Below are 144,179 nucleotides of genomic sequence, written 5' to 3'. Positions count from 1 at the left end.
GCACCAGGACACCCTAGGCCGGAGGTCAATGATCGACTTTGTTGTCGTGTCATCAGACCTCCGGCCGCGTGTCTTGGACACTCGGGTGAAGAGAGGGGCAGAGTTGTCAACCAATCACCACCTGGTGGTGAGTTGGATCCGCTGCCGGAGGAGGAAGCCGGACAGACTTGGCAGACCCAAGCGCATTGTGAGGGTCTGTTGGGAACGTCTAGTGGAGCCCTCTGTCAGTAGGGTATTCAACTCGCACCTCCGGGAGAGCTTCTCCCATGTCCCGGGGGAGGTTGGGGACATTGAGTCCGAGTGGACCATGTTCTCCGCCTCCATTGTTGATGCGGCTGCTCGGAGTTGTGGTCGCAAGGTCTCCGGTGCCTGTCGTGGCGGCAACCCCCGAACCCGGTGGTGGACACCGGAAGTAAGGGATGCCGTCAGACTGAAGAAGGAGGCCTATCAGGCCACTCTGGCTTGTAGGTCTCCGGAGGTCATCGACGGGTATCAGCAGGCCAAGCGAGCCGCGGCTCGTGCTGTCGCAGAGGCAAAAACCCGGGCCTGGGAGGAGTTCGGGGAGGCCATGGAGGAGGACTATCGGTCGGCACCAAAGAAATTCTGGCAAACCGTCCGGCGCCTCAGGAGGGGGAAGCAGTGTCTCACCAACACCGTTTACGGTGCGGGTGGAGGCCTGCTGACCTCAACTGGGGATGTCGTCGGACGGTGGAAGGAATACTTTGAGGATCTCCTTAATCCCTCAGTCACGTCTTCCGAAGAGGAAGTAGAGACCGGGGACTCGGAGGCTGGCTCATCCATCACCCAAGCTGAAGTCACTGAGGTTGTTCGCAAACTCCTCGGTGGCAGGGCTCCGGGGGTGGATGAGATCCGCCCTGAGTACCTAAAGTATCTGGATGTTGTAGGACTGTCTTGGTTGACACGTCTCTGCAACATCGCGTGGCGTTCGGGGACCGTGCCTCTGGACTGGCAGACCGGGGTGGTGGTCCCTCTGTTCAAGAAGGGGGACCGGAGGGTGTGTTCCAACTATAAAGGGATCACACTCCTCAGCCTCCCGGGTAAGGTCTATTCCAAGGTACTGGAGAGGAGAATCCGACCGATAGTCGAACCTCGGATTCAGGAGGAGCAGAGTGGTTTTCGTCCCGGTCGTGGAACACTGGACCAGCTCTATACCCTCCATCGGGTGCTCGAGGGCTCATGGGAGTTTGCCCAACCAGTCCACATGTGCTTTGTGGATCTGGAGAAGGCTTTCGACGGTGTCCCTCGGGGTGTCCTTTGGGGGGTGCTCCGGGAGTACGGGGTCCGGGGCCCTTTGCTCAGGGCTGTCCGGTCCCTGTATGACCGGAGCAGGAGCTGTGTTCGCATTGCCGGCAGTAAGTCAGACCTGTTCCCAGTGCATGTTGGACTCCGCCAGGGCTGCCCTTTGTCACCGGTTCTGTTCATAATTTTTATGGACAGAATTTCTAGGCGCAGTCAGGGGTCGGAGGGTGTCCGGTTTGGGGACCACAGGATCTCATCTCTGCTGTTTGCAGACGATGTTGTCCTGATGGCTCCATCAAACCCGGACCTGCAACATGCACTGGGACGGTTTGCAGCCGAGTGTGAAGCGGCTGGGATGAGAATCAGCACCTCCAAATCCGAGGCCATGGTTCTCGACCGGAAAAAGGTGGCTTGCCCTCTCCAGGTGGGTGGGGTGTCCTTGCCCCAAGTGGAGGAGTTCAAGTATCTCGGGGTCTTGTTCACGAGTGAGGGAAGGATGGAGCGTGAGATCGACAGGCGGATCGGTGCAGCGGCTGCAGTGATGCAGTCGCTGCATCGGACCGTTGTGGTAAGGAGGGAGCTGAGCCGAAAGGCAAAGCTCTCTATTTACCGGTCGGTCTACGTTCCTACCCTCACCTATGGTCATGAGCTTTGGGTAGTGACCGAAAGAACAAGATCGCGGATACAAGCGGTCGAAATGAGTTTCCTCCGCCGTGTGGCTGGGCGCTCCCTTAGAGATAAGGTGAGGAGCTCGGCCACACGGGGGGAGCTCGGAGTAGAGCCGCTGCTCCTCCACGTCGAGAGGAGCCAGCTGAGGTGGCTCGGGCATCTGTTTCGGATGCCTCCTGGGCGCCTCCCTCGGGAGGTGTTTCAGGCATGTCCCACCGGGAAGAGGCCCCGGGGAAGACCCAGGACACGCTGGAGAGACTATGTCTCTCGGCTGGCCTGGGAACGCCTCGGGATCCCCCCGGAGGAGTTAGAGGAAGTGTCTGGGGAGAGGGAAGTCTGGGAGTCCCTGCTCAGACTGCTGCCCCCGCGACCCGGCCCCGGATAAAGCGGCAGAAGATGGATGGATGGATAATTGGTCTAGAATGTTGGTAACTTCTATTATTGTGGTTTGGGTGAGTGGTTTGTAGTATGTGGTGTCCTGTAGTTGTCTTTTGGCTTCTAGAATATAATCTGCCTTGTCCATGATGACCCATGAATTTCCTTTGTCAGCTGGTTTCAAAATTATGTTTTTGTTTTGGCTAAGCCTTTTTAGTTCAAAAAATTCTTCTGGATCTATATTTGGTGCCTCTCAGATTTTTAAACATTTTTTTTTTATATTTTCTTTAAAGAATTTCTGGTCCATCATCCTTAATATTTTGATTTCCAGTGTTATTTTTTCCTTGGGGGGTTCCCAATTGGATGGTTCTTTGAACTTTTGTATGAATGGAATTTGTCTTTTATTTGTTGTGGATTGGCTTGTTCCTCTCCCAAAGAAACAAGCCAATTCCACTCTTCTATGATACATTTGGAGATCATATTTTAATTGTTTGTCTTCTTTTTCTTTCCAAAATTGGAACGTCGGGACGAAATTCAATCCCCTATTCAACAGTTTCAACTGGACCGTCGAGGGTTTGAAGTTTCTGGACAATACTATTACTCCATTCCCTCCTGCCAGTCCAATGGACATCATCCCCTTTGGTTATGTGGAAGTCCTCCTTCGAAATGCTCCCCAGCACTCTGTGGTTCTTTCCGCAGGTAAGTATTGACCTCCTAAATGTTCTTTTTATTTATCGGAGGGAGCCCCGTTGAGTACTGAATAAAGAGTGCTAAGAGTAGCTGGGATTGAGGGCTCTATTGTGCTGGGACAGTTTGTTAGCCTGGCTGAAAATAAATCTAGTGTTATTTTTGTTGATTCCAATTAGATTTGAATAATATCTGGTTTGGGCCTTATGCAGAGCCTGTTTATAGGACAGTAGGCAGTTTTTTATGCTTTGTTTATGTGAATGCAGTTCTTCGTTGTACCACGGGGAGGCACGTTTTGGCCTAATGACCTTCTGTTTTAACGGAGCTGCCACATCAAGAGCAGACTTCAGAGAATTCATGGTCAAGTCGACAAATTGGTCACTTACCCTGGAACTAAAGCTGTTCACAGCAGGATCACATGACATGTCACTGAATATTGGCTCTATTATTTCTTTGAACTTTGAGATAGATTTTTCGGATAGCATCCTTTTCAATATAACTTTATTCTATGGGACTGGATTGTCTTGAAAAAAAACTGAAAAGTTATTAGGACATGATCTGACAATATAGGGTTTTTACGGAAGACAATGAGGTCATTAATCTCTATTCCATACGTTAGGACAAGATCCAGAGTGTGCTTGTGACTGTGAGTCGGTTTATGTACATTTCGAGGAAAACCAATGGTGCTGAAAGAATTACTGAGATAATTATCACTCATGTTCACGTAGATATTGAAATGTCCAGCTATTATTACTTTATCCCAGGCTAACACCAAGTTTGAATATAAAGTCTAAGAACTCTGAATAGGGACCAGGAGGTCGGTAGATAACTATGAACAAAACTTCACCATCTCGGTGGGCAGCTTGGCTTTCCTTCGCTGCCGCAGGAAGTACACCCTCTGCTGGGCCTTTTTGATGAGGGAGCTGATGGTGGGCTCCAACTTTAGGTCCTGGGTGATGGTGGGGTCGAGGAAGTGGAAGGATTCCACAGTGGTGATAGGGGAGCTTGTCAGTGTCCTGTAGACACACTTATCCCCGTCCAAGATGAGCCAGATTAGGGTGGTGTCATCCGCAAACTTGATCAGTTTTGGCTGGAGGTGCAGCAGTTTGGGTCACAGTCCTTTGGAGCTCCTGTGCTGGTAGTCCAAGTGTCTGAGACGTTCTTCCCCAGCCGCACGCACTGCCTCTGATCCATCAGGAAGTCAGTGATCCACCTGCAGGTTGAGCTGGGAGAGCTTGTACTGAAGCAGAGCAGAGCTGAGCTGAAGTCCACAGAGCAGGGCAGAGGTGTCCACAGTGGGGGAGGGGATCTACCTGGAGTAGAAAATGTTAAGCTTTTCGGGCCAGTTTTCGGTCATCTGCAGCATGGGGGACTTTAGGCTTGTAGTTGGTGAGAAGCCCAGCCGGAGCCCACTCTATACAGAGATGGGGTTATCAGAGAAATGCTGCTTCAGACGCGTATTAAACTGTGATCTAGCTCTCAACACCTCCCTGCTAAGTCCATACTTTGCATCTTTCTGCCCTATGCGCTGCCTCCTTCTGCCGCCTTCAGCTCTCATAGATATTTGTTGAAAGAGAGTTCATCAATCCAGATGCTCAAGTATTTGTAATAGGGTACTAGTTCAATCACATTACCATTAAGGGTAAGAATATATACTTTACATGTTTGTAGAAAAAGCTTCAGTTGTAGTCATCTGGACTCAGTTAGAAAAATTAGACATTTCGACTCTCATCCAAGAGTCATTGTCAATAAGAGAATTTAGGTCTTATTGACAATGACTTTTGGATGAGAGTCGAAACGTCTATTTTTTCTAACTGAGTCCAGATGACTACAACTGAAGCTTTATCTACAATGGAACACGCCTGGACGAATGAGGGATTACACCGACATACTTTACATGTTTGTATCACTAGAGCATTTTGGATAACAGCATAAATTTAGTTTTATTTGAATTCATTAACAATTTTAAATTAACACAGGAATCACTTGCATATATAATCACATCATCTGCATTCAAGTAAATGCCACTATATATTAGATTATGACCAATTGAGTTTATATAAATTGTAAAAAGGGGTACAAGGACAGACCCTTGAGGAACCCCTTTGGTAGGGTAAGAAAATCCAGATTCGGCAGAGAGCTGCAAAAATTGTATACATGCAATGATTCTCTCTCATTTGACATATTCAGCGTTTGGTCCCTCACTAACACTACAGCCCTTAAAACCCATCCACTCAAACAAATGCAATATACAGGTCTAAACCAGGTCTAGACCTGGTCCAGGTCCAGGTCTAAACCAGGTCTAGACCTGGTCCAGGTCCAGGTCTAGACTTGGTCCAGGTCCAGGTCTAAACCAGGTCTAGACCTGGTTTAGGTCTAGACCTGGTTTAGACCTGGACCTGGACCAGGTCTAGACCTGGTTTAGGCCTGGTTTAGACCTGGTTTAGACCTGGTTTAGACCCCGAAGGGTTAAAACGCGGAGGAATGACGGCCACGGCGCTAGCAGCAAGCTAGCTTGGGAGAACAAACATGCCTCACAGATAACCGTAAAAACTACGAAACTAACGCAAAGCACCATAAAACACACACAAAGCACGACCCACACAACCCACGGGTCAACCCACGCCGAAAAAGTACACACAAAGCATGCATGCAGAGATTATACCATGCAAAAACAGCTAGTTTCAAGAGACTATGTGATGTTAATTATTCAGCAAGTAGTAACATTAAGCCCATATTTATTATGCAGAATGCACTGAAGCAGCGTGTTAGCTTAGCATTGCTCCTTCCCTGCTCAGGTGCCGAGGCAAAAGTGACATCACAAAACCACCTTAAAACACAGCGTTAAAGCAATACTTTAGAGTAAAAGTACCTCAGTTCCGTTGCAATGCAGTCCAGGGAATCATAAGCTCTGGAGAAAGTCTGGAGTTACAGAATCATGTCTCTGAGGAGACCGCAGCTGCTGCTGCTGAAACAGTAAGCCATGTGGGACGCAGCTGATTGGTGGAAAAATATAAACAATACGCTGGCTGGAAAAAGGTGACGCCCCCAGGAGCGCTGGAAAAAGACCCGAAAACTACCCGTTTTTAACAGCTTAATGTATACGTTTAAGACAACCAATAGTGTTATCTGAAGCACACAGGGGCTCATTCATAACTTCAACTAGCACATTCTGCAAAAAAACAAATCTTATTTTTGTTTTATCTCTGTTTGGTCCGGGCCGACTTGTGGCGGTTTTTCCCGTGGTCGTACACATATGCACTGTCCATAAAATAAATAAATTGAAAGCCATAAACCGGAACAGCTTGAGCTCTATTTGTGAAGTAATCTGCAAACCACTTTTTAGAGTTGGTATCAAACCCAAAAGCATCCAGATGATCCAAGAGAATCCAGTGATCCACTGAAACAAAGGCCTTTGACAAATCATCAACAGCAGCACATTCTTCATGATTGTCCAATGCAACAGCAACATCATTTATAACTTATGCAGCAGCTGTGATAGTTCTATGCCCTGGTCTAAATCCAGACTGGTAGCTGTTTAATTGAATATTTGGTTTAGAGAGCACCTGGTTACTTATTATCTTCACCAAGAGTTTTGCTAAGCAGGATAGTTTTGAGAGTGGACAGGATTTATTTCCATCGTTTTTCTGGCCTGCTTTCTGCAAAGGGAGAACAAAAGCAGTTTCCATAGTGATGGGATACTTTCAGTTTAAATTGTGGGATTAAAAAAACATAAATTAAACTATTTTCTATTTGTAGGGCTGCTAACAAAAGCAACATAGTTTCTAGGGTGTCAGCTCCAGTGGACTTTTTTGGATTCATAGAGAGCAACATATTTAATACTTCATATTGTGTAAATAAAATACTTGATCATCAGCCCTATTCTGTATTGGGTGACAGCAATAGCTGTAAAAATATTTCAGTCAGCAAAGTGTTGATTAAACGCATCACAGTATCTTTTTTCCTTGTCAGACTAATTGAATCTTAAATAATTTCATTTGGTAAAGAAGAAGCAGAATTTTGCGATAAGCATTTAACCGTTGGCCAAAACAGAGCAGAATTGTCCTGTGATTCATCGAGAGTATTGAGGTAGTAAGATGTTTTGGCTTTACAAACAGTGGAAACATTTATTGCGCTTATGACAAAACTGCTGCTGATTTGGGCTTCTGCCCAGGCTTTGTCACGCTCTTGAGATAATGCTGCGGTTCTGCTAATGACAACTTAATACTTCCATGGCCAGTACAAAATAAAATCATCTGCTTTTTCACACAGCAGAAAGGGTATCAGTTTGAAAAGGATAGTCAATGGCAATGCACACATTCTGTGCAAACATCAGTAAAGTCCAATGTTATAGGATATTTTTGAGAATAACCTTGGCGAGTGGTTTAGCTCCCGGATTTGGGAATGGTTGGTAAAACATGTGGATGATGCTCTGATCAATTTGCACTCAAAAGGTCTATTATGATTACTTAAAACATGGACTCAAATGCAGCAGAAAATAAGAATTAAAGTGTTGTTAGAAATGTTTCTGGTGTGGACCTCCTCACACACTTGACCAAAGGGGACTGGAGAAGTAAGGTCAGGCCAGTGCTGAGTAGATACTGGATTATATTTACTAGATACTTTTTTTTTAAGTCCAAAAATTATGAGAAGAAGGGGTGGAGTCTGTCTGGAAAGCCCTGTGTCATGTTTCACTCCACAGCCAAAATAATTACATATAACTCATGCTATTCATAAAAAGCTTAATCAATAATACAATGCCGTCATTGTCGACATTGATGCTGATTTAAGCTTTATTTCAAGTCTGAACAGACGAGAAAACATCAGCAGAGGCATTGGGTCCCCAAAAATATACAGTGTTCACAGGAGTATTTTTCCCCATATCCATCCACTTCACATCGCCTTTAATGTATATTTGCATGTTCCGGACACTTGATACCAAAGTCAAGCAAGCAGCTCATATTTACACACACATGACACTCAGCAGTACTAAAACAAGTTTGCCAATTGGTCAACACATATATATTCATGTTAAAATGCTAGTACAAATTGATTAAACATGCCGACATCATTATTATACAAGAAAACCTCTATAGCTCTCAAATGTTCTCTTCTGCAACATTTTCTTCAACAGAACAATAGTGTTCTGTAAAAGGTTTTTAATTTGTGTCTAAGTCTTTCCATGGCTTAACACTTTTTTTGCATTTGGTGCATGGAAATAGCACACAAAAAAGTAATTTTCTTCTATAATATATTATAACACATAATTAAGGGTTGGTACTAACCTTTTAACATCCTTCCACATTGTGGGAAGTATTTTTAAATCTGACTACATGCATTACCCCAAACTGGTTCTGCTTTTCCCACAGCGTCTCAGTCTGTGACCGTGTTCAGGGGCCCGTTCATGCTCCGCTCTCTAACATGTGCTCTGAGGACCACACAGCCTCAAACCCATGGATCTGAGCTCAAACCAGGCTGAATAAACCTGTGTGGGAATCAAGGATATTTGCAGGTTTTGCCCTAACTGAGCATGTGCAGAGGAGAAGTGATGCAACAGTAGCGCCAAGTTTTACCGAACAGACTTAAAAACTATCTTTTAGAGACAAGTCTGTGTTTGTAGCTAAGCATCTGCTCATGTTTATAATGATTAAATGTTAGTTAGAAATACAGGCAGTCATTTAACAATATAGAACACTCATTTTTGTAATGAATAAGTAACTTAAGTCAGCTTATTTATCCATTTAGCACTCTTATAAGGTATGTGAGTGTAGCTGAGATGGATAAGTGTTTGCCCTTCATGCAGGAGACCTGGGTTCGAAGTTCACCCTGGCATAATAGTATTTTTAGGCCCGAGCCGAAGAACGATAATCGTCCCGGCGAGGTACTTATTAATCCAGGGGCTGGAAAAACGCAAAAAATCGAATAGTAAACAAAGACAAAAACAAATGTTAGTGAGTGGTATCAAAAATTAGAACTCTGAGTTCTAATTTTGCTCTGTGACTTCTAATTTTGAGTGAAGGTTCCGTGAAAAAATATTAAAAGACGGCTCAGTAGCGCCACCTCAAAAATGGATTAACATGGGGCCAATGGGAGCCTGACGCCCAAAAAAGTGGCAGTAAAAATATGACGCTCATTCCAAAAAATACTTCATGTGAGGACATAAAAAATAATATTATGACCCCACCCTAAGTCATACAGGAAGTCGGCCATATTGGATCAAACATGACAAAAGTGCACCTTTCGTACTTTTGGCATTTTCTCTTACAGTTTTCTTAGAAAACACTTCAAAGTTGGCCACAAGACACAAAACCCATGAGCAATGTAGTGTTTTAAATCTGAAGCTGATACAGTTTCAGGTGTGGTCATCGTGAGTTTTAAACAAAATAGCAATTTTTGGAAAATTAAAAAAAAATCTGTGTTTCCTAAACTGTTTCTTTTTTTTAATGGTTAATAGAACATTTGTGAAGATTTTCAAGCTGAACGCATTGATATGTAAATGTAGTGGCTAGCTGATAAAACGGCTCTCTAGCGCCCTCTCCAGACTTGATATTTAATAATTTATATTCGTAAAATACAATCTATTTGTCGTAGACAACTGAAAACATTTATAACTGATTCACTTGTGACCGGGCACAATAAGACAAAACTTGACTTTTTATAGTGGAAAAAATGGCTGAAAAAAAGATTCTGTTAATGTTATTATTATTGTAGAAAAAGCTTCAGTTGTAGTCATCTGGACTCAGTTTGAAAAAATAGACGTTTCGACTCTCATCCAAGAGTCATTGTCAATAACAGAATTTAGGTCGAGAACTCCGATATTAATACTGTTCTGTGGTAAGACCCGCCCATTGGGCGGAGCCTTCCTGAAGTAGAAAGAGTTGTTTGTTTCAACAGAAACTCCCCCTTGTATCTACCGAGCCTATTCAGAATTTTAATGGGCTATTAGAAACCTCTTTGTCTTTGTGAGACCCTGGCTCAACCACCCTGAGTACCTGATTAGCATCTGAATGTCCTTTACCTTTCCAGGGGTTCAGAATCCCATTATAAATAACAGGAAGATGAAACCTAAGCCCTCCATTTCTGTTTAAAGAAGGTCTTTCTTTTTTAACAAAAATAGCTTCCTTAACTCCTCTTTCAAACCATCTTTTCTCCTGCTTAAAACCTTCACCTCACCGTCTTCAAACGAGTGATTAGAGGCTTCAAGATGGAGATGCACGGCACTCTGAGGTCCTGAACTTGTATTTCTTCTGTGCTGATAAAGCCTCTTGTGTAGAGGCTGTTTCGTCTCACCTATGTAACATTCTTTACAACTTTCTTCACTGCATTGGATCGAATAAACTACATTGCTCTGTTTTTGAGTCGGCAACTTGTCCTTAGGGTGAACCAGTTTTTGTCTTAAAGTGTTTCCTGGTTTAAAATAAACAGGGACTTCGTGTTGTCTAAAAATTCTCTGCAGTCTTTCCGACAGGCCAGACACATAAGGGATAGAAACACCCTTCCTTCTCTGTTCAGTTTCCCTTTTGTCCTGCTTCTTGGTTCTCTTCACTCTGTTGAGAGACCAAGCGGGGTAACCACAGGCTGAGAGGGCATTTCGGACATGTTTTTCCTCTTTCTTCTTGCCCTCTGAGCTGGTGGGCACACCTTGAGCTCTGTGTTGTAAGGTTCTGATCACCCCCAGCTTGTGCTGTAGTGGGTGGTTGGAACCAAAGAGCAGATACTGGTCCGTGTGTGTAGGTTTCCTATATACTTCTATTTGGAGCTTCCCGTCCTCTCCTCTGATCGTGGCACAATCAAGAAAGGCCAAGCGATTCTCCTTAGCGTCTTCTCTTGTAAACCTAATATGTGGGTCCACAGCATTGATGTGATCAGAGAAGGTTTCCAGCTCTTGTTTCTTGATTGTTACAAAAGTATCATCGACATAGCGGAGCCACAGTTTTGGAGCTATGCCTGAGAATGAGGACAGTGCCTTCTTCTCAAAGTGCTCCATTATTCTTTTACCACAGACCACCACAATTTTGACCCGTTGAACATCAACAAAAATTCACGATCAGTGCAACATTTATTTTTTTTGTTTCTGAAAAAATGTATGACTCGTTAGCACCATACGTCATAAGGCGCTGGTACAGCTGGCAGCCCGGTCTAAACGCTCTCTCTTCTTTCTCACACTTATTGTGCTTTATCTCCTATATTTTGTAAATTTAGTTTCTGTAATTTTTTTCTATTTTACTGTACGATAGGGACACGCGCTGGAATAGTTTTTTTAATTCAACTGTTTTTGACTTTTTTCGGCTGGATTTGAGCGTTTTTCGTTGCGTTCGTTGTGTTGTTGTGACGTGAGCTAGCTCCGAGTGAGCCCACCAGCCTCCCCGCGCCCTCCGGCCGCGCTAAAGTACGGCGTGTCGTCGGTACACGTTTATATACACGTTTATATGAAAGAGGAACTTCACGAACGATCGGGACACGCACTGGAATCGCTTTAAATTAACTTGTTTTGTCTTTATTTGGCTGGATTGAGTGTTTTCGTCGTGTCGTGGCGATGTGTCTTGGCTCTGAGTCCCCCGACTCCGGCCCCGCCCCCCGGCCCCGCCCCCCGGCTCCGGCCCCGCCCCCCGGCCGGCGCCGTACCGCGTTTCCACAAAGGAGGAACTCATGAAACTGCGGAGAACAGTCGTCTTACCCGGAGATCGTCACGTTATCCCGTCGCAATACTGACCTAACCTAATACTGATGTGCAATTCTGTCGTATGTGCAATTACTGTGAAATTCATGTGCAATTACTGTGAAATTCATGTGCAATGGTATTTATTTATTTATTTGTCTATGGGAGTTTTTATTTATTTATAGGAGATCTTCTACTGAAAGTGTTTTTCAGACTTCCTATAAGTGATCTGTTCTTCTGTATCTACCTCTGTATCTACCTGCGTTGCACCAATGAAATTTCCCCATGTGGGACAATAAAGGAATATCTTATCTTACCACCTAAAAATTCAAAATACATTAGACTTATGAAAATGTGTACAAATGTACCTCATGTCAGGACAAGTAAAAATGTATATTATGACCCCACATTAAACAAAACCAGTAGTCAAAAATGTGTTTTCCTCTTAATTGTAAAAAAGTTAATCCAGGCTACATTTCTTTCAATTCTAGATGATGGTGGTATTATATATATGCATTCTACAGCAACAGTGTTAAAACCTCTGAACTCAGTTTATCACTCAGCTCTGAGGTTCAGCTCTAAGGTTCAGCTCTGGAGGTTCAGCTCTGAGGTTCAGCTCTGAGGTTCAGCTCTGAGGTTCAGCTCTGAGGTTCAGCTCTGAGGTTCATTACAGGAGAAGGATCCAGAAACCACCACAGTGAATTATACTCTAAAGTAGAATGGCAATCATTGGATGTGAAAGGGGTGTGGTCATGCTCCAAAACTTAAGAAAACTGATCTTGCTTTCTTGCCATTCCAAACAAAAGAACATAAAAGCCAGTGGGGACATGACCAATGATCCCTCTATTTTTTTCCATGTGTCTGGGCAAACACACCAGCTCCCTGGGCATACCGAGGACCACTGTGAGCAACATCAGATGTGCACGCTGTGGCCTCGCGGCACGCCTTTTCAAAACCATCATAGCAAGTTACATTAAAATAATCAAATTACAGCAGCAATTTTCATTAGTTTACTTTTATTACAAGAAATTAGGCACACTTAAAATGAAAAATACAAAAATCCTGTTGTTCATGCGATGTATATGTGTTTATATGTGAGAGTCCTGCTTTGGCCTGGCTGTGGTCCAGTGGCACAAGCCATTCCATCTTAAAAGAACCGCATTTCTTTTTTACTTTGGCTTGTTGTGGGTGAGTGGATGTGTCCAGGCGCTGCCCGTTCGATTTGCCATGATAAGGGGTTGTCTTTTAACTCCGCCGCATTATTGTTAGCTAGCGAACCTGCAAGGTGCGTATGGGCAGGGCACATATGCACTATCAATGCTCTGATTGGCTGTGTAGCGTATGTAAACTGTATTGTATCATTGGCTGGACACCAATGATACATACATTACCCTCCTGATAATGATACATGATACTCCTGAATAAAAGTCGCGCACACGATATTTACAAAGAAAATAGAACTTGTCCATATACGGGCCGCAACTGTCAATGAACCGCAGGTGCCCCACGTTGTAACATGAGATACGCAACATGATATTTACCCATAAATAAATGCGGTAGTGATGCGTCTTTTGAACCGATCCGCGCGGCGCACCCGCATTCTGCGCGGTCCGCTGCGGGACTAATTAGACTAATATCTCAGTGAATATGGGTCTGATTGTAATAAAACACACAGCGTTTTGAAACTAAAAATATAGAGAACACGAGTTATATGACGTGTCCCCTGAACAGTGCTTCTACTGTCCACTAGAGTCTTCTACAGTGTGTCAAACGCTTGCGCTTCATTCTAGATTGCTCCCAGTGGTTGTTTGGTAATTAGATTAGGTCTAATATTATATATTAATTAATAGGTTTATGGTGAATAACCTTTTCGAGGGGTGCGCAGGCACGCAGCTTAGAGGTAACAGTGGACATGACTCTATCTCTGACCGTGCAGTCGTGAAAATGTTGAATGAAGTAGTATAAAGTTTGTGTTGTTTGTGGGGGAGGGGTGATGTAGGCGGGGGATTTGAGGTGTGCTCTTTGCGGTGGCTCGTTCCCCGCTGTCGCAAGGGGCTTTAATGATTTTTTTATTTTTTTACTTTTCTATTATCCACTAATATTGATGAACACCCTCAGTCTGCTTACCCATCCATAAACGTCACCACACACTACTGGTGCTAAATCTGGGAGAATGGAGGGTAGAGGTCTAGGGAGGTAGTGTATCCAGTTCTTTGAGAGGATTGGTACCAGGATCAGGCTGGGAGACGTTAGGGGGGTTACCCCCCAGGAGTCCGAAGGTTCGCTGGTCCGAAGGTTCGCTGGTCCGAAGGTTCGCTGGTCCGAAGGTTCACTGGTCCGAAGGTTCAGTAGTCCGAAGGTTCGCTAGTCCGAAAGTTCACAAGTCCGAAGGTTTTAAAGGTTCACCGTAGGATTGGTAGTCAAACAGGAAATTCAGTTCACCAAGACGGGAGTGTCTACAGAGCCGCGGCGCACGGCCGAAACTGCTGGGCTATTTGACCGCGCCGCGGCTACTGGAAAACAGTTTAATCCCGGAGTTAATTCATTCATTAATAATACGATAAGGAACTAAGGAAACAAGTCGGTTATGGAAAGTACGTGAGTTTAATCATAAAAAGTGCATCAACACTAGAAAAGTCTTAAAAGCCAGTGTGTAGGGCAAAGGGAGTAAAGCCCGCTGCGCCGACTCACACCTTCGGACCAGTGAACCTTCAGATTTGTGAACCTCAAAATGTCTGAATTTTCGGACTAGTGAACCTTCGGACTCGTGGGCAGCCACCGTTAGGGGGCGCTTCATTTTTCTTATCTTTTATACGATCAGGGATTCAGTGAATGTTTTTGGCGTGAGCCTTTTTGTTTTCTGATTAATCTATTCTTCTTTTCTTCGTTTCATGTTTCTGTAGTTCTTTTGTTTATGTGTTTGACCAGAGTTTTGTAGCATTAGTAAATTAATATGAGTAAACTCAATACAGTGGCATTGGAAAAGTTACAAGTTACAAGTCATCTTTTAATATTAAAGTCATATTAAACCCAATCAATTGATCCAAAATATTAGAAAAAGAGAAAATAGACATATGTTTATAAGAAACACGTTTAAGTGATATAGAGCATCAAAAACTAACCATTTTTTGTTGTAAGAAATTGTACTATTCATCATATAGAGGCAAACACAAGAGACTTGCACTAATGATTGTAAAGCGAATAGCTTTAGAACAAAGGTTTGAATGTAAAGACAAGAATGGCAGATATGTACTGGTTAAAGGAAATATTAATGGAAAGATTTTTGCATTAGTAAATGTGTACGCTCCACCAGGAGTCTCCAATAGGCGGCCCGTGGGCCAAGTCCGGACCGCGAAGCAATTTCGTCTGGCCAGTGGTCAAGTTTCCCATAATCAAAAATTGTACTACAACAATAGTGCTCTGCGCTGCTGTGCTGCAGCTCCTCCGCTGGTCACAGCAGGCCAGAGCCCCCTGTTCATCTGAAACATGCTCCGTCTGCAGCACACACGTGTGACGCTGCAGATGTCTGTAACATGTGTAAGGACCATGTGCTCCGTGTGTTTGGAAGTCTGCTCCACAACATGGAACTTTACGTGCCGTGGCACCGGAGGACAGCGCGTTTTCCGGACTTCCTCGTTGGATTGAAAGGCCTGCGAGAGTGCACAGTATGGCATTGTCCCATGGGTCAGATTATGAAAGGTGGACCGCATCCTCGCCCCGGGATATGTGCACTTTTTCTTTCGGCGTTTGTATATTAATGAGCAAATTTCTCCGTGAATATGTGTCAGATTGTAATAAAACACACATCATTTTACAGCTTAACATACAGAGAACGTGACTGTAGAGGCGAAGGAAAGATAAAAATACATTATTTCTCAGGTGCAGATCCGTTGTCTCCAGTTTAGTGCTTTCAGCAACTTTTCATTACTTTGCATATATTTCAATGCTCAGTCTGGGCTATTTTCAATAGACTTGAAGCAGGTTGAACAAATAGATGCCGTGGTCTGCGGCGGTCAGGGAACATGCATGACACTGTGCATGTCTCCTAGTGACAGCTGCATTTGGGCTAATGCAATAAAGGATCTTCTCAAAATAGGTTGAAGCTTAAAAGACGTAACATTTTTCGTCTCTCTCTGGACCCCCTCCCCCCCTCAAAAGACTAAAAAAAAAATGTCTGGCTTCACACACAATTTTACGCGTTGATAAAACGATAGTAGCTTGATAGACCTGCTCACCTCTAGTGAACATCCCTGAACATCATTTGGTAAGTTTATATTTAGAAGTTATGAACTCTCCAAATAATGTCACCTGTCGCATGTTTGTTTATTCAATCCACATGGTCCACGGGCCCTAGGGGCCCTAGGGGCCCTACGACACATCCCATTCAACCCAAACTGTGAGCTGACCACATTGAGATAGTCTCAAGAGGATGAGAGAGTGAGAAACTAATGTTTCTTGTCAAAACCTGTAATTGTCAATTGCCTGTGTTTAGACTTTAGACATGTCAGAATGACAGAAGCAGAACACGTGCTTTTGTCTCAGTGAGAATCTCACGTCTTCTGTGATTGGCCGAAACCTTATGCGGGTTTGTGTTGGTCCTTCTTCCGCCATGTTACTAGAGCCAAATCTCATGATCATTTACTGCGCCGCGTCTTGCCGCAAAAAAGCTTTTCCAACTTTTGGCGACGCCCGCCCCGCTCCCTGTGCTGGCTACGGCGCGCCGTGATCGCCCGCACGGGCCACGGTGCGCTGTGATCCCCCGCACGGGGCTCCCCGTACGCACTCGCCGTGGTCCGCGCCCGCACTCGCCGCCTAATGTTGGCCCAATGCTCGCTGCTGAGAGAGCAACGAGCCCTAGACGAAAAATATTAAGTCTTTTCAGCTTCAACCCATTTTGAGATGATCCCTAAATAACAAAGAGCATTTTTTATTGGCAGCTACTGTAGACTATGTTTTTATTATCATTTGAACCAAATGTTTTATAGACATTTTTAAAATAGTCCTGCTTTAGTCCTGCTTTGGTCCTGTTTTAGACCTGCTTTAGTCCTGCTTTGGTCCTGTTTTAGACCAGCTTTAGTTCTGCATTAGTCCTGTTTTAGACCTGCTTTAGTCCTGCTTTGGTCCTGTTTTAGACCAGCTTTAGTTCTGCATTAGTCCTGTTTTAGACCTGCTTTAGTCCTGCTTTGGTCCTGTTTTAGACCAGCTTTAGTTCTGCATTAGTCCTGTTTTAGTCCTGCTTTAGTCCTTCTTTAGACCTGCTTTAATACTTCTTTAGACCTGCTTTAGTCCTGCTTTAATCCTGCTTTAGACCTTCTTTAGACCTGCTTTAGTCCTGCTTTATCCATGTTTTTTTTTCTGGTAGATATGGTTTGTTTAGTCTGGTCTGCTTTGCACTAGTCGAGTCAGGTTTCTGGTTCACTGGGTTTTAGTGCTTTTGTCCTATTTTTAGTCATATAATATTGTTCTGATATTTTGACTTCTCTTTGACAGTAAAATGCTGATTTCTGATGTTGAATTGAGATGTTGAATTGATTGAGATAAAACATAAAATTGTGGCGTGATTCTGTAAGTCCGGCCCCCGGACCTTAGCCCTCCAAAAAATCTGGCCCCCTGGGAAATATAATTGGAGACCCCTGTTCTGACCCCTGTGTATTATTATAGACCTGATAGCAAACCACTAAACTGTGGCGGCGATTGGAATCTTAGTGTTCAACCTACATTAGGCACTGGAGGAGCAATAAATAGCAAATTCCACATTTCCCAAAAAAAATCAGTACAATACGCAATTCTTTCTAGAATAGACTACTTTTATATTAAAAAAAAAAAAACAGATAAAAAAATCATTGAGGTGGATATATGCCAGCCTGCTTAATGACCCATTGTTTAAAGGTTAAATTATAGCCATCACCTTGGCAAAAAAGAAACAAAAGCAGGATAAGCTAAATAATATGAAAACTGCTGGAGGTAAATCGGGCCAAGAAGGGGACTCCTCAAGTGTTACAGAAAAGGTTAAGGAGACAATAATGATGAGTGGATCAAAATGTTCTAATTAATTAGTCTGGAAAATTAGAAAACAACAAGCTGAAAGAGCAATTTTTAAAATACGAGACAGGGTAATGTAATTAAGACCAAATTCAACTGTCATTTCAATCTTTCTACAAAACGTTTCTAAAATTTCAGGAGATAAAGAAGATAAATTATTTCCTGAATACTCAATTTGCCTGTCATGACCGAAGAGCATATTCAGGGTGCAATCAAGGGGGCCACATCACCTCAGGCCACGCCCCGCTCCTTCGTCTCAGACCGGCCTAAGCCAGAGCTGTTCCGCTGGTTTGGATCTAGTCCCACAGAAGCACATTCATCATATACAAAAACAGCAAAACAAAGCTGTAATAATTAGTTTGGCCTCTGTTAGCTGGCCTTATTTAAATTCCCGTATATTCTGCACCACTCTTCTATCATACTTATGTGTAGGTATGAAACTACATTTTTTTAAAGAAAGAAAGAGGGAAATTGTCAATGTTGGAATCAAACTCATGACGTTAGGTCTCACTCTGGATAAAATCACATGTGGTGAAACAGCCTTGTTGTTTCTGCAAACCTGCTCATGACAGGGTACAGCATGTTGCATATGTGCAATACAGGGAAACGTGTTATTTATGCAGTCATTCTTACATAAGAGGCAACATTTGGGAATATTATATTGTTCACTATTTCTAAGCCATATTTTTAGATTGGTGAACAGTTTTCTTGCCTCATGGTGAATTTATTGCTTTGCCTGAATGTTCCACAATATGGTATTATTGTGGAACAGTTAATATACCTATAGAGACAAGAAGGTGACTCCACCTCAGAACTGCTTGTTGACCTTGCTAACAGTAAGGATGTGTGTTTTACTGGCATTAGACGCACATGTATTCAATAAATGCAAGACAGAAAAATGTATGTGCAAAGAAGTAGGGAATAAGAAATACATCGTAAAATTGTATCAAACTAAAACCGAACAAAGAATAGAACATTACATTCCAAAAGGCTTTTAGTTGTACATTTACTTGTGTCTCTGCGTTATGACGCAGACACTATATGTTCTACTGTTTTTTATTATTATGATCTTTTCCATATTTCCATTTCCCGCATTTCAACTCCTTAACGCTTTAACCGATTTCAACAAGTTATACCTCATTACGATCGCTTTCACAGTAGTACGTATGCTATTACTTTTGACATTTGAACAACTTGTACTTTTTGCAGTACTTTCAAAAGTATTAGTACTTTTTACAAAATAAGTACAAAAGTATTAGACCAGCGTCATAAGGCGCTGGTACAGCTGGCAGCCCGGTGTAAACGCTCTCTCTTCTTTCTCACACTTATTGTGCTTTATCTCCTATATTTTGTAAATTTAGTTTCTGTAATTTTTTTCTATTTTACTGTACGATAGGGACACGCGCTGGAATAGTTTTTTTAATTCAACTGTTTTTGACTTTTTTCGGCTGGATTTGAGCGTTTTTCGTTGTGTTGTTGTGACGTGAGCTAGCTCCGAGCGAGCCCACCAGCCCCCCCGCGCCCTCCGACCGCGCTAAAGTACGGCGTGTCGTCGGTACACGTTTATATACACGTTTATATGAAAGAGGAACTTCACGAACGATCGGGACACGCACTGGAATCGCTTTAATGAACTTGTTTTGACTTTATTCGGCTGGATTGAGTGTTATCGTCGTGTCGTTGCGATGTGTTTTGGCTCTGAGTCCCCCGGCTCCGGCCCCGCCCCCCGGCCGGCGCCGTACCGCGTTTACACAAAGGAGGAACTCATGAAACTGCGGAGAACCGTCGTCTTACCCGGAGATTGTCACGTTATCCCGGCGGACATCCTAAGGAAAACGCAACGAGGCAGACGGGCTGGACGTAAACTCCGAGAGAAGAGAGGAGAAAACAGGAAGTCGGTTCCCGCCGTAGTCATGGGTAACGTGAGGTCCCTTCAAAATAAAAATGACGGAAATAGCGAGCCTCATGCGGTCCCAGAGGATTTATAGGGACAGCAGTGTCTTAATTTTCACAGAGACCTGGTTAACAGCAGAAATGCCAGACTCTATTGTAGGTTTGGACAATTTTCATCTGCTGAGGGCGGACAGAACGAGAGATTGCGGGAAGAAAAGAGGTGGAGGTCTGGCGGTGTATGTGAACACGAGCTGGTCCAAACCCGAACACTGCACAGTGAGGGAGCAGCTATGTAACAAGGATATTGAACTATTGGCTATTGGCATGAGGCCATATTATCTGCCCCGGGAGTTCTCACATGTGATTTTGATCGCAGTCTATGTGGCCCCGTCTGCCAATGCTGAAAATGCTTGTGAAGCACTGCTCTCCTGCACTTGTAGGCTGCAAACACAGCATCCACAGGCTCTCTTCCTCATCTCTGGTGACTTTAACCACGCTTCTCCCTCTTCTGTTCTACCAACATACACCCAGTATGTTACCTGCCCCACCAGAGAGAATAGAACATTGGACTTGTTTTTTGCCAACACCAAGGAGGCTTATTCCTCTTCCCCCCTCCCTCCCCTGGGCAGCTCGGACCACAACCTTGTACATCTGAGGCCTGTGTATGAACCCATTGTGCGCAGGCAGTCTGTGGTGTCCCGTGAGGTGAGGATGTGGTCTGCTGAGAGCGAGGAGGCTCTGAGGGACTGCTTCAGCACCACTGTCTGGACTGAGCTTTATGACCCACATGGGGAGGACATCAACACCATCACAGAGTGCATCACGGACTACATCAACTTCTGTTTTGAGAACATTGTTCCCTCCCGGACAGTGCGGTGTTTTCCAAACAACAAGCCATGGATTAACCGTGAACTGAAGGCTCTGCTGAAGGAGAAGAAGAGAGCCTTCAGGTCAGGGAACAAGGAGGAGCTGAGGACTGTGCAGAAGGAGCTGAGGAGGAAGATCAGGCAGGCTGAGGCCGGCTACAAGAGGAGGATGGAGGAGCAGCTGCAGCAAAAGAACATTCAGGGAGTGTGGAGGAGCCTGAAAACCATCTCGGGCTTCAAAATCCCCCCTGCCCAGACAGAGGGGGATCTACAGTGGGTGAATGATTTAAATGCTCACTTCTTGAGGTTTGATCGGTCACCCGCCCCTCCCCCTGCACAGCTGCATGCTCCCTCTTCCACAGCTGGACAATGCCCTGCATCTGTTCCTCTTCGCTTATCTGCCCCGGACCATCAGCTCCCCACTTCGCCTGGACTCACCCATCCCCCCAGCACACGGTCCCCCTGCCAACCACTGACTGTCACAGCAGCACAGGTGAGGAGTGAGCTGAAGAGGATTAAAGTGAGGAAGGCAGCAGGACCTGATGGCATCAGCCCCAGGCTCCTTAAGTCCTGCGCAGATGAACTGTGTGGAGTTATGGAGCATGTCTTCAACATGAGCCTGAAGCTGAGGGTGGTACCAGTGTCTGGTACCTGTGCCTAAGACACCACGCCCCAAAGACCTCAACAGCTTCAGGCCAGTGGCTCTCACGTTCCACCTGATGAAGACACTGGAGCGGCTAGTCCTGGACCACCTCCGCTCCACCGTGAGCTCAGCCATGGACCCGCTGCAGTTTGCATATCGGTCTGGCGTCGGAGTGGAGGACGCCGTCATCTCCCTGCTGCACCGCTCTCTCTCTCACCTGGAAAAGCCTGGCAGCTCTGTAAGGATTCTGTTCTTCGATCTTTCCAGCGCCTTCAACACCATCCAGCCGCTGCTCCTGAGGGACAAGCTGGAGACGGCTGGTGTGGAGTATGACCTGGCAGAGTGGATCCTGGACTACCTCACAGACCGACCCCAGTTTGTGAGAGCCCGGAACTGTGTGTCTGACACTCGGACCTGCAGTGTGGGGGCGCCCCAGGGCACTGTCCTCACGCCCTTTCTCTTCACCCTTTACACTGCAGACTTCAGACATGACACGGACAGCTGTGTCCTGCAGAAGTTCTCTGATGACTCTGCCATCATCGGACTCATCACGGACGACGATGACGAGGAGTACAGGGGACTGGCGCAGGACTTTGTGGACTGGTGTCAGCGGAACCACCTCCTCATCAACGCGGGGAAGACCAAGGAGATGGTGGTGGATTTCCGCAGACGCCACCCCACTGCCCCCTCACCAGTGAACATCCAGGGACGGGACATTGAGAGAGTGGACTCATACAAGTACCTGGTGTTCATCTGAACCACAAACTGGACTGGACTCATAACACAGACGCACTGTACAGGAAGAGCCAGAGTCGGCTCTACCTCCTGAGGAGACTCAGGTCTTTTGGAGTGACAGGGCCACTCCTGAAGACCTTCTCTGACTCTGTGGTGGCATCAGCTCCTGTAGGTGTGGCCTGCTGGAGCAGCAGCATCACAGAGAGGGAGAGGAAGAGGCTGGACAAAGTCATCAAGAAGTCCAGCTCCGTCCTGGGCTGTCCTCTGGACTCGGTGCAGGAGGTGGGGGACAGGAGGGTCCTGGCTAGATTCACATCTATGCTGGACCATGAGTGTCACCCCGTGCAGGACACTCTGTCCCCTGCAGGACACTCTGTCCCCTGCAGGACACTCTGTCCCCTGCAGGACACTCTGTCCGCTCTGGAGAGCAGCTTCAGTGAGAGACTGATCCACCCTCGCTGTGTGAAGGAAAGGTTCCGTAGGTCTCTCCTTCCTGCTGCTGTCAGACTTTATAACAAAAACTGTTAGTACTGAACACTCGCAATACTGACCTAACCTAATACTGATGTGCAATTCTGTCGTATGTGCAATTGCTGTTGGAATTCATGTGCAATTCATGTGCAATTACTGTGAAATTCATGTGCAATCCATGTGCTGTCGTGACACATATTCATGTGCAATTACTGTCGTGATCACATGCAATGGTATTTATGTATTTATTTGTCTATGGGAGTTTTTATTTTTTATTTATTTATAGGAGATCTTCTACTGAAAGTGTTTTTCAGACTTCCTATAAGTGATCTGTTCTTCTGTATCTACCTCAGGTCTGCGTTCAGCACGGTCATGCAATGTTGTACTTTTACGCAGACACTCGCAATGGCTTCAGCCATTGCATATTATCTAGTTTTGTTCATTGTAGGTTTTACTGGTTTCATTTTCACCTTTTAAGTTCATAAATTGTGTTTTTCTGCGTATTCCGTGTGACTTATTAACACCTTTGTTTATTTAATGACACGTTTAACTAAACGCAATTTTAGAGCATTTAAAAAGTTCATATTTTTAGTTCATTCCTGGGTCATTTAAGATATATTTTCAGTTTATTCATGTAAAATTATGTCAAATGTTAATAAATAATAAAACCCACTTCCGTAAGAACATAGCAGCTGTAAGCCTCTATGGAACTAATATGTGTAAACCGCGTCACAATATCAGTATCAAAGGATTTAGTATTATTTTGAGAATCTGTACCTGGCCACGCAAAGATGGATGTTTGTGGTTTTGTTTTTTAAGAAGGTGGGATGTATAGAAGGTGGGATGTATAGAAGGCAGGATGTATAGAAGGTGGGATGTATAGAAGGCAGGATGTATAGAAGGTGGGATGTATAGAAGGCAGGATGTATAGAAGGTGGGACGTATAGAAGGCGGGATGTATAGAAGGCGGGATGTATAGAAGGTGGGATGTATAGAAGGCAGGATGTATAGAAGGTGGGATGTATAGAAGGCGGGATGTATAGAAGGTGGGATGTATAGAAGGCAGGACGTATAGAAGGCGGGATGTATAGAAGGCGGGATGTATAGAAGGTGGGATGTATAGAAGGCAGGATGTATAGAAGGTGGGATGTATAGAAGGCAGGATGTATAGAAGGTGGGATGTATAGAAGGCGGGATGTATAGAAGGTGGGATGTATAGAAGGCAGGACGTATAGAAGGCGGGATGTATAGAAGGTGGGATGTATAGAAGGCAGGATGTATAGAAGGTGGGATGTATAGAAGGCGGGATGTATAGAAGGCGGGATGTATAGAAGGCAGGATGTATAGAAGGCAGGATGTATAGAAGGCGGGATGTACAAGGGAAGAGCAAGAGGTCTGGTGAACATTTACAGTACGGGGCAGTGCCACCTGCTGGTCACAGACTCATTTAGTTCACACTGTCTATGTATTTACAGATGATAAATATATATATATTTGTCAACCAGTCGCACAAAGTCAAAGACACTGTGCCAAACAACGAAACAAAGAAGCCTGTGTAATGCGAATCATACTTGCACACATCAGCAGTCTCCCAAAGGCCCTTCAGAGCGGCCCTGTCTGCCTCAGCTCAGTAAACCCACGACAAGTTAAACCGACAACAGGCTCCGGAGCAGAGACAGGGTGCTCGGTCAGACCAGGGTTTGTGAGCAGAACGCCATCTCACACAATCGCACGCAGCACTTTGATTTCCTCATTAGGAGTGTTTAGAAACAGTAAACATGTAACTGTAGCGTAATGAGCCCCCAGTGCGGAGATCAGGCAGCGCTGCGCTTGGCATCTGAATAAACAGAACCTGCTGGAGTGTGAACTGAGCGGGTTTGCTCGTTGTTCTCTGATTGATTTCGTCATTGTTTCGAGCCTAATGTTGCAAGCCCTGTCAAGATGCGGGATGTGGTATTCACTCTCAGAACAAACTTATAATTTATCTCTGTTGTTTTACACATGAATTACATGACAGTCTCAAACAAGCAGCAGAACTTTCTGATTTAAAAACCCCCTTGTACAATAGCCAAGTGGTCTCCAGCCTTTTTCTCTCAGCGATCTGTATTTTACCCTGGAGATGCAATCCTTCTCCTCTCTGAGAAGATATTAGGGAATAGGTTGTGTTCACATTCTCCACTCTATTCCTGGTTCTTTTTTTCACAAACGCATAAAGCCAAATTAGTTGCTGTCTTTTGGATATGTCCCGCGACAGATCGAAGACGCAGTACAAACATGCACTTTTACTTTTATGTTTTAACTCATTCTAATCTCACAGCGGAAATGCGGGTATTGAACCGGAGAGCAGATGGTGTTGGTGTAAATCAGCCTTTAGTGAACTGCTTTGTGCAGCTTAGTCTCTTTCTAATAACGTTGAAGTCCCAAACTTGCATTAGCCTTCTGTGTTTGAGTTAGTTTAGTCTCACTTTTCCCATGTGATGTCACTGAAAAGTATCAGTAGTAATCAAGCACTTCATTCACAACTCATTTGTGTGTCAATTACTTCATATCTTTTAGATGTTGGATGCTGCAACCTGGGGCCTTTGGGCAGTGACTAACTAATGACACAGGCTTCTCACAAAAATAAGCAGAACGACACACGGAAAATGGAACAGAGAAAATATCACATTTGGACTCAACGTGAAACTGGACAAATTTGACAGAAACTGGACTAAAAGGGACTTTTGTTTTAAAGTGTGTGCCTTAACTTTCTTTTTCTTTGGATGCCTCATTTTCTTAAACTCTTATTTCCCCTCTCTCTAACCCTAACCCTTGGAATGAGAATGAGCAAAACATTTGTTCATTTCACTTTCATATTTGAGTATTACTGGACTATCAAAACTCCAAAATGATATTCTACTTTGTTCACCTTCTTGCTTAATGAACAAGTTATTTTGGAACACAATGTGAATTGCATATCATTGATTGGATGATTTCCTTTTGTTCTGCCTGTTTCCAGTACATGTGACTAAGCCGGGCCTGCTGAGGTGTGAACAGCCTGTTGTTCGGATGGATTTCTGTGGCGTTTCGAGCCTAATGTTGCATTCACAGAACTGTCAGGATGTGGGAATCTCCAAGCTCAGAACATGCTCCAGTTTGAATCTGTTGTCTTTACACATGAACACCCTCTATAGCGCCACCTTAGCGCCTGCTAGGCCTGGAGCAGAGTTTGGAGTTGTCCTGATGACGATGTGATGCTAAGTGTGGCTTATGCAACAACAACTGAAGCTAACTTCTCAGAGCAGCTGGGGGAAAATGATGAAGCTGATTTTCCTAATCAAATAATTGTGACAAAACTTAATTGATTCGAGTCAATTTATTTTCTATTATTAAAAGTTCAAATGGTAAGCGGTAACCATAATGCACTTTTGTCATCAAACAGATTTCAGGTGCACAATTAACTTTTTCTGGAGGTCTGCCTCTTGCTTGTCTCCATGGAAATTTGAGTGCTCCACAGAATGGGGACCAGCACCTCGATCTCAGAGGCAGTGAGGGCCAATCCCGCCAAAGCACCAAAAGCGCGAGCCCCGAAAATACTCAGCTGTATTAAATGGTCTAGTTAAATTGCAGCTTTTCTCTTAGGCTTTTAATGAAAGTCTAGATTGTGTTTCTATAGTCTAATTATGGTTAAATCAAAAATAAAAACCTGTTTAATACTGACAATAAACATGATACAAAAAAATGATACAATAATTTAGATCTATAGGTAGATCTTCAGGCTTTGTTGAATATAAAAGCAGCTTGTGAGCCGAAAACGTGTGAAGACCCCCGATTTAGCAGCTCACGGATAGTGGCGCTCTTTATAACTATTACCAGAATCACACAGACATAAATGCACACAACTCAACACACACACACACTCACACACTCACACACACACACACACTCACACACTCACACACACACACACACTCACACACTCACACACACACACACACTCACACACTCACACACACACACACACTCACACACTCACACACACACTCACACACTCACACACACACACTCACACACACACACACACTCACACACTCACACAGACACACACACACACACTCACACACACACACACACACACACACACTCACACACACACTCACACACACACACACACACACTCTCACACACACACACACACACTCACACACACACTCACACACTCACACACACACACACACACACTCACACACACACACACACACTCACACACACACTCACACACTCACACACACACTCACACACTCACACTCACACACACACACACACTCACACACACACTCACACACTCACACACACACACACACACACTCACACACACACACACACACACTCACACACACACTCACACTCTCACACACACACACACACACACACACACTCACACACACACACACACACACTCACACACACACTCACACTCTCACACACACACACACACACACACACACTCACACAGCACACTCACACACACACACACACACACACACACACACTCACACAGACACACACACACTCACACACTCACACACACACACACACAGGCATTGGAGAGCATTAAGCTGCGGTTAAGTGCAGGTAAATATAGGCTAAAAACCAGGCGTTTGAGCACTACTTTAGTTCTAATGCTTGACAGGGAAATGTAGTCACAAAATCCAGTTTTCACTAAAGATCACGCGTCTGTGTCTCTGCAGCGACTCTGCCCCGCCCTCTTGGTCTCCATGTGTCAATCACTCACTCATTCTGGGCTCATGTTTAGGTCAATCTCCTTCATAACTCACGTTGCATTGTCCTTCCATGGAGAAGTGGAGAAGGCTTGAGCACTATCCTCTTCTTCTGACTACTTATTCTATCAAAAAAAAATATATATTTCTTAATTCCACTTGCAAACTGTTCACTACCTTCTTTTTCTCACTCCTGAGGACCTGTGGACCCAGATGCCCCTCTCCTGGTGAAGTGGTCCCTGCCCCGTGTGGACGGTCCCTCATCTGCCTGAAGAGTGGGTCCAGCTCGACTCAGACGGTCCCTCATCTGCCTGAAGAGTGGCTCCAGCTCCAGTCTCCCTCACGTCTGTGAGAGTCAGATCTCTCCTTCATCTGGAACTCCTCCAGGTTTCTACTTTTCCCAAGGAGGTTTTATGTAGTTTTTCCTGGCCGAGATGGAGAGTCTAAGGACAGAGGACTCTGGGACATCGTCCATCGCCACCACAGACATTGTCTGACTTCATCGCCACCACAGACATTGTTGATTCATTTCTCACTGTGGCCCTCAGAGGCAACTGTTGTTGTGAATTTGGGCCTTACAAAAATAAATTGATTTGATTTGATAAGAGGAAGGATCATCCTGACAGATTTCTGCTCCGGATGTGATCCATGAGGATGAAATGACCTGCTGGAATGTGTACAAAGGATTTTTATAAATCTCAATATTTTTTTTCTCGTGTGAAATTTGGCTGTTGTCCACGTACATGTTTTATAAATGACACCTCAGGTCAGTGGAGCTGATGGTGCCATGCTTCCCTCAATCTACCCCAGGGCAGCTGCGGCAGATCAAACCAGCACCTATTAAAAAGTGGGAACCTAAATGTGTTTGTTTCTATAACATATCTATAAAATATCTTTGTGCACATAACCAGCTGAACTCGAGATTCGATCTACACATTCACAACTCTACTGTATTTATTTGAAACAAAGACTCCAAAAGTTTTCTTGTGGAACTTAATTGTGTGGTTTGTTCCTCTGAGATTCTCAACTTTTCTTTTATGTAACGAATCCATGAATGTGGGTTGACTTCTGAAGACTCAAAAATAGATACTGTTGCTGTATCTATACCACAATCTGAACAAAACAGCAGCACTTCAAATGAAAATCTATATCTGTAACATCACTTTGATTAAATGAAGAGTTGCACCTGATCAAAGTCACTGCACTTAGATTAGATATGATTTAACATATAACAGAGAAATAAAACTCATTAAGACTTGTGTCACCTCATATAGCAGAAGCATAAAACATGTGTATATTTATTGTAATAATGTTGCTGTGGAAACTAGTTATATTTGAGTTAAACTTATTTCAGCTATTTGAGTTATTTAACGCAGCACAATTCAACATTAGGGATGTAAAAGTGATTTGGTTAATCGATAATTATAATTATTCAGGTAGCAATGATGACGTGAAACGGTTTAAGTGTCTTGAAGGTGGAAAAGTGCAATTGGGGTTGCGCTGGTGACTAAAGCCTATGCCAGTGACTTTGGGCCTTAGGCAGGGGAACAACTCAATGCAGGCTTAACGCAGAGACCAGTGGCCGGTGGGAGGAAAGCTGGGGAACCCGGAGAGAAGGAAGGACATGCAGAACTACCCAGAGAAAATGTTTTATTAGCTCCAATAAAACTATTGTTATTCTTTCAGGGGTCCATATAGCAATCATGTGATGTCTCGTGTCTGGCACATGCTCTCCTTATTTGGAGGCAAGAGCTCTAACCTTTCTGCCACAGTGCACCCATACATACATACATATCAGTGGTGGGCCGTCAGGACCAGCAAGGCCTTCTCTGCTAGCCTAAACATAATCAGAATATGATTTTAAAATATATATATTTTGCCACAAACATTTATTAAATTCTTCCCCAGAGTTAGCGTTTTACTTTTCATTTCATGGCTTTCCTCTTGTTGCACTGCTTCCAGCCCCAGGTTGAGATTTGGAGGCTGGTCTTTATGTTAGATCTTTTATCCAATCATATTCAGCCTCATGTGTTGCCAGGGGTCTAAAATCTGCCCTCAGACCTTCAGACTCAACAGAGCTGGTGCTTGTAGCTTAAAGTGAATGAAAATGAAAATGATGTGACAACCAATCAGCTTTAGAGTTGGCTCTTGTACGTCTGCTACGTCCGCTTGCTCAGGAGCAGCAGGTGCAGCAGGTGCAGCAGGTGCATCACGTGCACGTCTTTTGATTGGATCACCAATATTGAGAAGCAGGTCCTATGGGCGGGGCAATCCAGAACCTCAGAACCTCAGAAACTCTGAACGAAGAAACTGGATGTGACAGACACATGAATCCTGTACTACTAAGCTGTTTTTTCAACCCACAATGTGGAACGAGGACAATATATCGATTTGGTCGAGGATATAATTATAACGCCTTTCTCAAGACGAACTTTTCAAGAAAAGTTAGACATTGTAAGAAGAGGTCGTCCTACGCCGACACTGCAAAGCCTGTTACAGGCGGCGCGTTGAAAAACGCGTTGACAACACGCGGGCGCAGCACGGATGGCACAGACAACAGCGCGGACCGGACCACACGCGGCACGGACCGGACCACGCGCAGAGAACGAGCGGACAACGGCAGGTCACGGAGAACTGCACACAGAACGCACAACGAACGAGCGTGGACAAGGTAAAGCAACGCCTGTTTACACGACTAGAGCCATGGCATCATAATGATGGTAATATGATGGTAATAAGAGGTGGATTTATTCGGGTGGGACTGTGTATGACCTCATTGAAGGCCCAAGCCCCAGACCCACGGCCCGCCACTGATACATATGTGACTGACCGTGGATAAACCAGTTACATGTCTACCCGGAGACATTTTGAGTTATTCACAGATTCTCAAAGCTTTCCAATGATGTCTCACTCATGTAGATCTGATAATATTTGAATAAGTTGTGGTCATTTGAATGTATACAACTCTCAAAACCTTTCACTGAGAAAACGGGGCTCAAAGTTTCTCACCAGAGTGAGCCCAGAGTCACAGGGGGGCGGGGCTCATTTGCATCTCATTGAGATAAGCCCTCCCCCCTGTCACACTGACACCACCTCCCCCCTACAGCTGTCACTCAAGACTCAAGAGGAGTGTTGTTATTGATGGTAACTGGACTTGAATCAGAATTAGAAGTTACTATATTAAAATGGAAATACTTGGATTACAAAAGGCCCTGAATAGAATTAAGTGCACCAACAATGGTGCACTGAATGATTCAACACAAACAACAAAAGATAAGATAAGATAAGAAAAGATAAAAATAGCCTTTAATGTTACAACGCAGTAGATACAGGGGGAAAGGACAGTAACTTATAGGAAGTTTAAAAAACACTCTTAATAGAAGAACTCTTATAAACAGATGCCAGGGCCAGGTATACGAACTGCAACGGGTCCATGGCTTTGAATATATGAGATATGAGATATGAGATAATAGATATGATATGTACACCACCAGAGTCCAATTACATCAGAGATCACATCCTCATCCTCTTCTTCGTCTGTGCACTCTTCTGTGCTGTGACTCTCGGCTCTTGGCATCAAAGCTGTAAACAAATAACAGGATATTTAAGAAATGGCTAACTATTTCACATAAAACACTCATTAACTATTTTTTTTTTTTAACACAATGTGAGAGTTTCAATATAAATACCTGAAGTGCTGATAGCTATTGATCTTTGGAAGCCGTCTGAAGAAGGGACTCAGATGCTTCTGCCAGTCCAAGTTCTTGACAAACACTTTGCCATCCGCCGTTCCAACAAGCTGTGGGATACTGAGGTGAGACTCAGGAGAGCTGTTTTCCACTACCTGATGACAAGGGCGACAATGTAAAAAAAATGAGAACAGAAGAAACATATCTTAAGCAGAGAGCAGCACTGAAGTTTTGCCAGGCTAATGTTTACACATTACAGTAGTCAAATAATATAAACTAACCTCAGCGATGTCTTCCAAAGTGTCAACCCTGGTCTTGGTGATACCCTGGTTATACGCCGGCCAGACAGAAAGCTCCGGACCCAGTTAAACAGTTTACCCTTCACACCACACTTCCGCAGCTTAATGAGGAGCCCATCCTTCCAAACCATATCGTACGCCTTCTCCACATCAAAGAGCACCGCAATAACCTTTTCTTTCTGAGCCCTGGCCAGCTGGATATCAGATTCCAAACACAACACGGAATCCATGGTGTTCCTGCCCCTACGGAAACCACTCTGGTGCGCGGGAAGCAAACCCTGACTCTCCAAGAAGTAATCCAACCGCTCGGTAACCATGCGCTCCATCGTTTTCCCGAGCTGCGACGTCAAGGCAATCGGCCTATAACTTGAAGGGTCAGACGCTGGCCTACCCGGCTTCAGAACCGGCACCACCGTAGACTGTTTCCACGCAGATGGAACACAACCTGAATCCCAAACACGGTTGAAAGACCCAGGACTAGCCCAAGCGTGTCATCAGTCAAATGAGAGAGCATGTCATAGCACACCTCATCTTTACCCGGGGCTGTCTGTTTCGCCTTAGAAAGTGCTCTCCTTAGCTCAAACAAACTAAACGGAAGGTCAAGGTCATCTTGAGTCGAAGGCTGGTGCCCAATCAGCTCAGAATTCTGGGCCAGAGTACTCTCCCTGTAGTGCCTTTCCGCAGGTGAGAGATTGTCAGAGCTGTGCACCGACACAAAGGTGCTGGCCAACAGTTCAGCTTTGTCAACGTCGCTGACTGCTTCAACACCATTCAGTATTAGGACCGGGGTCCCATGACGGCGCTCAACCCCATGCATCCGCTTAATCATCCCCCAAACATCCCCGAGGCGCGTTTCTCTCCCAATTTTGGAACAATACCGCCTCCAATAGGCACTCTTGGCCGTTCTTACAGTTTTCCGCACAACAGCGCGGGCCCTCTTGCAGTCAATGAGGGCACCCTCAGTGTGGGTAACCCTTAGCCGGCGAAACGCCGCATTTCTCGCCCTAACAGCATGACCACATGCTTCATTCCACCACGGCACCCGCTTCCTATGTCCACTACCACCACTCTTAGGAATCGTGCCTACCGCTGACTGCGTGATGAGCGAGACAATTGCACTATTGAGATCATCCACCTGAGTCAATCCTCCTTCCTGCAGAACCCTAGAACCATCATCAGCTTTCCTCAGGAAAGCCCCCCAGTTCGCCCTTGCCAACTGCCACCTCTGGATCCTCGTCCCCCTGACCACACAGCTCCCAAAGCCAATCTCGGTGCGGACTAGATAGTGATCGCTACCAAAAGAAAGATTACCAAGAACCTCCCAACTACAAACACCAGCTAACTCCTTGGACACAAGCGTAAGATCTATTGCACTTTCCGTACCGGTCCCGATATCATAGCGGGTCCCACTCCCATCATTCAGACAAACCAACTCCCTTTGATTGATAAAACCCTCTACCACCTGCCCATACCTATCGGTACCACTACCGCCCCACAAAGCGCTATGCGCATTAAAATCCCCACACCACACGGCCTTTCCCCGAACATCCTTACCGATACTATGTAAGGACTCTAACGTTAACTCACCACACGGATTATAAAGGTTAACCACAGTAACAGCTTCACCACCCAGCCAGACCCTCACCGCCAGAGCCTCCGGCGCTTTACTCACACTGACAACAACGTAATTTAGGTCATCTCGGACAAACACAGCCACACCTCCGGCTCTACCCTGCTCCCTATCATTCCTAACACACACATACCCTTGTATCCCAAAACCCCACCTAGGTCGTAACCAAGTCTCCTGCACGCACATAACGTGAGGCTTGTTCAACAAGGTAGAGACAAAATGCTTAAATTCCTGGCCATTAGCACGAAGACTACGCGCATTCCATTGCAAGACAACCACCGCCATTATGAGCCCCCGGAACCTGACGGCGCATCGGGAGCCCCCCCACTCCCACTGCCAGAATGGGGCAGGGTGCCTTCCCGCAGCGCATCCTCTATCTCCGTCCACTCGGGACCCCCAGCTCCAAAGTACTTCCCTGCAGCCTTAGCGATGATCTTAGTCTTTTCGGATCTCTTCTTGGTTTGACCAGTACAGTTAATCACTTCCACCATAAAGAGGAAGAAATCTTTCCTCTTCACAACCAGTACATCCTCCGCACCCACAGGGCCTCTGTCCGTGGAAGCCACACTCACAGGCATCCCAGTGGGGACCTCCCCCTGGCCGCGGGCAACGCTGCCCCCTCCCCTGTCGCCTAGGACACCAGCAGCACTGGCAGCCCTCACTGCATCCACCTTCACCTGACTACCAGACACCTTCTTGACCGCATCCGCGTAGGATATGCCTTGAGAGGCTCTAACTTTTTGCACCTCAGCAGCCCTCTTGCTGAACACACATCCCCCGTAGGCAGAGCTATGCTCTCCCCCACAGTTACAGCACTTGAGTTTTGCTCCGTCGTCACACTTCCCATACTCGTGGTCTCCTGCACATTTACATCACTTCTGCTTCCCTCTACAGACCGCTGCAATATGCCCAAAGCGCTGGCACTTGAAGCAACGCAGGGGCGGCAGAACATATGGGCGTACGCCAACGCACACCACACGAGGCAGGATCCCACCTTCAAATCTAATCATTATCGACAGGCTGTCACACCTTACCCCATCCCGGGTCATCTTCAACCGCCTAGCATCCACCACCTTAGCTCCAGTCAAATTCTCCTTTATGTCATCCACAGATGTCGTCGTAGGGACGCCTACGATAACTCCCCTGACCGTGCCTCTTACAGCATCAGACACAAGAATGTCCTTCCCCCCCAGACACTTAGCTTCAATCGCCTTCCTTTGCTGAGCCACGTCCTTGCACACGACCAGCAGCGAGCCATCCCTAAGGACACTCGCATGCTTTGTTGTTGTTGTTGTTTTATGGTGGTTGACATCCGAGTGTTGCATTACCGCCAGACTTTATTCCTTAGACTTTGTCGTAGTCCTAAAAGTTCTTCTTCCAGTGCCTTGACTTCCAGTGCTTTTGTTCTTGTTGTTGTTGTTGTTGTTGTTGTTTTATGGCGGTTGGCATCCGAGTGTTGCATTACCGCCAGACTTTATTCCTCAGACTTTTCGCAGTGCTTTGTCCTCAGACTCTGTCGTAGTCCGTAAAAGTACTCCTTCCATTGCTTTGGTGCTACAAAGCCCATGAGGTCATGATATGTCTTTGTGACTAGAATAGTTGTTGTTGTTTCAGAGACCAACCGGCTTTATTCCAGGGAGACTCTTCTTCATCTTCCTCTCCTTCTTTGACGTTCGGTGCTTCCACCGTACAGCTTTATTCTTTAGGCTTCATTCTATAGGCTTTAATATTTCCACTGATGTCGCTGCTTGGTAGCCGTGCGTCTACGAGACTGGGCGAGGACAGGAGACCACCCCCACCCCCATCTCGTCACTCTGATCACTCTGACTCCCCAAAAGCAGACCCCCATCACTCCGACTCCCATTTAGCGCCTTTAGCCTGTTTTCTATATCTGCCCAATCAAGCTCCTTTGTTCCAAGGAATCTCCCTGCAGCTTTAGCAATGATCCTGATCCTTTCAGTTCTACTTTGAGTCTGAGCAGCACAGTTTACAACATCCACCATAAAGAGTACAAAATCCTCTCTATCCACAACCAGGGTATTCTCATTAATTCTGGAACCTGCACACTTGGGACCTCCACTCTTGAAACCTTCACACTTCTTGGGAGCCACGCTGGCCTTTCTCATTTCGCTCTGGCTGGGAGCAGCGCTGGCTCCTCTCTCTGTATTTACTCTAAACTCATTACTTGAAACTTTCTTGACTGAATCTGCATAGGATATACCTTGAGAGACCTTTATTTTATGCACCTCAGCAGCTCTTTTGCTAAACCTGCATCCCCCGTAGGCAGAGCTATGTTCTTCCCCACAGTTACAGCACTTCAGTTTTGCTCCCACGTCACACTTCCCATACTCGTGATCTCCTGCACATTTACCACATCTTTGCCTCCCTCTACAGACCGCTGCAATATGCCCAAAGCGCTGGCACTTAAAGCAACGCAGGGGCGGTGGAACATATGGCCTAACGCTATAGCACATGTACCCAATGAACACCTTACTAGGCAGGCACCTCCCTTCAAGTGTTACCATTACCGACAAGCTGTCACATCTTACCCCAGACCGGGTCACCTTCAACCGCCTAGCGTCCAGCACCTTAGCTCCAGTCAAATTCTCCTTAAATTCATCCACAGACGTCGCCGTAGGGACGCCTACGATAACTCCTCTGACCATGTTTCTTTCAGCATCAGACACAAGAATGTACTTTCCACCCAGACGTTTAGTTCCAATCGTCTTCCGTTGCTGAGCCGCGTCCTTGCACACGACCAGCAGCGAGCCATCTCTAAGGACACTCGCACTCTTGTTGTTGTTTTTTTTTTTTTTGGCGGTTGGCATCCAAGTGTTGCATTACCGCCAGACTTTATTCCTCAGACTTTGTCGTAGGTGTTGTTGTTGTTGTTGTTGTTTTATGGAGGTTGGCATCCAAGTGTTGCATTACCGCCAGACTTTATTCCTCAGACTTTGTCGTAGTCCTCAGACTCTGTCGTAGTCCGTAAAAGTACTCCTTCCATTGCTTTGGTGTTACAAAGCCCATGAGGTCATGATATGTCTTTGTGACTAGAATAGTTGTTGTTGTTTCAGACAACAACCGGCTTTATTCCAGGGAGACTCTTCTTCATCTTCCTCTCCTTCTTTGACGTTCGGTGCTTCCACCGTACAGCTTTATTCTTTAGGCTTCATTCTACAGGCTTTAATATTTCCACTGATGTCGCTGCTTGGTAGCCGTGCGTCTACGAGACTGGACGAGGACAGGAGACCACCCCCACCCCCATCTCGTCACTCTGATCACTCTGACTCCCCAAAAGCAGACCCCCATCACTCCGACTCCCATTTAGCGCCTTTAGCCTGTTTTCTATATCTGCCCAATCAAGCTCCTTTGTTCCAAGGAATCTCCCTGCAGCTTTAGCAATGATCCTGATCCTTTCAGTTCTGCTTTGAGTCTGAGCAGCACAGTTTACAACATCCACCATAAAGAGTACAAAATCCTCTCTATCCACAACCAGGGTATTCTCATTAATTCTGGAACCTGCACACTTGGGACCTCCACTCTTGAAACCTTCACACTTCTTGGGAGCCACGCTGGCCTTTCTCATTTCGCCCTGGCTGGGAGCAGCGCTGGCTCCTCTCTCTGTATTTACTCTAAACTCGTTACTTGAAACTTTCTTGACTGCATCTGCATAGGATATATCTTGAGAGACCTTTATTTTCTGCACCTCAGCAGCTCTTTTGCTAAACCTGCATCCCCCGTAGGCAGAGCTATGTTCTTCCCCACAGTTACAGCACTTCAGTTTTGCACCCACGTCACACTTCCCATACTCATGATCTCCTGCACATTTACCACATCTTTGCTTCCCTCTACAGACCGCTGCAATATGCCCAAAGCGCTGGCACTTAAAGCAACGCAGGGGCGGCGGAACATATGGCCTGACGCTATAGCACATGTACCCAATGAACACCTTACTAGGCAGGCACCTCCCTTCAAGTGTTACCATTACCGACAAGCTGTCACATCTTACCCCAAACCGGGTCACCTTCAAACGCCTAGCGTCCACCACCGTAACTCCAGTCAAATTCTCCTTAACTTCATCCACAGACGTCGCCGTAGGGACACCTACGATAACTCCTCTGACCGTGTTTCTTTCAGCATCAGACACAAGAATGTCCTTTCCACCCAGACGTTTAGTTCCAATCGCCTTCCGTTGCTGAGCCGCGTCCTTGCACACGACCAGCAGCGAGCCATCTCTAAGGACACTCGCACTCTTGATCACTCCCACAGCTACAGTTAGGCTCTTTGACAATGCCACTGAATTCCACTCCTTAAAGGATGCACTATCCTGTGCAAGCTTTATGATCACCTTACAGTCTCTGCTCTCACCCCGGATATCAATAGCGTCAGCCTCATCCTGCTGCTCATTCCCAGAACCCTCGGACGAGCTAAGGGACTTTTTACGTTTCCGGGCACGTGCAGGCAGAAAAGGCTGCTCCTCCACGCCGTCCAGAATGTCTTCCATCCCCGATCCACTCTCCTCCGCCATCTCCCGTCTCTCCAGACCGGGTGTTGAGCAAGGTCTCCTCACGTAGTCCTCAGACTCTGTCGTAGTCCGTAAAAGTACTCCTTCCATTGCTTTGGTGTTACAAAGCCCATGAGGTCATGATATGTCTTTGTGACTAGAATAGTTGTTGTTGTTTCAGAGACCAACCGGCTTTATTCCAGGGAGACTCTTCTTCATCTTCCTCTCCTTCTTTGACGTTCGGTGCTTCCACCGTACAGCTTTATTCTTTAGGCTTCATTCTATAGGCTTTAATATGTCCACTGATGTCGCTGCTTGGTAGCCGTGCGTCTACGAGACTGGGCGAGGACAGGAGACCACCCCCACCCCCATCTCGTCACTCTGACCACTCTGACTCCCCACAAGCAGACCCCCATCACTCCGACTCCCATTTAGCGCCTTTAGCCTGTTTTCTATATCTGCCCAATCAAGCTCCTTTGTTCCAAGGAATCTCCCTGCAGCTTTAGCAATGATCCTGATCCTTTCAGTTCTGCTTTGAGTCTGAGTAGCACAGTTTACAACATCCACCATAAAGAGTACAAAATCCTCTCTATCCACAACCAGGGTATTCTCATTAATTCTGGAACCTGCACACTTGGGACCTCCACTCTTGAAACCTTCACACTTCTTGGGAGCCACGCTGGCCTTTCTCATTTCGCCCTGGCTGGGAGCAGCGCTGGCTCCCCTCTCTGTATTTACTCTAAACTCGTTACTTGAAACTTTCTTGACTGCATCTGCATAGGATATACCTTGAGAGACCTTTATTTTCTGCACCTCAGCAGCTCTTTTGCTAAACCTGCATCCCCCGAAGGCAGAGCTATGTTCTTCCCCACAGTTACAGCACTTCAGTTTTGCACCCACGTCACACTTCCCATACTCGTGGTCTCCTGCACATTTACCACATCTTTGCTTCCCTCTACAGACCGCTGCAATATGCCCAAAGCGCTGGCACTTAAAGCAACGCAGGGGCGGCGGAACATATGGCCTGACGCCATAGCACATGTACCCAATGAACACCTTACTAGGCAGGCACCTCCCTTCAAGTGTTACCATTACCGACAAGCTGTCACATCTTACCCCAAACCGGGTCACCTTCAAACGCCTAGCGTCCACCACCGTAACTCCAGTCAAATTCTCCTTAACTTCATCCACAGACGTCGCCGTAGGGACACCTACGATAACTCCTCTGACCGTGTTTCTTTCAGCATCAGACACAAGAATGTCCTTTCCACCCAGACGTTTAGTTCCAATCGCCTTCCGTTGCTGAGCCGCGTCCTTGCACACGACCAGCCGCGAGCCATCTCTAAGGACACTCGCACTCTTGATCACTCCCACAGCTACAGTTAGGCTCTTTGACAATGCCACTGAATTCCACTCCTTAAAGGATGCACTATCCTGTGCAAGCTTTATGATCACCTTACAGTCTCTGCTCTTAGATACACTCAGAGAATCAGGTGCAACGACATATCAAAGCCTAAAGAATGAAGCCTAAAGAATGAAGCTGTACATCAAAGAAGGAGAGGAAGACGAAGAAGAGTCAGCCCTGGAATAAAGCCAGTAAACAGACTGTAAGGTGATCATAAAGCTTGCACAGGATAGTGCATCCTTTAAGGAGTGGAATTCAGTGGCATTGTCAAAGAGCCTAACTGTAGCTGTGGGAGTGATCATCGTAGGTGTCCCTACGGCGACGTCTGTGGATGAAGTTAAGGAGAATTTGACTGGAGTTACGGTGGTGGACGCTAGGCGTTTGAAGGTGACCCGGTTTGGGGTAAGATGTGACAGCTTGTCGGTAATGGTAACACTTGAAGGGAGGTGCCTGCCTAGTAAGGTGTTCATTGGGTACATGTGCTATAGCGTCAGGCCATATGTTCCGCCGCCCCTGCGTTGCTTTAAGTGCCAGCGCTTTGGGCATATTGCAGCGGTCTGTAGAGGGAAGCAAAGATGTGGTAAATGTGCAGGAGACCACGAGTATGGGAAGTGTGACGTGGGTGCAAAACTGAAGTGCTGTAACTGTGGGGAAGAACATAGCTCTGCCTTCGGGGGATGCAGGTTTAGCAAAAGAGCTGCTGAGGTGCAGAAAATAAAGGTCTCTCAAGGTATATCCTATGCAGATGCAGTCAAGAAAGTTTCAAGTAACGAGTTTAGAGTAAATACAGAGAGGGGAGCCAGCGCTGCTCCCAGCCAGGGCGAAATGAGAAAGGCCAGCGTGGCTCCCAAGAAGTGTGAAGGTTTCAAGAGTGGAGGTCCCAAGTGTGCAGGTTCCAGAATTAATGAGAATACCCTGGTTGTGGATAGAGAGGATTTTGTACTCTTTATGGTGGATGTTGTAAACTGTGCTACTCAGACTCAAAGCAGAACTGAAAGGATCAGGATCATTGCTAAAGCTGCAGGGAGATTCCTTGGAACAAAGGAGCTTGATTGGGCAGATATAGAAAACAGGCTAAAGGCGCTAAATGGGAGTCGGAGTGATGGGGGTCTGCTTGTGGGGAGTCAGAGTGGTCAGAGTGACGAGATGGGGGTGGGGGTGGTCTCCTGTCCTCGCCCAGTCTCGTAGACGCACGGCTACCAAGCAGCGACATCAGTGGACATATTAAAGCCTATAGAATGAAGCCTAAAGAATAAAGCTGTACGGTGGAAGCACCGAACGTCAAAGAAGGAGAGGAAGATGAAGAAGAGTCTCCCTGGAATAAAGCCGGTTGGTCTCTGAAACAACAACAACTATTCTAGTCACAAAGACATATCATGACCTCATGGGCTTTGTAACACCAAAGCAATGGAAGGAGTACTTTTACGGACTACGACAGAGTCTGAGGACTACGTGAGGAGACCTTGCTCAACACCCGGTCTGGAGAGACGGGAGATGGCGGAGGAGAGTGGATCGGGGATGGAAGACATTCTGGACGGCGTGGAGGAGCAGCCTTTTCTGCCTGCACGTGCCCGGAAACGTAAAAAGTCCCTTAGCTCGTCCGAGGGTTCTGGGAATGAGCAGCAGGATGAGGCTGAAGCTATTGATATCCGGGGTGAGAGCAGAGACTGTAAGGTGATCATAAAGCTTGCACAGGATAGTGCATCCTTTAAGGAGTGGAATTCAGTGGCATTGTCAAAGAGCCTAACTGTAGCTGTGGGAGTGATCAAGAGTGCGAGTGTCCTTAGAGATGGCTCGCTGCTGGTCGTGTGCAAGGACGCGGCTCAGCAACGGAAGGCGATTGGAACTAAACGTCTGGGTGGAAAGGACATTCTTGTGTCTGATGCTGAAAGAAACACGGTCAGAGGAGTTATCGTAGGTGTCCCTACGGCGACGTCTGTGGATGAAGTTAAGGAGAATTTGACTGGAGTTACGGTGGTGGACGCTAGGCGTTTGAAGGTGACCCGGTTTGGGGTAAGATGTGACAGCTTGTCGGTAATGGTAACACTTGAAGGGAGGTGCCTGCCTAGTAAGGTGTTCATTGGGTACATGTGCTATAGCGTCAGGCCATATGTTCCGCCGCCCCTGCGTTGCTTTAAGTGCCAGCGCTTTGGGCATATTGCAGCGGTCTGTAGAGGGAAGCAAAGATGTGGTAAATGTGCAGGAGATCATGAGTATGGGAAGTGTGACGTGGGTGCAAAACTGAAGTGCTGTAACTGTGGGGAAGAACATAGCTCTGCCTACGGGGGATGCAGGTTTAGCAAAAGAGCTGCTGAGGTGCAGAAAATAAAGGTCTCTCAAGATATATCCTATGCAGATGCAGTCAAGAAAGTTTCAAGTAACGAGTTTAGAGTAAATACAGAGAGAGGAGCCAGCGCTGCTCCCAGCCAGGGCGAAATGAGAAAGGCCAGCGTGGCTCCCAAGAAGTGTGAAGGTTTCAAGAGTGGAGGTCCCAAGTGTGCAGGTTCCAGAATTAATGAGAATACCCTGGTTGTGGATAGAGAGGATTTTGTACTCTTTATGGTGGATGTTGTAAACTGTGCTGCTCAGACTCAAAGCAGAACTGAAAGGATCAGGATCATTGCTAAAGCTGCAGGGAGATTCCTTGGAACAAAGGAGCTTGATTGGGCAGATATAGAAAACAGGCTAAAGGCGCTAAATGGGAGTCGGAGTGATGGGGGTCTGCTTTTGGGGAGTCAGAGTGATCAGAGTGACGAGATGGGGGTGGGGGTGGTCTCCTGTCCTCGTCCAGTCTCGTAGACGCACGGCTACCAAGCAGCGACATCAGTGGAAATATTAAAGCCTGTAGAATGAAGCCTAAAGAATAAAGCTGTACGGTGGAAGCACCGAACGTCAAAGAAGGAGAGGAAGATGAAGAAGAGTCTCCCTGGAATAAAGCCGGTTGTTGTCTGAAACAACAACAACTATTCTAGTCACAAAGACATATCATGACCTCATGGGCTTTGTAACACCAAAGCAATGGAAGGAGTACTTTTACGGACTACGACAGAGTCTGAGGACTACGACAAAGTCTGAGGAATAAAGTCTGGCGGTAATGCAACACTTGGATGCCAACCGCCATAAAACAACAACAACAACAACAACAACTACGACAAAGTCTGAGGAATAAAGTCTGGCGGTAATGCAACACTTGGATGCCAACCGCCAAAAAAAAAAACAACAACAACAAGAGTGCGAGTGTCCTTAGAGATGGCTCGCTGCTGGTCGTGTGCAAGGACGCGGCTCAGCAACGGAAGACGATTGGAACTAAACGTCTGGGTGGAAAGTACATTCTTGTGTCTGATGCTGAAAGAAACATGGTCAGAGGAGTTATCGTAGGCGTCCCTACGGCGACGTCTGTGGATGAATTTAAGGAGAATTTGACTGGAGCTAAGGTGCTGGACGCTAGGCGGTTGAAGGTGACCCGGTCTGGGGTAAGATGTGACAGCTTGTCGGTAATGGTAACACTTGAAGGGAGGTGCCTGCCTAGTAAGGTGTTCATTGGGTACATGTGCTATAGCGTTAGGCCATATGTTCCACCGCCCCTGCGTTGCTTTAAGTGCCAGCGCTTTGGGCATATTGCAGCGGTCTGTAGAGGGAGGCAAAGATGTGGTAAATGTGCAGGAGATCACGAGTATGGGAAGTGTGACGTGGGAGCAAAACTGAAGTGCTGTAACTGTGGGGAAGAACATAGCTCTGCCTACGGGGGATGCAGGTTTAGCAAAAGAGCTGCTGAGGTGCATAAAATAAAGGTCTCTCAAGGTATATCCTATGCAGATTCAGTCAAGAAAGTTTCAAGTAATGAGTTTAGAGTAAATACAGAGAGAGGAGCCAGCGCTGCTCCCAGCCAGAGCGAAATGAGAAAGGCCAGCGTGGCTCCCAAGAAGTGTGAAGGTTTCAAGAGTGGAGGTCCCAAGTGTGCAGGTTCCAGAATTAATGAGAATACCCTGGTTGTGGATAGAGAGGATTTTGTACTCTTTATGGTGGATGTTGTAAACTGTGCTGCTCAGACTCAAAGTAGAACTGAAAGGATCAGGATCATTGCTAAAGCTGCAGGGAGATTCCTTGGAACAAAGGAGCTTGATTGGGCAGATATAGAAAACAGGCTAAAGGCGCTAAATGGGAGTCGGAGTGATGGGGGTCTGCTTTTGGGGAGTCAGAGTGATCAGAGTGACGAGATGGGGGTGGGGGTGGTCTCCTGTCCTCGCCCAGTCTCGTAGACGCACGGCTACCAAGCAGCGACATCAGTGGAAATATTAAAGCCTATAGAATGAAGCCTAAAGAATAAAGCTGTACGGTGGAAGCACCGAACGTCAAAGAAGGAGAGGAAGATGAAGAAGAGTCTCCCTGGAATAAAGCCGGTTGGTCTCTGAAACAACAACAACTATTCTAGTCACAAAGACATATCATGACCTCATGGGCTTTGTAGCACCAAAGCAATGGAAGGAGTACTTTTACGGACTACGACAGAGTCTGAGGACAAAGCACTGCGAAAAGTCTGAGGAATAAAGTCTGGCGGTAATGCAACACTCGGATGCCAACCGCCATAAAACAACAACAACAACAACAACAACAAGAACAAAAGCACTGGAAGTCAAGGCACTGGAAGAAGAACTTTTAGGACTACGAAAAAGTCTAAGGAATAAAGTCTGGCGGTAATGCAACACTCGGATGTCAACCACCATAAAACAACAACAACAACAAAGCATGCGAGTGTCCTTAGGGATGGCTCGCTGCTGGTCGTGTGCAAGGACGTGGCTCAGCAAAGGAAGGCGATTGAAGCTAAGTGTCTGGGGGGGAAGGACATTCTTGTGTCTGATGCTGTAAGAGGCACGGTCAGGGGAGTTATCGTAGGCGTCCCTACGACGACATCTGTGGATGACATAAAGGAGAATTTGACTGGAGCTAAGGTGGTGGATGCTAGGCGGTTGAAGATGACCCGGGATGGGGTAAGGTGTGACAGCCTGTCGATAATGATTAGATTTGAAGGTGGGATCCTGCCTCGTGTGGTGTGCGTTGGCGTACGCCCATATGTTCTGCCGCCCCTGCGTTGCTTCAAGTGCCAGCGCTTTGGGCATATTGCAGCGGTCTGTAGAGGGAAGCAGAAGTGATGTAAATGTGCAGGAGACCACGAGTATGGGAAGTGTGACGACGGAGCAAAACTCAAGTGCTGTAACTGTGGGGGAGAGCATAGCTCTGCCTACGGGGGATGTGTGTTCAGCAAGAGGGCTGCTGAGGTGCAAAAAGTTAGAGCCTCTCAAGGCATATCCTACGCGGATGCGGTCAAGAAGGTGTCTGGTAGTCAGGTGAAGGTGGATGCAGTGGGGGCTGCCAGTGCTGCTGGTGTCCTAGGCGACAGGGGAGGGGGCAGCGTTGCCCGCGGCCAGGGGGAGGTCCCCACTGGGATGCCTGTGAGTCCGCTTCCACGGACAGAGGCCCTGTGGGTGCGGAGGATGTACTGGTTGTGAAGAGGAAAGATTTCTTCCTCTTATGGTGGAAGTGATTAACTGTACTGGTCAAACCAAGAAGAGATCTGAAAAGACTAAGATCATCGCTAAGGCTGCAGGGAAGTACTTTGGAGCTGGGGGTCCCGAGTGGACGGAGATAGAGGATGCGCTGCGGGAAGGCACCCTGCCCCATTCTGGCAGTGGGAGTGGGGGGGCTCCCGATGCGCCGTCAGGTTCCGGGGGCTCATAATGGCGGTGGTTGTCTTGCAATGGAATGCGCGTAGTCTTCGTGCTAATGGCCAGGAATTTAAGCATTTTGTCTCTACCTTGTTGAACAAGCCTCACGTTATGTGCGTGCAGGAGACTTGGTTACGACCTAGGTGGGGTTTTGGGATACAAGGGTATGTGTGTGTTAGGAATGATAGGGAGCAGGGTAGAGCCGGAGGTGTGGCTGTGTTTGTCCGAGATGACCTAAATTACGTTGTTGTCAGTGTGAGTAAAGCGCCGGAGGCTCTGGCGGTGAGGGTCTGGCTGGGTGGTGAAGCTGTTACTGTGGTTAACCTTTATAATCCGTGTGGTGAGTTAACGTTAGAGTCCTTACATAGTATCGGTAAGGATGTTCGGGGAAAGGCCGTGTGGTGTGGGGATTTTAATGCGCATAGCGCTTTGTGGGGCGGTAGTGGTACTGATAGGTATGGGCAGGTGGTAGAGGGTTTTATCAATCAAAGGGAGTTGGTTTGTCTGAATGATGGGAGTGGGACCCGCTATGATATGGGGACCGGTACGGAAAGTGCAATAGATCTTACGCTTGTGTCCAAGGAGTTAGCTGGTGTTTGTAGTTGGGAGGTTCTTGGTAATCTTTCTTTTGGTAGCGATCACTATCTAGTCCGCACCGAGATTGGCTTTGGGAGCTGTGTGGTCAGGGGGACGAGGATCCAGAGGTGGCAGTTGGCAAGGGCGAACTGGGGGGCTTTCCTGAGGAAAGCTGATGATGGTTCTAGGGTTCTGCAGGAAGGAGGATTGACTCAGGTGGATGATCTCAATAGTGCAATTGTCTCGCTCATCACGCAGTCAGCGGTAGGCACGATTCCTAAGAGTGGTGGTAGTGGACATAGGAAGCGGGTGCCGTGGTGGAATGAAGCATGTGGTCATGCTGTTAGGGCGAGAAATGCGGCGTTTCGCCGGCTAAGGGTTACCCACACTGAGGGTGCCCTCATTGACTGCAAGAGGGCCCGCGCTGTTGTGCGGAAAACTGTAAGAACGGCCAAGAGTGCCTATTGGAGGCGGTATTGTTCCAAAATTGGGAGAGAAACGCGCCTCGGGGATGTTTGGGGGATGATTAAGCGGATGCATGGGGTTGAGCGCCGTCATGGGACCCCGGTCCTAATACTGAATGGTGTTGAAGCAGTCAGCGACGTTGACAAAGCTGAACTGTTGGCCAGCACCTTTGTGTCGGTGCACAGCTCTGACAATCTCTCACCTGCGGAAAGGCACTACAGGGAGAGTACTCTGGCCCAGAATTCTGAGCTGATTGGGCACCAGCCTTCGACTCAAGATGACCTTGACCTTCCGTTTAGTTTGTTTGAGCTAAGGAGAGCACTTTCTAAGGCGAAACAGACAGCCCCGGGTAAAGATGAGGTGTGCTATGACATGCTCTCTCATTTGACTGATGACACGCTTGGGCTAGTCCTGGGTCTTTCAACCGTGTTTGGGATTCAGGTTGTGTTCCATCTGCGTGGAAACAGTCTACGGTGGTGCCGGTTCTGAAGCCGGGTAGGCCAGCGTCTGACCCTTCAAGTTATAGGCCGATTGCCTTGACGTCGCAGCTCGGGAAAACGATGGAGCGCATGGTTACCGAGCGGTTGGATTACTTCTTGGAGAGTCAGGGTTTGCTTCCCGCGCACCAGAGTGGTTTCCGTAGGGGCAGGAACACCATGGATTCCGTGTTGTGTTTGGAATCTGATATCCAGCTGGCCAGGGCTCAGAAAGAAAAGGTTATTGCGGTGCTCTTCGATGTGGAGAAGGCGTACGATATGGTTTGGAAGGATGGGCTCCTCATTAAGCTGCGGAAGTGTGGTGTGAAGGGTAACTGTTTAACTGGGTCCGGAGCTTTCTGTCTGGCCGGTGTATCCAAACCAGAGTGGGCGCTGCTTACTCTGGGGTCTATGGGGTGGAGAATGGGATCCCGCAGGGGAGTGTGTGTAGCCCTATCTTGTTCAATGTTATGATTAAGGACATCTTTGACGACGTGGATGGGTCTGTTGGGAGGAGCCTTTATGCTGACGATGGCGCTCTATGGGTGAGAGGGAGGAATCTCCGGTTTTACGAGGCGAAACTGCAAAGGGCAATACAGCAGGTGGAGCAGTGGACCCTGAAGTGGGGGTTTAAACTGTCCGTACGGAAGTCTCAAGTGATCTGTTTCTTCAATGGGCATAGGGACGTCTCCCTTCGACTGCATGGGCAGGTGCTCGAACAGGTCAGGGAGGTGAGGTTCTTGGGGGTCACCTTTGACGAGAGGCTTAGTTGGCGTCAGCACATTGATGAGGTCAGTGGTAAATGCAAAAGGGTGAATAACTTGCTTCGTTGTCTATCCGGCCAGGACTGGGGGGCCAGCAGAAGGTCGCTCCTGGGTATTTATCGGGCCGTCATGAGGGCGGCTATTGATTATGGCTGTATAGCCTACATGTCTGCGGCTGAGACTAACTTAAAGAAGCTTGATGTGGAGCAAGCCCAGGCCTTGCGCATCTGCTGTAGGGCTTTTAGGACCTCCCCTGTCTCGGCGCTGCAGGTTGAGTTGGGGGAATTGCCGTTACGGCTCCGGAGGCTAGAACTTCTGTTGGCTTACTGGGTGAATGTGCAAGGTCATACGAGCTCTCACCCGGTGAGGGACTTTCTCAGGGTTGATGGGGGGCAGAGTGAGGCTGGCGGTATGGTTTCTAGCCAGGTAGGAAATGCGAAGGCGCGGCTTGCGGGGGTTGGTGATCTGCGTGTGAGCCCGTCGGTGGCTTTGTCTGCTATAGCTCCATGGAAGTTTGTCCCGGCTCCTGTTGATGTTAGCTTGCATGGCAAGCTTAGAGGAGTCGCTGGGAGGGCACCGCAGTTTGCCGTTCAAGCGCTCATCGATAAGCACTCAGGTGATGTGTTTATTTATACCGACGGGTCTAGGGATCCTGAGAGTGGGCGTACTGGCGCCGCTTATTTTGTGCCTGACCTGGGGCTGGCGGTCAAGAAGAGGTTGACAGATCGCCTTTCTGTTTTCACGTCGGAACTCATGGCGATACGGTTGGCATTGGAATGGGCGGAATCTGCTTTACAGTGTTGCGGCATTGTGGTGGCCTCTGACAGCCTTTCTGCATTGCAAAGCATTAAATCTGGGAAATCGGATTGCAGACAGGATGTGTTGAATGGCATCTTCTGTCTGATGCTCTCCCTGTCCAAGAAGGATGTGAGGGTTTCCTTCATTTGGGTCCCTGAGCATGTGGGGGTGGATGGTAACGAAATGGCTGATACACTGGCTAAACGTTCCCTTAGGCGGCCATCAATTGATGTGGCGGTTGAGTTAAGCAAATCTGAAATCAAGCCCGTTATCAAGAGTCATGTGGTCGGCCTTTGGCAGGAATTTTGGAGCCACTGTGTTACTGGACGGCATCTCTATCACATACAGGGTAGTGTGGGTCCTTGCGGGTCTATGGGCAGGACCGCGTGGGAGGAAAGGGCCTTCGCCCGCATGAGGATTGGCCATACTGGACTCAATTGGTCACTGAGTAGGATAGGCAAACATCCGACCGGTCTGTGTGGTCACTGTCGGGTGCCAGAGACTGTCGAGCATGTGCTGTTGTTGTTGTTGTTGTTGTTGTTGTTTTATGGCGGTTGGCATCCAAGTGTTGCATTACCGCCAGACTTTATTCCTCAGACTTTGTCGTAGTCCTCAGACTCTGTCGTAGTCCGTAAAAGTACTCCTTCCATTGCTTTGGTTGTTGTTGTTGTTGTTGTTGTTTTATGGCGGTTGGCATCCGAGTGTTGCATTACCGCCAGACTTTATTCCTCAGACGTTTCGTAGTTGTTGTTGTTGTTGTTGTTGTTGTTTTATGGCGGTTGGCATCCAAGTGTTGCATTACCGCCAGACTTTATTCCTCAGACTTTGTCGTAGTCCTCAGACTCTGTCGTCGTAGTCCTCAGACTCTGTCGTAGTCCGTAAAAGTACTCCTTCCATTGCTTTGGTGTTACAAAGCCCATGAGGTCATGATATGTCTTTGTGACCGGCTTTATTCCAGGGAGACTCTTCTTCATCTTCCTCTCCTTCTTTGACGTTCGGTGCTTCCACCGTACAGCTTTATTCTTCAGGCTTCATTCTATAGGCTTTAATATGTCCACTGATGTCGCCGCTTGGTAGCCGTGCGTCTACGAGACTGGGCGAGGACAGGAGACCACCCCCACCCCCATCTCGTCACTCTGATCACTCTGACTCCCCACAAGCAGACCCCCATCACTCCGACTCCCATTTAGCGCCTTTAGCCTGTTTTCTATATCTGCCCAATCAAGCTCCTTTGTTCCAAGGAATCTCCCTGCAGCTTTAGCAATGATCCTGATCCTTTCAGTTCTGCTTTGAGTCTGAGCAGCACAGTTTACAACATCCACCATAAAGAGTACAAAATCCTCTCTATCCACAACCAGGGTATTCTCATTAATTCTGGAACCTGCACACATGGGACCTCCACTCTTGAAACCTTCACACTTCTTGGGAGCCACGCTGGCCTCTCTCATTTCGCCCTGGCTGGGAGCAGCGCTGGCTCCTCTCTCTGTATTTACTCTAAACTCGTTACTTGAAACTTTCTTGACTGCATCTGCATAGGATATACCTTGAGAGACCTTTATTTTCTGCACCTCAGCAGCTCTTTTGCTAAACCTGCATCCCCCGTAGGCAGAGCTATGTTCTTCCCCACAGTTACAGCACTTCAGTTTTGCACCCACGTCACACTTCCCATACTCATGATCTCCTGCACATTTACCACACCTTTGCCTCCCTCTACAGACCGCTGCAATATGCCCAAAGCGCTGGCACTTAAAGCAACGCAGGGGCGGCGGAACATATGGCCTGACGCTATAGCACATGTACCCAATGAACACCTTACTAGGCAGGCACCTCCCTTCAAGTGTTACCATTACCGACAAGCTGTCACATCTTACCCCAAACCGGGTCACCTTCAAACGCCTAGCGTCCACCACAGTAACTCCCGTCAAATTCTCCTTAACTTCATCCACAGACGTCGCCGTAGGGACACCTATGATAACTCCTCTGACCGTGTTTCTTTCAGCATTAGACACAAGAATGTCCTTTCCACCCAGACGTTCAGTTCCAATCGCCTTCCGTTGCTGAGCCGCGTCCTTGCACACGACCAGCAGCGAGCCATCTCTAAGGACACTCGCACTCTTGATCACTCCCACAGCTACAGTTAGGCTCTTTGACAATGCCACTGAATTCCACTCCTTAAAGGATGCACTATCCTGTGCAAGCTTTATGATCACCTTACAGTCTCTGCTCTCACCCCGGACATCAATAGCTTCAGCCTCATCCTGCTGCTCATTCCCAGAACCCTCGGACGAGCTAAGGGACTTTTTACGTTTCCGGGCACGTGCAGGCAGAAAAGGCTGCTCCTCCACGCCGTCCAGAACGTCTTCCATCCCCGATCCACTCTCCTCCGCCATCTCCCGTCTCTCCAGACCGGGTGTTGAGCAAGGTCTCCTCACAGTTTTGTCTTCCAGTGCTTTGACAAAGCCCAAGAAGTCATGAGATGCAGACTCTGTCGTAGTCCGTCATTGTTGCTGATTTGCTGTGAGGCTTATGATGGAGAAAGGGCCGGGTTGGCCTTGTGGTTTCGGAATAATGGGCGGGAGTTCAATCTGCGGAACGTTCTGGCGATCCAGTCACAGGATTTGTGTCAGGCTGTGGTTGCTTACTTATGTAGCACAGGGCTGGGTAAACGTTTATAGAGGTGGGGGGTGTTGGAGACTGAGCCGAGGATGAGGAGCAAGAGGATGTTCTAACGCGCTTTGACTTCATGGGCCTAGAAACGCCAAAGTGATGGAAGAAGGACTTCTAAAGGATAAAACGACAAAGACGTCCCATGACCTCATGGGCTTTGTAAAACAACAAAGACGTCCCATGACCTCATGGGCTTTGTACTTCCAAAGCACCGAACGTCAAAGAGGGAGAGGAAGATGAAGGAGAGTCTCCCTGGAATAAAGCCGGTTGGTCTCTGACACAACAACTGTTCTAGTCACAAAGACATATCATGACCTCATGGGCTTTGTAACACCAAAGCAATGGGAGGAGTACTTTTACGGACTACGACAGAGTCTGAGGACTACGAAACGTCTGAGGAATAAAGTCTGGCGGTAATGCAACACTCGGATGCCAACCGCCATAAAACAACAACAACAACAACAACAACAACAACAACAACAGGACTACGACAAAGTCTGAGGAATAAAGTCTGGCGGTAATGCAACACTCGAATGTCAACCGCCATAAAACAACAACAACAACAAGTGTGCAGGTTTCCAGAATTAATGAGAATGCCCTGGTTGTGGAGGACTACGACAAAGTCTAAGGAATAAAGTCTGGCGGTAATGCAACACTCGGATGTCAACCGCCATAAAACAACAACAACAACAACAGAGTCTCAGCAGAGCCGATACTAACACTCGAGGCAACTACTGTTGCGATTTTGGGCGTTACAAAATAAATTGAATTGAACCTTGCATGCACAGGGCTGACCTCTGGCTTGGCCTGATGGCATCTCCACAAAGAAAAGAGACCAGAAACTGGACTGGCCTTGGCCCATCAGACTGCTTGAAAACAGTTTGTGAAATGACTGAATGCATTTCCAAGCGAGGGCCGAGGCTCCACAATTTGGGACAGATCTAATCTAATCTAAAACATCTAACTGGGATTTAAATTTTTAATCATGAGGCCGAACTCAGTAGTTCACAAAAAGACATTTAGCTTAATCCACATTTGGCTAAATGGGCTGGGTCTTGGAACACATTTGTGCTGATTGTGATTAGACGGGAGAAAATCACAGAACTCTGGCAATGATTTCTGATGACAATGACTTTTAAACAGCAGAGAAGATTCTCAGAGTCACAGATGGAGAAAATGTCAGTTATCGAGGAGATTCAGAAGAATGTTTTTGTCGCTCAAAGATTTCGAACCAGGATTCATCAAAATAGTGCGAATAAAGCTAAATGCTATTCCAGGTATGTTTTTGATGAGCGAACAATGTTAGAACATGGGTAAAGCTCAAAAAAAGTAAATTTTGCATAATATGCATCCTTAAAATTAATTTTAATATATAGAAAGACACTCTTCAAGCTATAGACTATAAATTGCGTAGTGAGCAGTTTAGAGGCCTGCCCTGCGCGTCACCTGACGCATGTACTTAATGTCAATACAAGTAAAGCACAGACATTAATCCTTCATCTTTAACAACTGCTGAGAAGCATTTTCAGAGGATCTCACAGGGGACACACTGCGCGCTGACACTAACATCCAAACAAGACAGGCTTTGCTCAAGTGTGTGTCTGACAAAATTGTCTCTATTGCCCACGAGTTATCATGTATAATTCAATTCAATTTATTTTTGGAACGCCCAAAATCACAACAGCAGTTTCCCCGGGTGGCGACAGTGAAAAACAGATTAAACAATGGTCATAGGGACTTGGCAATCAACCAGCATCCCGTTTCTTTAAACACATGTCCCAAGCTCCCCTGTCCTTAGACTCTCCTTCTCGGCCAGGAAAAACTACCAAAACTCTTTGAGAAAAAGTAGAAACCTTGAGGAGTTCCACAGTGAAGGAGAGATCTGACTCCCTCAGACGGACGTGAGATAGAGAGTGGAGCTGGAGCCACTCAGGAGGAGAACCAGTTCTTCAGGAGGAGAACCAGTTCTTCAGGAGGAGAACCAGTTCTTCAGGAGGAGAACCAGTTCTTCCAGGCAGATGAAGAACCGTTCATAAGGAGTAGAGATCGTTTCTCCATGGACTCGAGGAGCATCTGGATCCACAGGTCATGTGCCTGTCCCACTCCTGGCGGGAAGTGGGAAAAGAAGAGGAAAAGGTAATGAACAGTTTGAAAGTGAAATTAAATATTAAATATTGTTTGATAGAATAAGTAATCAGGAGGATAGTGCTCAAGATGCCATACTTTCCCCAGCATAGTTGCTCCTAGGGCAGCGTAGCTGGGAAACAGTATGTTTTTATTTCTGTTCCTAACTGGCCTGACCATAAGCGATTTCAAAGAGGAACGTTTTAAGCCTGGTCTTAAATGATGAGACTGTGTCGTTCATAATACAGGAGCTTGGTAGCTAAACGCTCTACCTGATAAAGAGGTTGTCAATCAGTAAAGTGCTCACCTTGCTCCAGCTATTGTTTATGATCATTTTGAATTTGAAATCCTGAAATAAAAAGCAATAAAAAGCACATTATCTGTGCTTCGATCTTTGGGGCCAAGAACATGAGTTGTCTTTGTCAAAAGCATGATTCTTTATTTCACAGGTGCACAGAGATGAAAAGCTATTTTCCTTCACAAAGTAATCTGTCCATAAGGGAAGACAATACAGGAAACACACATTATTATACCATAGAAGGAGGAAGTGTCATAATAACACATACTCTGTAAAACCAGATTGACCAAATTCAAGTAGGACAAGGTCTTGGAGATTTACTTTTATACTAAAGCCTCTTAAATCCTACAGACCATTATAAGATCTGCCCACTGTCATACCCACCACGACCTTAAAAGATGGAATAATATAAACCCCATCATGCCATGTATCTCTAATCAGACGGAACTCATCAAGAACTCATTTTCAGATTAAATGACTATACCTCTCAATCAAAGTGCCCAAATGTCCAAACTGATCTGCACTTCAAATTCTCACATTTACAAGACAAACACTATTGCATCCATGCACAAACTATATATCAATAGAAAGTAGACAACAGAACCATAGTCTTTAGTCTGCCTAGCCTAGTCTAGTTTTAACCCTAATTATCACCAATCTAGCTCAAAAGGTGCAGCTTTTTTGTTGCAAAAAATAATATAAAAACAAAAATATACTCTGCCATTTTTCCATGAAAAGTTTATTCCCCAGACACAACACTCTAGTTGGGCTAAACCAAGCATATAAATAATAATTCCAACATTTTGAAATGCTCTGATATTGTTTTCAACTTGTCACCCCACCCCTGTCTCCCCCATATACAGTACATTGCTAGTGTTACCATTAGTATTATTGCCATGTACTTTTTTGAAGAAAGCAGATATTGTCTGTTATACAGGGGACTCTTACTCTGCCAGCAAAAAAAACAAAATTATGAAAATTGAAAAATAAACAATTCACATGCTAATCAAAAATAAATTCATTATATATTACATTTTGCATCATTAATTTTGAATCAAAATCACCTTCATTATGAGTCAAATTATTTTGAATTGTCTTATATATTACATTTGTGTTTTAGAATTTGCTTATTTACCTAAAAAAATGATGTATGTTGACAAAATCTGCTGTTGCCACCCAATGCCAAAAGGCACATGGTGGCACATAGGCACCAGATTGGCCCAGGATACCTGGACTTTTTCTACCAAACTTTCATCTACATGGTTTAAAATACATTTTTCTATTTTCATTTTGTATTTTCTGTCAGGCACAAATGTAAGGGTTGTGTTTGACTCTAATTTACATATTTTTAATAGTACATATTGGCATTTCTATTCCGAAATGTATACAATAAAAAACTCTAGGACTTAGCATTAGTTCTTTACAGTGCTCCTCGGAGGGCATGATGAATAAATACATATTAACAATTATATGAATAATATTGAAATAATTACATCTATTAATAATAATTAAGTATGAACAACTATATATCATATTAAACATCTTTCCTCCCTTATGCTCCCTTCCCCTTGCTCCTCATTTCGCTCTGTCACCTCCTTTCTCCCTCCATCTCTCCCTCCCCCTTCTTTCTTTCTCCCTACCCCTTCTTTCCTTCTCTATCCCCTGTTCTTTCCTTCTCTTTTTCGTCCCTCACCTGTTCTCTCCTTCCCCTCCCCTTAGGCAACACATTGCCAGGTCCCATACTTTTCTCCTCGGGAATTGGGCTGCCAGGTCCCACTCTTTTCCCTTCAGCGATGGGTCGCCAAGTCTTAATCTTTTCTCCTCAGGCCCCTGGTTGCCAGGTATTACACGTTTTTCCTCGGACAATGGGCTACCAGGTCCCAATCTTTCTCCTTTGGCAAGGGGTTGCCAGATCCTCCCCTTGTCTTTTTCTTCTCCCCGGGCACCAGGTCAGTTTCCTTCCGTCCCTCCTAACACCACTATGTCTCCTCCGCAGACCCCACACGGCGTTCCTCTGCAAAGTCGCTCGCTACAGGCTCATCTACACAGTAGCTCTGTGCTCAGTGGTAGAGTGCTCGTCTTCTGATCCAAAGGTCGGCGGTTCGACTCCCCGCTCGGTCAGATCCACTGCCGTTGTGTCCTTGGGAAAGACACTCGCCCCAACTCTGCGTATAATCTGGGTGTGAATGTGTGAGTGAATGGGTGACTGGTTCCTTGATGTGAAGCTTTGAGTACCTTGCCGGTAGAAAAGCGCTATGTATAATGTGACCATTTACATGCTCCCTTCTCCCCCGGTCTGCCTACCTCGAGACCACTATCCTAACCCAGGCACGGAAACGGCCTCGTTTCAGCCTTACCCGACTCATGCCGCAGGTTCCCAAGATCTCAAGATCCTCCCGTTTCACAGCGTTCCCAACTTCCCTAACCCTTGTGTCGGGCACCCCACCCCTCGTGTTGGGCGCCCCGCTCTCCTTGCCTGCGCCACATGTTCTTCCATCTGCTTCTTGGGGATTTCCCCTCCGTGTCTTGGGCCCCACCCACGAGGTTGATCCAACATATGCAGCCCCCAACCTGGGTCCACTCACTAGTCTTGGCCCCAGGTCAGCTTCAAGCCGGCTACACTCTCCACAGTTATTAGTCCCCATGTTATCCCTTTATACCTCCGTCCCCGCACCAAAGCCTTTGGCTGTCCCCTCCAACATCAGACAGCAGATTATCGCAGGCAAATATGTGGACCTGGCCAAACTCCTTCATCCTTACTCCCTAAGGAACGATCCACCTCAAGTAATCAACAGCCATGAAGGGCTGTACGTCATGCACGACCTTATCCCCTCGAGTTCCAAGGAATTAACCCCCCTCAAATTTGCCTTCGCCTTCAGCTTGTTTAGAGATACCTGCTCCACGTTTTCCTGTACAAAAAGAGCTCGACTTCTACTTGATCCTGATCCTAGATCTCGCCATCATATTTGGCAGCCCGGGGTTCTACCAGTACCACGTCCTCTTTTCTTCCCAAGCCACCGCCCGGCTGCAGCAATTCAATCAAGACACCTTCTGAGGGTGTCTCGATATAGAAATGACTATAGAATTTATGCATCTCGAGCCTTCGTTCCCTGTTGTTCCTGCGGCGTTCTGTCACACCTGACCATTACCTGCGTCTTTCCGGCCAGAAAGCCCAAGCTCGCCCAGTTGTTCCTTCAGTACCGAACCCCATGATGACAGCAAAAATTCCACTTCCCCAAGGCCGCCCAAGATAGGAAGGGCCGCCCCATCAGGTTTCAGGGTGGTAAGCCGATTTGCAACTATTTCAACACCTCCCGTTGCACTATTGTCACAGTGCAGGTTTTTGCACACCTGCTCCTTCTGTGGTGGCGGGCACACTTGTTCAGTATGCCCACAACCCCACATCATGATTAGGCCCGGTTTCCACCCCTATCCAGGTGTCTGCCCTGACCAGCGCACTACAGGACCATCCAGATCCATTCCTTCTCCTACAAGAACCTACAGTCAGCCCGGAAGGAACCAGAAGTTGTGGATTCCCTTCTCGCTAAAGAGGTAAAAGAGGGGCACATGATCCTTTTCAAGGCCACCATTTCTGTCCTTCAGGGTCAGTCCCATTGGTATAGCCACTAGATATTAGTCTGGTAAAAAACGCATGAGAGTCAATCTCTCAACTCCTCATGGCACACACATACCTAGCATTAACAGCCTCATTTCAAGTGATGAGTTCGCCATCAAGTAGGCCACAATTGACCACGCCATGTTCCTAATCAAACTGACTGGCCATGGTGCCTTGCTTCCCAAGGCCGACATTACAAGTGCATTCAAGGTGCTCCCTATTCTGGTATTACTTCGGCGTCTGCTGAAAAGGTGCTTATTTCTTCGCAGTCAGACTTACCTTCGGATGCAAGAGCAGCCCCAAACTGTTTGACTGCTTGTCCGAAGCCCTCTGTTGGATCCTTCTCAACAAGTTAATTCCTCCCGTTCCTTGTACATCTTTTTGATGACTTTCTGCCCGTCTCACCGAGTCCTGGTGACCTTGAAAAATGCTTCTCATCCCTCCGGGTTCCTCTGTCGGAAGCAAAGACCCTGGGTCCTTCTACCTCTCTAGAGTTCCAGGGGCATCACCCCACAGTCAAATTCCAAGCTTCCCTCCTGACAGAGAAGCTGAATCGGATCTCCCTTTGCCTCCGTAACTTCCTCGCTGCCATCTCATGCTTGAAGCAGCAGCTCCTGTCCCTCCTCAGTCACCTCAACTTTGCCATGTGCATCATGCCCTAGGGGCGAGCATTCATCTCCCACCTGCTGACCCTTGCATCTTCCATCCAATCCCTCCACAGCGTCGTAATCCTAGCTTCTGGCAACTTCTCTCAAACTGGAATGACATCATGCTCTTCTATCGGGACCTTATTTCAGTTCCAATAGGTCCGTCTTCCGCCGCCTTATTCAAGCTTTATACCATTGTGATTGCCACTCTCCTGAGGGGCCAGGAGTGGACTTCCATGTGCATCCAATCCGATAACCTTGCAGTTGTCGATAATATCAACAAAAGCAGAAGAAATGCAATCTCCATCATACCTTTCATTTGCCGTACCACCTGGCTGTCGGTTACTCACCAGTTCATCCTAAGAGTGAAGTACATTCCCGGTCACCATAACTCTGTTGCCGATTCTGTCTTTCAGACATTCAGGACATTGGCTCACAAGGCAGACCCTTTCTCCATTTTTAGCTACCACATTCCACACATTTTTAGCTACCACATTCCACAATTAGCTATCCTGCACAGCTTAGCTCCCAGGACGTTGTCCTCTTACTGGACCGCCTGGAACAGCTTCCGTTCCTTTCACTGTCACTTCAATCTGCCTTCCCCTTCTTCTATATGTTGCTATAAAGGTCTGCTCTTCACGCTCCGGTTCTCAGACAAGCGATGATGGTCATCAAAGGCTTGCAAAGGCAGAGTTGCCCGGTGGTCTGCAGGAGGCTCCCCCTGGCGTCAGATCTACTTCTTTGGTGCCTCATCACCATTTGATCAAACTTCCTGCACTTCCTTTTCACGTCCCTTCTGGCGGCCACACTATTTAAGCATCCAGCTCACACACATTTTCGTTCATGACTTCATGCCCATCCCTCCCACCCCTTCTAAATACTTCTGTTTTATCTTTCAAACGGGGGTTTCAAGTCCTGGGAACCTACAGCCCTCATCGACAGAAGCCCCAAAACAGCATACATTTCCATACATCCACGTTTTCATTCTACTTGTTTATTAATAAACGCTTTGCATCCAACCAGGGGTTGTGCTCCTTGCTAGTGAATGTTTGTCCAGATTCACTTAGAGAGTTGTTGGACCTTGGTGTTTGATGACAGGAACCAGCTGAAGCACAAATATGTTTGGATTACATTGGTCTGTTTCTGCTTTTAATTTCAAAATTGTAATTTCTTCGGATTAAAATGAGACAAAGCAAGAACTGGAGCTAGGTGAGTTTTGTACTGATTGATAACCTGTATATTATGCCTGCTAACGTGTGGTGGGCGATAAAGACAATTGTGGTTTCAGTCATATGCACATTTGAATTCACGCTGGACATCTCATTTGGATGTCAGTGCCATTGCGCTAGGTGTGTCTGGTAAAAATCCTAACCGCATGAAGCTTATGCCTTAAACCGCACTCTCACCAGTTGTGTTTTACTTATGTATTGAAACGTAGTACGGGTAATGAGCTCAGTGGCCCGCTACACTGCTCATACAGCAATTATTAGGCTATAACTTAGGCTAATACATATTTGGTACGACGGAAATTAAGTAATAATTTGAGCGCTCAAATTAGAATCTTTTCTCACCTCTGACACCAGGAGGCCACCTTTCATTAAACTACAAAATGCTGCCACATTGGTTTCATTTTTGTTGCACTTAAGTGAGATATTTAAAAGAACCTGTGCAGTTAAAGCTTTAAAATATATAGACTTTCTTTCATTACCAAGAGGAAACCTGCCTGGGCGGGTTTCAATTAACCTGTGTACAATAGGATGTATGTTTAATAGAGCTATTGTTAGTGTGAATTATGGCTGCCAGTAAAGTGTTGTTATGTAAAGTTTGAATGTGGACTCAGACAGAAGATACGCTGAGAAGGTTCAGTAACAGGCTGCTAATTACTCAGTGGATGTTGTAATTAAGCCGCTGGTTAATTAGGCTGTGCTGGCGCTGCAGTGCACCGATGTGTGGGTCAGGAGACGGGGGTGTGTGTCACTTTCGCTCCCCCAAAACACTGCACTGCTCATGAGCCCTTCTGCATCCTGCAAGCAAACCAGTTGGGGGTTTCTTTTTCTTTCTAAACCTGTCTTGGTTCATTTTAGAGTATCAAGCTCATCCCTGCATGAGAATTGTTCCAAAGAGGAATTTATTTAAATTAGTATGGGAACCCAAGAAAGACAAAAAGCTAGTAGTTACCAAGAAGGAAAATGCCGGTGAATGATACACAAAATACAAACTCAGTGAGCTCTAAATATATATATTTATGAAACCCAAACAATAGGAAATGTAAAAATTATATTATGGCCCCGCCCTAAACCTTACAAATCCTGGACTGATGAAAGCTTTCTTAAATCGTTTGTGATTTAAGATTACCAATTAGATTTGTATTACAACTTCTAATACAAAAAAAAAATCCCAATGTGGTTTGGGCATAGTAAATGTTCAACTAAATTATAATGATTAGATTTTTTCTTTTAAAATTTGTCTTTGAAAAAAACCTATATACGTATTGGAAAACCCAAATAAACTAAATTCCCGTCTAAAGACACACACTTGCTGCTAAAATTTGCCTTAAAAATCACAGTTTCACGCACATAATCCCAAAAAACGAGGGACAAGAGATGGGTAAACACGGAAAGTACAGGACTGGGAGGCTTCCGGTTTTGGTGACGGGCTGTGTGGATGTGCTTGCTCCGCTGCTGCAGAAACTAGCCTTCAAAATATTATTTGACCCACAAAATCCCAGAAAAGACAAACAAGAGATGAGTGGACAAGGAAAACACAAGCCTGGTAAAACTAAGAGACCAACACAAACAAAGCTGCCGATCATGGCCCCATTAAAAAATGGCCCGCCTCGCAAGCTAACAAGGCTGACATGGCTAGTGGGTCTGATAATGCGGACCACAGCTCTTCACCCGTGGAGGGATGGTGTTCCGCCAGTCCAGATTAAGAATCTCACAGCTTAATCTTGCCGGAGGAAGCACCAGCTAGCGCTCATGATGTGTTAAATGAAATGCAGCATGACATCAGAATCAGAATCAGAAAAGGTTTTTTGTCAATTAATTACTTAATTGCTTGTTTTGGTGATTCGGTGCAACATAAAACAATTAACAATGATGAAACCACCAATATAAAGTCAAAAAGAAAAACAACTTAAATCTGCTATAGGATAAAAATAAAAATAGGCTTTAAGATAAAAAAAAAAAAATAGGCTTACTATGTACACAAAATGTTGAATTTACATATGTAGTGCAGAAAGTGAACAGTACTGTGGGTGAATACATTTTGGTTAAAGTGACAGAGATATGGCGACTCTGAGAATGCTATTAGGGAGCTGAAAGAGGGGGGAGGAAATGAAGCACGCATCATTGAAGCTGAAAAGCGTATTTCAGACAGTACAGCAGAGGCGGAGCCAGACATTCTAAACATCCGGGGCTTAGCCCAAAAAGAAAGGGAGGGGGTTCATACAGGCCGATATTATGTGGTTTTAGTGCCCCCAATACTGTATTTCTTGTACATAGAGTAACCCTCCAAAGGCAAAGAGAGACCATGGCCTGTTTGCCTTCTGAGAGAGCTCCTCCCTCCAAAAACGTTGAACTGAACATCAGAAGTGGTAGCATTTAAGTACATTTACCTTTTCAAGAAATTGTGCATCTTGACGTCAGTGACAAAACAAACCCACAACCCTGAGCATACTTTACCCACTAAGCTAGCCAGACTGTATTGTCACGGCAGATTGTTGATATAAAATTCTTGGAGTTTGAAATAATAGTCTCTTACTTTATGGCTGATAAATTATTTGAACATTTATGCTTTTTGCACTGCTCCTTCTGATATGATTTAGTTTATTTTTTTCATTTTTTGTAGAATGTAAAAGTCAGTCTTACCTTTAGCAGGAACTTTTTGACCTCTAGCTGTAGTTTCTCTGCTTTAGCTTTGCGGATGAATAAAACCTCTCCTCTTAGCCACTGCTACACTGACCACCACAATGAATTCATTGTTTGAATCAGGTGCTGCTGCTGCTGTTCTGAATGCCTCTTTTTTCCAGTCGATCTCTTATTTATGCCCTTCACTTTTTGCAAAATGTCAGTTAAATGATGTTGAAAAGGCCTTTTTGTTTGCTCCATGGTGAGATCGCATGGCGAAGGAACACGCTTGCTACGTTCCCGCCCACTTTCTACATGCAGCCAATCATACTCCAGTTCAACAAAAATTACCAATGAGACAACAGGTAAAGAGAACAATCATCCAATCAGAGATGGGAATGGTGCAGAGGAGAGAGTCAGCCTCCACTCTGCACAAATGACATGTTTCACGTTTAAAACATTTAAATATAAAAAAAACGACACTTAACACTCCTGAGCTTTGAGAATTAGCTTTCTTAAGATATAAAAACATCCGGGGCTCAAGCCCCAAAAGCACCACCTCGCTCCGCCAATGCAGTACAGATGAGCTGCAGACACTGAAGCCGGCGATGCGGGCCCAGCTGATGATGCTGCAGACAGAGAACAAGAATATGAAATGTAAGATCATAGATTTGGAGTCCAGATGCCATAGACCCAACCTCAGGCTTTTGGGGTGAAGAGGGAGAAGAGGGAGAAGAGGGAGAAGAGATTGAAGGTTTTTTGGAGAAGGTGGACCCAGAGCTCCTTGTAGGCTCAGTAGTTGAAGTCTCCCCTTATCTCAATAGAAAGGGGCAAACCAGCAACTGATAAACCACGAGGCCTCATAACGAGGTTTCTTAACAATCATGAGAAGGAGCTTGTTATGAAGGCTGCAAAGGTTAAAGGAGACCTCTATTACAAAAAGGCAAGCGCATATGTGACCAGCCGTATGAAAACCAGGAACAAGTCTCCCCAGAGACATTTTGAGTTATTCACAGATTCTGAAAGTGTAAGCTGATAATATTTAAGTAGGTTGTGGTCATTTGAATGTATACACCTCTGAAATTATTTTTCGAAGAAAACGGGGCTCAAACATTCCTGACCTGGGCTCACAAGGTAGGACAATTGTGCGCATTTGCATCCCCTCCTCACACTGTCACACTGACATTCACACTGGTGCATTCAGAAAAAGATTAGATTTAAGAAATGTTTATTACACTAATCGCTAACGGTAACAATCCACACAAACACAGATTTAAGTGAAATTTTATTTTCACGTTATCAGTGTGTATCCATTTTTTTTGTGTGGATTGGAGCCAGGAGCGGACGGGGAGCTTTCAGGGCCCTTCACTAGGAATGGACTTCCACCTAGTTTACGATCTTATACCAGATCAGGTTTTGGGTTAGGCGCATGTTTTTAGCATGAACTCTTTTGTTTTCTATGTTTTTCTTTCATCTGTTTCCTGTTTTTGTAGTTCTTGTGTTTGTATGTTGTGTTTGACCAGAGAGTTTAAAGGCAAAATCCATACAATCAATCCAATGGCATCGGAAGTTTTACAAGTGGCATCCGTTAACGGCATATTGAACCCAATTAAGAGATCAAAGATTTGAACCAAAATGAGAAAAGAATAGTCTTATAGAAGACTAGATTATATATTCCTACTTGAACAACATTGAACATCAAAAACTGACCAAATTTGTTATGGAGCATTGTGTTATTCATCATACAGAGGCAAACACAGGAGGGGAGTTGCAATGTTGACCTCAAACCGAATAGCTTTAGAACACAGTTTTGAATGTAAAAACAAGAAGGGCAGATTTGTACTGACTGAATGAGCTGTTAATGGAGGGGATTTTGCTCTGTTGAAAGCGTATGCTCCACCAGGGAGTGAAATCACCTTATGTGATATTGTGGACCTGATTGTAAACCACTCTGGGGAACCCTGTTCTGTGGCAGAAATTGGAATTTTTGCCTCCAACCTACATGGGGTGTGTCAAACTCAAGATGCACTGGAGGAACAATGGGTAGGGCGTTTGAAATCTGGAAGAAGAGTAACTTGAGTGCACACCGGGGTCTAATCTAGACAGCTACTCTACTAAATACATTAAACACAAATGAGGAGTAACCTTGTTTTGATAGATGAGGAGTGGAGAGACCACAAAGTCTCATGTTTGGAGAGAATTTTGCTGGAAAAATGTGTCACACCATGTCAAAGTGCCCATTATTCACAAGGAAATACTAACTGTTGGAGAAACTGTGGCAGCCAGGAGGCAAACCACTATCATGTGTTTTGGGACTGTTATACTTGATGACCCCTTTGAAGTATTTCATTCTTCACCTTTTTGTTCCCTTCTCCCTCCTCTCCCCCCTTCTCTCCTTTCTCTTCCCCCTCCTTTCCTTACTCTCCCTGCATCCAAGAGAGCCGGATCTCTCCTTCAACGTGGAACTCCTTAAAGGGATGCCAGAGCAGGGCACCAGGATGCCCCCCCAGGGCCACCACCGAGCACCGGGATTCCACCGCCGGGCACCGGGATGCCCCCCCAGGGCCACCACCGAGCACCGGGATTCCACCGCCGGGCACCGGGATGCCCCCCCAGGGCCACCACCGAGCACCGGGATTCCACCGCCGGGCACCGGGATGCCGCAGCCATACATCGTGAGGCCCCGTCTAGTGTCGCCGCCACTGAGCACCAGGACCTCCAGTGTCGCCTCCTTCTGGGAGTTCCCAAACACCAACCTGATGCTAAACTTGAGCTTTCTTCTCAGGAAATTGTCCTCGTGCTCCAAACAGCAGCTCTTATTCCTCTATGGTCATCTCAACTTCGTTATAGAGATCATCCCCCAGGGGCAAGCCCTTAATCTCCCACCTCCTGACCCTAGCGTCTTCTGTTCATCAGTCTGCAGCGTTGTGATTCTAATCCTGTCCATCAAGTCGCTCCACTTGATGCTGTTCCATCAGCCGGTTTTGGGGGTTACTTTAAGGCATGTGGTTGTCCACAGACTGTGAATGACAGACTGTCTTTCTTTGGAAATGGCACATGCTCTCCTCTCCACTCCCTCGGTCTCTTCTCCTCAGCTGCACAGACTGGGCAGGTCAGACACCTCTCTGCAGTGGGACAACGCAAAATTGGCACTTCACTGCAATGAATGAGGCGTTTCAAGGAGAAGACGCTCTCACGTTACTTCTTGTCACTGTGGATCACTTATACCACTGCGGGTCCACAAAGTTACACAAAGACTTCTTTCTGCGGGGAGCTGAATCGTACTGCTGCATTTACATTTAGTTTACAAACAGTAAACATGCTGTCATGCGATTTGTGCACACATTTCCTCTAAAAACATTCAAGAGTTATCAATGGTTTGATCAATACAACCAACCCAATGGCATCAGAATGCCAATGAACAGAATTCACAAACATTGGAACTTGCTTTGATGATTCGGTGCAACATAAAACAATGAACAATGATGAAACAACCAATGAGTCAAAAAGAAAAACTATTTAAATCTGCTATAGGATAAAAATAGGCTTAATATGTACACAAATTTACAGTTGAATTTACATATGTAGTGCAGAAAGTGAACAGTGCAGTGAGAGATTAAATTATGGTTATAGTGACAGTGTTTAAGAAGGGTTCATGAGTCCAACGGCAGAGGGAAAGAAACTGTTCTTGTGGCGGGAGGTTCTGGTCCGGATGAACCGTAGCCGCCTGCCTGAGGGGAGTGGCCTCCTGCCTGAGGGGAGTGGCCTCCTGCTTGAAGGGAGTGGCTCAAATAGTCCGTGTCCAGGGTGACAAGGATCGGGTGTGATCCGTCCTGCTTGTCCCAGAGTCCTGGAGACGTACAGGTCCTGCAGAGATGGAAGTCTGCAGCCGATCATCTTCTCAGCAGAACACACAATAAGCTGTAGTCTCTGGGCAGTTGCTAAAATGTACATCTCACTGGAAAACCACAGGATCACATGTTTGGAGGGAATTCTGTTGGAAAATGTGTCATGTTTCTTTCTAAGCCCATGTCGAAGTGCCCATTACTCACAGGGAAATGCAGACTGTTGGAGAGGATGTGGCAGCAGGAGGCAAACCACTATCATGTGTTTTGTGTGATTGTCCTGTTGTTCACAAGTTTTGGACTGAGATCAACAAACATTACATAAGGATACTGTACTAAAAGGTGAGAACAATGAAAAACGTTGTCGTAGACATTTTAAGTGTGAGATGATTCATTTTAACTAAATTCTACATGTTACTTTTTTCTTAATTTAGCTCATAATTTAACACAAAAATGATTTGTATGTGGTATTAAAACACAGGTTGGATAAAATATTTTTTCTTGGTGTAAAAAAGGAGATGAATTTAAAGCTTAATTGCATCTGGAGCCTCCTGGCAGGCTGTTTGTGCTGTGCGTCTTAGGGCAGGATATTAAAAGGCTCAGAGAGAGGTCCCCGGAGTGAGTGTCCTCATTCACACTGACATTAAGAACTTACCTTTGTCTGGCCTTACCCCTTGAAAAATGCCCTGCAACAATCTAAAGCAGCTTAGTCACGGAGCACAATAAAGAATAATAAGAGTCCTGTTTACCAAGATATGAGCCGCTGTCTACACAAAGCACCTTCCTCATACACTCTTCTCTGCCGCCGCCTCAGTTCCTGCTGCCCCCCACCACAGCCTGAGCTGCAACAGTATATTAGACAGCTATCAGGCATCTACAAATGTCAAGGGAGAAGGGAGCGGTGCAGACTGGGGGCGGCTTAACATATGCACTGGCTGTGGGCTGCACGCCGGGTCATGTAAACACATTAAGGGGTAGAGGGGAGGGAGGCAGCTGTCAGTCACCAACCTCCAAGCGCAAGGACCCATCTCAACCCGACATTTTTATTACTTCACACGGACTGTGAAGGCGAGGCATTTCCATTCAAGCAGTGGTCCAAACACCGACCGACCTCTCCTGCCACAACAGCACCTCAATCCTCTGGGCTTATATGAAAAAAAACATACAAGTGACACTGAAGAGCCCGGATACTATTCACAATGTTTTTAGGAAAAGTTTAATAATAATTGCACTTTTAATAGCTTTAATAAAACATGAACAAAGACTTAAAGGACACATATTGTGAAAAATGAACTAGCATTTGGCATAATTCATGCTATTTTGATGAATTCTGGTTAGAAAGTCCTCTACCTCCGAGCGTTGAATTTCTCCCGTCTCCGTGCTGAGAGCGTAATTCCCAAAACTCAGGTAGTCCTGGGGAAACATAGATCCAAATGTAATTTTGTTTGCTATAAAAAATACAAATTATAACATGGGATGCCAGACTAAAGGTACTCATGTTTTGAGGCTAATAAAAATACTAATAATTATTATCATTTGTCCTTTAATTCATAATGAACATTTTACTAAGCCTGAATATCCCATTCAAAAAAAAAAACAAGGGGTAGAGTAAACTTTAATTACGCTGCCATCAAGGCTGAATCGTATTTTTAGTTTTTTTCTTAATAGTAATCGCCAGGTCTACAATGAGTGGGAGTTTACAGAGAACAAGAGAACACAATAGTGAGACCTATGGGGTGGCAGGACCAAAAAGAATATAAATAAATAAAACTAAAGGGGATGGTGATTATCAGAGAGCGAGAGGGAGAGAGGGAGAGAAAGAAAGACTGGAGACATGGAAATACGGGCTCTGTAGGGGTTATTGGGAGTGGTGTAGCATGCACGGTAACAACAGACGCTGTGATAGATGAGGATGGCTGTTAAAGCTCAGGTTTAGACTGGGTACAAGGTGAAGTAGACGAGGCAAGTTTATTTGTAGAGCACAAGTTGTACACAAGGCAAATTGAAGTCCTTCACACAACAGGAAAAAATGCATTAAAATCATACAACAGATAAACTAATAAAAGAGAATCCTTTCAGTCATTTTAGCTGCATAAAACTGAAACGCAGATTCCCCATGTTAAGTCCTGACTCTGGCACCAGCAGGAGGCCGCTCCATGTTTAGTCCTGACTCTGGCACCAGCAGGAGGCCGGTCCATGTTTAGTCCTGACTCTGGCACCAGCAGGAGGCCAGTCCATGTTTAGTCCTGACTCTGGCACCAGCAGGAGGCCGGTCCATGTTTAGTCCTGACTCTGGCACCAGCAGGAGGCCGGTCCATGTTTAGTCCTGACTCTGGCACCAGCAGGAGGCCGGTCCCTGAGGTCCTCAGAGTCCGAGATGGTTCATATGGCACTAACATGTCCGAGATGTACTTTGGTGTTAGGCCATGGAGAGACTTGTACACAAGCGGAGCTGCTTTAAAGTCTCTTCTCTGAGCCACAGGGGGCAGTGCAGAGACCTGAGAACAGGACTAATGTGATGGTACTTCCTGGTTCTAGTCAGGACCCGAGCAGCAGCGTTCTGGATGTACTGCAGCTGTTTTACAGCTCGTTTGGAGAGACAGTGAGCGGCCGTTACAGTCTAATCTACTGGAGACAAACGCATGGATAAGTCTCTCCAAGTCTGGTTTAGACACTATATTTTTTGGCAATGTTTTTTAGATGTTACCCTGTTACCATCCACCTATTTGGCCCTGTGCACAATGGTTGGACCCAAATGGCATTGCTTATTAAAAGAGGATCTTATGTTCCACATGCAAGTGTGATGCATCATTAGAAAGCTTAGGCCTTCTAGTTTCTGTAGATGTGCACATAAACACTGTCAGGGCTTCAGAACTTACACTACAGAAGCCCAAACATAAACAAAACATCCTTTTTTTAGTCTTGCTTGAATATTGTCAATTTGTAATGGTCCTGAGCATGACATACTTCATTGTGTGCATATGCTGTTCACTGTACATGATGTTTATCTTGTTGACAACAACTGTGTACAGTTTCAGATCTCTAGGAACAGGCATTTTGGTGCTGTTGACCTTTTTGTATCAAAAAAAAATATTCGAAACAAGTGATCAAAATATGTGCCAATTGTGCCACATATAACTGTTTTATTACAATTTTAGCTCCTCTATGATCATAAAACATACATTTTAATGTTTTGTAGGCCACTAATAGCAATTATAACTGCTAAAAACAATGTATGTGAAAATGTGTAAATATGAGTTTACCCATGAATTTCCCATATAGAGGTTAAAAAAAACAAAGAAAATTATAATATTTTTATTTTATTTTTGTATTGGTATAATAATACATATATCTAATAAAATGCGCGTCCAAAAGGCTAATAAAATCAGAAAACATTATGCGTAAAATCTAGTCGCCTCCTGCCCAAAAATCTGTCTCTTTACAGCCTTACGCACGAGAATACAGAGGATTCTGTGTGTGGGACCCCTAAGTCCCGCCCCGCATTCTAAAGCTATTCTCATCGGCTAGATTAATACGTCAATCAAAGTGGATGGTCTCATTCTGTAGCTATCAGTCTGAAGAAAGGATCGATGCCAAACACCATCTTATAAGTCAAACGGGTCATTTGTTATGGACGGAGAATGCGCCGGACGAGCCTTAATCCTGAATATCGTCACAGAAGAAAACTTTGTTTACTTGACAATATCTCGAAATCGGATAACTTCAGGAAAAATACAAGTGGATATTGTTTTTCAATGGTTCCTTACGGACAGACTGAGTACAAGAATATAAGCCGTTTCGTCCGTCATAAACAGCCTAAACAGCATAAAAAGGCCAAGCGATTCTCCTTACTTGGCCTTTCTTGATTGTTCCACGATCAGAGGAGAGGACGGGAAACTCCAAATAGAAGTATATAGGAAACCTACACACACGGACCAGTATCTGCTCTTTGGCTCCAACCACCCACTACAGCACAAGCTGGGTGTGATCAGAACCTTACAACACAGAGCTCAAGGTGTGCCCACCAGCTCAGAGGGCAAGAAGAAAGAGGAAAAACATGTCCGAAATGCCCTCTCAGCCTGTGGTTACCCCACTTGGGCTCTCAACAGAGTGAAGAGAACCAAGAAGCAGGACAAAAGGGAAACTGAACAGAGAAGGAAGGGTTTTTCTATCCCTTATGTCTCTGGCCTGTCGGAAAAACTGCAGAGAATTTTTAGACAACACAAAGTCCCTGTTTATTTTAAACCAGGAAACACTTTAAGACAAAAACTGGTTCACCCTAAGGACAAGTTGCCGACTCAAAAACAGAGCAATGTAGTTTATTCGATCCAATGCAGTGAAGAAAGCTGTAAAGAACGTTACATAGGTGAGACAAAACAGCCTCAGCACAGAAGAAATACAAGTTCAGGACCTCAGAGTGCCGTGCATCTCCATCTTGAAGCCTCTAATCACTCGTTTGAAGACGGTGAGGTGAAGGTTTTAAGCAGGGAGAAAAGATGGTTTGAAAGAGGAGTTAAGGAAGCTATTTTTGTTAAAAAAGAAAGACCTTCTTTAAACAGAAATGGAGGGTTAAGATTCAATCTCCCTGGTATCTACAATGGTAAGGTACCTGGAAAGGTAGAGGACCAGGACAAGGACACTTAGATGCTAATCAGGTACTCAGGGTGGTTGAGCCAGGGTCTCACTAAGACAAAGAGGATTCTAATAGCCCATTAAAATTCTGAATAGGCTAGCTCGGTAGATACAAGGGGGGAGTTTCTGTTGAAACAAACAACTCTTTCTACTTCAGGAAGGCTCCGCCCAATGGGCGGGTCTTACCACAGAACAGTATTAATATCGGAGTTCTCGATCTAAATTCTTTTATTGACAATGACTCTTGGATGAGAGTCGAAACGTCTATTTTTTCTAACTGAGTCCAGATGACTACAACTGAAGCTTTTTCTACTATGGAACACGCCTGGACGAATGAGGGATTACACCGACATAGTCATATATATATTAAATACAGGGAGGAAAATTATGTTAACTATAAAACTGTGTTTGGTGTCATCATTCAGCTGACAGCATGCACTGCTCAGGATATTGAGCAGGCAATAACTCAGTTTTACTCCAAACATGGACTGGACATACAGAGAATAGTGATGCTGATCTCCGATGGTGCCTCAGTTATGCTAGGAAAACACAACAGTTGCGGCTTTGTTAAAGCGCCAAATACCACATCTAACTGAACAACATTGTGTGGCCAATAGAGGACTTGGGCATTGATGATACCTGGAAAAATTTACCTTCGATGCGAGATGTGGAAACTCTTCTTAGAACTGTGTCTTCCACTTTCTCTCGGTCCACTGTAAAGAGGGGCAAAGGGCAAAATGGAGGACCTAGCAAAGATTCTTGATGAAGATACACTGTCGTTCAGGCCTCTGAACGAAGTGCGATGGCTGTCGCGACACCAAGCTGTGAATGCTTTTCTGAGGAACTACACTGTGCTTAAAGAATACTGCAAGAGAATTAACTGAGAACGGTTCAAAGTTCAAGGTTACTGTCACTGCTTTGGGAGATGTTTTGTGTGAGCTACCACAACTCTGCCTCACTTTTCAAAGACGCAACCTGACTGTGATGGAAAGACACTGCTTTGCTAAAGCAAAGATTGAGAAGTTGCGTTCCCAATACTTGAAGGAGAAGGATGGAGTGACCATGTCAAAGAGGCGATGGGGACCTCATCAACTAATGGCAGAAATACTGGTGCGATTATTCTTTTCATTAGTAAGCCCTGTTATCACATGGGTGCTCGTTTTCCAGAAGATGAATTAAAGGAGTGGTCTGCATTTGACATTGAAGCATTGCGCTCAAAAATTAGTTTTGATTATGGATCAGCAGACATTTCCACACTGGCAAAGAAGTATGAGGCCATCCTCCATCACCCACAGTCTATGAAGGCCATTAACAGTCAATGTGCTGAATTCAAGCACATAATGAAGCAAGAACTTAAACAGGGGTCAATCCACACATTCTGAGATATGGTTTCTACAGCACTTAGATGTGAGGAGCTAAATGAGATCTCACAGCTTGTGGATATTTGTGCTACATTTCAAGCTTCCAGTGCAGATTGTGAAAGAGGATTTAGTTTAATGAATCATACCAAAACAGCATCCAGAAATGGTCTTGAAGTGGCACATTTGGACCAGCTGATGCACATAAAGTCATAGCAAGAAGCAGACGAAGCCATCAACCTGGACAAAGTATACAACCACTGGAGATGTGAGAAGGACAGACATGAAATAAGGTAAAATTAAAGTAAAAATGTGTGCATATTCTAGTGACATTTATTAAGATTTTTTATTTATGGATTCTAATCATTACATGCTGTTACTACTAGATCATTTATGGGTAGTAGAAATGCTAATAAAACAGTGATTAGATATTTTACAGACAAAGAGTTGCAGGAATTGACACTATCACAAGCTACAGCACATGTCATTGAGCAAAATGTGAACGTTTTAATGTGAACAAAATGTTATGTCTGAAAGGTGAATATGTCTCATTTGTTCCAGAACAGGACCCTCAGCCAGGCCACAACTGGACCACAGCCAGGCCAAAGCAGGACTCTCACATATAATTACTATACATATCATGAACAACAGTATTTTTGTATTTTTCATTTTAAGTGGGCCAAATTTCTTTTAATAAAAGTAAACTAATGAAAATTGCTGCTGTAATTTTATTATTTTAATAAGCCTTGTAACTTGCAACAATTCAAGCTTTTAAACAGGCGTGCCGCGTGATACTGGTGTGTGGCCACAGCGTGCACATCTGCTGTTGCTCACAGTGGTCCTCAGTGTGCTCAGGTAGCGTAGTAGTCGTGTGTTTGCCCAGACCCATGAAAAATTAGAGGGAACATTGCCGACCGCCACGCGATGTTGCAGAGACGTGTCAGTCAAGACATTACTTTATTTTGGCCATCTTTATACAGCACAGCACCAAGTCCAATGGAGCTGGCATCTGTGTGCAACAGGTAGGGTTTGGACGGGTCTGCAAACCCGAGAACCGGAGCAAAAGTGAGCTTATCAATCACAGTTTCAAATGCTTTCTGACAAGCTATAGCTCCCCAAAAGAGTCAAAGGGATTCAGATACGGGTGCAGCTGCTGACTTTTCTTAATTTTCTTCTGTACAGATGGATACCTGGATGTCAATTCGTTCAAAGGCCTCACAATGTTGGAATAGCCACAGACAAACCGCCTGTAGTATCCAGCGAAACCTAAGAAAGATCTTAGATCTTTCAGATTTTTGGGAACTGGCCATGGCTTCAGGACTGCGATTTTATCTGGATCAGTCTGCACTCCATCCTTGGACACTACCTGCCCTAAATATCGAACAAACGGTTGACAGAAAATACACTTCTCCACTGATAGCTTTAGACCCAATTCTTTTAGTTTGGTGAGAACTTTCATTAACCACTCTTCCTGTTCCTCCTCCAATGTGGGGGCGAACACTATTAGATCATCAATAAACACCAAGACTTCCTTCAAGTTCAGTTCAACCATACACCTCTCCATTAATCTTTCAAATGTACTAGGGGCTTTGGTTACCCCCTGGGGCATGCGATTGAATTCCCAAAACCCCAAAGGGCACAAAAAAGCAGTCTTGCACTTGTCAGCCTCCTCCATTTGTATTTGATAATAGCCAGATTTTAAGTCTAGTACTGAAATCCACTGTGAGCCAGACAGTGCCGTGAATGCATCCTCCAATTTTGGCAAAGCATAGGCGTCTTTGATAGTTTGGAGATTTAATTTCCGGTAGTCAATAGCCGTACACTGCCATTTTTCTTGCGGACTACAACAATGGGTGATGCGAAAGGAGAGTCAGATTCTCTTATAACACCAGATTCGAGTAATTCTTGTAGATGCTTTAGGTACTGTGTCCAGGTCTGATGGATGAATGGGCCGTGGTCTTTGTTTAAATGGTGTGGGATCTGACAACTTGATCTGATGCTTGACTTTATCTCTTCGACCAAAATCAAGGTCATGTTGAGCAAAGACCTCTGGCATACTGTTTAACTTCTCAATAATCCGTGTTTTCCATTCATGTGGAAGAGAAGAATCTCCAAAGTTGTAGGCAAAAGTGGGTATGATAGATGAAGGAGATGCAGCTACTTTGACACTTTGTTCTTTTGAAAGTACAGATTGAATGGCACTCAGTTCTGCAATAGCAACACGAGGAGGAAGGGTAATATTATGTTCAGATTCATTACAAACTATGACAGGCAGTTGGCAGTAAGAATGACTAAGCACATCGACAAGACAAGAATGAACTATTAGACCACCAGGTAGTGAAAAGGTTTCTGGATGCTCAACAATAACTGACTTTTCATGTAACGACAGGTGGCAACATTGTCAAGAACTGTTTGTCCAGCTGTTATGATCTGTTTTACAACAGCATGGTGGTTGGATTGTGCCCATTTGTGTCTTTGACCAAGAATGTTAATCACCGCTTTGTAACCATATGAACTGGCATGGAAAGATGGACTGTGCTTCAGATGGGTTTCATAGACCTGGTCAAGGGTATTTGTCCCAATAAGGACCAACGGGTGAGCTGTCCGTATGTCAGGTACCACAAGAGCAAGCGTCTGAATATCCACAGTTGAACCCAGGAAATCTTCCGGAAATGTTAGCAAGAGCTTTACATAACCCAAGTTGTGAACGGCCAATCCATTCGCTCCCTCTATCTCCAGGATGTTATTCAGAGGTTTCAACTCATGCTCAGATAGACAGGTATTGTAGAATGTTTGTGGTATGGTAGTAACCTGAGAACCAGAGTCCATTAAACAATTGAAAATATGTCCATTGATGGTGATCTGGGTTGTACGTTTCATCCCTATGAGTCCTATAGGCAGTGCGGTGAGTGAGTTTTGTCCCAGATTTCACATTTCTGCTGCAATTGTCTCTTTTTTTGTTGCACAAGTCTTGGGTTTTCTTTATTACTACATGTTGTAAGTATGTGCCCATCCTCTCCACATTTGAAACAAAACCCAGCCCTGGGCCAACCTGGGGAATTGTTAGGACCAGTAAAAGGCCCTGGAAGGTTCCGAGATGGTGGTGGCTTCGGGGAGGCTTGTTGTTGTTTTGACAGTAGAGTAGACATCTGTTGCTGTAACTTTTGGATCTGTTCCTTCAGCTCACGAAGGGTGTCCACTTTGGGTTGTCGTCACATGCTTGTTGGGAGTGAAGAGTGGCACGCTGCTTAGAGCTCATATGTTTCTTCATAAGACTTTCCTTAGCCATCTGTCTGTCCTCTTCAGTTCTGAGCAGCAGTAACAGTTCTGCAAATGTAGGAGGATTATTTTGTTTCTGTTCCAGTTGTAGCTTTGTGATTAGAGTATTATCCCAACAACCCCTGGAAAATAGTTTCAGGAGATGTTTGGCTGTGTCAGTTGGTTGAATTCCCCCCCTCTTCACCAAGTGTTCATCGTGAGTTGGAGTCGCTGGAGGTAAGTGGATGATTTTTCACCTGCATCTTTTAGCGTAGCCAGGAACTGTGCAAGTAGCTCCTCTCCATCTTGTACAGCAGAGAAAGCAGAGTCAAGAACCTGCAGATACACAGCAGGGGTAGAATCAGAACCCAGGTGTTTTACTATGTCCGCTGCAGGAGCAAACTGTTCAGTATTTGCCTTGTAACATGCAGAGGAGTTGCTCTTGTGTGATCTCCAGGTTTCATAGGACGTAATCTTAGTGGAGACAAGGAGATTGAAGTTAAATCCTCAGTCCGGACAAAATGTTCTACAACCACTCTTTGCACATCAGGTGGATTCAGATATTGAAAGTTCAGTGTCAGTCTTTGTGGTGCATAATGTGGTTCTGTTGGATGTGGTGCAGTACGACGTGAATAGTACATTGGATGGTTTAGGTGACCGTCCTCTGCTGGCCAGGCAAAGGAGAACCAACTGGATCGACAACAAGCACAGAGTCCACTTCATCCTTCTGCTCTTCCTTTCCAAATGTTTCCCAATCTGGTTCATAACTTCTTTCAAAACATCCACAATACTTTTAGGTCTTGGAGGTAATTTTGAGGGGGCTCCCCTCCCACCGCGGCTGGGACTGGGTTTCGGACAGAAAATGTACCATGAACATGTGGCAATATTGGTTTTAGAGCAGTTAGTGCTTCAAAATTTAAAAAATCCACAATCAGGTTTTTGTCAAGGTCTCTTTATGGATCATCAATATATTGTACATATTTTAAAGGACCATAAAAACAAGTATGTCATCATCTATGTCAGTGTTAGTGACACCAGAGACAAGAACATATTTGGTAGTAGTTACCCCAGTAAAACAATTTTTTCCAATAGTTTATCCAAAAAAAAATATCTATATTATTATATCAATAAAATTCCTACATCAAGCTCCTGGCTATCTCGCCACATGTAGCACTCTACCAATTTGGAATATGGGTTAGCATTATGGCAATGGATACGATATCAAAATGTAAATTAAATATGTATTGGGGGTAATAACAAAAGATATATATAATAACCAATAAACACTTCAATTGTTTTAAAAGTTTGATTCATGTACTCCTTGGTTTAAGAGTTCAGTTTATATATTCCTTGGTTTTGGAATGTCTCCGTTTCAAAAGTCCAATTTAGATAATCCTTTGTTGGGCACGATATATAGCCGTAATCCAAGGATGGATTAGAAAGTTTCCTACCAGCTCGCCATCAGTAGTTCAAACAGTTCGTTAGTCGGGGTCAACACAAAAACCCGACCGCTGAATCAGATCAACCCAGATCAAATTAGAAGTGAACGTAGTAGCGGACAAGGGGCCACGTTCGTCCAGACCAGACTCCAGCGCTCAAAGTAATCAGAGTGATATGAGTGAATGAATTGAATTGAATTGAATGAGAGCCGATCATCCCAGGTACACCTGCTGCTGCCACACGCCGTGAGAGGGAGGCGGAGCAGGAAGTGACCGAGATATTTATGAATGGGCCCTTTGTTCATTACGTAACCAGGGTTACACTAATATAGAGAGCCATTGCAAAACGATTGCAATAGTCAAAAACTCATTATAGTCAAATTAGTTATATGCAACTTTTCAGGAGCTTTGGTCCCCCCAACAAATGTTTTCCATTGAGCTGTTTTTACTTAACCTTGAATGTTTTACTAAACTGGCTCACATCAGATTGCTTTGTGTCTCTCTCTGAATTGAGCTCTTCACATGAATCAATCTGGGAAGATTCTGGCCGAAAGAGTTTTTATTTTCAACATCCCTACAAGGACACTGATTGGCCAAAATATCACAACAGTGGAAGAAAAAAAGAAACAGTATGTGTTTAAAAACAGTGTTCAGAAAACTTTCTCAACCACAAATGTACAAAGTAACATTGTGTGAAAAATTAAATAGTCTGTATTTTTTCCCTGAAGTTTGGCCCATGTTTGTTTTGTTTTGACTTGTTTTGACTTCCGCCCAACCACAATTTTTCCCACAATACTTCTCTGTGATATTTCCAATCCCGCCTGTGGGCCTCAAATATGATCGGCCCATTTACCAGTGGTGCAGACGGCAAACGTATCAGCGGGAGACATTTAACTTCTGTTTCCATAGACACAAGCAGGTCAGATGTCTGGAGAGGCACCTCCATCCACATGAACGTATGTTTTTTAAAGGTATTTTTTTCTATAAAAATATGTGTAATTGAATAAATGTAAGAATGTGTTTGATGCCATACTGTGGAACATTCTAGGCAAAGCAATAATATATTGATGAAAACAAGCAGATGGTGGAAAGTTGCATTGAGCGTATGTAAAGTAAGTTTACAGTGTGTTGGGTTACGTGCATTCCCTCTCGTCACAAACGCCCAAACGCGTTTTGCAGCAGAGAATGTTTTGTTAGTGTTTTACAGAGAGTCGGTGTGTAACATCTCCCGGTGTACTCTCACAGCCCAGCAGCTTGTTCTAATGAAGCTCTAATGAACAGAGGAGGTGTGAGTGCATGCAGCAGTCCACCTGTCAGCTCGCTCTATGTATAGCTGTGCTGTGTTACCAGGAAACCAGGTGTGCTCCAAGCGTGTGCCAGCGACAGACATCCACAACACTACTTGTTGTAAATCCTCATCATTCCATGGTCTGCTTGGAAATGAGCATTTAGAGCAGGGGTCTCAAACTCAATTGGAACTAGGGCCAAAATAATCTGAGTCAGAGTTGGTCGGGGACCACATATATATAGGCCTACCTATGCTACATTTTATGCAGTAAACCCTAATATAACGGATACACTATGCCTTTATATTATAATTGAGCGTCTGCTTATGTTGTCATAAAGCAGACACTCTATGTCAGGGGTGTCAAACTCAGTTTGGGCCGCGGGCCGAATTTTGACGCTCAGGCTGGGTCGTGGGCCGAACATATCTTAAAACATAAAACAATAAAAAAAAAAAAAAAAAGAAATAAATAGCTTTATATAGCCTACGCTGTTTTTGAAGCAATTACTGGATCAATTAGAAGAAATTACAAAACGTTTGTTCTCAAACTGAAATGTATTAAGAAAAACAAGTGTAATTTCACCAATACTATGCTTCAGTTTATGAGCATCACAACTTCAGAGTTGATCTACAGAGATAAACATTTAATCTATTGTTAAATAGGTATTTGGAACTGAAAAATATTGTATTTGACTTTATAACAAAATAAACTTCTCAAGATTTAAAAAACCTTTTAAATGTACAACTAACATTTCCACGTCTGTGTAGTTCTCTGTAGTTCTCTTTACAACTGAACTGACTCACCACTAAATACAAACACACGTGGAGCGTTTAAGGAGGTTAAAGGTGGTATGGACGATTTTTTTCAGCAATTTTTTTGTCATATTTCCTCGTGGCGTGGATAAATCATTTGTCCTGCCACATATCAATCATAAAACGCACCTACCGCTCACCTGCAGCCGCGTCAGGCTCGTCCCCACGTTTCCGCGTGCCTAAGCGGATGGATCTATCATAAGACAGTTCGAGCTGACGCAGAAGTGGACAGAAATCTACGGGAGACGAGCGATGCGATGCGCTCCATCACGCTAATAAACAAACGCACGTGTGTGTTGTATCAGTCCACACGGGGGAGTGGCATGCGCACTTCCGCCTGCGTTCTCAAATCGCCGAAAAATCGTCCATACCGCCTTTAAGTTATGAGCCACAGTGTTCCATCAAACCAAACTCTTTTCTCAAATCGTGGGCCAAATATTATGTACAAAATAAAACAATAAAAAATATAAGAAATAAATAGCTTTCTTACAGCCTAGTAATAGTTGTGGAGACTGTTGCACAAATGTGCAGCAGGTGAAGGACTGCTCATTTCTGATGTGAAATGTTCATATCACAGACATGTTTCTGCTCAAACTCAATACAAGCTCACTATTTTCATAGTTTAAGTTGATCTTAGTGACAAATGATTCATGTAGTGACTCAAATGAGGTCATTGTGTTTGTGTCACAGTCACATTAGTGTGGACACAGTCATGTTCAGACTTTATTACACTCTGACCTGTGTTTTTACCTGTGGCTCCTGATCTGTCCAGGTTTGTAGAGGATGTTTTCCTCACAGAGCATCATCACAGAAGTCAGTTTTCTTGTTGTTAGCTCCACTTTTAGCGCAACTCTAACATCCACAAAACAGTCTTCTTTCTTTCTTCCACGTGTTTCCTAAAGCCACACGTCTCTGTCCTCGCTCAGACCTCTGCTCTGAGGTGTGTAAGTGCTGTAAAGTGCGCAAACGCGTGTCTTACTTCCCTCTGCAGTACACACAGCAGTGAAGAGCCGCGCGGGGGAGGGGCAGCCACCAGCGGCATTGTGGGACGTGTAGTTTTAGCGCTAACAACGGTTATGGAAGTAACTACGGTTCTATGAACGAAAAAAAAATAATAATAATAATAATATTAATTCAAATGTTTGGCGGGCCGGATTAAAACGCGGGCCGGATGTTTGACACCCCTGGTCTATGTTATTGCTTTTTAGGATTGTAGGATTTTTGACGCGTTTCCACTACTTAACACTTTCACCGATTTCAACAAGTTATACCTCTTTACGATCGCTTTCACGGTCTTATTGCTGCTGTTGCTTTTGACATTTGTACATCTTGTACTTTTTTCAGTATTTGCTTATATTTTTTCAACTCCTTAACACTTTCACTTGCATATGAGTTTGCACTGCTAAAACTGCACCTATGATTTCATCTGGAATTTATGAACCCATAACTACATCCATCAGTTTTCAAACAAAAACAAACAAGTTTGAGACATGAAGATTTCTGTTGTGATATTAAACCTATCCACATTAGGCGAGAGTTTTTTAATAAGTTGTTTCACGGACTTTCCTTGGCATTTTTTAAGAGGGGTGGACGGAATAAAAATGTTATTTTCACATCAAATTACATCTCTACCATCCAGAAGTCGGAGTTGAATTACATATTTTTATTTTTTTAGCAATATAGGCCTCACCACCACCTCTCTACATTACCTACATAATTATAAATATCAAAGCAAGACATTGAAAATAATAAACAATATTCTGAAGTAATGATTATTCTTTATTTGAGAACTTTTCATTAAACAGGTTTATTTCAACAAATATTCTCTGTCTAATATGTCATATTAGACAGAGCAACACGTTCTCTTTGTTTTTATTTGCTTTTATTCACTTTTATTTTTTAATTTGCCCACCCTTTTCTTTTAAATTTACTTTGATTCAGCAGCACTCAACCCCCGGGGCCTGAACTCAGCCTAGCCGGAGGCAAAAGCCGGCAAAAGTGACAATAAATCACGAAAACTAACACCAAACCATCATAAAACACACCCCACACGATCCACACAACCCACAGGTCAAGAAATACAGAACAACACCTAAAAATAAGCCGCAGAGAGGCCAAGAACAACAAACAAGGCGCTAGCCTAGTCTAGCTCCCAATTTAGCTCGCGGCTAACAGGAACAAACAACACAAAGATTCAGACAAAACACATCCAAAACACGAACGAATAAGGAATACACACGGTTACACACATCAGACAACACAAGAAACACAAAAGAAACAAATAAAACTGGATGATTGAGGGAGAGTGGACGGTTGCACGCCGGGGCTCCAGCCCGCCAGCTGCCAGCAAGCAAACTCTGTGTCGGGTGCAGAATACATTTTTATTAAGATTTTGGCCAAAATAACTGCGGAAAAATCTGCGAAAGCAGACGGGAAAAAAAGTTTACAAAAAAATATTTCAGTTTTTTGACGTCGGCGGGCTTGCGAAACAACTTATATAAAACCTCTCGCCTTAGCCTGCCTGTCCACAGAATAAGATGAATCAATTTAGGTGGAGTGGACTTGGACCTCAGGATCTAATCTCTGCTGTTTGCAGACGATGTTGTCCTGATGGCTCCATCAAACCCGGACCTGCAACATTCACTGGGACGGTTTGCAGCAGAGTGTGAAGTGGCTAAGATGAGAATCAGCACCTCCAGATCCGAGGTCATGGTTCTCAACCGGAAAAAGGTGGGTTGCCCTCTCCGGGTGGGTGGGGAGTCCTTGCCCCAAGTGAAGGAGTTCAAGTATCTCCGGGTCTTATCTTGGGGTTCACAAGTGAGGGAAGGATGGAGCGTGAGATTGACAGTTGGATCGGTGCAGCGGCTGCAGTGATGCAGTCGCTGCATCGGACTGTTGTGGTAAAGAGGGAGCTGAGTCAAAAGGCAAGGCTCTGGATTTACCGGTCGATCTACGTTCCTGACCTCACCTCTGGACACCTATGGTCATGAGCTTTGGGTAATGACCGAAAGGACAAGATCGCGGATACAAGCGGTCGAAATGAGTTTCCTCCGCCGGGTGGCTGGGCGCTCCCTTAGAGATAAGTAAGGAGCTTAGTCATACTGGACGAGCTCGAAGTAGAGCCGCTGCTCCTCTACGTTGAGAAGAGCCAGCTGAGGTGGCTCGGGCATCTGTTCCGGATGCCTCCTGGGTGCTGGGGAGGTGTTTCGGGCATGTCCCACCGGAAAGAGGCCCCGTGGAAGACCCAGGACACGCTGGAGGGACTATGTCTCTCGGCTGGCCTGAGAACGCCTCGGGATTCCCCCAGAGGAGTTGGAGGAAGTATCTGGGGAGAAGAAAGTCTGGGAATCCCTGCTTAAACTGCTGCCCCCCGCGGCCTGGCCCCGGATAAGCGGAAAAAGATGGATGGACTTGGAGAGCCTGCTCACTGGCCTCTCCAAACGAGCTGTAAAACAGCTGCAGTACATCCAGAACGCTGCTGCTCGGGTCCTGACTAGAACCAGGAAGTACCATCACATTAGTCCTGTTCTCAATCCAGCGAAGTCCGTATGAACATTGTTCAATCTGCTGTTTCACTGTAGACCCTTTAGGCAACTGCTGTTGAGGTTGTGGGTGTTTCAAGAATACACTGAATTGAATTAAAAGAATATTGGAGGCTTCATGTCGGTACACAGCCTTCCGGACCCCTGCAAGGGATTTCGAGCTCACCGTCATGCCTTTTGGGCTACATGGGTCTCCAGTCACGTTCCAGCGTTTGATGGACAGGGTTCTGGTCCTTTGGGGAATGGGGGAGGTGTAGCTTACCTTGATGACGTTGTTGTCTTAAGTCCAAGATAGGAGACTGTCTCCGATGCTCCTCCCATGAACTGCCGGACTAACTCTGAACCCGTCCAAGTGCGAGTGGGACCGAGAGGAATCAAGATACCTTGGGTACCAGATGGGACGGGGAGAAGTTCGACCCCAGGTGGACAAAGTTGAAACCAAATGAACTGTCTTCCACCATGCACCAAAAGGACGTCTAGTCCTTCCTTGGACTCAGAGGCTGGTATCGTCGTGCTTCAGTATGATTGCTGCGCCTCTTACAGTAAGTATTAAGTATGTCTGGAGTGTCTGCCAGTGTGGTCCAATAGATTTGGTTTTCCATCTGGCGGATCACAAAGCACGGACAAAAATGACTCATGTCAGCAAAAAATGTTAAATTGAATGAATAAAAATGAAAGTTTTGTTATTTCTGTCATGTCTTTATGATTTTAATGATTTTTTTTCCTGTTGAATTGCCTTGTGTACAAATTGTGGATAATCACAACAACGGTTGCCTCTGAGGGGGACAATGAAAAACGAATTAAGCAATGTCCGTGGGGGCAAGGGACAATGTTCCAGAGTCCTCTGTCCTTAGACCCTCCTTCTTGGCCAGGAAAAACTACAAAAAACCTCCTTGGGGAAAAAGTAGAAACCTGGAGGAGTTCCAGAGTGAAGGGTGGATCTGACTCCATTAGACGGACAGACTGATGCGAGGGAGACAGTGGAGCTGAACCCACTCAGGAGGAGAACCAGATCTTCCAGGCAGATGAAGGACCGTCCATATTGAGTAGAGACTGCTCCACCAGGAAAGGTGAGAGTGTTGCGTATTTGCTGAACCTGCAACGGGAGAGGGGCCGTGTTCGCATTAGGCAACTGTGCATTATGGGATTTGTAATTTAAATTGTTACATGCATATTTTCAGCAGGCCACAAGTGAATACTATTCATTCCATACTTGAGACCCCTGATATAAATAACTCTTTTATCTCTTTTAACTATGTTTTGAGCTTTTAAACATTTAATGACATTGTTCCCTCATCAAAAACATACCTGGAGTCGTATTTAGCTTTGCAAGCATTTGTGCTAGTTTGATTAATCCTGGTTAGAAATTCCTCCCCCCTCTGAAATTCTAAAAACACTCTTTTGTGACATAATTTTCCCGATGTGGGAAAATGTCCCGATGTTTTGTTTTTAAGTGCATCAATTATTGGCAGACTCGTTCCGAGCATTTCAGCCATCAAATCTCGATCGGTACAACTGCGTAGCTTCAATAACAAGGCGTAAGCAAGCATATTTTTTTTCGCAAATCTGTAATTTTCTCTCCTGTTAGTAGATGGAGCACACATATCCATCTATTGATCCTGGGCAGGTTGATTTTATCATTAGATTACGCAATATGAAACAGACAATAATTCCACATAATCACGGAAGACTGACCACATTACAGGGAAGAGAAAGAGCAATTTATTGTATTGCATGCTACTAAGATTTTGAATGTGCGTGTCCCTCTTCTGAAAAAGGAGAAATTCATTACCATAATAAAGAGTGGTCAGAGAGAGGAATGTTCACATGTTAGTTTACAACTCATAAAACATACTTTATAAAGTGGAACACTGGAAGCTGATACATTTCTCTAATGGCGTCTGGTCAGGGTCAATTTGTCTACAGTCTAGCCCCAAATCCAAACTGCCCCTGAGCTACTGTGTTAACCCAGCTGTAGAAGAGACCGGCTGTGGGAATGATGTGGCCTTGTGTGTGTGCGCACGCAAGAGCATGTCTGGAGGACAGAGCAGGTGAGTAGAGACTGAGGAAGAGAGCTCTGAGCACCATCAGGTGGATGTAGGTTTTTATTGCCCCACTTGAACATAGGCCCGGGGTGGCCTATACTGCCAGCCATGCCACCTGGAGAAACAAAGTCTCTATTCAAATCGGACACTGCGAACAAGGGCAAAACCATCACTCATCATCAACATCCAGTTCGACTATCCACTGAACTTAAAAAGAAAAAAATAACTTATATCCAAATTTATGGACATTGCCACCGGACAGCACACAAAGGTTGCATTGCTCAACAGCGCCCTCATAGACACAGTGGTGTGGGACCAGCTTCTGGTTGTCCTCAGCCCTACTGCTCAACTCCTCGCTCCAGGTTAGCCCGAGATGATTTTGCGGTAAGAAACAACGCAGACGCAAACTTGGAGCTACAATTATCCCCAGTTTAAGCCTCACTAACCGTTTTGCTGCACTGGCAAAATATTCACCTGCTCCAGCCGCTCCGGTTCAGACAATTTCCAGTTTGGATTCATCTGTTGTCCCTGGCACTCCGAGATAGTGTTCCAAGTCACCTGTCCATGAAAACTGAGGATCCGCCACAAGTCCTGGTGCGTCCCGAGGCAGCCACCTCCACTTCTACCTCTTCTGAGGTAGACACAATTCACCAGAACACAAGATATTTTGTCTGCTCTTTTAAAATGTTCGTGGGGGAGAACCACCAGACTCTCCTTTGTGCATGTTAAACATCGTAAGCACACATAAAACCAATACATTTATCGACCAAAGCTGAGCCCTGGATCTCACCTGTTCCTACCATTTCCCCAGGCAAAGAAGGCGACCATTAATATATAAAAATACACTGTGTCATAACGATATATAATATGTATCTGGTTTTAAAGAGTATTAGAATCCAAAAATATGAAAGAAAAACAAACCTCATTATCGGTTCTTGTAGTTTAACAACTGCTTATCTTTTTTTGCCAAGGCAATGTGCTCTTTACATTGTAATCTAAGGACTGCAAGTCCCAGAAACGACCCCTGGGATCAACTTCTCAGGGAAGTCTCCAGCGTTGTCTCCCTCCTCACCCTCCGGGACTCCCACGAGTCTGAGATTTTTTCTGCAGGACCTGGACTCCAAATCCAAAATCTTGATTTTCATATTCTGGTTCTCCGGCTGCAGTGTCACTTACATTGGCCTTCAGCTCCCATAACTCATCCATAATGTCCATAATATTCTGCTCCACCTCAGCGACACGTGCTTCTCTCGCCTTTAGCTCCACTATTACGGCCTCCAGCCTGGTATTGTTTTTTCCTTACTCTCACCTCAGCTCTCAATGACACCATGTCACACTGCATTTCACCAGTTGTAAAGTTATGTCCTCCTCCTTCCGGTAGGGACGGGCCTGGAGACTCCACTCCGGGGGAAGGCGTTCGGCTCAGCGTTAGCCTCGTCAGTTTGTGAGATGCTTTAACTCCCATAGCATTACCTTTCTTGTGTTTTCTCTGTTTACTCATTACTTGCTCTTTTTGTCTTGGGATTATGTTTGAGGTGACTATTATGGCAAATTTCGTCAGTAGTGGAGTGAGTGCGTGGCTCTAGCCTGACTTCATAACCGGAAGTGCATTTTTCCAAAACCTGAGGACCACATGAATTATAAAGTTCACCATCCGAAACAATGACATACAATTCAAGAATGTTCTGAATACAACCTAATACTTTTACTATTGATTAAATGGTGGCCACACTATTGTCATTGTGGAAACAGTTGCAGCGCTCTGATTCAAAGTATTTAAAGCTCATCGGACCATCTGTCATTTGTCTTTTGTGGCTCCGGAACAACAACACAAGAACTGTGAGCTGTTCACTCAGAACTAATGAGATAAACACATACGCATGTGTCAAGGTGGGCCAGCTCCGCTCTGTACGCGCCGCTTTGATTAGTGGATGCCCTTTGCACAAACCTAAAGAAGCTGGAGATGTGGTCCCCGAGCTCATATCCCGCCTCCCACATATCCGCTCTCCTGATCAGCCTGATTAGATTAGACAAGCCCCCCCCACTGTGATCCTTTAATTCCAACACAGCCAATGACAACAGCCGTGCCAAGAGCCGAAAAGGTCAAACGACTAGGGGCCTTATGATACCTGAGCCCACACCTTTAATATTCATACTCCTCATAAAAATATAATATGTACGGTGGGGGCAGGGATGCTAGTTATACAGGAGCGCATATTCTATCTGTTCCTAATATAGACATCAGTAGATGAAGATTAGATAGTAGAGTAGTAGTAGTAGTAGATAGTAGATAAAATAAAAAACTTGTTTTGCTTGTTCTGCTTAACATAACTATAATAATTTCACATCAGTACATTATGTCTCCAAAACAGCAACATTTAATTCACTTCACTAGTCCAAATGTCTATGATTTGTCTCTTTGAACACAAAAACTCCACAGCTAGAAAAGAAAGAACCAAAAAGGCATTGAATTTATTGTTTGTATATATATATATATATATATATATATATATATATATATATATATATATATATGTATGTATATATGTGTGTATGTATATATATATATATATATATATATATATATATACATACATATGTACAAACCATGTCTAAACCGTGTACGAAAGTGTACGCTCAATGGCAGGGTAATAATAGCAGAGCAGACCCACCTAGACTGGAAACTGAACAGTACTGGAAAGGCATATGGGAGAGGGAAGCATCCCACAACCAAGATGCACAGTGGCTGATGGCTCTGAGAGAGGACCACAGCAACATCCCTGAGCAGAGTCCAGTTACCATCACTGTGGCAGACGTACAGGAAAGAGTCTCAGGCATGAAAAACTGGACAGCACCGGGCCCTGACATGATACATGCATACTGGCTAAAGAAACTCACCTCACTCCACGAGCGCCTAACAGCCGAATTTAACACACGGAACTCACCCTGAATGGCTAACCGAAGGGCGTACAATCCTGATCCTGAAGAATCCTTCAAAAGGCACAGTCCCGTCCAACTATTGGCCAACAACCTGTCTCTCCACAACGTGGAGGATCAATACATGAGCACTGCTCAGAAAAACATCGGCAAAAATATCAGAGGTGCGAGACACCAGCTCCTGGTAGACAGAACAGTCGCACGGGACTCGACACACCAACCTGAGCCCTGCCTGGATCCATTACAAGAAAGCTTACGACTCATGCCACACACTTGGATCATTGAACGCTTGGAGTTGTACAACTTCAATGGGACTCTAAGAGCCTTCATAAATAACTCAATGAGGTTGTAGAAAACCACCCTTGAGGCCAATGGCAAACCACTTGCACAAGTATCCATCAAATGTGGCATATACCAAGATGATGCGCTGTCCCCACTGCTGTTCTGCATAGGTCTGAAGGGGGGTCTCACTCCCAGGCGGAACAATAGCAGACATTGAGGACAGTTACAAGTGCCTTGGAATCCTACAGGCAAGTGGCAACCTCGAAGAGGTAACAAAGAAAGCAGCTACGGCCAAATACCTACAACAAGTGAGGCAAGTCCCTGGCAATAAACAGCTACGCCCTGCCAGTGATCCGATACCCTGCAGGAATAATCAGTTGGACAAAGGAGGAGATACCGACCACAGATGCATGGAGGGTTCCATCCCAAATCCAGCACCCTGAGACTGTACACCAGGGGTCCCCAACCACCGGGCCGGGGACCGGTACCAGTCTGCAACGCGTTTGCTACCGGGCCGTACAAAAACTGGAAATAATCTATCAGTGACAGCATCTTCTCTGACGTAACTTTGGCCTGTCCCTCATGACACTAATAAGCTCGTCTGTGGATATATAATGAAAAGCCTTGTGAAAATTGCCAATGAAATCCATTAAATATAATGGCAAGTATATTATATCGCTGCTCTTGTCCTGCCTGAGAACATAACTGATATGTGCATTATACATGATACGTCATCGCGGATGCGTCGCATCAAACACGCTGCTCAAAAGTCGACCCACAAGCTCGCGAAAATGAGTAAAAAACAAAAGTCTTTGGAGAGCATTTTTGCAAAGCGGAAAAGGCCAAGTGAGGAGCAGACGAGGAGCAGACGAGGAGCCAGCGGGGATTTTGGAGGACACGTCTCCTGGGCCAGAATTTTGCAACTGCTACGCGATCACCTGTTTTCACTTTTACAAGAGTTTGAGCGCTACTTACCGCGCCGTGACGGCAACAAGACAAAACTACGGAGCAGACTGGACTTAAACACACTGCGGGTGTCATTGTCTCCATCACTCGTAGATGGGACCATCTCATTGCACAGAAACACGCGCAGGGCCCCCACTGATTCAGCGTGTGGTGAGTTGTAATTTTTATGCACTTATTTTTACCATATTTATCTGATGACCTTCCACCAGTCAGAAGAACAGTGAGAACGTGTGTAACTGTACGTTATGTTACTCCAATTCTTTTGGTATGGCACACTTATTAATGTACAAACGCGTCTTTTCCAAGCTGAATCGAATGGAAGCCTAAGCCCCGCCCACTTCCGAGCAAGTTAACCTGATGGCGGCATAAACTGGCACACCGGTCCGTGAAAATAAAACCTACATTATTCCAGTCCGTGGTGCAAAAAGGTTGGGGACCCCTGCTGTACACTTGCCGTAAGGAAGGAGGCCGGGGAGTAGGGAGTGTGAAAGCCACTATCCAGGACGAAACGTCCAAGATCCATAAGTATATAAAGGACAAGGCTCCTACAGATGACGTGCTCAGTGAATGTCTCAGACAATGGTGAACAGAGGATGATGAGGTGCTGGAGGGACCATCATGGGAGGACAAGCCCTACATGGGATGTACCACCGGAACATAACTGAAGTGTCTGATATCACGAAATCCTACCAATGGTTAGAAAAAGCCAGTCTGAAGGTCAGCACAGAGGCCCTGATCATGGCAGCACAGGAGCAGGCCCTGAACACCAGATCAATAGAGGCCCAGATCTACCACACCAGACAAGACCCAAGGTGTAGGCTGTGCAATGGGGGCCTGGAGCGTGAAGGTATCGGTGGTGCCCGTAGTGATCGGAGCACTTGGGGCAGTGACCCCCAAACTGGCGGAATAGCTCGAGCAGATCCCAGGAAAAACATCAGACATCTTGGTCCAGAAAAGTGCAGTGCTAGGAACAGCAAAGATACTGTGCAGAACACTCAAGCTCCCAGGCCCCTGGAAGAGGACCCAAGCTTTTTTTTTAATGTATATATACATATAAGGGATCAAAGCAAACAAACCTGATGACCCACGGTCCCATGACAAGCTAACAAAGCTAACGAGGGAAGAAGTTCTTCCCTGCTGGAGACGCAGGCCCTGATGGAGATTCTTGCAACTTCTTTGCATCGGAAGGGAGAAAGAATATGACAAATCATCAGTTATTGCTCATGATGTTCGAAATAAGACGTGAAATGCAGCATGATATGGTGTCTCTTGGAGATGAAATGATAGCTGCCATAGGTCTGGTAAAATTTGCTGTAGTAGCCGCTGAGTTTAAAGCAGATGGAGTAACTGGAGTGTGCATGGACAAAGTCAAGCAGCATGTTTCAGATAATACGGACGATCTGCAGACAGTAGGGGCCGAGATGGAGTCGGGGAACAACAATATGAAAAATAAGATCCTGGATTTGGAGTCCAGATCACGTTGTCCTAATCTGGGGTTTGTGAGCGTAGAATAAGTAGCAGAAAGAAAGGATACCGAAAGCTTTTTGGGGATTATTCCTGAGCTCTTGATGACTCAGGAGTTGTAGTCCCTCCCATCACAACCGAAAGAGCACATTGCCTGGGCAAACCAAAACCAGCAGAGGATAAACCACAAGGCCTGATATAGTTTCTTGACGATTGTGTAAAGGAACGTGTCTTGAAGGCCGCAAGAGTTAAAAGAGAACTCCAGGACAGAAGCAAGCACGTCTTCTTTGCTCCAGATTTTCTATACAAGGTTTGTCAACAACAGCAAAGGTTCCACCACATCTGTGAGGAGCTCAGGAAGGGAAAATTGAGACATGGGTTCTCATTCCCCGCAACTCTTCTGGTGACTTTGAAGGTAAAAACACATGCTCATAACACCAGGAGAAGCAGAAGTGCTCCTAAGGAATATGCAAAACATTGAAGAGAGCGAGAGATGGAGCCAGTTTGGGTTAAGATCACATGGTGATACATTTCTGTTAATTTGAAGAGACTGATTACATGATCAGACTTTATGCCCCATGTTGGCTGTCTGGCTTCAGTACATAAACTCTGTGACTAAATACATCTACTCATCGATGTGTCAAATGTGGCAGATGGGATTTGTGAGAAATTGGAAAAAAATAAAATAATGGAGGTCAAATATCCAGTTCTTTCTGAAGATTGGTGTCAGGAATGCCTAGGGAGTTTTTTGTGTGGGCCCTTCATTGGAATTGGACTTTTTTGGATCAGGTTTTGGGTTAGATGCCTGTTTCTAGCATGAACCCGTTTGTTTTAATTTTTTACCCTTTCAGCTGTTTTGTGTTCCTATGGTTCTTATAAATGTGTTTTCAACAAAATAAATTAACAATATTCAAAAGTTATCAACGGTGAGATCAATACAACAACCCAATCGCATCAGAAGTGTTACAAGTCGCATCCTTTAATGTGAATGGCATACTGAACCCAATCAAACGAAAAAAGAAGGCGAAGAAGAAGAAATAGACATTATATATTTACAAGAGACACATTTGAATGACACTGAACATCAAATACTAACAAGAGTTCTGTTATAACTAATTATATTATTCATCATACAGAGGCAAACATAGAAGGGGAGTTGCAAATTTGATTTCAAACCAAATAGTTTTTAACAGCGTTTTGAACGAAAGGATAAAGAGGGCAGATATGTACTGATTAAAGGAACTATTAATGGAAAGGTTTTTACTCTACTGTATATGTGTTCTCCATTACGGAGTGATATCACCCTTTATGCTGATATTATGGACCTGATTGTAAACCACTCGTATGGAAGCTTAACCTGTTGCGCGTTTGGAATTTTCACATCCAACCTAAATTGAACGTGTCCAATTCGAGAGGCACTGGAGGAACAATAAATTAAAGGTTCCCTTAATTAATAAAGAATATAGGACTGATTGGTATCTGTCCACATTCAATCCATTCCAGAATAGATTATTTATTTACCTTCAATAAAGACAGATCTAAAATCACTGAGGCATATATAGGCACAATAGACATAAGTGATCATGCTCTTGTCTATATTACTTTAGACTTGGAGGAAAAAACACACTTTGGAGGGTCAATGCCAGCTTGCTTTATGATCCTTTGTTCAAGGAAAAAAATGTCAAACTGTGGAAGTTAGAATAAGCAGACAAGAAGGACGTTTCAGTCTCTTCTTTATTAACTTCCATCAACCACACCTGTGCAACAACAGTCAACTAATACCTTCACCCATCTAACACTTCCTTCACCCCTTCACAATAAAATACGTTTTGTGTGTGAGACATAATAATACAGGTTCGCCATACAGGTCCCCCCCAAACACACAAAATAACAAATATAACAAAAGTCAACAGTAACGTTTAGGAACTGGGATAGTCCTACTCCTACCACTGCACCTGATCACAACGGAGGGTGAGAGTGGCCTATGCAAACTATCCTTGGTAATGACAGAAGGCAGGGGGGCGGCCACGGCGAGCAGGGGGGCGGCCACGGCGAGCAGGGGGGCGGCCAGGGCGAGCAGGGAGGGTCAACTGCACATCATCGTCTTAAAGCACATGGGCCGGTTTTAAACAATCCAACGAATCCCGCTCGTGACAAGTCCCTGCTCCACCAGGAAGGCCTAAGGCCCGGCTTCCAGAACGCAAAAGGGGCCATCGTACGGTGGCTGTAGTGGCAAGCAAGCAATGTGCATAATGGCGGATGAAAACATACTTCGCCGACATCAGGTCCTGCGGCACATACGACAGAGGGAGACAATGATGAGTAGGAACAGGAGCAAAAACCTCAGCTTCCCTTTGACAACCTGCCCAGCTAGCCACGCTAGGGCCTACCCCCAAAGAGCCCAGAAGAAACTCCCCAGGGACCCTTAAAGTCTGTCCGTGAACCAACTCCGCAGAAGAGGAATTGAGGTTGTCTTTGGGGGCCGAACGCAGGCCCAACAGGACCAGGGCAGCCTGTCCACCCAACTACTGTCCACAAGCGGGGCTTGAAGAGCAGCTTTCAAAGTGCGGTGAAAACGTTCACACAGCCCATTAGCTTGTGGGTGATATGCAGTTGTCCGGTGGAGTTTAACCCCCAAACTACCAGCCACAGTATTCCACAGCTCGGAACTAAACTGCGGGCCCCTATCTGAGGTCATGTCCAAGGGAACCCCAAAACACGAAACCCAGGAAAAAATGAATGTCCGTGCCACCTCAGCTGAAGTAGTAGACGACAGAGGAACTGCTTCAGGCCAACGCGTAGTCCGGTCTACCATAGTCAATATATGCGTAAATCCCCTGGAAGGAGGAAAAGTACCGACCAAATCTACATTGACATGTTCAAACCGGCTGTCAGGAATCAGGAAAGGGCCCAGGGCAGCTTTTACGAAACCTCTCCCTCCCACAGCGAGGGTGGATCAGTCTCTCACTGAAGCTGCTCTCCAGAGCGGACAGAGTGTCCTGCAGGGGACAGAGTGTCCTGCAGGGGGTGAGACTCATGGTCAAGCATAGATGTGAATCTAGCCAGGACCCTTCTGTCCCCCACCTCCTGCACCGAGTCCAGAGCGCAGCCCAGGACGGAGCTGGACTTCTTGATGACTTTGTCCAGCCTCTTCCTCTCCCTCTCTGTGATGCTGCTGCTCCAGCAGACCACACCTACAGGAGCTGATGCACCACAGAGTCATAGAAGGTCTTCAGGCCTGTCACTCCAAAAGACCTGAGTCTCCTCAGGAGGTAGAGCCGACTCTGGCTCTTCCTGTACAGTGCGTCTGTGTTATGAGTCCAGTCCAGTTTGTGGTTCAGATGAACACCCAGGTATTTGTATGAGTCCACTCTCTCAATGTTTATATGGGACTATCGTACTGATAACGCTGTAACAATTTAGCTTGCTGCTAAAGTTATAGACATAAATTGACGTGTTTTTCCTTCATCTATGTTTGTACTTCACGTCTAGTCCAAAGTGAATCGTTTACATTTTGATGGACTTATGTAAATTTTATTATTCAAGTATTTACCATTATTTACTCTGTTTGATATGAGAAACGCAGCACAAATTGAGTCATATGTTTCATAATTCACCGGTGGCATTAATAGCAGCTGTATACCATGTTGTTTTGTAGTCTCTGATAAGAAGCATATTTACCGTGCCACACAAACTCCCCGTCCATGTGTGCATGTTTGTCAGCCTGTCTTTTTAATTAGCCCAGCGTTTATCCCAGCCCTGTGATTGCTTTTGTAATGATGTCACTGGTGCATAATGAGTAAGGAGGCATCGTGCTGTGAACATGACGGGGGCTGGCATGCTGTAACGGGCTGTGTTTGTGTGCGGTGTGGTGGTGAGGTCCAGCCCACATCACCGGCCCCAGAATGAAGCCCAGCGTTATTGGAATTGCCGGGGGGATGCAGGCAGGTGTCATTGGTGAATAGCTTCGCGAGTATGTCTCTGTTTGCTCACCATGCCTCAGAAATGACAGCGGCTCGGCACATTTGGGATCCAAGCCTGACACCGGCACATGATTCACTGCCAGGGAACGATACAAAGGCCCCTCTGCATTTTAATGACGCTGTTTGAGCGCACAAGGCCTTGCAGCACCGGAGTGAATTTAGATGGTCTGAAACGGTCTCCATTGTCAAAAGCTGGAACACACTACACGACTTTTCCAGTGAGAGATATAGAATGTTGAATGTCTTTTGATTTAAAATAACAACTAGAGATGGACATTGAGAATTAGACCCAGCTAAAATGTTGAAACATACTTGTCCCTATCAAATAAACCTAAATGAATAAATAAATGTTGAGGAGAGTCCACGCTACACACAAGAGTCCTGAGAGAATCCACACTACACCACTCTGAATAACAACTGAAGACACTTTCATCCTACAAAATACAATCAATAATCCCCCAAAACAACGTTATAGTCTATTAACAACATAATTTATTAATGCTTTATTTAGGCTGTCATGTTGATAAAGGGCCCTCGCAATCGTTGCAACCGCGGAAGGGTTCGTTTCCCGACATCCTTACTAGCTGCTAAAGCTTGTGCAGCACCAGAAGGGGAGCCGGCTGCAGCCGCGCAGCAGTCTAGTCTCCAACAGGGATCTTTACAACAGGTGGACCTCGAGTTACGTTATGTGCAGCATGGCGTTACTGAGAGCTGAAGTCAGAGCAGTGAATAACAAGCCCAGATTCGCCAGAATCGAAGCAGAGTTATTGGAGTTGAAAGCAGCAGGAGGAGGAGGCTGCAGCACTCCCATTGCACATTGCAACATATCTCGGACATTATAGACAAGCTGCATGAGGTGAAAGGTGGTTAAACTCTGCTTGGAGAATGACACGGAGGGATTCCTCCAGAAGATCATTCCAGAACTTATATCGAAGACAACAACAAAAAGCTGATAAACCACAAGGCCTGATAATGAAGTTTCTGAACCACCGCGAGAACGAGGGCTTCATGAAGGCTTCAAAAGTTAAAGGACAGTACAAAGGCAAGAAGGTACAAAGGCAAGAAGGTTTTCATTGCACAAGACCTTTCACATCCAGCAAATCTTCTGGTGACTTGTGAAGGTAAAAAAGACATGCTCAGAGGTGGAAGCGCTCCTCAGACAAATACAAAACACAGAGAACTGAATGGCAAAATGAGATGGATCAATCATCGTGGGGCGTGTGAGCTCAAGTTATGGTCACATAAACTGATGGTTTTTGGCATCTGACTTTATTACATTTTAGAAGCATTATTGTGGCGGATGCAGAACATGATAACTCCTTTTGTTATTGAATTGACTGTCACAATGTACAATAGGAGTTTTTGTTTATAAGATATCTTCTATTGAGAGTGTTTTTCAAACTTCCTGTAAGTGATCTATTCTTTTCCTCTGTATCTACCTCTGTATCTACCTGCGTATCAACAATGAAATTTCCCCATGTGTGGACAATAAAGGATTATCTTATCTTATCTTATCTTACAATGATGATATTGTCACCAAATTGAAGATGGTATTTGCCTTATACTTTTGAGACACTCAATGTCTAGTTACATGCACTCGTCTGAGTGCGAAATGTGAGAGATTGAGTTTGTGGGAAATTGGACAAAATAAATACAGAAGGCCATCTTCTGGAGCATAGTGTTTTGGGGAGATAGAGTATCCAGTTCTTTGAGAGGCTTGGTAACAGGAGCGGGCTGGGAGATGTTTGGGGGGCCCCTCATTAGGAAGGGACTAACATTTTACACCATCAGGTTTGGGTTCAGTTAAAGGTGGTATGGACGATTTTTTTCAGCAATTTTTTTTTATCATATTTCCTCAGGCAGGACAAATGATTTATCCACGCCACGTATCAATCATAAAACGCACCTACCGCTCACCTGCAGCCGCGTCAGGCTCGTCCCCACGTTTCCGCGTGCCTAAGCGCATGGATCTATCATAATATAGTTCCCTCAGTGTACGGGGCAAAATGAAGACGGAGAAAGACAGTTCGAGCTGACGCAGAAGTGGACAGAAATCTACGGGAGATGAGAGATGCAATGCGCTCCGTTGCGCTAATAAACAAACGCACGTGGGTGTTGTATCAGTCCACACGGGGGAGTGGCATGTGCACTTCCACCTGCGTTCTCAAATCGCCGAAAAATCGTCCATACCGCCTTTAACTTTACTTTTCTAAAGCTTTTCTTTAAGCTTTTCTTCTGCTTTAAGTTCATGTAGTTCTTGTGCGCTTTCCTCAACCAGATAGTTTTGTAGCAGAAGAGGAATTGGCATTTGCTAGTTCAACACCAGATCTGGTCTGACTAAAAGGGAAAGAATCCCTTTTAGTTTCTTTATTTGAAAGAAAGGGACATGGACTAAACTGGAGACTTAGGAGTAACTGCCCAATGTGAGGCAGTGTGTTCCAGCTTTGGTCTGTAAAAACCCAGGTGAAAATGTTATTTAATCGTACCAGAGGACCTTTTTCTTTTTCTTTTTAAACCTAGAAAAGGGTTTTCCCTTCTCCCTCTGATCTAATTTTGGACTCATTTTGGATTTACAAGAATTATTTCAACATGGTTAACACAAAGCCATCGGAAAAATTACAAATAGCGTCCTTTAATGTTAATGGCATATTGGGTCCAATTAAGCAAGCAAGCAAAGATAGTGACAAAGATGAGAAAAAAAAATCAAAATAATTGTTCCCTTTCAGGGTCATGGGTGACTGGAGCCTATCTCTGTGACTTCGGGCCTTAGAAGCTCTGGTTTACATTAATTAATTGGTAATTATCCAATAAATAGGATTTAAAGCAGCTGAGGGCGGGGCCTCTGACACCTATATCACATTCTAACCTCTGCAGTAGAATGTTGTGATCAATGGTGTCAAACGCTGAGGTCCAACCGAACCAGGATTGAGACCAGTCTCAGCTCGTGAGGTATAAATTATGCTGGGACCACAGTTTCAAAGGTTACTATTGGTAATACACTACACAATCATGGTTTAAAATAAGGCTGTGGCTGCAGTGCCGCGGCGCGGCAAATAACCCAGCAGTTTCAGGAGCCGGGGCATGGCCATATAGCCTCATGGCTAACCTTAACCTTAACCCTAACCCTGACCTTAACCCTAACCCTGACCCTAACCTTAACCCAACGCGGTCTAACCCCGCGCATTCAAATAGCCCTGCAGTTTCAGGAGCTGCGGCACAAAAAACCCATGCAGTTTCGGCCGCGCGTCGCAGCTCTGTAGACACTCCCTTGAAATAATGCATCGCACAGAAGGTTCACCTGCTTAAGTCAACACATGTCCAGGCCTGTCTGAAGTTTGCCCAAGACCATCTGAATGATCCAGAAGAATCATGTGAGAAGTCGTGATCAGATGAGACCAAAATAGAACTTTTTGGTATAAATTGTAGAAAAAGGTTCAGTTGTAGTCATCTGGACTCAGTTTTTTTTAGGAAAAACTAAATGTTTCGACACTCATCCAAGGGTCATTCTCAATCTGCAAATCAAGATCAGGAACTCAGATATTTATCCTACTCTGAGTAGGCCCTGCCCACCGGGTGGGACCTCCTGATAAAAGGTGTTTGCTTCCTTGATTCCTCAGGAATGTCTTTTTCCCTTTGCTTTGCTTTGCTTTGCTTTGCTTAGTTTACTTACCTTAGCTTAAACACTGGGACACTCAGTGAGTGTTTTTCTCTTCTCCTCAGAACTGGTGAAGGGTTGGACCTGTGTAGTGTGTTTCAACTAGGGCTGCCACTGATTTTGATCAGTGCACTAGGATATATGCTGATTCAACAGCGGCCATTGGTACCTGTGTGCTTATCATCATGTTACCAAATTACACAGATTAAACATTGACAAGCCACAATATATATATATATATATATATATATATATATTTTTTTTTTTTTTTTTTTTTTTTAATTGAGCGCAGTCATTTTTGGAAGAACGAAGCATAAAATCCCCCTTCGAAAGAAAGTGGACAATGTCAATGCTCTGAGGTCATCAGCAGATGACAACAATATATGCAAAACGATAGTGCCAAACTGGCAGTGCAAAACTGTGGTATGAGTGGTATCGATCAAGTGTTATTTACATGAATTATTAAAGAGTAGGATTTAGTGGTTTTACAACCCAATAAGCTTTTAAAAATGGGCCTGTCAATATGCCTGTGTCCACTTCAGGCCTGTTTTTGCTGTCCAGTGTCCAGGAACCTTACATGTATACTTCAGGCATAAGACAATGCCACCACCTGCGCCTAAAACAAATGAATCATAAATGGGTAAAACATTTTGATGAATTTCCTTTCAGTCTATAATAACCTACATGCTGGTTCTACCTCAGTGCTTCTTATTTCAAACTTCCCTTCCCTTCGAGACTTGAGCGGAGACTTTGGCGAACCCTCCCACCTCTTATCAGCGCGTTACGCCATCTGCCACCTGAAGACAAGAATAATGACATTGAAATGGCTTTCCCGCTCGCTCCGTCTCCATCAGCAGTCAATGTAACATGTCCTAATGCATTTCATTGACTGTTAGCAGCCGAAGCCCCAAAGACTCTCTGTCAAAGACACCAGAAATGGCCTCTTCTCACCTCCAGCCTGCGCCTGTCTCTGCTCCACTCAGCACCATCCATCTACACCTATCACAATAGACTCTTAAGTGCATCTCTCATGGAAAAGTTTAGATGTATTACAAAATATGTAGGATGGGCCAAATGTGTTGTTATAATTATTGTGACATTTTATCATGTGGTCATTGTATCATATTTAAAAGGACACACCATATCAAATTTCATTTTTTGAGCTTTAAATAATGTTATAAAACATATTTGTATTATAAGTATTTTTTAAGTAGTTAATTTGGTTGTATAACCCAATTTCATACTGTTTTCAAATTGAAAAATAAATGTAATACACTGTCAACATTTACAAGTTACATCTCAAAATCATCTCGTGGAACTTTCGGTTATGGCTCAGGTGTAGACGGCTGCACTAATCTTTCTACAAAAAAATTTGGGGAAAATCTCTGGAGGTAAAGAAGAGGAAATAAATCACTTTTTGGACAGCCTCAATTTGCTTGTGACAAAAGTGAGCTGAAATAACAGTATTGGAAATAAGGTGCGATCAAGAGACTAAAGAACAATAAATCACTGGGGAGTGATAGGTTCACCTCAGAGTGGTATAAAAGCGAAACATGTATCCCTCCTCCGCATTAAACAACTTGTAACTTTGGCACTACCTAAAGAGGGGAAGGACAGACTTGAATTTGTCTCATGTAGACCCATTTCTGAATGTGGATTATCGTATTTACACCCCAATTAGTAACAAATACTTCTAAGTTTAATCCACAATGATCAGACAAGATTTATTAATAGATGATAAACGCAAGATAACGCAAGATAAAACTTACACATAATGAATAATATACAAAAACAACAAAACAAGCTGTAATAATTCATTTGGATCCTGAAATGGCTTTTTATTCTGTTAGCTGGCCTTATTCATCTAAAGTGCTAAACTAATTTCAAATAGACAACTTAATTATAAGATGATCCAACATCAAGAATTAAAATCAACAGTCACCTATCACATCCACTGACTGTGACACTGAAAGAGGGGGCTGTGCTGGTTCCCCTCTCCTGTTTGCTTTGTACTTGGAACCTTTGACCCAATATGTTGTTAGAATTGATGGGATGGAACATAACATTTCCTGCTACACAGATCATTTTCTATTATATTAGACCAAACCAGAAATGTCCATACCCAATGTGATGCATTCTTTAATAAATCATACAAATGAATTTACATAAACTGAAAGCGTCTAAATCTGTTGGCCCACTTTGACCTTTAGAAAGACCTATACATTTAAATGGAAAACAGAATATCTTAGATATTCAGGTGTGGTCCTTCATAAAGATCCATCAGCAATCTCGGAGAAACGATACACCCCTCTTTTAATTATTATTATTTTATTTTATTTTAATGTTAAGTAATGACCATAATAACCCTCTGACAGATTTTTTTATTTGGGTTTATAAATCAGAACTTTCAAGGGTAATAATATCTAAATTGTATCAATTAATATCTAATCTAGACAGCTACTCTACTAAATATAATAAAAACAAATGGGAAAAAGAAGGTACTTGTTTTGACGGACGAGGAGTGGGAAAATGTGTGTACATCCCAGTGGAGGACCACAAAATCACATTTCTGGATTTAGCTGGAAAGATGTGTCACATTTTTTTAACAACACCATGTCAAACTATTCATTATTCACAAGATAATACTAACTGCTGGAGACAAAGAAAGCCAGGAGACAGTCCTGTGGCTCAAAAATACTGTACTGAAATCAACAATTCACTGCAGAAAGTTTTTGACATCATCATCTCACTGAATTTCAGAATTATGTACTTGGGCCTCAAAACTCCTGCCAGGGACACAATGAACTGTTATCTTTGGGACATACTCCTGGCAGCGGCGAAAAAGGCCCTCACAAATTCTACCATTATCATATTGGAAATCTGCAACAGGGAAAAAATTACATTCGGACTTGTTTTGAAAAGGGACAAATTTGAAAGACTTAATGGAACGTTATGTGAGCCTTAAATTTCCTTTCTTTTAATTTTCTTACTCGTTGGATTTTTGTCTACTGTGTTTTTCCCCCCACATTATAAAATATATATATATATATATATATATATTAGTGAGTTAATCTTCCATCAGTACGACTGCAAACGGCAAAATGACGAACAATCTAATTAAAAACCCCACATCTTATTGACTAATGGCATTTGTGTTAGGCAGCAGCTTCATCCCTTCCCGCAGCACTAGCTCATCCTGGCCTGGACTGAGCGAGATGAGAGAACGAGAGTAGAGTGTGTGTGAGGAAGAGAGAGGGGAGTATATTTGCGCTGGGTGCCGTGGGAGGCTGAGCGAACAAAGCGTGATGAATGGGCGCTCAGTGGGATAGAGAGGAGCAGCTCTGATGGAGGTGATGAATGAGACACTGATCTGTGAATATGAGCAGCAATTCCACTCTCTAGTCCCTGCACAAAACCAGGAGTTAGCCACAATAAGGGAAACGGACCATACCAGGACGCAGCCACAGAGACACACACCATCCCAGTGGTACAGATTTTGTGTAATTTAATCAAATATAATTGTGACAGAGTAGGCATGGATGTGTAGTTGTGTATGGCAGCATTCATCTCTGAACTATAGCATTTGGGTAACTAACAACCAACAAAATGATTTTAGTAGTCAACTAATCATCAATACTTTTTTTTTCAAATAATCTACTAGTTGTTATCATTCCTGTTACCATCCACCTGTCCGCCGGCGAGCATTTTCCAAATTACAAAAGTTCTCTTACATCATCACTTTTATTTCCGTGGTCAATACCAGCAAGTTATACATCATTTTAAAGGTTATTTTCTCAACAAAACGAATATGTCATTGATTTACATTGAATAATATGCCCCAAGAAGCAATTGCCAATAGTTTGTGAGAAAGTCTCAACTTTTACAAACGCATGTCCTGTTTGCTGTTTATGACGGACGAAACGGCTTTAATTATGTACATCCTCTATATTTCACCTCTATATGGGAAATTCATGGGTAAACTCATAAATACACATTTTCACATTCATTGTTTTAGCAGTTATAATGGGTATTAGTGGCCTACAAAACATCAAAATGTATGTTTTATGATCATAGAGGAGCTAAAATTGTAATAAAACAGTTTGGCACAGTTGGCACATATTTGGATCACTTGTTCCGAATATACTTTTTGATACAAAAAGGTCAACAGCACCAAAATGCCTGTTCCTAGAGATCTGAAACTTTACACAGTTGGTGTCAACAAGATAAACATCATGTACAGCATATGCACACAATGAAGTATGTCATGCTCAGGACCATTACAAATTGACAATATTCAGGCGAGACTAAAAAAAAGGATGTTTTGTTAATGTTTGGGCCTCTGTAGTGTAAGTTCTGAAGCCCTGACAGTGTTCATATGCACATCTAAAGAAACTAGAAGGCCTAAGCTTTCTAATGATGCATCACACTTGCATGTGGAACATAAGATCCTCTTTTAATAAGCAATGCCATTTGGGTCCAACCATTGTGCACAGGGCGAAAATAGGTGGGTGGTAACAGGTTAATAAACTTTTACAATTGTAATGCATTAATCCACCTTTAATGTTGATATAACTTCACACGCACACTGCAAATATATATACCGTATTTTGTGCACGAAAAGGCGCACCGGATTATTAAGCGCACCATCAGATATTTGTGTACCATGTGTACTGGTCCATACATAAAGCGCACCGGACGATAAAGCGCATAAGATAAACAAAACAGACGGATAAGTCAGAGTCAGTTGAGCTTTATTAACCGCATTCAACTCATTCAGATCAACATTGTTCAACATCAAAACACACTCTGCTACCGCTAACAGACACGTTAGCGTATTCACAACAACTTCCAGCCTCATTGAGTTGCAACCATGGATCTATTATAATATCTGGATAGGGTATGGCTAGCCGCAGCATGTCGCAGACTCCCCCAGTGGCCACTCTATTGGTACTGCAGCCAAAGAAATCCCGCGGCCCAGAAAGTTTTTTTTTCCCTAGAGCGCAATGTAAGGAAAAACTGCTCGTGTTCGGCTGAAAAAGCACCTAGAGCTTTCAGAAATGTCGGATATAGCGACAATTCTTACCTATTTTTGGGTCATTGACTTTTTTAATTTTAAGATTCTTCAGTTGTCTTTAAAACGCATTCTAAGCTGTTAGCTTCGGCTACGCTCTAACGCGCCGCTCTAGCCCAGTTCGTGACCGTCTAGACCAATCAGAGCGCGAGTAGGTGAAGTGAACGGGACGAGATGCCGTGGATGAGCCCAAATGTCACGACTGAGCTACAGGCGTAAAAATATGGATCTATGAGTTTAATAACTGAACAAATCATGAAACTAATGACCACCACGGATCTGAGGGCCGTGAGTCTGAGGGCCGTGGATCTGAGGGCCGTGAGTCTGAGGGCCGTGGATCTGAGGGCCGTGAGTCTGAGGGCCGTGGATCTGAGGGCCGTGGATCTGAGGGCCGTGAGTCTGAGGGCCGTGGATCTGAGGGCCGTGAGTCTGAGGGCCGTGAGTCTGAGGGCCGTGGATCTGAGGGCCGTGGATCTGAGGGCCGTGAGTCTGAGGGCCGTGAGTCTGAGGGCCGTGAGTCTGAGGGCCGTGGATCTGAGGGCCGTGGATCTGAGGGCCGTGAGTCTGAGGGCCGTGGATCTGAGGGCCGTGGATCTGAGGGCCGTGAGTCTGAGGGCCGCGGATCTGAGGGCCGTGAGTCTGAGGGCCGTGGATCTGAGGGCCGTGAGTCTGAGGGCCGTGGATCTGAGGGCCGTGGATCTGAGGGCCGTGAGTTTGAGGGCCGTGGATCTGAGGGCCGTGAGTCTGAGGGCCGTGGATCTGAGGGCCGTGAGTCTGAGGGCCGTGAGTCTGAGGGCCGTGGATCTGAGGGCCGTGGATCTGAGGGCCGTGAGTCTGAGGGCCGCGGATCTTCTGCTCAGAAGCGATGTCTTTAAATTGTTTTGCCTGAAAAACTGAAAGAACGTGAGAAATGCTGCGGAAAGAAAGCGAGGAAATGGACCGTTCTGACAGGTATAAACTTATGATGTTAGGTTTCGTGTCCATCAGTGTTTCATCTGTATGACACAAGCAGCATAAATACTGACTTTAGCATAAATACTGACTTCATCATGACTTAAGCATGTTTTGTGATAGATAAACATGTGAATACATTTGACATGTTGTAGAATGATTGGCATTTGGCAGATAAAAAAATCCGTAATTTAAGAAATCAAATTTAGATAAAACATGTACTTAAGAATCAGAATTATTTCCATTGACAGTGAAAAAGTTTACAAACTAGACATTTTTTATGGTTTTATATTTTATTTGCGATAAACCACAAAACACTGAATAATAACACTAAAATATAGAGTCATGACAATAAATAGATTTTGGTCAATACATATACAAAATCTACAGGTTAGCACTATATATATAATATAATCAAACTGACGTGTAAAAAACAAAATGCATTAATGATCAAATGTTCTGATGTAAAAGTGAAGAAGCAGCAGCTTTAGACCATGAGCTGGACTTAAGGTGAAGCTGATATTTAAATGATCCATGAGTGAAAACGGCTTGATTTTATGACGAAGCAGTGACAGCTGCTCTCTGCTCTCTCCTCACCTCGTGCTCTCTCCTCACCTCGTGTTCTCTCCTCACCTCGTGGTCTCTCCTCACCTCGTGTTCTCTCCTCACCTCGTGTTCTCTCCTCACCTCGTGTTCTCTCCTCACCTCGTGTTCTCTCCTCACCTCGTGTTCTCTCCTCACCTCGTGTTCTCTCCTCACCTCGTGTTCTCTCCTCACCTCGTGTTCTCTCCTCACCTCGTGCTCTCTCCTCACCTCGTGCTCTCTCCTCACCTCGTGCTCTCTCCTCACCTCGTGTACTCTCCTCACCTCGTGTACTCTCCTCACCTCGTGTACTCTCCTCACCTCGTGTACTCTCCTCACCTCGTGCTCTCTCCTCACCTCGTGCTCTCTCCTCACCTCGTGCACTCTCCTCACCTCGTGCTCTCTCCTCACCTCGTGTTCTCTCCTCACCTCGTGTTCTCTCCTCACCTCGTGCTCTCTCCTCACCTTGTGCTCTCTCCTCACCTCGTGCTCTCTCCTCACCTCGTGTTCTCTCCTCACCTCGTGTTCTCTTCTCACCTCGTGTTCTCTCCTCACCTCGTGTTCTCTCCTCACCTCGTGTTCTCTCCTCACCTCGTGTACTCTCCTCACCTCGTGTTCTCTCCTCACCTCGTGTTCTCTCCTCACCTCGTGTTCTCTCCTCACCTCGTGCTCTCTCCTCACCTCGTGCTCTCTCCTCACCTCGTGCACTCTCCTCACCTCGTGCACTCTCCTCACCTCGTGCTCTCTCCTCACCTCGTGTTCTCTCCTCACATCGTGCTCTCTCCTCACCTCGTGTTCTCTCCTCACCTCGTGTTCTCTCCTCACCTCGTGTTCTCTCCTCACCTCGTGTTCTGGTCAACTTTTTCCGGTTTAAAATCCTTCAGTTTTCTTAAAACCAGTAGTTTAATATTTGGCTTTATCTCACACTGGGCTCTGCGCTGCTCTTGTAACTCTCTCTGATTGGTCAGCGCAATCACGTGGTACGGAAACTTGGGCCGCGTTGCTGGAGAGCTAAAGGCTAACTGGCGACATGCGACACTGAGCAGCTCCCATAGACTTCAATGGGCGGCCATCTTGGCTGCTGGGGGCTTGGTTGCAACAGGTAAAACACAACACAGTCTGATATCGCTAAAATGTGTCTGCTGGGGCGCAAATGGTAAAAGCAGCCAAAGCGCCGATAGTGCTCCGTGCTAAAATCTCTTTGGTCAGTGTGATCCCGCATCTCGGATCCACGCGGCAGTTCAGTGATGATTCCGGCCTTCCTGCCGTCCGGCCTCTGACCACAGTTTTTAAATTTAATTTAGCCCGTAAGCGCATTTCTTGCAATAATATAACAGATCCAATGGTCTCTTGGTAGGAGCCATCTTGGGGCCAAGATTCTTGGGGTCCTTTATTTACCGGTAGGTGTCTGCGTTGTGCATGACTGAAAATGTTGTTTACATTTTGACAGTGCCGTCGTGTGCGCCGCGTGTAGTAGACTACTGTTCCCAGAATGCCTAAACATATAGTTCTAAAATCGAGAGGAATAACAATCTCAAAAACTGTTAGCAGTGGTTTGTTAATTTCAATCCAATATTTTTGAGCAACAGGACAGTCCCAAAACACATGGTAGTGGTTTGCCTCCTTACTGCCACTGATTCTCCAACAGTTAGCATTTCCTTCTGAACAATGGGAACTTTGACACGACTTTATGAAAAAACGTGTCACATTTTTCCAGCAAACCCCCCCCAGACAGGTGATTATGTGGTCCACTGCTGGGATGTACAAACACTTTTCCAGTCTTCTTCCGTTAAACCAAGGTTACCTTCTTTTCCCATTTTTTTTTTTTTTTTAATTTTTAAAAAGGTTTTGCATATTTTCTAACATAAAAAAACAACATTTCAACAAGAACAGGACCAGAGAAAGTAAGCAAATGTGACACACATTAATGTGCATTCACAGTAAGTAACATGTTGTAGGTGACGGGAAAGTAACATTTGAGAAATAACATTGTTAAGTTGCAATTACACCACCACACCAGTAGATGGCGCATGTTTACACAAGACGGTATTGTGAGGTCAAAGGGCCCTCTTCTCCAATATGGCAAAAGCGAGGCAAAGAGAAACGTCACTGTTGATTGTCTCATTATTTCCCTGTGTTCTACAGGAACATTTAATCTGTCCAACAGGCACAGAACCTGGGTGTGTTACAGATTTGTGGTGGCCCATACAGGGATTGGTTCCTCATCAATGGAGCTGATTCTCACCCAAAAGACCTGCTGAAGAGTTGACTGGGAAGAGCAGATGTAATGCAAAAAAGCTGCTATCCACCAAGAGTAAGGGATCCTGCTGGGAATGACCCATTGCAGAGTACTGGAGGAGACATCATGGCAGACACTGAGAGGAAGAACCTGGTGTGGGACATCAGGAAAGGTCTGGTCGTACTGTCGCCTGATCAACTTTTCCAAATTGCTTCAAATGTGGGTGCTGGACCAGGCAAAGATCCTTCAGACTTGTGAAGTGGAGAGGCAGAAGGATGCTTTTAGTACATCAACTCCTTCATGTACAGTAAGACATTGTTGTAATCTGAAGATAGTGGTATGGGAGAGTTGTTAGCTTTAATAGCCATTGTAGATGACCTCCTACATCCGCCTAGTGGTCAGATGGCAGTTGTTGAGACAACTGTTGAAGCGTCACAACAAGTTCTTGCCTCACCCCCATCCCAAGAGAGCCACGAGCTAGGCGCTGTTCAACATTCCATGGACAATAGCAGTACAAGCATTAGCTTGTCACAAGATGATGTCCTCAAGATTATTTCAGACTATGAGCAAGTTAGTAAAACGTTTCAAGATTTAGTGACAAATCCTACAGTGGAATTTACTCAAGGAGCACACATTCCACAAGGCAATGCCAGACCTCCTACAAGCTCTGTAGTTTCCCTCGGAGATTTACCCTACCTGCCAAGACATTTTACGGTTCAGGGGAGGCCAGATTGGAAATCACACTTCTGATATTAACTACAACAGTGTTTGCAGGCAGATAGAGGAAAGCTTAAAGGAGCACTTCACAGAGTCAGAGGGGTGAGGGGCAGTGTTTGGAAAGTTCACTTTCTACATGAACTAGTTCAGTTCATAGTTCACACATTTTAAAATGAACTAGTTCAGTTCTTTTTTTTCAATATTATGCTATAATGTTTCTAAATTATTTCCACAGCCCAAATACAACCACAGGCAGCAATTATTTTAGGCCGTGGCTGCAGAGCCACGGCGCGGTCACATAGCCCAGCAGTTTCAGGAGCCGCGGCATGGCCATATAGCCTCATGGCTAACCCTAACCCTAACCTTAACCCTGACCCTAACCCTAACCCCAAGACCTAACCCTGCGCGGTCAAATAGCCCAGCAGTTTCAGGAGCCGCGGCACAAAATAACATGGCAGTTTCGCGGCTCTGTAGACATTCCCATTATTTTAATAGTTTAATGCTGAAACTATGTGTCAGATTTCATCTTCATATCCAATTTTGAATCCTTATCCAACCAGGATTTACATTTACATTGAAGGGACAGCCTTCCCCAGAGACAAAGTTTGCACAGAAATGTTAGATTGTTCCCATCCTCACCGACCTTATCATGAAACTCACGTAACTGGTCGTAGGGCGACTCCTGCTGCTCTGTTGCTGTCGCTGCTTTTTGTTTTGATGCACATGCACAGTGCGGTGCGACACGCAAAATCTCTCTCTGTACAACTTGGCCCCTACAACTTCGGAGCTCTCACATTTACCAGACAGGCTCTTTTTGGGCAACATAACAGTGTGTTTTTTGCCTGGAAGTCTCTAGAAATCTGACACTTTATTGAACGAAATTAAAAAAAACGAACGTGCCGTTTACAGACACCAGAATGAACGCGTTCACATTATCGTTCGTTGGCAGTAATACAGTGCGTTCAGTTCACATTCACCAAAATTATGAACGCATTCATGAACTTTCGTTCAATGAACGCGTTCAGGCACAACACTGGTGAGGGGTGTGCTGAAGATCATTAAATCTGAAGATTTCAAGGATGCTAGTTAACAAAGAGGACATGACAGTTGCTGAGCTAAAAGGATTTCTGCAGTCACATCTCGGTGAGAGGAATAGTACAGAGTTGTTCCAGGAACTGCAAAACAGAAAGAAAATGAAACAACACAACAATTCCTCTACCGTGTGATTGGCCTAAAATAAAAGAAATCCTTTTTGAGTCCAACAAGTCAGCATCAGAGATTAAGTACACGTCAGAAACAGGTCAAGGTGTCTTCCTTCATACGGTCTATCAGGGAATAGGGCACAAGGACAATGACATTAAAAGAGAACTCAAGCCTTTACTCATTGATCAGACTGTCACTGACGAGACAATTCTAAAACATGTAATGAGAGTGACAAGTGAAGAAAGGGCTCTCAACTTCCTCCAACAGACTCAACCATTTGTCATCAGCAATAAGGCCTGTACAGGAACCCCCGGCACAACATGAATCTCAATGTTTTTCTCCAATGAGCTTCATATTATGGGTCACACCAGCACAGCATTTTAATCCTTTGATTTAGACTTTAGTATGGGTTAAGAGTCCATTTTACAAGCTCTTGCTTTATAGTGGAGAAAAGAGGAGTATAGGAGTATATTACTTTTTATGGACTACACCTAAATATTTTAGAAATTCTGTTTGCCATTGAAATGGGTAGGTTTTTCAGAGAATTTAATTTTATTTGTACATTCAATATGTATCCAGACATTAAAGAAAATCTCCCTGAAACAGTTTTTCTTGGACGTCTACCATTCAGAGTGAAGCCATACAGGAGGCATCTGAAACATCTGAAGGGTGCTCAGATGTTTCAAGTGTCAGCGCTATGGCCACATTACTGCAGTTTGCCGCGGAGCTCCGAGGTGCGGAAGTGTGGCGAAGATCATGAATTTGCGGCGTGCAGGGTGGCCGTGCTGAAGTATAGTGCTTGTGGGGGAGGACATAATGCAGGGAGCCACCAATGTGTACAGTACAAGAATGCCCCGAAAGTGCAAGAATACAGGGAGGTTAATAGAGGAATTAGTTATGCGGAGGTTGTCAAGCAGCTCTCTAGGTGTAACAGGGTGGAGGCGGGGGTTTGAAGAGGAGAGCTCAGCTCTAGTCAGGCAGAGGCTCTTGCAGCAGACTCTGTTTTGGTGAATAATGTCAACTTCTTGGCATTCATAATTAAGGTTTTGAGTAGTGTGAAAAGCGCCAAAAAACAACTTATGGTCAGGACCATGGTGGAATCTGCACAGGGCCTTCTGGGCATTGCGGATGTAGAAGCTCTTCACTCAGTGGTCTTTGACAAGGAGAAGGTAAGCAGTGGAGGTGGTAGTAGTCGGAACAATGTTGAGTCAAGATAGTTTACTGATGTTTATTATCCTTCAATGGAATACAAGCAGCCTAATTGCCAATGGGCAGAAGTTAAAGAGGTGGGTTAATGAATCAGAGGAGAAGCCAAAACATTTGTGTATCCAAGAAACATGGTTAAAGTCCCCTCCTTGAACCGACACGTTAACGTGGTGGAGGGGTTTGAGCGCCCGAATGTTCCCATGAGCTATGTTGTCAGGGGCTTTAAGCCCCTGGTAGGGTCTCCCAAGGCAAACAGGTCCTAGGTGACGGGTCAGACAAAGAGCGGTTCAGAAGTCCCTTATGATGACAAGAAAATCAAGGCCAGTTACGTCGCCCGGATTGGCGTCACCGGGACCCCATCCTGGAGCCAGGCCCGGGATGGGTGCTCGTCGGCGAGCGCCTGGTGGCCGGGTCTTTCCCCACGGGGCCCGGCCGGGCACAGCCTGAAAGAGCGATGTGGGGCCGCCCGCAGGAGGATCCATAAGTGGCCGGTGCAGAGAGATCTGGGTGGCAGTCGACGGCAGGGGCCTCGACGACCAGATCTCCAGACACAGAGACTAACTCTGGGGACATGGAATGTCACCTCGCTGGGGGGGAAAGAGCCTGAGCTTGTGCAATAGGTTGAGCGATTCCGATTAGATATAGTCGGCCTCACCTCCACGCACAGTTTGGGCTCTGGAACCCATCTCCTCGAGAGGGGCTGGACGCTCCACTTCTCTCGTGTTGCCCGCGGGCTGGTGTGGGCTTGCTCAGCCGCCACGTGTTGGAGTTCACCCCGGTGGACGAGAGGGTCGCGTCCCTTCGCCTTCGGGTGGGGAACAGGTCTCTCTGTTCGGCCCATAGGCCGACACAGCAGTGCAGAGTACCCGGCCTTCTTGGAGTCCTTGGGGGGGGGTTACCGGACAGTGCACCGACCAGGGACTCCGTTGTTCTGCTGGGGGACTTCAACGCCCACGTGGGCAATAACAGTGACACCTGGAGAGGGGTGATCGGGAAGAACGGCTTCCCCGATCTGAACCCGAGCAGTGTTCAGTTATTAGACTTTTGTGCTAGCCACGGATTGTCCATAACGAACACCATGTTCAAGCACAAGGGTGTCCATCAGTGCACGTGGCACCAGGACACCCTAGGCTGGAGGCCAATTATCGACTTTGTTGTCATGTCATCTGACCTCCGGCTGCGTGTCTTGGACATTCGGGTGAAGAGAGGGGCAGAGCTGTCAACCGATCACCACCTGGTGGTGAGTTGGATCCGCTGGCGGAGGAGGAAGCTGGACAGACTTGGCAGACCCAAGCGCATTGTGAGGGTCTGTTGGGAACGTCTTGCAGATCCCTCTGTCAGTAGGGAATTCAACTCGCACCTCCGGGAGAGCTTCTCCCTTATCCCGGGGGAGGCTGGGGACATTAAGTCCGAGTGGACCATGTTCTCGGCCTCCATTGTTGATGCGGCTGCTCGGAGCTGGCAACCCCCGAACCCGGTGGTGGACACCGGGAGTAAGGGATGTCGTCAGACTGAAGAAGGAGGCCACTCTGGCTTGTAGGTCTCCCGAGGTCATCGACAGGTATCGGCAGGTCAAGCGGGCCGCAGATTCTGCTGTCGCAGAGGCAAAAACCCGTGGCTGGGAGGAGTTCGGGGAGGCCATGGAGTAGGACTATCGGTCTGCCCCAAAGAAATTCTGGCAAATCGTAATGGCACCTCAGGAGGGGGAAGCTGTGCTTCACCAACACCGTTTACGGTGCGGGTAGAGACCTGCTGACCTCGACTGGGGATGTCGTCGGACGGTGGGTGGAATACTTTAATCCCACCGTCACGTCTTCCAAAGAGGAAGCAGAGACCGGGGACACAGAGGCTGGCTCGTCCATCACCCTAGCTGAAGTTACTGAGGTTGTTCACAAACTCCTCGGTGGCAGGGCTCCGGGGGTGGATGAGATCCCTAAAGTCTCTGGATGCAGTAGGACTGTCTTGGCTGACACGTCTCTGCAACATTGCGTGGCGGTCGGGGACAGTGCCTCTGGACTGGCAGACTGGGGTGGTGGTCCCTCTGTTCAAGAAGAGTTGAATGTGAGTTGATGTGTTCCGACTACAGAAGGATCACACTCCTCAGCCTCCCCGGTAAGATCTATTCCAGGGTATTGGAGAGGAGAATCCGGCCGATAGTCGAACCTCGGAGTCAGGAGGAGCGGTTTTCGTCCTGGTCGTGGAACACTGGACCAGCTCTATACTCTACATCGGGTGCTCGAGGGTTCATGGGAGTTTGCCCAACCAGTCCACATGTGCTTTGTGGATCTGGAGAAGGCTTTCGACCGTGTCCCTCGGGGTGTCCTTTGGGGGGTGCTCCGGGAGTACAGGGTCCGGGGCCCTTTGCTCAGGGCTGTCCGGTCCCTGTATGACCGGAGCAGGAGCTGTGTTCGCATTGCCGGCAGTAAGTCAGACCTGTTCCCAGTGCATGTTGGACTCCGCCAGGGCTGCCCTTTGTCACCGGTTCTGTTCATAGTTTTTATGGACAGAATTTCTAGGCGCAGTCAGGGTTCGGAGGGTGTCCGGTTTGGGGACCACAGGATCTCATCTCTGCTGTTTGCAGACAATGTTGTCCTGATGGCTCCATCAAACCCGGAACTGCAGCATGCACTGGGACGGTTTGCAGCTGAGTGCGAAGCGGCTGGGATGAGAATCAGCACCTCCAAATCCGAGGCCATGGTTCTTGACCGGAAAAAGGTGGTGGCTTGCCCTCTCAGGGTGGATGTGGAGTCCTTGCCCCAAGTGGAGGAGTTCAAGTATCTCGGGGTCTTGTTCACGGGTGAGGGAAGGATGGAGCGTGAGATTGACAGTTGGATCGGTGCAGCGGCTGCAGTGATGCAGTCGCTGCATCGGACTTTTGTGGTAAAGAAGGAGCTGAGTCGAAAGGCAAAGCTCTCGATTTACCGGTCGGTTTACGTTCCTACCCTCACCTATGGTCATGAGCATTGGGTAGTGACCGAAAGAACAAGATCGCGGATACAAGCGGTCGAAATGAGTTTCCTCCGCCGGGTGGCTGGGCGCTCCCTTAGAGATAGGGTGAGGAGCTCGGCTACATGGGGGGAGCTCGGAGTAGAGCCGCTGCTCCTCCACGTCGAGAGGAGCCAGCTGAGGTGGCTCGGGCATCTGTTCCGGATTCCTCCTGGGCGCCTCCCTGGGGAGGTTTTTCGGGCATGTCCCTCCGGGAAGAGTTCCCGGGGAAGACCCAGGACACGCTGGAGAGACTATGTCTCTCGACTGGCCTGGGAACGCCTCGGGATCCCCCCGGAGGAGTTGGAGGAAGTGTCTGGGGAGTAGGAAGTCTGGGAGTCCCTGCTTAGACTGCTGCCCCCGCGACTCAGCCCCGGATAAAGCGGTAGAAGATGGATGGATGGTTTCAAGTTAAATTTTGCACAGGCAGGGGCTGTGCGATTTTTGTTTTACAAGGAATTCACTATCAGGAAAGGAATAGACAATCGGATCTTGAGTGTGTGGTGAATGAAGTCTGGAGCTTTTCAGATTCTAATATAACTGAGAAAACAAAACAGGATATGTTCGTGTCAATCAACATAATGTATTCCCTACAATTACAAAACTAACAAATTGAAACACGCCTGTCCCTCAAGTTCCACCAGCCAGTCTGCCCCTGGTCTGGGTGCTCTCTCTCACACACAAATAATATGAATATTCATATAAAGATGGATCTTCTGCGACCACCTTTCGGAGACATCGCAGACATGCTCGTTCCTAATATGGTCATGAGACAGAGGAGTTGGCTGACCTTAGGTCTCTGAGAGAAACAAAAGAAGCAGTCACAGCAAGAATGTATTTGCAGTGTGTGTGCGTGCGTGTGTGTGTCCAGTATGCATAACAATGAAAGGTTTATTAATGCATTACAATTTTAAATGTTTATTACGCTCACCGGGCGTCTGTCTAATACATTTTTACAACCCATATCAGGCTTTGGACGCAGACAAGTTTGATCAAATAATGGGTCAAGTGTGACCTCCAGTTGTATGGATAGGATATTTTAATGTGCACAGCCCACTCTAAGGTAGTAAAAATAAAAAGATGGAAATAAAGTAATCTGAATAATCTTTTCATTATTAATGATGGAAGGCCAACTTGGTGTCATGTAGGCAATGTGGAGCTCTCCTTTGTTTCAGCTGAGCTTGCAGGGACTGGGCAGTGGAATGTCCTTGAGGATAGTACCATGGGAAAGGATCATTTCCCAATATGGGTCAAGTTTGGTGTAGGCATGAGGTTGGATGGAGTTAATGGTAGAGTAAATAGATTTAACCACCAAAGGGCTGACAGGGATATGTTTTTGGAACACCTGTCTACTATGATAGATGAAGTTGATGAGCAGGGGAGTATCGAAGACTAGAAGAAGTAATTTTGCAATATGGTTAGATGGTTGGCAACCAGTCTAGTACTGACGCTGTGCGAGCATGTAATAAAGTGTTTAAACAATTGTGTAAAAGGCCTGCAGAGACTTGTTATTGAGTAGAAGAGGCTGAAAGCTGTGGCTAAGAGAACAATTAAAAAGGCCATAAAGGAAAGCTGGCAGCAGATTTTTGGGACCTTGGGCAAGGAGACACCATTAAACCGGATATGGAACATGATTAACTGGATGTCAGGAATCAATAGAGGTTTTACCATTCCTGTCCTGGTAGAAGAGGGAGATGAGGCAATAACTGAGGAGGAAAAATGTGAAGTCCAGTGAGGCTAATGTCAGTGTAGAAAGCCAACTTCTGAGGAGAGTCAAGCTGGACAGTGAGGAATATAAGCTGTGTCAAAGTAATGATAACAATGTAATGTAATAAATCTTTTTTTTTTTTCAACAAAGGAGCTAATACAAGCGATCAAGCGAGGAAGTCATATCACCCTAGGAAGAGATGATTTGGGCTATGAGATCTTTCAGCATATGGCTGATTGGACCATCAGGTAGCTGTCAGAGTTGTAAGCTCTGAGTAACACAATATGGGAGGAGGGAAGGCTTGTGGATCAGTGAAAACATGCAGTGATCATTCCTATTTTGAAGCCTGGTAAGGAGGCAGAAAGTCCAGGATCCTGTTGACCCATTGCATCGACAGCTATAATTTGTAAAATCGTGGAGCGCATGGTCACTGATTGCCTGGAGTATTGGCTTGAGCAATCCAAGTATTTTTCCCCTGCTCAAAACTGATGCAAGGTGCCTTGGACTAGGTACAGAGGTGGGCTACTAAATAGGGTTATCTGTAGGAAACACAAATTGGTGAGCAACTTTTTGTGGTGAAAACTTCCTTTAAGTGTCTGGGGGTATGGTCTGACCAGGGGCTTACCTATGAAGAGCACATTTGCAAAATGATTAATACATGTAATAACGTTATTAACATCTTGAGATTCCTGGCGGGCATCACGTGAGGAGCAGGACAGCAGGTTATGATGATGGTTTACAGGTCAATGATAAGGTCTGTCTTGGACTATGGGCGCATCGCTTATGGATCATGGATCAGCTGCAAGTCTGTGTTACAGCTGCTAGATGTGGTCCAATTGAAAGTTCGGAGGATTTCTACTGGGGCATTTCGAACAATGTCCATCCCAGCACTGTTGATTGATTCAGGGGAGACTCCGCTGAGCCTTAGGCGCATAAAGCGGTGGCTGCCCACAAGTCCGAAGGTTCACAAGTCCGAAGGCTCACTAGTCCGCTCACTAGTTAGGGGTTAGGATTGCGTTAAGGTTAGGGTCCAAAAACAGGGTCTCACAGCAGACATGAGCAGAGCTCCCTTTTTAACCCCCTTCCCCCTCCCCTGGGCAAACAATTAACAAATGATGGGGGTGAAACACAAAAATGGCATACAAAAAAAAATAAAAGACCCTTAAAATGAAATCCCCATAGTCCTCCATTTGGCCTGGACATTAAAAACAAAAGGAAACAATCATAAATAACAAAAATTAAAATTTCATTGAAATAGTCAACTTCTCTGGTCACGTGACTAAACCAAGCACGGCAACTTGCGCTTTAAACCGTGACTTGGCTGTGCCTCGGGTTGGCCCACCGGACAGGAGGCAGAAGGTGATTGTGGTGCGTGTGAGTGTCTGTGTACCCTTGAACGCTCTTCAGCGGGGTAAAGTGTTTGGCCAGTGGGGAAACAGTTTGTGGAAGTGAAGCGCCATGATGCAAGTTAAGCGGACGCTCCGGGCATGGCACTTTCAGGCACAGCACTCTCATTGTCCGAGAGAGCCGGCCGGGTGGGTAAATGACGGGGCAGTTAGGACACACCGTCACAGTCCATTAGAAGAGTTGGATTTGGAGGGAGTAGAAGTTGTGGCCCCTGTGTTGGCCTCCAGTTCCTCTCCCGATGTGTCCGGAGGCAGACATCGACCTGTCTGTTAAAAAATCTATGAATGATGATTTAGCAGTCAACTATACAGTTTTAATTGAGAATCATCTTTCTGAGAGGTGGAATAACCTTACTCAAGTTTATGCAGATGGTTCAAGAGACCCTGAGACTAGGAGGGTGGGGTTTGGTTATTATGTTCCTCAATTACTGCTAAGGCAAAGCTACAGACTCCCGGATAGACTATCGGTATTTACAACAGAACTTGATGCTTTACTATGGGAATTACTGTGGGTGGAAATTAGTGGAGAAGAGAGGGTGGTTATCTACTCTGACTCTTGGTTGGCTTTAATGATGTTGGAAAGGGGAGAAGGAGAGAAAGGACGAGTAAGGCCTGACAAAGAGTGTGAAATCTGTGTGATGCTATGCAGGCTAGAGCAGTTTGGATACAGTGTGGGGTATGTCTGGGTCCCTGTACATGTTGGTGTTGAGGGAAATGAAGTGGCTGATGGATTTGCCAAAGAAGCTCTTGGTCTGCACAGCATTGGAGTAAGGTTAGTGTTATGTTGTCTATGTCCACTCAATATAAGCTACCAGCAAAATGTAATTACTGTCTAAGTCTCTTTTGCTTACTTACGTTCCTAGAGTTGCACCTAGAAAACAATTATAACCATTGTTAGTACGGCATTGTTACCATTGTTTATTCACTGTAAACCAGACCTTGAGTGACACACATGCAACAAACAGCTAAAATAACAAAGGAGTTGCTTCAGAACAATTCTCTATTCTTGACTGGCCCAGCCAGACCCATGACTTAAACCCAAATGAGCATCTCTGGAGAGACCTGAAAATGGCTCTCCACCAACGTTCACCATCCAACCTGACGGAACTGAAGAGGATCTGCAAGGAAGAATGGTAGAGGATCCAGGTGTGAAAAGCAAAGGGTCTGAATACTTATGACCATGTGATATTTCAGTATTTCTTTTTAAATAAATTTACAAAAAAAATCTACATTTCAGTTTTGTCAGTTTTGGGGTGCTGAGTGTACATTAATGAGAAATAAAATGAACTTTTTTGATTGTAGCAAATGGCGGCAATTTAACAAAGCATGAAACATTCAATGTACCCACTGTAAGTGTAAAGGCATGTGCACCTATAAAGCTCCAAAACCTGGCAGATGCCCCTGCATTGACGCCTGGAAATTTGCGCAAATATGCGCATCAAGAACTTTGACGCACGTATGACTATACATGAATCGGAAGCATACACTCTGGTCGCTGCAATTTTCATGCTCCTGAAGCGAATTCTGTTTCTATTTATGGAAATATGCTGCAAATGATAATCATATGCTCTTATTTTATCCCGTTGACCATGTAGCGGTAGGTCTATAGACCTAAAATCAGAGCTTTGACATGGAAGTGTGCCCACAAGGAGATTGGATGCTGTGGCGCATTGGGTAAAAGGGTCAATATTCAAACCCAGTAGCAGACATAATTGTGTTTTATCCCTGTGACACATAGCACTCATCCAAAGGTACAAAAGCACAGACAGACAAACCGTCTGTCAGAAATGAAGGGCAATCTCCACTTTAATGGATAAAATAAGATAATATCCTGGACTTTGAAACTTTATGGATCCGATGGAAATACTTGAAACATTTCCGGATTTCTCAGGGAACTTCACACACAGACGAGGGGGATTAAGTTATCTTGTGGAAAAAACTATGATGTTTCTTCTCCATTGGCTCTAAATTGTAAATCTCTAATGTTGTTGTGATCTTTTATTATTCTCCAATGTAATGTAATGCGTAAAATGTAAATGCTATGTTTAGAATATTTATAAAGGCATGGAGAAATTGTTGGCCTGGGCTTAAAATGGCTAATTAAAAATAACATTTGAGCATGATTTTGTGTCATTGCACATTAGTGATATTTTACAGCTTTCACTGACAAACTTGGACTTTAAAGGCTTATGATTATAATACATAAGCAACATATGTAATTTAGGTGAGTTGCACGTTGAACGCTGCGTTCACATCGACCTCTCTGTGCCTTCACCAAGCTAAATGACTTATCCATTGATCACATGTTATTTGTTCTTTGACGCCCATTTGCCTTGTCCACAGTGCTCGATTTGCCCAAAATACGCAAACGCTTTCTACCTTGAGTTAACATAGAAAATGCGTGTGCGTCCTATGTGTCTCTAGCTTTAGAGTTTAAATTAAAATTGTTTTAAGTCAGTTGGCCGCAGTGAAAGCTGTGCACTTATGACCGAAGACGTCATTCTAGCCATCCTAACTTGAAGGTCTTGAGTCTGCTGACGGTCAGATCTGAAGAATCAGACTAAAGCTTGGATTAAACTTCCCGCATGTAAATTCTGTGCGGAAAGGAGACATGCGGACGGCAGCGGAGAATACGTTGGGAGTATTTATAGTTGACAGTTGATAGTCTGTTGTCAAAAGTAGAAATCTGAGCTAGCTGCTATGAAATCCTGTTCATTTCCGCATGGAACCATCCGCATAATTAATTTTTTCCCCCTGACGCATACATGGAAAATCAGGTCCGCACAGACAAGGGGGCGTGCTGGCAAAAATGCACATCTCAAGCGCGTCAAACATAAACCTACCATTTTGAAGACACGGGCTGTGGTTGGTCTGGATGACTTGGCTCTGAATGTGTTTACCAGTGATTGGAAGGCAGAGAAAGATGCTTTTCTAGTTAGTGCCAACAAGGTCAATCTGCAACGCATGGGTTAAATGGTACGACAATTAATCGAATTTTAATAATCCTTTCAAACAAGTACAATAATGCGTAATCTAGAGGTGGGTTAGGGTTAGTTAATAATAAATTACAGCAATAATTTCGATACTGCACTCTCACAGAGCCTGTCCTGCTGCCTCTCTCTCCTCTGCAGAGGGGACAACGCTGCAGGACAGGCTACTTCTGCTGCTGGATGTCCTGCCTGTTTTCTGGAAAAGAGCTGTCATCATCAATGAGCCGTGGGATGATATCTGTCCAGGACTTCTCTGAGGCTTTATTTTGTTCACATTTATGTTTTCAGAAAAGTCGCTACACATGAAATGTACACGACAGCGTTAGCCCCAATGCTGCCTTAGATTCTTTCAAATGAGTTCTCTGCTTCATACTCATTTGAAAGGTAGGTTTGTAAGAGGCTCTAAAACTCTCCTTTTTTTAATTTTTAGACAGGGACAATGCACAATATGCATTGACCTTAACAGGAAGATGCATTGCACCAGCTTGTAGCTCAAGTGCTGATGTTGTTAAGTCCCACTGCGGGAAGGAGCCTATTGTACATGTTTTTAGAGGTAGGGGAAACCAGATAACCCGGAGACCTACACAGACACAGGGAGAACATACAAACTCCACACAGAAAGTCCCCACAACATGATCCCATGACCTATTTGCTCCACCATGTCAAATGGTATAATAGAGCTGATGTGCTGCTGTTATTATTTACAGCTCCTTTAAACCTGTCACTGTCACATAAAATACTGCACACTATAGTAGCTGCAGTAACAGATAAAATGTCTTTAAAATGTGTCTCTATAAACGAACACAGTGATTATTTTAATGTTTATTCAATTCACTAGCAAGGACCACGCCACAACAATGAAATACAAAAGAAGGTTTATTGATAATAGTGATGATGGGGCGATGATGGATCGATGAGAGATCGATGAGAGATCGATGATGGATCGATGAGAGATCGATGAGAGATCGATGATGGATTGATGAGAGATCGATGAGAGATCGATGATGGATCGATGAGAGATCGATGAGAGATCGATGATGGATCAATGAGAGTTGGCTGGGTAGAGACTGGCTGGGGGCTCTGTCTCGGGTAATCAGCCGATTCAGAACCCCCCCTCCATGGATGGTTATGTGTTAAGGTGAAGATGATAGAGACATGGGGTGGGACGGTGGGGTCGAGAGAGCAGAGACAACAAGAGATGCTGGGATTGGCCTGTGCATATATAGGCCTTCTGGGTAATAAGAGGCGTGGTTAAAGAGTGGAGGTGTGGTTGCTGGGGAAGTAAGAGGTTGAGGCGTGGTCCCGCTCCCAAACACAAGTTAACGAATAACCTCGTCAACTACACATATTTTAAAAAATAATGATGAATACAATGAAAAGAATAATAGCACAGCTAAAAGACTGACTAGTCTACTTTGTACAGTGTATTACTAGCACACATGACACCTTGGGGTCCATACCAGGACTCAGTTACATTATTACTTCATATTAACTGATCTAACAGCAGCATGTAGCAATTGAACAGAGGGTCCCTAGATTGACCCTTGAGGCATCCCCAGGTCAAGGCCAATGTCAAACCAGTTGCAGATTTCAACAAAGTATCTCCATTTTCGTAGCAATTTAGGGCAGTACTAGGGAGCACAACCGGTCCCCTAGTCTCTGTAAGAGGATCCCCATGTAGATGTCTAGGTACAAGACAATTATTTACATCTCTGTCACAGGTGTGTTTTAGCTTCTGTGAAAAATGGCTCAGTCGAAAAAATGTGTGAGGTGATTTTTATTCACACCCAGTCCCAAAAACAGTGGCAAAATATTCACAGTGGAAAAAACGACAAGTTGTATACAGGATCCAAAAACTCACAGCAGCGACAGTAACAGGGTCTCACAGTAAACATGTTCTCCTCAGCTCTCTCACCCCCAACAATGAGCAGAGCTCCCTTTTAAACCCCCTAGCCCCTCCCCTGGGCAAAACAATTAACAAAAGATAGGGTTGAGTCCTCAGGTCACGTGACCAGACCAAGCGCGGCAACTTGCGCTTTAAATGGCGCCTCGGCAGTGCCTCTGGTTGGCCCACAGGAGGCAGCAGCAGCAGGTGAGTGTGGTGCGTAGGCGCCGAGTGTGGGGAACGCTCTACAGCTCCCGGATAGGAAAAGACAATGTGAAATTTGGATGAGAGAGAAGGGAGGACATGCAGTAAACTGTTGGAGTCGAGATTCGATTTCATGACACTGTGGCCGCACCCAAGAGTCATTCTCACAGATCCAGTCGCAGATCTAGTCTGAGAACTCAGATATTTATCCTACTCGTAGGCCCTGCCCACCGAGGGGAACCTCATATTATATGTTAACAGTTTTACTTGAAAGTAATCTTCTTTGCACCCTAACAGCCCTGTAATGGGCTATCAAAGTCCTATTGTAAGCTTGCTGTAACTCATCACTGATGACTACCTGATTGTACACAACCTGTAAGTTGAACCTTAAGTCTCCATTCCTGTTATAATTTAAGTTTGTTGGAAGCTTAATTTTTTCACAAAACGTTTATTGTAATTATTTAATGCCACTATGTCATGCAACCCACAAGGGCAATAAATAAAAATAAAAAAACATTTAAATTATACTTTTCTTGCCTTTATATAGGCTATGGGTGGTCTAATTTTGTCCCTCAGTTTTCAAGAATATACAAACATTTGTAATCAAATGTAAATTTTAATTGTAAAAAATAAGCAATTTATAATAAAATAAGCAAAAAACAAAACAAATTTCTAACTATTTAAAGGTTGAATGGCCGATTTTTTTTGGCCCAAATCTAAGTCTTATTTCCTCGTGGCGTGGACTGCCGATTAGTTCTGCCACGTATCAATCATAAAACGCACCTATCGCTCACCTGCAGCCGCGTGCGGCTCGTCCCCACGTTTCCTCGTGCCTAAGCGCATGGATCTATCATAATATAGTTCCCTCAGTGTACGGGGCAAAATGAAGACGGAGAAAGACAGTTCGAGCTGACTCAGAAGAAGAGGGAAATCTATGGGAGACGAGAGATGCGATGCGCTCCGTCGCGCTAATAAACAAACGCACGTGTGTTGTATCAGTCCGCACGGGGGAGTGCGCATGCGCACTTCCGCCTGCATTCTCAAATCGCCAAAAAATCGTCCATTGCGCCTTTAAGACAGGATTGATATATCAGTTTTCTACTTTTCTTCTTCAAAATGAGCCAATTCTGACCCATTTTTGACCTTGCATAGTGTATAAGCCCCAAAAAGCTAACTCTGAAGCTAACTCGCTCATTAGCTTTGGCACTTTTTAAGCACGTTTTTTCTGCTAAATAATGTCCAAAGTCTTATGCTTTGACATAAACATTAACAGCACTAGAATCATATAGTGCTCCCTCCGAGCGTCAAAAAGCTGTATCACACTTCCAGGTAAAGCCTCCAGGGGGTGTGGGTGTTCAACGGCGAGCTAATTCATGTGCTCATTGACATTTTTGTGCCTGGAGGGGAAATGAAGGGATAAGCGGGTAAGTCACCAAGTCCTATTTTTAGATAGAATTGTCTTAAACTTTCATTTGACATGTTTGAAGAAATGTGTTTCTCTTCAAGGCAATTGGCACTTGTGGATACATGTGTGCACTATTACACAATTATAAGCACAAATACATTTTAATAAGCACCATTTCAATATATATATATATATTATATATATATATATATATATATATATATTATATATATTATTATATTTATATATAATATATATTATATATATATTATATATAATATATTTGGACCCAGAGCTCATTCAGCTGAAATTTCACACAGTTGTTGTTGACCAGAACAGAAAATAACTGTGGTGAATTTGGAGTGTCTACTATGAAGTCTGTATTTGCTAGATCCGTTTTAAAATCAACCACTATTTTTATATCAAATAAATCAATATTGAGAATCTATAAATTAATTATAAAATAAATTGTATAAATGCAGTAGCCTGTGCACCACTTACATTGCTTCCATGCATATCACCAAAAAGTAGAAATTGTTATATTTCAAATTATGTATAACATGTTTTTAGGACAAAGAACACTCTTTAATCCCCTTTTAAATTGTGAAAATTACATTTAAAAGACACTAGGCGAGGATGGGACAAAATAGGTGCTTTAACATGTTAACTGGATTTATATATTATTCTCAGTGTATTATCTCTTTCTCATCGTGCCATTATCTCACATTAGCTGTTGGGAGTCCTCATGCTGCCGCTGCATTTGTTCCTCATTAGCAGAAGCTGAGTAGACATACATTGCAGGGCAGGCTCTGAACACCTGCAGGTGTGTCCAGGGGACACTTCTAACCTCCCTATATTTACATTTACACATTAGACTGGCTTGTCCCACTGTTAGCTCTATGTGATTAAAAGTTCTAATTTCATATTTGTCTTTTTGCTCAGTAAAGAAAGAAAATGATAACATACAACCTAAACTCAGAATGTAATTCACGACACATTTGTATGGTGTCTGAAAAAGACAAAATATCTGTTTCTTTGTTATGACAATGTTTTATTTTTTAAGTTAAACTTTCCTTGATTAATACTTAAATTCCGTAATTCATTCATCTTCTGGTAGGGGTCGCGGGTAACTTGACCTTATCCCATTGACTTTGGGAATTTGGTGGGGTACACTCTGGACAGGGGCACGCTCGTCGCAGGGTTACCTGCTTTAATTCATTTCTCATTTAATAAACCTATGTTAGCGCAGAAAAATTCTCAACTTTTGAAACAGAACAACCTAACATCCACACTTCCAGGGATCTGGTATTAGAATGCAAATCCATTTGATGCTCTGATGTCTGCATGCTAACGCTACAACACTCGCAAACTACACCATGTAAAACTACTAATAGAAAAGCTCTATAACTGCCTTGTAGAAGAAGCGTGCGTGAATGTGAGCGAACTGAGGCACCAACAAAACTGTCTTATGGAACCCAAGTAGAGCGTGACAGAGCCTAAGCAGAGCGGCACCGGAGCATACCCAAGCTTACCACAGCCCAGCGGATAAGCATCTGTCAATCAGGAGCTGGTGTGGCACAGAGATGACTCCTCTAGCCTCATTACAGGGATGAGTAAGTGTGCATATCCCTGTCATTACCCGGCCTAGGCACTGGAGCAGTATAGGCTGTAGGAGAAAATTCCTTTACCGATCGGCTTCACAGGCACGACGCCATAGAATATTGTAACATTTTATACCCATTTACCCTTACTGTTAGATAAAAGGCTAGCTCTGATTTTGCACAAACGCATTCTACCAGAAGGGAACCGTCAGGAACTTCTGGGCCTTAAAGGCGGTATGGACGATTTTTCGGCGATTTGAGAACGCAGGCAGAAGTGCGCATGCCACTCCCCCGTGTGGACTGATACAACACACACGTGCGTTTGTTTATTAGCGCAACGGAGCGCATCGCATCGCTCGTCTCCCGTAGATTTCTGTCCACTTCTGCGTCAGCTCGAACTGTCTTTCTCCGTCTTCATTTTGCCCCGTACACTGAGGGAACTATATTATGATAGATCCATGCGCTTAGGCACGCGGAAACGTGGGGACGAGCCTGACGCGGCTGCAGGTGAGCGGTAGGTGCGTTTTATGATTGATACGTGGCAGGACAAATGATTTATCCACGCCACGAGGAAATATGATCAAAAATTTGCTGAAAAAAATCGTCCATACCACCTTTAACACTTAAATGTTAAATGTAATATTTAATCAATTTTCTTCCGCTTATCCAGGGCCAAGTTAAAGCCGTATAAGCAGTGAGATTTCCCTGTCCATACACAACTCCATCAGCTCTTCTGGGAGAATCCTGACGCATTCCTAGGCCATGACTCAGATTCCAAAACTGGATCAAGGGTTCCTGTTTGCAACTTAACCTAAAGAAAACAGACTGGATGATGTTCAAAAACTACAGCGCTCCAAACGTTTTTGTTTTTTTTAGATAGAATATAAATCAACTCGTCAAAGAATTCAAATAAGCGTGACACTTGACCTGATCTTGACATTTAAGAAACAAAATACAAAAAACTACTGACAATTTAATGTGCCAAATTGGACTTTCGGGTGGTTGGAGCGTCTTTTGGACAATGGCAGAGCGGTTAGTGTTCTTGCCTCCCAAGAAGGAGATCATGAGTTCGACCAACATCACAGGATCTCTCTGGGTGGAGTCTGCATGTCCTCCCCGTGTTACTGTGGGTTCTCTCCGGGTTCTCTGGCTCCTCCCACCTTCCAGAGACATGCAGGTGTTAGGCAAAATTGGCAACTCTAACTCTATGTCTCTGTGTACCCTGCCTAAGGCCCAAAGTCACTGGGATAGGCTCCAGTCATCTGCGACCCCTAAAGGGAATAAGCGGTAGAACATGAATGAATATAATTATTTTTTAGATATTAAAGTACATAAAAAACAAACATTGAAACAAGACCAGAGAGAGCACATTAGACAAAAATCAAAACCAGTAGACATCCAACAAAAAAGAGAAATTAACAAACATATAAGACCAAAATAATTGTCCCATTAATTTGTCCATTTTCAAATTAAGCCTGAACGTATTTTTTTTTTCCATTTTGTGAATGTCCAATATAATATTTGTGCAGTCCTTGATTGTTGGTCGAATTTGTGTGATCCATTTTTTGTGAAGGACTTTTTCGCTGCTGCCAGGAGTATACTCCAAAGATAGCAGTTGATTGTGTCATTGCAGGAGCTTTGAGGCCCAAGTACACACTTCTGAAAGCTTTAATAATATTTCAGTCAAAGGGTTACAGTAGTCCTCTCCTTGAACCGACACCTTAACGTGGTGGAGGGGTTTGAGCGCCAGAATGATCCCGGGAGCTATGTTGTCGGGGGCTTCATGCCCCTGGTAGGGTCTCCCAAGGCAAACAGGTCCTCTTTGACGGGTCGGACAAAGATCGGTTCAGAAGGCTCTTATGATGACAACAAGAACAAGACCGTTTACGTCGCCCGGATCGGCGTCACCGGGGCCCCATCCTGGAGCCAGGCCTGGGATGGGTGCTCGATGGCGAGCGCCTGGTGGCCGGGTCTTACCCCACGGGGCCCGGCCGGGCACAGCCCGAAAGAGCGACGTGGGGCCACCCTCCCGTAGGCCCACCACCCGCAGGAGGATCCAAAAGGGGCCGGTGCAGAGAGATCTGGGCGGCAGTCGACGGCAGGGGCCTCGGCGACCAGATCTCCAGACACAGAGACTAACTCTGGGGACATGGAATGTCACCTCGCTGAAAAATTTGCACCAGCTATGTGGTTACTGATTACCATTATGAGATTAGACTGAACCAGTTATAATGTTACAGTTTATAAAGTTTCAGTAAATTATAATTTATTTATCTCAGACACAAGGTGGTCCATAATTTAAAGCTGACCCTTCTCACCCTGGATACGGACTATTTGAGCCACTTCCCTCAGGCAGGAGGCTACGGTCCATCCGGACCAGAATCTCTGTGAATGTTTACCAAGACTAAACTCCAACACCTCCCGTCACAAGAACAGTTTCTTTCCTTCTGCCGTTGGACTCATGAACACTTCCTAAACAGTCACTTTAACCATAATTTAATCACTCACTGCACTGTTCACTTTCTGCACCACATATGTAAATTCAACTGTAAATTTGTGTACATAGTAAGCTTATTTTTTACTTTATTTTTTTTTTATCTTATAGCAGATTTTAATTGTTTTACTTTTTGAGTTTTACATGTTGTTTTATCATCAATGGCAATAAACCTTTTCTGATTCTCAATTTATATATATATATATATATATATATATATATATACATATATATAATTATTATTATATCATTATAGATAAAAGTTACCCACAGAAAGTTTTCAAACTCTCAATATTTTAAAGGTGCACTTTGTAACTTGTGCTTCATAGTTTGCCAGTAAAGTTATCTATCATGCCTTTATTCATTATACTACAATTTACGCTGTTGTGCGGCACGTAGGAGTGGGCGTGCGTGTGCGTTGGTGTGATCAGAATAGAATCCGTGTTTACACTTCACAATATGTCTGCTGAAGGTTAACCACACCTACGCTGCCCCCGAACTTCACATCCCTCATAAACAAACTTAATTAGAGCCGAGTTGTGTGACCAAGCATCACTGCAGGGGGAGGTCGCCAGCCACACAGATGCCAATAATCACCTTTATTTTTATGTTTTTAGCTGTGTGGTTATTTTGAGCGTCGCCATGGCAGCGGTGTAAAGGAGGAGGTGGTGTACAAGTGAAAGTTGTGGTTCTGTGCTAACTACGAAGATCTATGGTCTGATTATACATGGCAAATAATCTTAAGGGAGAAACAATTAGAAAAAAATAACCCAGAGTGAAGAAATGTGTTTCAAGAACACTAATTAACATTTAACATTTAGAAATGACCTAAGGTTGGACTATATATTTCAACCAGTTTTGCTGCTACTTTGTTCCTAATCCAGAGTAACTCAGTAAGAAGTTGTGACTGTGTCCGAAGGTCCACGCTAGACTAGACCTGTTTTCCTCCACAACATATAAATCCAGCAACAAGTCCATAATCAATCAGATTTAGACTGATGATCAATAGGTGTACAAACAACAGCACACTTCCCGAGTGTTATGGTTTCCTATGCTTCACTCATTCACAAAGAGAATGTTCAACTTAAGCTGGGGACACATTACATGCCTTTTCAGTTGTGAAAGACGACTGGACTGAGTGTGATTATAGAGTCTGAGGTACACACTACACAACTGGACTGAGCATGTAAAGTTATGGAGCAGTCAGTCTTCAACATGAGCCTGAAGCTGAGGGTGGAAGACCTCCTGTCTGGTACGTGTGCCCAAGACACCGTGCGCCAAAGACCTCAACAGCTTCAGGCCGGTGGCTCTCACGTCCCACCTGATGAAGACACTGGACCGGCTGGTCCTGGACCACCTCCGCTCCACCGTGAGCTCAGCCATGGACCCGCTGCAGTTTGCATACCGGCCTGGCATCGGAGTGGAGGACGCCGTCATCTCCCTGCTGCACCGCTCTCTCTCTCACCTGGAAAAGCCCGGCAGTGCTGTGAGGATCCTGTTCTTTGATCTCTCCAGCGCCTTCAACACCATCCAGCCGCTGCTCCTGAGGGACAAGCTGGAGACGGCTGGTGTGGAGTATGACCTGGCAGAGTGGATCATGAACTACCTCACAGACCGACTCCAGTTTGTGAGAGCCCGGGACTGCGTGTCTGACACTAGGACCTGTAGTGTGGGGGCACCCCAGGGCACCGTCCTCGGGCCCTTTCTCTTCACCCTCTACACTGCAGACTTCAGACACGACACGGACAGCAGAAGTTTTCTGACGACTCTGCCATCATTGGACTCATCACGGACGACGATGACGCGGAGTACAGAGGACTGGTGCAGGACTTTGTGGACTGGTGTCAGCGGAACAACCTCCTCATCAACGCGGGGAAGACCAAGGAGATGGTGGTGGACTTCCACAGACGCCACTCTGCTGCCCCCTCACCAGTGAACATCCAGGGAAGGGACATTGAGAGAGTGGAATCATACAAGTACCTGGGAACCACAAACTGGACTGGACTCATAACACAGACGCACTATACAGGAAGAGCCAGAGTCGGCTCTACCTCCTGAGGAGACTCAGGTCTTTTGGGGTGACAGGGCCACTCCTGAAGACCTTCTATGACTCTGTGGTGGCATCAGCTCCTGTAGGTGTGGCCTGCTGGAGCAGCAGCATCACAGAGAGGGAGAGGAAGAAGCTGGACAAAATCATCAAGAAGTCCAGCTCCGTCCTGGGCTGTGCTCTGGACTCAGTGCAGGAGGTGGAGGACAGAAGGGTCCTGGCTAAACTCACATCTTTGCTGGACCATGAGTCTCACCCCCTGCAGGACACTCTGGACCACCACGTCATACAATGGCTTGTATATATATATATAATTTCTCAAATTGGAGAAATTTACTCTGTCCCGCAGACATAGGCCAGGGCAACCATGCATCCTCCAAGTCCACAAATAAAATCCCTCAACACATTGTTCGTGAACCTTTTTTGGTCTCGGACAACATGATCTTCACGGTGGGAAACTGCCTGTGGAGGTCAAGCAGGTCTCGCTTCATCATTGCAACCACGCTCTTCGTCTTCCCTAGATCGTTGTTGGTGTAACAGATGAGCAGGACAGCCTTGGTGGACTTTCCCGGAATTCCAGTTTCTGCATAAAGGATGGTACCAGGCAACTCCAACGCAGGCCTCCCCTGCCAAACCAGTTAATGTGGGTCCAACTTGACCCCAACTTCTGGACTGCCCACGCCGCACGTGGCTGTCACAAATTATCCATATTGTGGGCACTAATAAAATAGATATGACTTTCCAAAATTTGAATTCAAGCTTTGTAAGTATGATTAAAGCTAAAAAGAAAAAATGTAAAAAAAGCAACACAAAAACACAGGCCGAATTTAGTTGATTTGCAAATGAAACACATAAGGCCATGACTACGATGTTCCGGAATTAAACATACTATGAAAGAAAAAATACCTTCCGTCTGTCTGTCTTAGGGTCTGATAGAGATGGGGGAGGGGACTATAAATTGTATCAAAATTATAAGGGTGGGGATGGGCATACGTGACAGCAAGTGTCTTAAATCTTCTTCCTCAAGAGACCCAAGTGACCAACGCAAACTTTCCTTCATGTGCTGCTTTCAATTGCGTCAATTGATCTGATGGATTGCAAGGACGAAAGACGCTACCATTTAGTTGTAGAAAAAAGATTCAGTTGTTGTCATCTGGACTCCCGTTTTGAAAAAAACGAAACGTTTCGACTCTCATCCAAGAATCATTCTCAATCTGAGAATTTAGACCGTGAACCCCGATATTTATCCTATTCTGTGGTAAGCCCTGGCCCTCCTGATGAAAAAAGGTTGTTGACCTCTTTGTATTCTATCAAGCTCACCTCTTGTTTACTATCAGTCTTTTAATGGGCTATTAGTCTCCCTTATGTCCCTGGCTCACTCTCTTTCTCTTCCTTGAGTACCTGATTAGCATCCGAATGCCCTGAGCGTCTACCTCTCCAGCCAAAAAATGCACAAGAAGAGAGAAAAAAACATAAGTTGCACTGGAGAATGATGCGGTTTAAAGTGTGAAAATAACAAATAATATCACATATAAGTCGCTCCGAAATATAAGTATATAAGTAAACATATAAGTATAAGTTGCACCCCGGCCAAAACCATGAAAAAAGGTGCGACTTATAGTCTGTAAAATATGGTACTCAGAAGCGTTGTCTTGAATGTTTATGCCTGAAAAACTGAAAGAACTAAATAAATGCGAGGAAATGGAATGTATTGCCAGCCAGATATGAAAATAATTGATGTTTAAGTTTAGTGTCTTCAGTGTTGTTACCTGTTTTACCCATCCAAGTAGCCTAAATACTTTTGATGACTTTTAGCATGTTTTGCATGTAGATGGATAAACATCTGAAAATATTTTACATGTTGCAGAACAGCATTTGGCAGATTGTTTATAGTATAAAGTGTATATGACCAGAGCAGGGGTTCCCAAAATGTTCAGGTCAGGACCACTGGATAGAATATACTGTTAAGAGATTCAATGGCGTGAGAACTTCCATATTATATCTTCAAAGTCATCTCGCAACTCTCAGTCTAGGGTCCACAAAAAAACATGTAAGTAATGATACATGAATAGAGTATACTTTTATAATAACTTATATATATATGAATCTGCTTATAAATGAATTGCCTCTCTTGGTTGAAAGCCCACTCACCACAGCAAGGTGCAGACCAAGAGTGGGAATAAGACAAGACAAACAGACGGGACAACAGGTAGAACATGTAATACATGGAATAAACAATCACATTTCAAACATGCAACATAAACTAACTTTTTACAACACAACACAGGCTTATGTGCAATAACATAACACAAAGTTACACACGCACACACATTTTTTTGCAGGAATTGTATTTTTATATTTTTATTGATATACCGGTATAAGAAGCACAGAAAATAATATAACCAGTGTAAGTGTCAGTGTTGTCACCTTCTAACTTGTGCTCCGTTAATGCAAGCTCCAAGTATCTGTGAGAACAGCAAAGTATGAAGCAATTTTTACAGTCTGTGTATGTGCCATTATTATGCTGCTAATCAATACACTGCTGGTATTCAAATGACAAAGAAAAATGTACAAAAATCACCTCTGTTTACTTTCAAACTTGTGCTCTGTTGATGCAAGCTCTAGGTTTTCCAGTAAATACAGTAGTCTATGTCACTTTGTGAGTTTGTGTCTAACCAATTCCTTTGTCATTTTCTCTGTAGCTCTTTTAGCCAAATGATGGCGCCGAATGGTGCAGTATATTGAAGTTGCTATTTTAACCAGAAGATGGGTTAGGGTTGTCTTTGACAGTGGTTTCAAACATGTGACTGTGCAGCCCTGGAAACAAAGTCTTATCCACGCTCTGCTTCTGTACATTCTGCAATTATTCCCTCTGATGGCTTTTGCAATCCTCCTCGATTCTTCAGGAGAAGAAACTAATGGACGGAGGTCTCAGATGTTATTGCGTCAGTGAATGGTGTGCAAATATGTACTCAGACACAGCATCAACATCAGGACAGAGTGAGTAGTCATGGTCAGACTGGACTTCCAGAACAGGTTCCAGGTTGAACATATGTGTGGTGTTAATTGCTGCAGATGTCACACCTAAGGTGCCTGTGTTGTCCAGAAGGAGACAGTTGCCTGTGCCAGTCTTCACCTGCTGCCTGATGAGAAGACGTAGAAGACGTTTTATAGGCTGCAGTGAACTGTATGGTTGTGGGATTGTTGTTGAATCAACCATGTGCACTGACAGAGAAGAGGAAAAGCTCTAGATGGTCTTGACTGAGGTTATAAGATAAGATAAGATATTCCTTTATTGTCCCACATGGGGAAATTTCATTGGTGCAACGCAGGTAGATACAGAGGTAGATACAGAAGAACAGATCACTTATAGGAAGTCTGAAAAACACTTTCAGTAGAAGATCTCCTATGAATAAAAACTCCCATAGACAAATAAATAAATAAATAAATACCATTGCATGTGATCACGACAGTAATTGCACATGAATATGTGTCACGACAGCACATAGATTGCACATGAATTTCACAGTAATTGCACATGAATTGCACATGAATTCCAACAGCAATTGCACATATGACGGAATTGCACATCAGTATTAGGTTAGGTCAGTATTGCGAGTGTTCAGGACTAACAGTGTTTGTTATAAAGTCTGACAGCAGCAGGAAGGAAAGACCTGCGAAACCTTTCCTTCTCACAGCGAGGGTGGATCAGTCTCTCACTGAAGCTGCTCTCCAGAGCGGACAGAGTGTCCTGCAGGGGGTGACACTCATGGTCCAGCATAAATGTGAATCTAGCCAGGACCCTTCTGTCCCCCACCTCCTGCACCGAGTCCAGAGCACAGCCCAGGACGGAGCTGGACTTCTTGATGACTTTGTCCAGCCTCTTCCTCTCCCTCTCTGTGATGCTGCTGCTCCAGCAGGCCACACCGTACAGGAGCTGATGCCACCACAGAGTCATAGAATGTCTTCAGGAGTGGCTCTGTCACTCCAAAAGACCTGAGTCTCCTCAGGAGGTAGAGCCGACTCTGGCTCTTCCTGTACAGTGCGTCTGTGTTATGAGTCCAGTCCAGTTTGTGGTTCAGATGAACACCCAGGTACTTGTATGATTCCACTCTCTCAATGTCCCGTCCCTGGATGTTCACTGGTAAGGGGGCAGTGGGGTGGCGTCTGCGGAAATCCACCACCATCTCCTTGGTCTTCCCCGCGTTGATGAGGAGGTGGTTCCGCTGACACCAGTCCACAAAGTCCTGCGCCAGTCCTCTGTACTCCGCATCATCGTCGTCCGTGATGAGTCCGATGATAGCAGAATCATCAGAGAACTTCTGCAGGACACAGCTGTCCGTGTCGTGTCTGAAGTCTGCAGTGTAAAGGGTGAAAAGAAAGGGCGCGAGGACAGTGCCCTGGGGCGCCCCCACACTGCAGGTCCGAGTGTCAGACACACAATCCCGGGCTCTCACAAACTGGGGTCGGTCTGTGAGGTAGTCCAGGATCCACTCTGCCAGGTCATACTCCACACCAGCCGTCTCCAGCTTGTCCCTCAGGAGCTGATGGTGTTGAAGGCGCTAGAAAGATCGAAGAACAGAATCCTCACAGAGCTGCCAGGCTTCTCCAGGTGAAAGAGAGAGAGCGGTGCAGCAGGGAGATGACGGCGTCCTCCACTCCGATGCCAGGTCGATATGCAAGCTGAGCTCACGGTGGAGCGGAGGTGGTCCAGGACCAGCCGCTGCAGTGTCTTCATCAGGTGGGACGTGATGAGTCCAATGTCAGGTAGGTCAGTAGATAATGACACTGGGCATTATCTTTTTCCACAAGGCCATGGAAGATATTCTGTGTACTCTTTGCACTGGCAATAAAGCCAATGATGCATGTTCTTCTTCTTCCAGAGTGCACAGGATTCCCATTGTCGTCTCTGAGTGAAAGCAGAGTTGACACTGCTTTTTGAAGGATTGCTCTCATTGGTGCCATGTACCCCTTTCGAAGTGGATTCCTACTGTTGAGAACATCAAAGGTTTAATGCTTCTTAGGAAGTCTACTGTCTCCTCCCAGATTCTGAAGTGTGGCAATTGCAGGTGTTTGTTGAAATATTCTAGAGCATCATTAACACTACTATTATCTGTGCTGCCAGCTTCACCTTCATCTTCTATTTCTTCCACTTTATATGAGCCATCTTCAACTTGTTCCCAAGTCTGACATTTCTCTTGTAACTCATTCAGCTGAACAAGATACCTCCAGTGAATCTTACCTTTTGAGGTTTGCATTGTACCTCCTTCAGCCAGTCTATTTCTGAGCAGCTTAACCATGTGACAGACATCCAAAACTACATGAACTGGTGAATGAGTTGATTGATGGGAAATGAAGGCTGCATTGAGTGTTTTGAGCATTGAGAAATGGCATGATGGGCCATCGCATGTTATTGAAACTATTAGTACTCTAACAGTGTGCAGCTGCCGAAGGCATTCACTCACGATGTTTGCTCATTCTTCCTCTGTGATTGAGTTGATGAAAAAATATGCCATTGGAAGCTTCCAGAAGTCATCAATGGCAATAGCCATAAGGACCAGTGCATCTCTCGCTGGAGGAAGACAATGCCACATGCCAGGTCCACATATCCATGAAATCTTCCAGAGCTATATTCTATATGCTTTGGAATAGCCATTTCATCCACCATCACAGCACAAATGGTGTCCTTTCCTAACTTTGTTTTCTCCTGTATGTGGGCCTCAAGAGTAATACAAGAAGCCTGGGTCGGGTGATACTTCACTGTACCATTTCCTGAAGGTTTCCGGATGTGGCAAGGCCAAGTCAAAACAATAACGCACATAGCTCTCGATTTACCGGTCGGTCTATGTTCCTACCCTCACCTATGGTCATGAGCTTTGGGTAGTGACCGAAAGAACAAGATCGCGGATACAAGCGGTCGAAATTAGTTTCTCCGCCGTGTGGCTGGGCGCTCCCTTGGAGATAAGGTGAGGAGCTCGGCCACACGGGGCGAGCTCGGAGTAGAGCCGCTGCTCCTCCACGTCGATAGGAGCCAGCTGAGGTGGCTCGGGCATCTGTTCCGGATGCCTCCTGGGCGCCTCCCTCGGGAAGTGTTTCAGGCATGTCCCACCGGGAAGAGGCCCCGGGGAAGACCCAGGACACACTGGAGAGACTATGTCTCTCGGCTGGCCTGGGAACGCCTCGGGATCCCCCCCGGAGGAGTTGGAGGAAGTATCTGAGGAGAAGGAAGTCTGGGAGTCCCTGCTCAGACTGCTGCCCCCGCGACCCGGCCCCGGATAAGCGGCAGAAAATGGATGAATGGATGGATGTACAGGAAATACAGTATTGGGGGGCACTAAAACCACGGCCTGAATGACCCAGTGTCTTTGGGTCCCTGAAAAGCGCTGTACAAATAAAATATTTATTATTATTATTATTATTATTAATGCTCATCCTCTTTTTGGGCTAAGCCCCGGATGTTTAGAATGTCTGGCTGCGTCACTGATGACTAATGACTGCGTGACTGACACTTGGGGCAACTAGTGCTTCTGTGCTAAACAAAAATATGTTAGTTTTTGAAAATGCTACACTGTGGCTCACTCCGGCCAACATCGCTTTCCAGAGTGCTGAGAGTGCAATCCCCACTACAACCTCCAAAAAACACAATCCCGTTACAAGCTTACCTCCGCATCCAGCCGCGACAATCCTCTCGTCCTGGATCCAGTTATTCCGGTAAGTTTCCAACACAACCTTCTTTTGGACCCTTGTGTCCAACACAAATGGCAATTCCTTCACTTTGCCCCCTCCAGTACAAGCCAGTTCTCCCTCGTGTTCCAAGTCCGACCCAGGATCAGGCGTTCCCTTACAGAAGGGCCAACTCCACATACAAGCCGAGATGAAACGTCAAATGTAAGACTCATCGAGCTGCCCCTGCTGCCACCACCTCAACGGTATCACGCCACAGCCAGCTTTGCAACATGAATCAGTGTTTACCGCTGAACGACACTGCATTGAGCCTACCACCTATGAACAGCTAAGCCTGCACATCTGCACTTAAATTTGTGCTTAAATACCCACCCTGTTATTTCAGTGGAGTAAAACACTCATTCATTAGTACCTAATTTAAAAATAGGGAGTGGCTAGAGTACTCTTGTAAAAAGTATGTAGTGTTTTGAAGTAGAAAACATTCATGTCATATGTAACTAATATACATGTTAAGAAGTATTACATTTATGGCAATATGCATGAGTTGTGTTTCACTTTGAACAGCTTCTTATGACATCAATGCACCCTTGGTCACTGCTCCTTTGCATGTGACTATCTGCAGAAGGCGAGGATACGGCAGAAAAGGAACTATGACATAAGAGCCAAAGGAAAGGACTAGAGTGTCTTGTTTTTTAGTTTTTGTTTTTTGTATCTGACGGTGGGCTAAGGGCGGTGACAAATTCTGTTCTGGAAGTAAAAGGACAACTTGTGAGCACCAAACCCTCATTCCTTACTTAAAGTCGTAATGGACTAATATATATATTTTTTAATTCCACTTGCAAACTGTTCCAGCCTTCTTTTTCTTTTTCTCACTCCTGAGGACCTGTGGACCCAGATGCCCCTCTCCTGGTGAAGTGGCCCCTGCCCCGTATGGACGGTCCCTCATCTGCCTGAAGAGTGGCTCCAGCTCCAGTCTCCCTCACGTCTGTGAGAGTCAGATCTCTCCTTCATCTGGAACTCCTCCAGGTTTCTACTTTTTCCCAAGGAGTTTTTTTTTGTAGTTTTTCCTGGCCGAGAAGGAGGGTCTAAGGACAGAGGACTCTGGGACATCGTCCCTCGCCACCACAGACATTGTCTGACTTCATCGCCACCACAGACATTGTTGATTCATTTCTCACTGCGGCCCTCAGAGGCAACTGTTGTTGTGATTTTGGGCCTTACAAAAATAAATTGAATTGAAATTGAATGTGCGCATGCGCCCTCCCCCCGTGCGACTGATACAACACACACGTGTGTTTGTTTATTGGCGCGACGGATCGCATCGCATCTCTCGTCTCCCGCAGATTTCCGTCTTCTTCTGAGACAGCTCGAACAGTCTTTCTCCGTCTTCATTTTGTCCTGTACACTGAGGGAACTATATTATGATAGATCAATGCGCTTAAGACACGCGGAAACGTGCTGCTCTCCTGGGGACGAGCCGCACGCGGCTGCAGGTGAGCGGTAGGTGCGTTTTATGATTGATACGTGGCAGGACTAATCGGCAGTCTACACCACGAGGAAATAAGACTCAGATTTGGGCCAAAAAAAATGTCCATTCAACCTTTAAAGGGAGATGTTAAAATACATTCTATGTGATAAATAACTTGTGTAGTTGTATCGATCAGCATAACAGAGTTATGTGTTTGCAGCGCCCCCTGCCTGCTGTGCACCTCCGTAGGTGAATGCAGGAGCAGAGAGTCTATAGGGTCGTTTTGGCATTTGTATTGATAATTGATAGTTGTAAATAATTGTGTCTGAAGTCCAAGGGCTCATGTGCACAGAATATATAATATATTTATGAACACTTCCATTATTGGTATTGACTGAAATCCCCCCCTCGACCTTGGGATTTTCTCTAAGGGAGGGGTGAGGGTGGCCCGTGGGAATTTTGACTCCAGCCACCCACATCTGGTGGTCATATCTGAGAGGTTAGATCTGTGAAAAGGCACTCATGGTTAATTATGATTTTTTTTGTTTTTTTGCAATAAAATGTGCGCAATTTAATAAATGACAGATACTACGTAGAACAGTCCTTCTTCATATTTTAACTTGATATAACATTACCAATATAAAACTTTAACAATTAAGTAAAATCCCTGATAATACAGAAAAAGAGGAAAGTAGACGGACATGAACAACAACAAACCTGCCGATTCGGATAATACGCTTAAATCAGCGGCGTAGAACGAGCTGGCACGAGCAGGCGGAAGCGCGCACCTGAGAGCGCGGCACACTTGATTGATATTAAAAAGACAATTGACAAGACTTTTTCCATTTGGATTACCCGGCTTGATGGAATATATTTTTGTATTTGGATTCAATGACTCAACTCCGAACGCCGTGAAGGTTTGGGACAGTCGAAACTGTAGAGTTAAGCCATCAGCTGTGTTGCATGTGACTTTATTTATGTTTGGTTAAAGTAAAAGGCACGAGGCCACAACATAAGATTTTGGGCATGGACATTTGATTTCATAAGTTACACATTTCTTAACATTATTAGCAGCTTTAACAGGCACAAAAGCATTGGGCATCACTATGTCTCCCTAAATAGATAATGGTAACTGGGGCTCTGAGCAGATTGTTACAATCTTCATCTAAAATTTGATGGAAGTAACTTTCTTATTGGGGAAAAGTTATTGTTACATAAATGTTCTTGTTTAAACAGTCTTGAACTCAATCAATCAAACTCAATCAAGCAGAACATGTTTTCAGATAGTGAAAACATGTTCTGCTTGATTTGCATGTACTCTCACTTACTTGTTTATCTGAACTTAAAGATGGGCTGCAACGTCAGTCAGTAAGTGGAATATAGCTTTATTTTTTTTCACAACGAAGTCTGAACAGTTAGTTTTAACCAATGACAAAAAACATGATAAACTTGTGATATATCCGGAGTTCCAGCGCAGGTAGCGGTGCAAGACAGCCTGCATGCCAGGGGTTCGCTCACCTGCACGGGGCTGAACGCGTCCGCTCCCTCCGCCGTGCTCTCCTGAGAGTGGTCCAAGACTCGGTCCCGGTACAAAGCCCATAGTCCGACATTCGGGAAGAAAAGCAGAGCGGCGACGAGCAGCCCGGCGATCTGCAGTAACCTCTTCTCCTTCTGCAGGTTTGGACTAGTGAACCTTTGGACTTGTGAACCTTCGGACTTGTGAGCAGCCACCACAATGACAACCGGTTATTGTTCTGGCAATACGAACAATTAAAGTTAGAGGGCTATCATTTTCATGATCACAGTAATGTTTTACTTGTTTTAATAGAGTCAGATGTCCAAAACAGTTAGATTACACAACAATCATCACTCTCTTCAAAACAAAAGAATTATCTTATAATGTGACCATTACCATCACTCTTCCGGTTGAGTGGGAACTCTGTGCGCTTAAGTGGAGAACGAGGGAAAAGTTTCACTGCTAAAACATGCTAATACTGATACTAGATTGCAGTTTCCAAATGAGCTTGGAACAGTAGTCCTGGATGAACAATCTGGTCATCATTGGTCTGCTGATCAAACCACGCTCCTATGTGTGTGCGGTGGTCTCGGACAGTGAGGATAAACCAGGGGAGCTGGAGACGTGCGCAGGAGAGCAATACGTTGCAGACTTTCCAGAGCTAAAGAGTTGGGCTGAACCTGGATCAGATCAAGGCATGCCACCTCTTCCCAGAAAGGGCAACAACGTGCTCGCCATCATCCATCCAGTTGTTAACAGGAAAAACAAAATGTCTTAGCTTAAACAGGGACGCAAACTGAAAGGGGCAGATGCTGAAATAGTTAAAAAGAAAGATACGTCAAAAATAAATACAGCAAAATCAAAAATTACAAAATCTTTATTAAGTTGAATGGACACAAGACTTCTCAAGTCAATAAAGGTAATGTCTTGCTTAATCTTCTATCTTAAGTTCTGATCTTACACAAACTAACATAAATACTGAGCTATTGGGAGAGCTGGGTCAAATGTTTTATATTCATTAATTTTCTATTCATTCACTAGGGCCAATTTAGAGTTGCCAATTTGCCTAACATATGCATGTGTTTGGACGGTGGAGAGATCATGTGATGTTGGTCTGGCCCTGGAGTGGAACCCATGATCTCCTTCTTGGGAGGCAGGAGCGCTAACCGCTCTGCCACTGTGCATTTAACCTATTGTGTTGAAATATGGGGAAATCATTCAATCACTCCAATCCAAGTAAGTAAAAATGTATGATCTAGTAAAATTATAGAATGCAGTTTATTTTTAAAACATTTCACAACTTGTTTCCACCAAATATCACAAAACTATTTACACAGTCATACAGTTTGCATGGCTATAGTAACTGTACCGTTCCATTGGTAACCACCAGGATACGTTTTTTCTGTGTCAGGGTGTGGTGTCAATTTTAGGGCTGGAACTCAAGTAATGTCAGAGCATTTACCAATAAACAAAAAGTTTGGTTCAAGGAGAGCGCGGTTTAATTGTTTGTTCATATTTAACTGCATTCACAGTAGATAAATTTCCTAAGCCTTGTGTTATTTTATCTTCAACATTGTAAAAAATGTTTTTGGTTCATAAGAAGAAGAAAAAAAAAACGTAAAATGTGCGTTGTTGGGTTCTAATATGCTGAGAATAACAAGACAAGATTCGGTCGTTATAATAAAAGTATTTATTCCCTAGGATTACAAAACTAACAGATTAAAAATGCATGTCCTGTCCCTCACAAGTTCCCATCAGACGTCTGCTCCTCATCTGGGGGCCTCTCACACACAGGACAAAGAATATAAATATTCATAAGAAGGTGGATCTTCTCTGGCACCAGCCGTACCACGCTGTACCTTCCAGGTGTGATAAAATGTAAATATATGATTATATTTCTGTGATGTCTTTTATCTGCATAATAGTGATATGACGATATTTGTATATTATCTGCATCATTAGTCTAAGAGAAAAACGGCATGTGTGACAAACTGCATTTGTGAAGGTGTCGTAAAGATGGAGCAATGGAATGCTTATCCTAGGGAGGGGGTGTGACAGCCCAGGGGAGTTAGGTAAACACCCAATGCTTTATCTCTAAAGACAATACCAGAGACAGTCGTAAAAGTAAAGTGCCTTGATGTGAAGCTGACCAATGAGAAATGTGACCCGCCTATTCCATAATATCTAATAAAACCAACCTGCATGAGAAAAAACGTCGTGAGACTAGGAGGGTCGACGGGCTGCTTATAACAGCCTAGGTGACCCGGCCGGCGGTTTCTCCCATGCATGCCACACAAATGTCTGATGTTTCTGTGTTGTTTCCTATTCTAAGTTGAATTGTGTTCTCTGTGTGTTAAGGAATAGCATTGGTGTATGTCTAATTCCCTGACACCAGGACATCCTAATATGGTCGTGAGATGTGACCCTTGACCCAGACAGAGAAGCTGGTAGGGGGAGCAGGGACAGACCAAGCAGACAGAGCAAGAATGTGCAGTGTGTGTGTGTGTGTGTCCTGTATGCAATAACAATGAAAGGTATATTAATGCAGTACAAAATTAAATGCTTATTAATTCCTACAGCGTGTGGAACCGTTTAGTATTAGTACAGTCCTTGATAGTCGGCACATTTTGCGTCATCAATTTTTTGGTGAGGGCCTTGTTTGCTGCTGCCAGGAGGAGGCTCCAGAGAGAGCTAGGAACAAATGAATCCCACGCGGTCCTCACCGGTACTGGGTCACGTGGGGGTCCGCTCCAAACACCTCCGGCCACTGTCACTCCTCTAGGGATGTTGGCTCGGTGGGAACACGGCACCCACTGAACAGTTCACACAGTTTCAGGCGAACAGGTTATAATAATAATAATAATAATAATAACTTTTATTTATATAGCGCTTTTCAGTGACCCAAAGACGCTGAACATAATAAAAAATGGGGGGTATTTACAGACGGGGGGGACAACACGTACAGTACACATTAATATACAGATAAAATGAACAAGACAGAAGAAGTAGAGAGAAAAAGATGGGGATGTAACAGGGGGTAGAAGAGTAGGCAATGGGGTAGAGGAGGCTAGGGGTAGGGGAGGTCATAGGCTTGGGTGAAGAGGTATGTTTTTAGGCGGGATTTGAATGTTGTGAGTGAGGGAGAGTGGCGGACAGGTTGGGGGAGGGAGTTCCAGAGTCGGGGTGCTGTTCGGGAGAATGCTCTGTCGCCAAAAGTTTTGAGTCGGGATATTGGTGCAGCCAGGGTGAGAGAGGAGGAGGATCGGAGAGCTCGGGTGGGGCGGTGGGGGATGAGGAGGTCAGACAGGTAGGGGGGGGCAAGGTGGTGAAGAGCTTTGAAGGTGAGGAGGAGTATTTTAAAGTTTATGCGCTGCTTGATGGGGAGCCAGTGGAGAGAGCGGAGAACGGGAGTGATGTGATCACGGGACCGGGTGTGGGTGAGGAGGCGGGCAGCGGAGTTTTGGACCATTTGGAGTCTGTGGAGGGAATGGGAGGAGATGCCAGTGAGGAGGGAGTTGCAGTAGTCGAGGCGGGAGGAGATGAAGGCATGGATGAGGGATTCAGCAGCGGGGAGGGTGAGGCAGTGTCGTATTTTGGCGATGCGGCGGAGGTGGAAGTATGAGGTCTTGACGATGTGGCTGACATGGGGAGTGAAGGAGAGGGTGGGGTCCATGATGACACCGAGATTGCGTACCAGGGTAGAGGGGGTGATGGTCGAGGTGTCGATGCTGAGTGAAAAGGGACCAGTTTTATTGAGAGTGGATTTGGTGCCAATGAGGAGGAGCTCTGTTTTGTCACTGTTCAGTTTGAGGAAGTTGAGAGTGAGCCATGATTTTATTGTAGAGATGCAGGTTTCGATGTGGCTGAGGGGAGGGTTTTGGGTGGATTTGGTGGTGAGGTATATCTGGGTGTCGTCAGCGTAGCAGTGAAAGTCCAGGTTGAGTTGGCGGAGGATGTGACCAAGGGGTAAGATGTAGCAGATGAAGAGGAGGGGGCCGAGGACTGAGCCCTGGGGGACCCCCTGCGTTACTGGGGAGAGGGTGGATGAGTGACCGGAGAGGTAAATGAACTCTTGCCTGTTGGTGAGGTAGGATGTGAGCCAGTCAAGTGCGGAGCCCTCAACACCCAGTTGGCGCAGCCTTTGTAGGAGGATGGAATGGTTTATAGTGTCAAAGGCTGCGCTGAGGTCTTGTAGTAACAGGATGTTGAGGGCCCCGGAGTCTGCAGAGGTGAGGAGATCGTTGAGTACTTTGACCAGGGCTGTTTCAGTGCTGTGAAGTGGGCGGAAGCCAGATTGGAGGGGTTCATAGAGGTTGTTTGACTGGAGGTGGGTGTGAAGTTGGGCGGCGACGATGCGTTCCAGCGTTTTTGAGAGGAACGGCAGGTTGGAGATGGGGCGGTAGTTGGAGAGGTTGGCGGAGTCAAGGGTGGGTTTTTTGAGGATGGGGGTGATGGAGGCCAGTTTGTAGATGGAAGGAACATGGCCGAGGGATAAAGACTGGTTGAAGAGGGTGGTGAGATGGGGGATGAGAGCAGGGAGGCAGGCCTTGGTTAGAGTCGTTGGGAGGGGGTCGAGAGAGCAGGTGGTGGTTTTGGAAGCGGTGATGAGGTCTATGATATGAGAGGAGTTAACAGAGGAGAAGGTGGTGAGGGGAGGGAAGGGTGGGTGGTCAGGGAGAGGGGGGGGCAGGGGTGGGGGTGGTGATGGAGTTAATGGAGACGGCAGTCATGGAGCTGTTGATTTTGGAAATTTTGTCATTGAAGGCAAGGAGGAAAGAGTTGCAGAGGTCAGGGGAGGAGGGTGGAGTGATGTCCGGTGGCTGGAGCAGCTTGTTGACGGTGGAGAACAGGGTGCGGCGGCTCCGGTGGGAGCTGTTGATGAGGGTGGAGAGGTGGGCAGATTTGGCGGCTTGGAGAGCGTCACGGTAGGAGGAGATGTGTAATTTGAAAGCTTCGGCGTGGACGGTGAGGCGGGTTCTTTTGAGGAGTCGTTCGAGTTGGCGGCCAGTCTGCTTCATGGTGCGGAGTTCAGGGGTGTACCAGGGGGCGGGGTTGATGTATGAGATGGAGGAGGTTTTCCAGGGGGCTAGGGAGTCAAGGGAGTCGGAGAGGGTGGTGTTGAGCATGACAGCATAGTCGTCGGGGGAAGAGGGGGGGGAGTCAGGGGGGAAAGCAGAGGATATGAGCTGGGAGAGCGTGAGGGGGTTGACTGACTTGATATTGCGGTAGGTGATGGTGCGTTTTTTGGGGTTGTGGGGCGAGGGTAGGGGGGCGGAGAAAAGGATGCAGAGATGATCAGAGAGTGGGAAGGGGAGGGGATGGGGCTTAGATATGGGTAGGAGAGAGGAACAGACTAAGTCCAGAGTGTGGCCTTTGGTATGGGTGGGGAAGTCAATATGTTGGGTGAGATGGAAGCAGTCCAGGAGAGAGAGGAAGTCGGATGTCAGTGGGGCGTTGGGGCAGTCAATGTGGATGTTGAAGTCACCAGTGAGTAGGAGGCGGGCAGAGAGAGAGGATGCGATGGTGAGGAGTTCAGACAATTCAGTGAGGAAAGAGGGGTGGGGCTTTGGGGGACGATAGATCAGGATAGCGGTGATAGATAGGTTATTTCACCGTCACATGATATCACCCGGCCGGAATGTAAAGTTTGCCTCGCTCTCACGCCCCAATCAACAGGAGCCAGTCACAACAATGCATATTGCCCCTGATTGACCAGTGAGGCCACGAATTAGAATAAGATGCCTTTAGTAGTAAATCTGAAACTAATTATGTGTCATTGACAATGAACATAAGCATAAAGTGTAAACGTGTGAATGTTATATATTACAATGCAGTGTTTTAATTTATTCAATATTTATGCGCACATAAAATAACCCATCCTCCCCCTTCTAAAATGTCCAGATGACCTCACTGGACTAAATCTAAGGCTAAAAAATACTTTAATTTACCCACATAGGCTAAACGTCTTAATGTTTCAGTCCCACCCAAATAGTCCCAACTATCTAAGCTAGAAGAGGCACGCCAGGGTAGCTACAGATGGTGATCCTCAAACCACGGTGTACCATGACAATTTGCTTGAAAGTGGAGTGCCCAGGCTTGTCAAAGTTTAAACGAATGACTGGCTTAAGCTGTCTTCTTGGCCGGGGTTCACAGACGGGCGCTGCACTACTTTCAGACAGAGAGGGGAGCTCACCCTCGTCTGGACCTGTGTCCACCACAGGGTCTTTGGGCAGTAGCAGCAAAACATCTGGGTCCCTTTCAACTTCTGAAGAACTAGGAACACTAACTGGCTTTTCAGTAAAATCTTGCGACGGTAAGGTGGGGTTTTGACTGAACTGATCTGCAAGAAGGTCTAGGGCATCGGAGATGGACTCTCGTTGAGCAGCAGACAGATACCACACATGATCTTCCTCTGGCGGTGACATTTCTTCTGTGTCAGTTTCTTGACTTTCTAGTTCATTTGGCTTTGTCTTATTTTGAGCGGACCTAGTTGTAGGTCTTTGAGGAGTCTCTGGCTTGTCTGGACTTGCAGGGAACCGAACCAAGTGACCAATGGGCAAAGATGATCTCGGTGGAGAGTCTTGACAATGACACGACCCTTCTCTGACTTTACTCTGTATACTCGCAGGTTGGACAGTTTTTCGACCACCACATACAGACTTGACAACCACTCGTCTCCCAGCTTGTTTTTGCCAGGCACACCGGTAGCCCTAATAAGGACGCGGCCCCCTGGTTCCAGTACTTGGTTTCTTACTCTTGTGTCGTAGTGCCTTTTGTTTCGGTGATCTACTTTGTCTGCGACCTCTTGTGCCAACTTGTAAGCTTTCTGTAACTCTGATTTTAGGTTCTTGACATATTGTATGTAGGTCTTGTCATCTTGACCATCAGGAGATGTTCCGAAGCAGAACTTCACGGCCAAACATCAAGTAATATGGCGAGTAGCTGGTTGCGTCATTGCGTTTACAGTTGTAGGTAGGGCTGGGTATCATGGCCAATTTCCTAAATCGATTCGATTTCGATTCATAACGTTCTGAATCGATTAATCACAATTCGATTCGATTCAATATGATTCGGTTCAATTCAATCTGCTCTTAAATAATGAAAATGGCTCAATTGTGTTACAAAATACAAATGTACTTTATTTTTTCTTTTCACCATAAACAGGTTTTAAGTGCAAACTTGTAAATTGGACAGCTTAAACTTCAGCTGTAAACAAAACTGTCTCAAGTCTCAAAAGTGCAATTTTGAAATATAAAGTAGTTTTTAGCCCTGCTTGTGAGGCTAAGTTCAGTGAGTCCAACGTGCATCAGCTGCATTATCTCTACTGCACTAACCATTATTTGCAGCGTTGTCCGTCACGACTGCTGGGTCTTTGCTGGTCAGCCCCCGCTCCTGTATGGCCCCCGTCAACATATTAGCTATATTATTAGGTCGTGGCTGCAGAGCCGCAGCGCGATCAAATGGCTGAGCAGTTTCAGGAACGCTAACCCTAACCCTGACCCTAACCCTGACCCTAACCTTAACCCGGCGCGGTCTAAAACGGCGCTAAAACAAATAGCGCAGCAGTTTCAGGAGCCGCGGCGCGCGGCCGGCACAAAATAACATGGCAGTTTCGGCCGCGCACGCCCATACTATTAGCAGTGTGGCTCGTCAGGTCACTGTCAGGTACGACTGTGTTGACCGTGATGTCCAAGTGTTATACCTACTCTCTCTGCAGATTCGGC

Source organism: Eucyclogobius newberryi, unplaced genomic scaffold (genome assembly GCF_026437365.1).
Source record: "Eucyclogobius newberryi isolate DKJ021-1_F unplaced genomic scaffold, fEucNew1.0.hap1 SCAF_18, whole genome shotgun sequence".
NCBI classification, from domain to species: domain Eukaryota; kingdom Metazoa; phylum Chordata; class Actinopteri; order Gobiiformes; family Gobiidae; genus Eucyclogobius; species Eucyclogobius newberryi.
This window is presented reverse-complemented; position numbering follows the sequence as displayed.